The sequence below is a fragment of the Triticum aestivum genome, chromosome 5D (genome assembly GCF_018294505.1).
Source record: "Triticum aestivum cultivar Chinese Spring chromosome 5D, IWGSC CS RefSeq v2.1, whole genome shotgun sequence".
NCBI classification, from domain to species: Eukaryota; Viridiplantae; Streptophyta; class Magnoliopsida; order Poales; family Poaceae; genus Triticum; species Triticum aestivum.
In genome coordinates this window covers 465,685,145-465,829,323 of record NC_057808.1, presented here as the reverse complement: position 1 = coordinate 465,829,323, position 144,179 = coordinate 465,685,145, and the positions used below count along the sequence as shown (strand labels likewise).

The 144,179-nt window shown below is 48.5% G+C and overlaps 3 protein-coding genes and 2 long non-coding RNA genes across 20 annotated transcripts; 1 reads left to right on the top strand and 4 right to left on the bottom strand.

Annotated features, from left to right (window-relative positions):
- Positions 1 to 22,470: 22,470 nt before the first annotated feature.
- Positions 22,471 to 24,095, bottom strand: LOC123125544 (uncharacterized). Its single transcript, XR_006461433.1, has 3 exons — positions 23,955 to 24,095; positions 23,005 to 23,131; positions 22,471 to 22,589 (listed from the first exon to the last, which is right to left on the bottom strand). It is a non-coding gene; the product is annotated as an uncharacterized lncRNA (long non-coding RNA).
- Positions 24,096 to 34,809: 10,714 nt separating this feature from the next.
- Positions 34,810 to 35,563, bottom strand: LOC123125543 (uncharacterized). Its single transcript, XM_044546014.1, has one exon. It carries the CDS (start codon positions 35,463 to 35,465, stop codon positions 35,052 to 35,054), a length of 414 nt encoding a protein of 137 aa, XP_044401949.1. The 5' UTR covers positions 35,466 to 35,563; the 3' UTR covers positions 34,810 to 35,051.
- Positions 35,564 to 44,318: 8,755 nt separating this feature from the next.
- Positions 44,319 to 106,997, bottom strand: LOC123120929 (uncharacterized). Its single transcript, XM_044540892.1, has 6 exons — positions 106,827 to 106,997; positions 106,295 to 106,741; positions 93,464 to 93,810; positions 45,129 to 45,363; positions 44,895 to 45,046; positions 44,319 to 44,796 (listed from the first exon to the last, which is right to left on the bottom strand). Exons 1-6 carry the CDS (start codon positions 106,995 to 106,997, stop codon positions 44,427 to 44,429), a joined length of 1,722 nt encoding a protein of 573 aa, XP_044396827.1. The 3' UTR covers positions 44,319 to 44,426.
- Positions 106,998 to 125,850: 18,853 nt separating this feature from the next.
- On the bottom strand, positions 125,851 to 132,498 carry LOC123122809 (uncharacterized). 9 transcript variants are annotated; one of them, XR_006460389.1, is made up of 8 exons: positions 132,032 to 132,494; positions 131,764 to 131,941; positions 130,408 to 130,989; positions 130,062 to 130,118; positions 127,774 to 129,949; positions 127,467 to 127,614; positions 126,974 to 127,405; positions 125,851 to 126,066 (listed from the first exon to the last, which is right to left on the bottom strand). It is a non-coding gene; the product is annotated as an uncharacterized lncRNA (long non-coding RNA). The 9 variants fall into 9 exon arrangements; XR_006460390.1 differs by having other exon boundaries at positions 126,974 to 127,391; XR_006460382.1 differs by having other exon boundaries at positions 126,974 to 127,232; positions 127,327 to 127,614; positions 132,032 to 132,493.
- Positions 132,499 to 132,789: 291 nt separating this feature from the next.
- On the top strand, positions 132,790 to 136,645 carry LOC123122808 (uncharacterized). Of its 8 annotated transcripts, none has more exons than XR_006460379.1 (6): positions 132,790 to 133,281; positions 134,329 to 134,473; positions 134,556 to 134,882; positions 135,410 to 135,679; positions 136,134 to 136,215; positions 136,292 to 136,645. XR_006460379.1 is itself a non-coding variant. In XM_044543158.1 (4 exons), exons 2-4 carry the CDS (start codon positions 134,336 to 134,338, stop codon positions 135,578 to 135,580), a joined length of 636 nt encoding a protein of 211 aa, XP_044399093.1. In that variant the 5' UTR covers positions 132,791 to 133,281; positions 134,329 to 134,335; the 3' UTR covers positions 135,581 to 136,645. The 8 variants fall into 8 exon arrangements, 1 of the variants encoding a protein (XP_044399093.1); XR_006460378.1 differs by having other exon boundaries at positions 136,027 to 136,215; XR_006460380.1 differs by having other exon boundaries at positions 132,791 to 133,281; positions 136,171 to 136,215.
- The last annotated feature ends 7,534 nt before the right edge of the window (positions 136,646 to 144,179 follow it).

Genomic DNA, 144,179 nt, shown 5'->3' with positions numbered 1-144,179 from the left:
TATTTCAAAATAAAACAGTCAAAGAAAGAGTTCTTGCCTGTGTTGCAAGGTGTGAAGTTGAGTAAGACTCAAAGCCCGACCACGGCAAAACATAGAGAGAGAATGAAAGTCATTCCCTATGCCTCAGCCATAGGTTCTATAAAGTATGCCATGTTGTGTACCAGACCTATTGTATACCCTGCCCTGAGTTTGGCAAGGGAGTACAATTTTGATCTAGGAGTAGATCACTGGACAGCGGTCAAAATTATCCTTAGAGGACTAAGGAAATATTTCTCGGTTATGGAGGTGATAAAGAGTTCGTCGTAAAGAGTTACGTCGATGCAAGCTTTGACACCGATCTAGATGAATCTAAGTCACAATCCAGATACATACTGAAAGTGGGAGCAATTAGCTAAAGTAGCTCAGTGCAGAGCATTGTAGACATAGAAATTTTGCAAAATACATACAGATCTGAATTTGGCAAACCCGTTGACTAAACTTCTCTCACAAGCCAAACATGATCACACCTTAGTACTCTTTGGGTGTTAATCACATGGCGATGTGAACTAGATTACTGACTCTAGTAAACCCTTTGAGTGTTGGTCACATGGCGATGTGAACTATGGGTGTTAATCATATGGTGATGTGAACTATTGGTGTTAGAATCATTACTGTGTAATCTAGATTATTGACTCTAGTGCAAGTGGGAGACTAAAGGAAATATGCCCTAGAGGCAATAATAAAGTTGTTATTTATATTTCCTTATATCATGATAAATGTTTATTATTAATGCTAGAATTCTATTAACCGAAAACTTAGTACATGTGTGAATACATAGACAAACAGAGTGTCACTAGTATGCCTCTACTTGACTAGATTGTTGAATCAAAGATGGTTATGTTTCCTAGCCATAGACATGAGTTGTCATTTGATTAATGGGATCAAATCATTAAAGAATGATGTGATTGACTTGACCCATTCCGTTAGCTTAGCACTTGATCGTTAAGTATGCTTTCTTCATGACTTATACATGTTCCTATGACTATGAGATTATGCAACTCCCGTTTACCGGAGAAACACTTTGTGTGCTACCAAATGTCACAACGTAACTGGGTGATTATAAAGGTGCTCTACAGGTGTCTCCGATGGTACTTGTTGAGTTGGCATAGATCAAGAATAGGATTTGTCACTCCAATTGTCGGAGAGGTATCTCTGGGCCCTCTCGGTAATGCACATCACTATAAGCCTTGCAAGCAATGTGACTAATGAATTAGTTGCGGGATGATGTATTACGGAATGAGTAAAGAGACTTGCCGGTAACAAGATTGAACTAGGTATTGAGATACCGACGATCGAATCTCGAGCAAGTAACATACCGATGACAAAGGGAACAACGTATGTTGTTATGCGGTTTGACCGATAAAGATCTTCGTAGAATATGTGGGAGCCAATATGAGCTTCCAGGATCCGCTATTGGTTATTGACTCGAGATGTGTCTCGGTCATGTCTACATAGTTCTCGAACCCGTAGGGTCCGCACGCTTAACATTTGATGACGATTTGTATTAAAGAGTTCTGTGATTTGATGACCAAAGATAGTTTGGAGTCCCAGATGAGATCATAGACATGACGAGGAGTCTCAAAATGGTCGAGACGTAAAGATCGATATATTGGAAGGCTATATTCGGACATCGGAAAGGTTCCGAGTGATTCGGGTATTTTTCGGAGTACCGGAGAGTTACGGGAATTCGTATTGGGCCTTAATGGGCCATACGGGAAAGCAGAGTGTCGGGGGATGGACCCCGGGCAGGCAACGGGACCCGGATCCTCTTCAAAAAACAACAGGGCTGGCACCGCCCCTCAATACCGGCGCGCACTTGGCCGGGTCGCTCGACCCGGCCAAGCCCCCCAAGCCGGCCAGACTAGCCGACCCGGCAAGACACGTCGACTCGGCCCCAACAACTGACGCAAGACAGCCGAACCCGGCACGACCAAGGCCTCCTCACCAAGCCAGCGCCACCCATGGCGTGCTACGCAATCCAGCCGCGGGTCAACTCCCGTCCCATCCAGGCCGTATGACGGGGACAAGACTTCAATCAACGATGACCGAGGCAACAGTGCCCCGTCCATGCCTCTGGTCAGCAGGAACGTGGCAACAGTGCCCCTCACCTACCCGCTGACCAGAGCTGGCGTGGCAACAGTGCCCCCACCCTCACCGCTGACGACAGCAAGCGGCAACCTGACGGAGAGCACTGTATGCGGCTCGACTCGGCCACGCCCTGACGATCGACAAGACGGCACACAGTCCCCCTAGGCTGGCGGGGCCCGCACCTAGGGAACCCCGCGAACCACAAGCCCTCAGCGGGGCCCAGCCCAGGTCCCCGGACACCGACTACACAGACCCACCGACTTATAACATTACCATTGTACCGCCGAGGGGTTGGACTATAAAACCCTCGGGAGCCCACGATCATTCGGTGGGCGAAGCAGGAGAACTAGCCACGAAACAGCAACACCGGAGAGAAGGAGCAGCCCAAGCCTTGGCCAGCTTCCTTCCTCCTTCATACAACTCCAGGAGCAACATTGTACTATCGATCATCCAACTACACTCGGCAGGACTAGGGGTATTATCTCTCCGGAGAGCCCCGAACCTGGGTATGTCCGGCGTCCCGCGCCCGCTCATGCCAACCTCGCCTCTGGAGCCCACCAGCGCCCTCGAGCCTCCTACTCTCTTTAGCCATCCCTTGGCATCTGCCGTGTGCCCACCACGACAGTTGGCGCCCACCGTGGGGCAGCTCGAGGAGTTGGCCGGGAGCATGCTTCGGACGGGGCCCTTCTCCTACGCCGACGAGTCCGTCGCTCTGGCGGACGACGTCGTCGGCGTGCTTGTCGCCTCCTTCGCCACACTGCGCATCTCCGATGCGTTCGCGGCTGACGAGTACCCCAGTGAGGTGCTCAGGTACTCCGACTCTCCCCTCTCCCTCGGTGGCGGCGTTTCCGCCGGGGCAATGGACGTCCATGTGGAGGTCTTCGTCACCGGCGACGGCGCCTCCTCCTCGTCGAGCAAGACGAGGAAGGTTGCCGAAGCCAGGGCCGCAGCGGATCGGATCGAGCCATCCGATCCGTTGCGCGCCGCGATGCATAGCCTCCGCATCCCCATCGGCACCGACGTCGACGCCACCAACGTCGCTGAGGCCCGAACCCAGCTCGAGGAAAGGCGCCAGCAGATGCTGGACCTATCTGAGACGCTCGCCGCCACTCAGCGTCGCCTGGACGCCGCTCAGCTGGAGCGCGACGCCGCCTACGGATTCACGCCCGCCGCGGTCGAGCCAAGCCGGGTCGCCGATATGCGTGCCCGGGGAGGAGCGATCGGCCGGGCCCTTGGCACCGTCCCAACCGTCTACAAGACCCCAGCGAAGAACATGCGCACTGTCCAGGCAGCCGCAGTCGGCCTGGACCAGCTCGCGGGTGAGGAGCTGAAAGAGCGCATCGGGCGGATGCGCGAACTCCTCCACGCCGCCAACACCCAGCAGGACCGCCTCAACCAGCTCGCCAAGCCGGCGGGGTCCGGCTCCGTCCGCCTTGGCGGGCCCGGCGAGCTTCTGCACACCGCTTCCTCGCCACCCGGCGAGGCGCACTCCGGCCAAGCCCAGACTCAGCGCGTTCCGGCCGCTACAGCCGCCGGCGGATTGGGCAACGAGCCCGCCCTAGAGACCCAGCGCGGACCCGGCCAGCATGGCCGGCGTCCGGCTCCAACCGACCTGACCCCCGTGGCCTGGCCGCAAGTCGACTCGGCCCGCGCGCCATCGACGACACCGACGCTCGCCACCGCCTCGATCAGCTCGCTCGCTCCCTGGAGGTGGAGGAGAGCGGCGCTATCGGGCCGGCGTGCTTCGGCCCGCGCATCCGGGAGGAGCCCTTCCCCAAAGGATTCATGCTCCCCCGCGACACCCCCAAGTACAACGGGACGGTGAAGCCAGAAGACTGGCTCACCGACTACACCACGGCCATTGGCATCACCAGTGCCAATCGTCGTCTCGCCGTGCGCTACGCACCGCTCATGCTCCAAGGGTCGGCCCGCATGTGGTTGAACAGCCTACCGATGGGCAGCATCAACACGTGGGTGGACTTCGAGGAAGCCTTCGTCCGCAACTTCATGGGGACCTACAAGCTACCCGGCGGCCCTAGCCAGCTCTCCATGTCCGTGCAAGGGCCTACGAAGACCGGCCGCGAGTACCTCGCACGCTGGACCGAGCTCCAGAACAGCTGCGAGGGCGTCCATGAAGTCCAGGCGATCCAGTACTTCGTCAGCGGGTGCCGAGACGGCACCCTCCTCAAGCACAAGCTCTTACGCTCCGAGCCGGCCACCATGGCCGTGCTCATGGTGACGGCGGACAAGTACGCCAATGCCGACTCTGCCATGAAGATCCAGGTGGCGCTGGATGAAGCCGGCAAGGCGAAGCCGGTTCCCCTACCGAAGCCGGCCGGCGAAAGCAGCCGGCAGCAGCATCACCAGAACAACAAGCGCAAGGCCGACCAGCCGACGCCGCGTCACGACAACCGGCTCGTCGTGGCCACCGAGTCCGCGGCGGAACCCAGCGGCGAAGCGCCGGCAAACCGGGAAGACGGCATGGCAACCCGCCATGAGCTTCGAGCAGATACTCGACGCCCCCTGTAAGCACCACAGCGGCGCAAGACCCTCCATGCACACGCTTCGGCAGTACGCCATCACCAAGCGCATCATGAGGGGCGACGTCCCGCCTCCTCCGGCTCCGGCTCCAGGCGCGGGACAACCGCCTCCGCCTCCACCGCCGCCTCGGCTGGCGGCGCGATGCGCGACGACACCTACCCGGACCAGAGCGCGGCCTACGTCGTCTTCACCAGCCTCGGCGACGACAAGCGCAGCGAGCGCCTCCTTCGGCAGGAGGTGAACACTGAAGGAAATATGCCCTAGAGGCAATAATAAAGTTATTATTTATTTCCTTATATCATGATAAATGTTTATTATTCATGCTAGAATTGTATTAACCGGAAACATAATACTTGTGTGAATACATAGACAAACAGAGTGTCACTAGTATGCCTCTACTTGACTAGCTCGTTGATCAAAGATGGTTATGTTTCCTAGCCATAGACATGAGTTGCCATTTGATTAACGGGATCACATCATTAGGAGAATGATGTGATTGACTTGACCCATTCCGTTAGCTTAGCACTCGATCGTTTAGTATGTTGCTATTGCTTTCTTCATGACTTATACATGTTCCTATGACTATGAGATTATGCAACTCCCGTTTACCGGAGGAACACTTTGTGTGCTACCAAACGTCACAACGTAACTGGGTGATTATAAAGGTGCTCTACAGGTGTCTCCAAAGGTACTTGTTGGGTTGGCGTATTTCGAGATTAGGATTTGTCACTCCGATTGTCGGAGAGGTATCTCTGGGCCCACTCAGTAATACACATCACTATAAGCCTTGCAAGCATTGTAACTAATGAGTTAGTTGCGGGATGATGTATTACGGAACGAGTAAAGAGACTTGCCGGTAACGAGATTGAACTAGGTATCGAGATACCGACGATCGAATCTCGGGCAAGTAACATACCGATGACAAAGGGAACAACGTATGTTGTTATGCGGTCTGACCGATAAAGATCTTCGTAGAATATGTGGGAGCCAATATGAGCATCCAGGTTCCGCTATTGGTTATTGACCGGAGAGGTGTCTCGGTCATGTCTACATAGTTCTCGAACCCGTAGGGTCCGCACGCTTAACGTTACGATGACAGTTATATTATGAGTTTATATGTTTTGATGTACCGAAGGTTGTTCGGAGTCCCGGATGTGATCACGGACATAACGAGGAGTCTCGAAATGGTCGAGACATAAAGATTGATATATTGGAAGCCTATGTTTGGATATCGGAAGTGTTCCGGGTGAAATCGGGATTTTTCCGGAGTACCGGGAGGTTACCGGAACCCCCCGGTAACTTAATGGGCCTTAGTGGGCCTAGGTGGAAGAGAGGAGAGGAGGCCAGGGCAGGGCCGCACGCCCCTCCCCCCAGTCCGAATAGGACAAGGAGAGGGGGGCGGCGCCCCCCTTTCCTTCCTCCCCTCCACCTCTTCCCCCTCTCTCTCCTAGTCCAACATGGAAAAGGGGGGAGTCCTACTCCCGGTAGGAGTAGGACTCCTCCTGGCGCGCCTCTCCCCTTTGGCCGGCCGAACCCCCCTTGCTCCTTTATATACGTGGGCAGGGGGCACCTCTAGACACACAATTGATCATTGATCTCTTAGCCGTGTGCGGTGCCCCCCTCCACCATATTACACCTCGATAATATCGTAGCGGTGCTTAGGCGAAGCCCTGCGTCGGTAGAACATCATCATTGTCACCACGCCGTCGTGCTGACGAAACTCTCCCTCAACACTCGGCTGGATCGGAGTTCGAGGGACGTCATCGAGCTGAACGTGTGCTGAACTCGGAGGTGCCATGCGTTCGGTACTTGATCGGTCGGATCGTGAAGACGTACGACTACATCAACCGCGTTGTGTTAAACGCTTCCGCTTTCGGTCTACGAGGGTACATGGACAACACTCTCCCCTCTCGTTGCTATGCATCACCATGATCTTGCGTGTGTGTAGGAATTTTTTTGAAATTACTACGTTCCCCAACAGTGGCATCCGAGCCAGGTTTTATGCGTTGATGTTATATGCACGAGTAGAACACAAGTGAGTTGTGGGCGATATAAGTCATACTGCTTACCAGCATGTCATATTTTGGTTCAGCGGTATTGTGAGATGAAGCGGCCCGGACCGACATTACGCGTACGCTTACGCGAGACTGGTTTCACCGTTGCGAGCACTCGTTGCTTAAAGGTGACTGGCGGGTGTCTGTCTCTCTCACTTTAGTTGAACCGAGTGTGGCTACGCCCGGTCCTTGCGAAGGTTAAAACAGCACCAACTTGACAAACTATCGTTGTGGTTTTGATGCGTAGGTAAGAACGGTTCTTGCTAAGCCCGTAGCAGCCACGTAAAACTTGCAACAACAAAGTAGAGGACGTCTAACTTGTTTTTGCAGGGCATGTTGTGATGTGATATGGTCAAGACATGATGCTGAATTTTATTGTATGAGATGATCATGTTTTGTAACCGAGTTATCGGCAACTGGCAGGAGCCATATGGTTGTCGCTTTATTGTATGCAATGCAATCGCCATGTAATTGTTTTACTTTATCACTAAGCGGTAGCGATAGTCGTAGAAGCAATAGTTGGCGAGACGACAACGATGCTACGATGGAGATCAAGGTGTCGCGCCGGTGACGATGGTGATCATGACGGTGCTTCGGAGATGGAGATCACAAGCACAAGATGATGATGGCCATATCATATCACTTATATTGATTGCATGTGATGTTTATCTTTTATGCATCTTATCTTGCTTTGATTGACGGTAGCATTATAAGATGATCTCTCACTAAATTTCAAGATAAAAGTGTTCTCCCTGAGTATGCACCGTTGCCAAAGTTCGTCGTGCCCAGACACCACGTGATGATCGGGTGTGATAAGCTCTACGTCCATCTACAACGGGTGCAAGCCAGTTTTGCACACGCAGAATACTCAGGTTAAACTTGACGAGCCTAGCATATGCAGATATGGCCTCGGAACACTGAGACCGAAAGGTCGAGCGTGAATCATATAGTAGATATGATCAACATAGTGATGTTCACCATTGAAAACTACTCCATTTCACGTGATGATCGGTTATGGTTTAGTTGATTTGGATCACGTAATCACTTAGATGATTAGAGGGATGTCTATCTAAGTGGGAGTTCTTAAGTAATATGATTAATAGAACTTAAATTTATCATGAACTTAGTACCTGATAGTATCTTGCTTGTCTATGTTAATTGTAGATAGATGGCCCGTGCTGTTGTTCCGTTGAATTTTAATGCGTTCCTTGAGAAAGCAAAGTTGAAAGATGATGGTAGCAATTACACGGACTGGGTCCGTAACTTGAGGATTATCCTCATTGCTGCACAGAAGAATTACGTCCTGGAAGCACCGCTGGGTGCCAGGCCTGCTGCAAGAGCAACACCAGAGGTTATGAACGTCTGGCAGAGCAAAGCTGATGACTACTCGATAGTTCAGTGTGCCATGCTTTACGGCTTAGAACCGGGTCTTCAACGACGTTTTGAACGTCATGGAGCATATGAGATGTTCCAGGAGTTGAAGTTAATATTTCAAGCAAATGCCCGGATTGAGAGATATGAAGTCTCCAATAAGTTCTACAGCTGCAAGATGGAAGAGAATAGTTCTGTCAGTGAGCATATACTCAAAATGTCTGGGTATAACAATCACTTGATTCAACTGGGAGTTAATCTTCCGGATGATAGCGTCATTGACAGAATTCTTCAATCACTGCCACCAAGCTACAAGAGCTTCGTGATGAACTATAACATGCAAGGGATGAATAAGACAATTCCCGAGCTCTTCGCAATGCTAAAGGCAGCGGAGGTAGAAATCAAAAAGGAGCATCAAGTGTTGATGGTCAATAAGACCACTAGTTTCAAGAAAAAGGGCAAAGGGAAGAAGAAGGGGAACTTCAAGAAGAACAGCAAGCAAGTTGCTGTTCAGGAGAAGAAACCCAAATCTGGACCTAAGCCTGAGACTGAGTGCTTCTACTGCAAGCAGACTGGTCACTAGAAGCGGAACTGCCCCAAGTATTTGGCGGATAAGAAGGATGGCAAGGTGAACAAAGGTATATGTGATATACATGTTATTGATGTGTACCTTACCAGAGCTCGCAGTAGCACCTGGGTACTTGATACTGGTTCTGTTGCTAATATTTGCAACTCGAAACAGGGACTACGGATTAAGCGAACACTGGCCAAGGACGAGGTGACGATGCGCGTGGGAAACGGTTCCAAAGTCGATGTGATCGCCGTCGGCACGCTACCTCTACATCTACCTTCGGGATTAGTATTAGACCTAAATAATTGTTATTTGGTGCCAGCGTTGAGCATGAACATTATATCTGGATCTTGTTTGATGCGAGACGGTTATTCATTTAAATCAGAGAATAATGGTTGTTCTATTTATATGAGTAATATCTTTTATGGTCATGCACCCTTGAAGAGTGGTCTATTTTTAATGAATCTCGGTAGTAGTGACACACATATTCATAATGTCGAAGCCAAAAGATGCAGAGTTGATAATGATAGTGCAACTTATTTGTGGCACTGCCGTTTAGGTCATATCGGTGTAAAGCGCATGAAGAAACTCCATAATGATGGACTTTTGGAATCACTTGATTATGAATCACTTGGTACTTGCGAACCGTGTCTCATGGGCAAGATGACTAAAACACCGTTCTCCGGAACTATGGAGAGAGCAACTAATTTGTTGGAAATCATACATACAGATGTATGTGGTCCGATGAATATTGAGGCTCGTGGCGGATATCGTTATTTTCTCACCTTCACAGATGATTTGAGCAGATATGGGTATATCTACTTAATGAAACATAAGTCTGAAACATTTGAAAAGTTCAAAGAATTTCAGAGCGAAGTTGAAAATCATCGTAACAAGAAAATAAAGTTTCTACGATCAGATCGTGGAGGAGAATATTTGAGTTACGAGTTTGGCCTACATTTGAAACAATGCGGAATAGTTTCGCAACTCACGCCACCCGGAACACCACAACGTAATGGTGTGTCCGAACGTCGTAATCGTACTTTACTAGATATGGTGCGATCTATGATGTCTCTTACTGATTTACCGCTATCGTTTTGGGGTTATGCTTTAGAGACGGCTGCATTCACTCTAAATAGGGCACCATCGAAATCCGTTGAGACGACGCCTTATGAACTATGGTTTGGCAAGAAACCAAAGTTGTCGTTTCTTAAAGTTTGGGGTTGCGATGCTTATGTGAAGAAACTTCAACCTGATAAGCTCGAACCTAAATCGGAGAAATGTGTCTTCATAGGATACCCAAAGGAGACTGTTGGGTACACCTTCTATCACAGATCCGAAGGCAAGACATTCGTTGCTAAGAATGGATCCTTTCTAGAGAAGGAGTTTCTCTCGAAAGAAGTGAGTGGGAGGAAAGTAGAACTTGATGAGGTAACTGTACCTGCTCCCTTATTGGAAAGTAGATCATCACAGAAACCAGTTTCTGCGACACCTACACCAATTAGTGAGGAAGTTAATGATAATGATCATGAAACTTCAGATCAAGTTATTACTGAACCTCGTAGGTCAACCAGATTAAGATCCGCACCAGAGTGGTACGGTAATCCTGTTCTGGAGGTTATGTTACTAGACCATGACGAACCTACGAACTATGAAGAAGCGATGGTGAGCCCAGATTCCGCAAAATGGCTTGAGGCCATGAAATCCGAGATGGGATCCATGTATGAGAACAAAGTATGGACTTTGGTTGACTTGCCCGATGATCGGCAAGCCATTGAAAATAAATGGATCTTCAAGAAGAAGACTGACGCTGACGGTAATGTTACTGTCTATAAAGCTCGACTTGTTGCGAAAGGTTTTCGACAAGTTCAAGGGATTGACTACGATGAGACCTTCTCACCCGTAGCGATGCTCAAGTCTGTCCGAATCATGTTAGCAATTGCCGCATTTTATGATTATGAAATTTGGCAAATGGATGTCAAAACTGCATTCCTGAATGGATTTCTGGAAGAAGAGTTGTATATGATGCAACCGGAAGGTTTTGTCGATCCAAAGGGAGCTAACAAAGTGTGCAAGCTCCAGCGATCCATTTATGGACTGGTGCAAGCCTCTCGGAGTTGGAATAAACGCTTTGATAGTGTGATCAAAGCATTTGGTTTTATACAGACTTTTGGAGAAGCCTGTATTTACAAGAAAGTGAGTGGGAGCTCAGTAGCATTTCTGATATTATATGTGGATGACATATTGCTAATTGGAAATGATATAGAATTTCTGGATAGCATAAAGGGATACTTGAATAAGAGTTTTTCAATGGAAGACCTCGGTGAAGCTACATATATATTGGGCATCAAGATCTATAGAGATAGATCAAGACGCTTAATTGGACTTTCACAAAGCACATACCTTGACAAAAATTTGAAGAAGTTCAAAATGGATCAAGCAAAGAAAGGGTTCTTGCCTATATTACAAGGTGTGAGATTGAGTAAGACTCAATGCCCGACCACTGCAGAAGATAGAGAGAAGATGAAAGATGTTCCCTATGCTTCAGCCATAGGCTCTATCATGTATGCAATGCTGTGTACCAGACCTGATGTGTGCCTTGCTATAAGTTTAGCAGGGAGGTACCAAAGTAATCCAGGAGTGGATCAGTGGACAGCGGTCAAGAACATCCTGAAATACCTGAAAAGGACTAAGGATATGTTTCTCGTTTATGGAGGTGACAAAGAGCTCATCGTAAATGGTTACGTTGATGCAAGCTTTGACACTGATCCGGACGATTCTAAATCGCAAACCGGATACGTGTTTACATTGAACGGTGGAGCTGTCAGTTGGTGCAGTTCTAAGCAAAGTGTCGTGGCGGGATCTACGTGTGAAGCGGAGTACATAGCTGCTTCGGAAGCAGCAAATGAAGGAGTCTGGATGAAGGAGTTCATATCCGATCTAGGTGTCATACCTAGTGCATCGGGTCCAATGAAAATCTTTTGTGACAATACTGGTGCAATTGCCTTAGCAAAGGAATCCAGATTTCACAAGAGAACCAAGCACATCAAAAGACGCTTCAATTCCATCCGGGATTTAGTCCAGGTGGGAGACATAGAAATTTGCAAGATACATACGGATCTGAATGTTGCAGACCCGTTGACTAAGCCTCTTCCACGAGCAAAACATGATCAGCACCAAGACTCCATGGGTGTAAGAATCATTACTGTGTAATCTAGATTATTGACTCTAGTGCAAGTGGGAGACTGAAGGAAATATGCCCTAGAGGCAATAATAAAGTTATTATTTATTTCCTTATATCATGATAAATGTTTATTATTCATGCTAGAATTGTATTAACCGGAAACATAATACTTGTGTGAATACATAGACAAACAGAGTGTCACTAGTATGCCTCTACTTGACTAGCTCGTTGATCAAAGATGGTTATGTTTCCTAGCCATAGACATGAGTTGTCATTTGATTAACGGGATCACATCATTAGGAGAATGATGTGATTGACTTGACCCATTCCGTTAGCTTAGCACTCGATCGTTTAGTATGTTGCTATTGCTTTCTTCATGACTTATACATGTTCCTATGACTATGAGATTATGCAACTCCCGTTTACCGGAGGAACACTTTGTGTGCTACCAAACGTCACAACGTAACTGGGTGATTATAAAGGTGCTCTACAGGTGTCTCCAAAGGTACTTGTTGGGTTGGCGTATTTCGAGATTAGGATTTGTCACTCCGATTGTCGGAGAGGTATCTCTGGGCCCACTCAGTAATACACATCACTATAAGCCTTGCAAGCATTGTAACTAATGAGTTAGTTGCGGGATGATGTATTACGGAACGAGTAAAGAGACTTGCCGGTAACGAGATTGAACTAGGTATCGAGATACCGACGATCGAATCTCGGGCAAGTAACATACCGATGATAAAGGGAACAACGTATGTTGTTATGCGGTCTGACCGATAAAGATCTTCGTAGAATATGTGGGAGACAATATGAGCATCCAGGTTCCGCTATTGGTTATTGACCGGAGAGGTGTCTCGGTCATGTCTACATAGTTCTCGAACCCGTAGGGTCCGCACGCTTAACGTTACGATGACAGTTATATTATGAGTTTATATGTTTTGATGTACCGAAGGTTGTTCGGAGTCCCCGATGTGATCACGGACATAACGAGGAGTCTCGAAATGGTCGAGACATAAAGATTGATATATTGGAAGCCTATGTTTGGATATCGGAAGTGTTCCGGGTGAAATCGGGATTTTTCCGGAGTACCGGGAGGTTACCGGAACCCCCCGGTAACTTAATGGGCCTAGGTGGAAGAGAGGAGAGGAGGCCAAGGCAGGGCCGCACGCCCCCCCAGTCCGAATAGGACAAGGAGAGGGGGGCGGCGCCCCCCTTTCCTTCCTCCCCTCCACCTCTTCCCCCTCTCTCTCCTAGTCCAACATGGAAAAGGGGGGGAGTCCTACTCCCAGTAGGAATAGGACTCCTCCTTGGCGCGCCTCTCCCCTTTGGCCGGCCGAACCCCCCTTGCTCCTTTATATACGGGGGCAGGGGGGGCACCTCTAGACACACAATTGATCATTGATCTCTTAGCCGTGTGCGGTGCCCCCTCCACCATATTACACCTCGATAATATCGTAGCGGTGCTTAGGCGAAGCCCTGCGTCGGTAGAACATCAACATTGTCACCACGCCGTCATGCTGACGAAACTCTCCCTCAACACTCGGCTGGATCAGAGTTCGAGGGACGTCATCGAGCTGAACGTGTGCTAAACTCGGAGGTGCCGTGCGTTCGGTACTTGATCGGTCGGATCGTGAAGACATACGACTACATCAACCGTGTTGTGTTAAACGCTTCCGCTTTTGGTCTACGAGGGTACGTGGACAACACTCTCCCCTCTCGTTGCTATGCATCACCATGATCTTGCGTGTGCCTAGGAATTTTTTTGAAATTACTACGTTCACCAACAAACACCGTCGCCCGATCACCTGGACCCGGGACGATCACCCGGCAGTCATGCGGAGCCCGGGTGGTTACGCCCTCGTCCTCAACCCCACCATTGTCGCGCGGCGCACATGCAAGTTCTCCCGAGTCCTCATCGACGGCGGTAGCAGCATCAACATCCTCTACCGCGACACGATGACCAAGCTCGGCCTCAAGGCCGAGGACCTGGAGCCAACCCGAATGATCTTCCATGGCATCGTACCCGGCCTCTCCTGCCCCCCCATTGGTCGGGTCCGGCTAGATGTCCTGTTCGGTGACAGCGATCACTTCCTGCGCGAACCGATCTGGTTCGAGGTGGTGGACCTGTCCAGCACGTATCACGCGTTGCTGGGCTGGCCCGCGCTCGCCAAGTTCATGGCGGTTCCCCACTACGAGTATCTGAAGATGAAGATGCCGGGTCCCAAGGGCCTCATCACCGTCGCCGGCGATTACCACAAGTCCCTGGAGTGCGCCCGAGATGGCTCCAAGTTGGCCGAGTCGCTGGTCATTGCCGAGGAGCGACGCCAGCTTGACCGGATCGTCGCCCTGGCAGGCGAGGCCTCCACCGCGTCAATCCCGACCCCGGACCCGGCCGACGAGGCCGCCTTCAGGCCCTCCAAGGAGACCAAGAAAGTGAAGCTCGACCCAGAAGACCCCAGCTGCAGCAAGTACGTTGTCGTAGGCGCCCGCCTCGACAGCAAATAGGAAGGCGAGCTCGTCGACTTCCTTCGTGAGAATCGGGATATCTTCGCATGGAACCCCAAGGACATGCCGGATATCCCGAGGAAGTACGCCGAGCACAAACTTCATGTCCGCAAGGACGCCAAGCCTGTCCGTCAACCCCTACGACGATTTTCTGAAGAGAAGAGAAGAACCATTGGTGAAGAGGTCGCCAAGCTTTTGGCGGCCGGCTTCATAATGGAAGTATTTCACCCCGAGTGGCTGGCCAACCCAGTCCTCGTGCTGAAGAAGAACAAGACCTGGCGCATGTGTATCGACTACACCAGCCTCAATAAAGCTTGTCCCAAGGATCCGTTCGCCCTCCCGCGGATCGACCAAGTCATCGACTCGACCGCCGGGTGTGAGCTCCTGTCCTTCCTGGACGCTTACTCCGGCTACCACCAGATCAAGCTGGACCCGGCCGACGCCCTGAAGACGTCCTTCATCACGCCCTTTGGGGCGTATTGCTACAGCACCATGTCGTTCGGCTTGAAGAACGCCGGCGCCACCTTCAAGCGCTGCATGCAGAAATGTCTGCTGCCGCAACTCGGCCGCAATATCCACGTATACGTGGACGACATCGTGGTGAAGACCAAGCAGCACCTCATGCTCCTCGACGATTTGAAGGAAACCTTCGCCAACCTCCGCGAATACAAGGTCAAGCTTAACCCGGAAAAATGCGTCTTCGGCGTCCCTGCCGGAAAGCTACTCGGCTTCCTCGTCTCGAAACGCGGCATTGAGGCGAACCCGGAGAAGATCAAGGCCATCGAGCGCATGCGCAAGCCGGCTCGGCTGCGCGATATCCAGAAGTTCACCGGATGCTTGGCCTCGGTCAGCCGGTTTCTAAGCCAACTGGGCGAGAGGGCGCTACCCCTGTACCAGCTGATGAAGAAGACGAGCCCGTTCGAATGGAACGGCAAGGTAGACGAGGCTTTCCAAGACCTCAAGCGCATGCTCTCCACCACGCAAGTCCTGGCCGTGCCGACCGACAAGGAGCCACTGTTGCGCTACATAGCCGCGACCTCGCGGGCGGTCAGCACGGTGCTGGTGGTCGAGCGACCAGAGAAGGGCAAGATCCAAGCCGTCCAGCGCCCAGTCTACTACCTGAGCGAGGTGCTCTCCATCTCCAAGCAGGACTACCCGCACTACCAGAAGATGTGTTACGGCGTGTACTTCACCGCCAAGAAGCTGAAGCAGTATTTCCAAGAGCACGTCGTCACCGTGGTCAGCACGGCGCCTATCGGAGAAATCATCGGGTGCCGGGATGCCTCTGGCCGGGTTGCCAAATGGGCGATCCAGCTAGCCGGCCACACCATCCTCTACGAGCCCCGCACTGCGATCAAGTCTCAAGCCCTGGCCGACTTCCTCGTTGACTGGACCGAAACCCAGTACTTGTCGCCGCCTCCCGACTCGACGCATTGGCGCATGCACTTCGACGGGTCCAAGATGCGACTCGGTTTGGGGGCTGGCATCGTACTATCGTCCCCGAAGGGCGACCGGCTCCGCTACGCGCTCCAGATCCACTTCGCCGCCTCCAACAACGTCGCCGAGTATGAAGCCCTTGTGCACGGCCTCCGGCTGGCCAAGGAACTCGGCATCCGGCGCATCCTGTGCTATGGCGACTCGGACCTGGTGGTACAGCAATGCTCCCGCGAATGGGACGCCCGTGACTCCAACATGGCAAGCTACCGCTTCCTCGTCCAGAAGCTGTCCGGATCCTTCGAGGGCTGCGAGTTCCTCCACGTCCCGCGCGCGGAGAATGAAGCAGCCGACACGCTCGCCAAGATCGCCTCGTCATGACAAGCCATCCTGTCCGACGTCTCCCTCGAGCACCTGCGCAAGCCGTCCGTCAAGCCATCGCCGGACTCCGAGTCCATCCACATTCCAGACAACCCGGCCGCACCTCAACCCGGCCCGGGGACTGCTGAATCCGGCCCGGGGGCTGCTCAGCTCGACCCGGCCACCATCGTCCCGGACCCGGCCGTCGCCATCCCCGACTCGGGGGCTGCTCAACGCGGCTCGGGGGCTGCCGACTCGGAACCCACCCTGGTGGTCGTCTTCGCCGCGGTTACGGCTCCATCTTGGGCCCTCTCAATATCAGAATTTTTGGAGAATGGGGTTCTCCCCATGGACGAGACCGAAGCTCGGCAAGTGCAGCGCCGGGCGTCCGCCTACAGCATCATCAACAACGAGCTCGTCAAGCGCAGCTCCACCGGCGTGTTCCAGCGCTGCGTCGAGCAGGAGCGGGGCATCGACATCCTCCTTGACATACATCAGGGCGAGTGTGGGCACCACGCCGCATCACGATCCCTAGTGGCCAAGGCGTTCCGCCACGGCTTCTACTGGCCCACGGCCCTCCAAGACGCCGAGCCGCTCGTCCTCAAGTGTGAGGGATGCCAGCGCTTCAGCAAACGCAGCCACCAGCCGGCGTCAGCACTCCGCACCATACCGATCGCCTGGCCCTTCGCGGTCTGGGGACTTGACATGGTGGGACCCTTCAAAACCGCCCGAGGCGGCATGACGCACTTGCTAGTGCCAGTGGACAAATTCACCAAGTGGATCGAGGCAAGACCAATCAAGAAACTGGATGGGCCAACAGCCGTCCGGTTCATCAAGGACATAGCGGTGCGCTACGGCATGCCGAACAGCATCATCACCGACAACGGCACCAACTTCGCCAAGGGCGCGCTTGAGCAATACTGCTCCGTCTCCGGCATCCGCCTCGACCTGGCCTCCGTTGCGCATCCGCAGTCCAACGGGCAGGTCGAGCGGGCCAATGGACTCATCCTGTCTGGCGTCAAGCCGCGACTCGTCGAGCTGCTCATCCGCTCACCCGGCAGCTGGCTTGACGAGTTGCCAGCCGTTCTCTGGAGTCTACGCACCACGCCGAATCGGTCGACCGGGTTCACCCCGTTATTCCTCGTCTACAGAGACGAAGCCGTCATCCCGACCGACGTCGAGTTTGACTCGCCGCGCGTCGCGATGTACACCAAAGCCGAAGCCAGAGAAGCCCGCGAAGATGGCGTCGACCTGCTCGAAGAAGCACGCCTCCTGGCGCTCCGTCGCTCGGCCATCTACCAGCAAGGCCTGAGGCACTACCACAGCAAGAAGATCAAGCCCCTCGCGTTCCACAAGGGCGACCTCGTCCTCTGACTCGTCCAAGAGCAGGCAGGCCAGCACAAGCTGTCCCCTCCATGGGAGGGCCCATTCATCGTGAGCAGGGCCTTGCGCGACCGCAACGCCTACTACCTCATCGACGCACGCAAGTCGAGGAAGCGCAAGAAGGAGACCGCCGGTGAAGAAACGACCCGGTCGTGGAACGCGGAACTCCTCCGCCCGTTTTACAGTTAGCCGCACGAGCGTATGTATCATTGCCTTTTGTAAACGCATGAAACTATGGGGTCCCCGAACAAGACTTGGGGGCTGCCTTTTGTCGACCAATTTATTGTGTCCCTATTTTCTTGCATCACTATACCACTGAACCCGGCCACCGGTCCGACTCGCTCGACCCCGGGGCTCGGGGGCTGGCCGGCTCGGTCGCTACCCCGCCGCCTTACTTGGTGATTCCTGATGAAGTTAGGATGCCGCGGTCCCCCACTTCGCCCTAAAGCCACATATCCAGCTTTGGCTATCGGCTGGCAAGCACAACAGGCCAAAGCTCCTTTACGCTTCATACACTAAGCCAAAGGTCGCCGGGTCGATCAACCCGGTCCGCCATTCATCAAATGAACAGCCGCATGACCGGCTGCTCGCCAACCGGCTTCGCCGGATTGCCGCCAGCCGGCCCAGTGGGTGTTTCGCTCGCGCTCAACGTTTCGAGGGACCCAAGTCATGCGCGCTCCTCTCAAAGAACCGAACCCCTTGTCATGGACCGGAGCCTCGGCCGTCTGACTCTCGGGGGGGGGGAGGTTTGAGAAAGGAAAAGCGCATGAAATCGGTCCAAAAAACGGAAGGCAAAAAAGCAAAAGCACCCATGACATCTGCAAGTATTTAAGAAAAGGCCCACAGCCCGAGTTCATTACACCCTAAAACCCCCAGTGGGTGGGTGGACCTGCTATTTAACAAATTTTACACAAAGTGTCTCAGGCATCTCCAGCATCCGCGTCGCGGTAGACGCCCGTCTCCTCTGAGCTCCCCTCCGGATCGTGGAGGAGCAAGCCGTAGTCGTCGCCGTCCACGACCCTGCCGTCTTCTGTCCGCTCTGGATGGAACTTGTCGTGGAAGGCGAACTCGACGATGTAGCTGGCCCGGGAGGCGATCCTGCCGGCTTGCTCCTGCAAGGGCTGCTCCGAACCGGCCCGCTGGCCCATCAACGGGTCCAGCTGCAGGTCCGGATGCCAGGACAGCGCGAACCGGAGCGCCATCTCAGCACCGGCACGAGCGGCGGAGACGCGCCACTCGCCAAGCCGGTCCGGCCCCATCTCCAACCAACGCGCCAGGCGCGAGAAGCTGCTCGGTTGGACGGAGTCCGGCCATAGGGCCGCCGTCATCGCGGTGCCGGCCTAGGACAGCTGCCCCAACTGCGTTCCCAGAACCTGCAGGCGGGCCTCAGCAGCGGCGATGATCTCCGGGAAGGTCCAGGCCACCCGCGGATCCGTCCCGAACCCAACGACGCTGGTCGGGTCACGCTGATAGCGGACGGCTTCCTCCGCCAGCCGGTGCGTCTCTGGGAAGGCCCCTGCCGCAAAGGAAGAAGCGAGTTAGAAGAACAACAACAAGGAACAAAGGCCGAATCCCGACCTGGCAAACGACAAGAAAAAAGCACTTACTGGAGAAGGACTCTTCCAGGTGCTGCGCCTCAAGCAACGTACTGCGCCGCTCCCGCTCGATGACGCAGTCGCGCTCCTCGAGCGCCTTCTCCAGATCGGTCGCCTTGGCAAGGGCCGCCTTCAGCTCGGCATCCTTGTCTTCGGCCGCCTCGCGGCGATGGGCCTTGTCCTAACAGGTCCTCTCAGCCATGGTGACCTGCCCCTGCAGGCGATCCACCTCGGAGCCGGCCCTTGTCGTCGGCCAGCTGGCCGCGCTGTTGGTCCGCCTCCACCAGGGCCTGCTGCGCCTCTGCCACCTTGGCGGCTTCCGCCTTAAGGAGCTCCACCTCGGCCTCGAGGCGGCTCTTGTGACCCGCCGGCTGCTCATGCAGTCGGTTGGCCTCGTCGAGAGACCGCCGAGCCGCGGCCGCCTCCGCCCTTGCCTGCGCCGCCTCGACGCCAAGACGGCCGGTGTCGGCAACGAGCCGGTCGTAGTGATGACCGGCCCGGAGCAGACGAGTCCGCCAGGACAGCACCTCGGCTGCGAAAAAAGGACTCAGCAGAAGAAAAAAGCAAGACTTAAGATTTGGCCCAACTATTACACAGTTGGCCCGAATCTCGGGGGCTACACCCAGTGGGTGCGCTAGCGCGCCCCCCCCCACTAGAAAAGAGCACAAGGATACCTGCGGCGACGCGGAGCTCCTCCTCCTTGGCGGCAAGCCGCTCCACGAGCTCCCGGTGCTTGCCCAGCAGACGATTGTAGGCGGCGACCCGGAAGGCGTCGAGATGGTGAAGAAAGCAGAAATCAGAACAAGGCCAACACTCTAAAGATTCGACCCAACTACTACGTAGTTGGCCCGAACCTCGGGGGCTACACCCAGTGGGTGCGCTGGCGCGCCCCCACAAAGAAGAAAATTGCAAGAAGACTTACCAGGACGGCGCGCTCCAGGTCGCTCGGTCCCCGCCACGACCGAGACGCCGCGATCCGGTTTCCGAGAAAACCGGCACACAGTGGGTGTTGCCGGACCTGGCGCTCGCAGAATCCACCTTGCTTAAGGGGGAAACTGCGAAGGCCCACTCATCCGAAGACGGCGGACCTTCACAGCTTCGGGGACTACTGTCGGGGGGATGGACCCCGGGCAGGCAACGGAACCCGGATCCTCTTCAAAAAACAACGGGGCTGGCACCGCCCCTCAATACCGGCGCGCGCTTGGCCGAGTCGCTCGACCCGGCCAAGCCCCCCAAGCCGGCCAGACTAGCCGACCCGGCAAGACACCTCGACTCGGCACCAACAACTGGCGCAAGACAGCCGAACCCGGCATGGCCAAGGCCTCCTCACCAAGCCAGCGCCACCCATGGCGTGCTACGCAATCCAGCCGCGAGTCAACTCCCGTCCCATCCAGGCCGTATGACGGGGACAAGACTTCAATCAACGATGACCGAGGCAACAGTGCCCCGCCCATGCCTCTGGTCAGCAGGAACGTGGCAACAGTGCCCCTCACCTACCCGCTGACCAGGGCCGGCATGGCAACAGTGCCCCCACCCTCACCGCTGACGACAGCAAGCGGCAACCTGACGGAGAGCACTGTACGCGGCTCGACTCGGCCACGCCCTGACGATCGACAAGACGGCGCACAGTCCCCCTAGGCTGGCGGGGCCGGCACCTAGGGGAACCCGGCGAACCACAAGCCCTCAGCGGGGCCCAGCCCGGGTCCCCGGACACCGACTACACGGACCCACCGACTTATAACATTATCATTGTACCCCCGAGGGGTTGGACTATAAAACCCCCGGGAGCCCACGATCATTCGGGGGGCGAAGCAGGAGAACTAGCCACGAAACAGCAACACCGGAGAGAAGGAGCAGCCCAAGCCTTGGCCAGCTTCCTTCCTCCTTCATACAGCTCCAGGAGCAACATTGTACTATCGATCATCCAACTACACTCGGCAGGACTAGGGGTATTATCTCTCCGGAGAGCCCCGAACCTGGGTATGTCCGGCGTCCCGCGCCCGCTCATGCCAACCTCGCCTCTAGAGCCCACCAGCGCCCTCGAGCCTCCTCCTCTCTTTAGCCATCCCTTGGCATCTGCCGTGCGCCCACCACGATAGAGAGAGAGGCTTCAAGGGTGGTCGCGCCCCTTCGCCATGGACATGTTCGAATTGGACTAGGGAAAGGGGGCACCCCCTTCCTTCCTTCTCCTTCTCCCTTCCCCTTTTCCTATTCCATGTGGGAGGTGGAATCCTACTAGGACTAGGGAGTCCTAGTAGGACTCCACACTTTGGGCTCGCCCTATGAGGGTCGGCCTCCTCCTCCCTCCATCCTTTATATACGTGGCCAGGGGCACCCCATAGACACACAAGTTGATTTCTTAGCCGCGTGCGGTGCCCCCCTCCACAGTTACACACCTCGGTCATATCGTCGTAGTGCTTAGGCGAAGCCCTGCGTCGGTAACTTCATCATCACCGTCACCACGCCGTCGTGCTGACGGAACTCTCCCTCGGCCTCAACTGGATCAAGAGTACGAGGGACGTCATCGAGCTGAACGTGTGCTGAACTCGGAGGTGCCGTGCGTTCGGTACTTGGATCGGTCGGATCGTGAAGACGTACGACTACATCAACCGCGTTGTCATAACGCTTCCGCTTACGGTCTACGAGGGTACGTGGACATCTCTCCCGCTCATTGCTATGCATCACCATGATCTTGCGTGTGCGTAGGAAATTTTTGAAATTACTGCGTTCCCCAACAGGTGGTTGTTCATTTAATGGAGGGACTTGTACCAGACTTGAACGATACAAAGTGCGACCTGGCACACCGTAACACCACTTGGAACAAGCGACTACTAGGAAAAACACTACCAGTAGCGTGGGTTTTTTGCATACGAGTAGCGTGGGTTCCCACGCTACTGCTACGACGCTACAGCTAATTTTTAGTAATAGCGCGTTTTTTACCCCACGCTACAGCTGAAAAGTTAGTAGTAGCGCGTGTGCACCCGCGCTACTGCTAACCTAAAACCCACGCTACTACTAACCTAACTACTAGTAGCCCTCACTTTTGACCCACGCTACTACTAAAAATTTGGGAATTAAAAAAAATATAAATTAGATGTAGTACTCATGAATGATAATACGTCCAGTGCAAACCAAACCAACTCACATAACCATGTCAAGATTCCATTTAACATCGACACACACAACTATCATCGTACGATGGGTACCTTCCCTAGTGGCCACCAACCTAAACAGACCACCTCTCTAGATGTATCTACAAGGCTAGGAGTTTAGACGCCGCTAGACACGAATCCTCCCTCTCGCGGACGGTGGCGTCGAGGTCCTCCACATCGGCGACCTCCGGCGTCGAAATCACCTGGACGATCATCTGTGCGACGTGGCCTCCGGACTTCACGGCGAAGTCCGCCTCTGAGTGGTTGAAGAGCACAGCGCCACCGGGCCGCGCTTGTCAGCGTCGATCACCTCTGCGCCCACGTCGGGAAAGTGAAAACTTGTTAGTATGCAAATTGCATCAGTTCAACGAAATAGTACTATTAACAGTGTGCTGCAAGAATAAGAAAGCTCAATGTCAAACATCACTTTGATTGTTAAAAATATCATTCATTCATCATATAATATTATTTTTTGTTGTCAAATCCTGTACACCAAATTCACATTTACAAGAAGTCAACTTCTCATTTCTAAATGGCTGAAAAGTGATCTATTTGGTAACAACAAATGCCAACAGTCAAATTCATATTGGCAGAGATCAGACCATAAGAATCTAAGACAAACATACAAGCACTGAAGTATATGGGGCGTCCTTCAAAAGTTCAGTCAACCCTTCATATGAATCCGACCGAATCTAATAACATAAAAGGTTTTGAGTAGAGAAGGCACCTTTGGGAATGATAACTTTGGTGGAGCTTCGACAACTTCACCAAATTTAACCTTTTCACGTCCAGGGAATTCAAGATGAGTCTCGACCTTACCAGCCTTGCACTTCTTTTTCTTCTCGTCCAGATGTCTGAAACCAATGATACAACATACTTTATTATCATACATTGCCATGAGTGAATGTGGAAGTTCTCTTAGAATATTTTGTCCTAGTTCAAAAATAAAAACTGAAGCAAGATACATGGTTTATTCTTTACACGAGGCAACATTGGATCCAAATGAATTGATGCAAAAGCTACACAATTAGAGTCAAGCAAACCAAGACAGATCAAATGGTTAGACAACTTACTTCTTCATTTTCTGCTTCTTCAAAACGAGACATTCGCCTCGAGTTCCTTGAAAAATATTCTCAATAGGATTTCAAAAACCGCCCTCGAATACACCAAGATACTCTATAACAGAATTACTAATAACAGTTGTAGAATCGTACAATATATTATATGTACAAAATAGACACTCCAAGATACCATGTCAAAAAAATGGCAGGGTCAAAGTTCCACGACATATAACATCCACAAAGTACATTTTCTTTAAAGTCATTCTTTTCTACACCCCATAAAAGCTGTCACTCAAGGAGTGACATGTTTTTTAGTACAAAAATTCACCACATTCTGATTAACATGGAACAGCAAGCTAGAGTTAGCAGACCAAAATTAGGTTCAAAATGTAATGCTACAGATATCCAATATTCACAACTAGTACTTTTCAGGCGGCATGTCAAATCACTCTGTACAGTGGCGGATCTAGGATTACACTATGGGGGAGGGGGGGGGGGGGGGGGGGGTGCCACTAAAAAAATTCTGCGCAAAGCTCACAATTAAGTGTAATGCAAACATTGCAAATTCACATACTGTAACAACTATGAAAATGTCGAAAATATACATGGTAATTACCTTGTTTGTCTACACCAGACTTGCACATGCTTCTTGTTCTGGAGCAGTCCCCTGTTCTTGAGTGTGCCCTTCAGCAGCCTCTTCTACTAGAGCATTAGGAGCAGTATCAAATAACTAGTATCATCATTAGTCAGTACAGAGCACCATTTCAAAGGAATTTAAAAAGGAAGATAAGAACTACTCATACTATATGCCAACCAACATCCACCCAGTTCAGAAGAAAGCCTATATGCTAATATCAGAAGTTCAGAACCATATGACTGAAACTCGGGATTACAGGAGAACTGCTTTCACCTGACAGCGCAACAAGAGCAACCAGTAATATACATACGCATTAACACTAGAGCTAGCTCAATTTACACTAGGACTACTCCGGTTTTCAACATAAAGAGGCGAGAGGCTCAGACCTCGAGTCAGAGGCGAGAGCTCCAAGCCTCCAACAGGATGTGAGGATGACCGCCGACCGCCCGACCGGCCACGGACGCAGATCAGGTGACATGCAAACGGCATGTCAGCGTGTGCCTCGCGGCCTTCCATCCACCGCCCAGCCAGAATCCAACGGACAGCAGCACTCCAAGGCAAAAACAACATCCAGATACAGACCAAATCGAGCACGGGTCAGCAGAAAAATCTGGCGGGGAAGGTAAGGAAAAGGCGGGCTTTGGCGCGGCGATTCGCCGGCGTCTCCTCGCCTCGCGGCCTTCGCCGGCCGCCGCCGCCGTCGCCGCCCGCCGTCAGCCGTCGCCACTGAGGAGAGGCAGGGACGAGCGCCGTCCGCCGCGGGAACCAGGGCCGAACGCCGCCGCGGGTCGGGGACGAGCGCCGTCCGCCGCGGGAGCCGAGGACGAGCGCCGCCGCGAGCTGGGGACCGTTCATCATCGTCAGCGACCTCTTCTCAGGTCCCCTCTCTCTCTCTCTCTTATTCCATTAGTGCCAGAGGCGGAGCCAGCTCCCGGGCTCGTCCGGCAACACTTCACTGCAGATTAGTCTGATTACTTGCTTAGTAGTGATTTTTGTTAGGGCAAAGCTAGCTGACATCGCTATGCACGAGCTTTGCCCAGGCTCCTCGCGCTGTCTCTGATTAGTGCACTCAGATGCAGGCAACAAAATTGAAATTGGTATTTGTATACTGGTAGAGCTAACCATAATGTACCTCCTGCTGTGGTATTTGATATAATTGGTTGTCCAGTCACCGATATAATACTAATAGTGACAAACTATACTCTGAATAAATATGGAGACTTACAGCACTACACTCTGAAAATATTAGTCAGCACTACACTCTGAATAAATATGGAGACTTGCAGCAAGTTAAGTACTTATGTGCATCTCGATAAGACTATAATCTGCTAAGCTTTGTGGTTTCAACATAGGAACTACTTCTATTTTGAGTCAGCACTACATTTCTGAATAAATATGGAGACTTGCAGCGAGTATTGTACTTCTATTTTGAGTATACACTGTGGAATTTGGCAGAATTGTGCGTTGTGCGATGGGATCGATTGGCAACAGGATACCTGAAGTTGGTATGCGGTTCAGAAATTCGGATGAGGCTTGGGAGTTCTGGGTGCAATATGGAGGTCACATAGGCTTTGATGTGAGGAAAAGAAATACCATCAGAAGCAGAATTGATGGAACAATCACTTCATGTAGATTTGTTTGTTGCAATGAAGGCATTCGAAGGAAAAGTCAAATAGATCACGAGCCGAAGCGCATTAGAGCTGAAATTTTTAATACGACGTTTCGATATGCCGCCATTTTGGAATCTTTTGCATCGAACTCTCCATTTATCTGGGATATTGCGAGGTTTGAATCACCGCGCACCTCGACGCATTGTATGCCTATCGAGAGGCCATTCGGAGACCGTGTAGAAGTGCCTCGTATTCGGCTGCGTTATTGGAGTCTGTATACATTATCTGCAGCACGTAGCGGACTGTGTACCCCGTGGGGGATGTCAATATGACACATCCCCCAGTCCGGCTAACATTTTAGAGCCATCGAAGTACATGATCTAGTTGGAATATGAACTGTACTCTTTAGGGAGCTCCGCTTCCGTCCACTTGGCGACGAAGTCGGCCAGCACCTGAGATTTAATAGCTCGGCGCGACTTGTATGTGATTTTGAATGGTAAGAGCTTGATGGCCCATTTAGCTATGCGGCCGGTGGCATCCCTATTATTTATAATGTCATTAAGTGGTACTTTGGATGCCACCGTGATCGAACACTCTTGAAAACGGTTTCGTAGTTTGTGGGATGCCATAAAGACCGCGTAGCTATCTTTTGATAGTGAGGGTATCGGGATTTGCATGGTGTAAGGACCGCCGATACATAGTATACTGGTTTTTTGGTGGGGAATTTATGTCCCTCTTCCTCTCGCTCGACGATGAGTACGGTGCTCACTACCTGGTGAGTTGCCGATATATAGAGCAACATAGGTTCACCGACACTTGGGGCGGCTAGGATTGGGTTGCCTGCTAATAAGGTTTTTATTTCTTCCAATCCGGCTGTAGCCGCGTCCGTCCATTCGAAATGGTCGGTGCATCTGAGCAGTCTATAAAGAGGTAATGCTTTTTCTCCTAATCTGGAGATGAAGCGGCTCAGAGCTGCCACACACCCTCTAGTTTTTGGACCTGCTTTAAGTCCGTTGGTATGAACAATTGTGACAGGGCTCGGATTTTGACTGGGTTCGCTTCGATTCCTCTATTGGAGACAATGAACCCCAGCAGCTTTCCGGCTGGAACACCGAAAACACATTTTTCCGGATTAAGCCTTATGTCATATGTTCGGAGGTTGTCAAATGTGAGGCGGAGATCGTCCACCAATGATTCGGCGTGTTTAGTCTTGATGACCACGTCATCCACATATGCTTCCACTATCTTGCCGATTTGTGTTTCCAAACATGTTTGAATCATGCGTTGGTAAGTGGCGCCGGTGTTTTTAAGCCCAAAAGGCATAGTGTTGAAACAAAAAGGCCCCCACGGGGTAACGAACGTCGTTGCGGCCTGGTCGGACTCCTTCATCTTAATCTGATGGTATCCGGAGTAAGCATCGAGGAAACACAATGAGTCGTGTCCCGCGATTGCGTCAATAATCTGGTCAATGCGGGGCAACGGGAAAGGGTCCTTGGGGCAAGCCTTATTAAGGTCTTTGAAATCGACACAAAGGCGCCAGGATTTATCTTTCTTTGGCACCATGACCAAGTTGGCTAGCCAATCCGGGTGTTTGATTTCTCTGATGAACCCAGCCTCGAGTAACTTAGCTAGCTCCTCCCGCATAGGTTGTCGTTTGGGTTCGGAAAATCGCCGTACCGTTTGCTTGACTGGTTTGAACCCCTTGATTATGTTGAGGCTATGTTCGGCCAGTCTACGTGGGATTCCGGGCATGTCCGAAGGGTGCCAGGCAAATATATCCCAATTTTCACACAGGAACGCTCGTAGGGCGGCATCGACCGTCGGATCCAGCTGTGCTCCGTTCGACACTGTTTTATTAGGATCCGTCGGGTGCACTTGAAATTTAACTATTTCATCTGCTGGTTTGAAAGAGGTAGACTTGGGCCTCTTATCGAGGATCACATCATCTTTACCCACCCTGGATTGCGGGGTGGTTAGTTCTTCGGCCGCGAGGGCTTCGGATAGTGCCTCGAGGGCCAAGGATGCGGTTTTGTTTTCGGCGCGGAGTGCTATATCCAGATCACTTGTGATAGTGATTACTCCGCTGGGCCCCGACATTTTAAGCTTCATGTACCCGTAATGGGGTATGGCTTGGAAGCATGAGAAGGCGTCCCGCCCCAAAAGGGCGTGATATCCGCTGTTGAAGGGGGCCACGTGGAAGAGCAACTCTTCGGACCTGTAATTCTCAGGCGTGCCGAATACTACATCAAGTTTGATTTTCCCCGAACATCGTGCTTCTCGACTGGGGATGATGCCTCGAAAGGTGGTACTGCTTTGCTCAATGCGGGCCTTGTGAATTTACATTTTGTCGAGCGTGTCCTCGTAGATGAGGTTAAGTCCGTTGCCGCCGTCCATGAGCACTTTGGTGAGTCGAAAGCCATCTACAATTGGGTATAAGACCAAGGCGGCTGGTGCTCGGACTGATCGGGCCCTTGGTTCATCGTCCGCGGTGAAAGTTATTGCCACGTCATTCCAGGGGCTCATTGCGGTTACTCGGTTGATTTCGGTGAGGTCGTGAACCGCCCTTTTGCGCTGATGATTTGAAGAGAAAGTCTCAAAGACCGTAAAGACGTTAAGATCGTTATCCTCCGGAGAATGCTTCTCTGGGGTAGCATTGGTGAGGATAGCCTCGCCGCTTTTAGCCACTTGCCGGAGTACCCAACATGCCCGAAGGCTGTGAGTTGGTTCGGTGCTCGGCGTCGCATGTATCTGACAGGGTTTGTCGAGAAGTTCATCAAGAACTATCCTGTATCCCATAAAGGGTTTGTTTTTCTTGCCGACGGGCTTATGATCGGATGCCTCGTAAGGGTGTATCCATTTTGCCCGTGTGGTGGACTGCTTAAGGGCAGCGGTTCCAACCGGGCTTTCTCGGCCTTCCATGTGCTTTCCATCGCGGCAGTATTTTTGTACTACGTGTGATAATTCCATAAAGTCTTGTATGCGACGGCGGCTGAGGGCGTTCAGAATTCCCTCGTCCGTAGAATTACGATAAAAAACCGGAATTGCATCGTCGTCGCAGCAATCTTTAATCTTGTTTTTAACAAGGAGGAATCTGGCCCAGAAGTGATGGACCATTTCCTGAGGTTGCTGCCGTACATACATTAGGTCACATATGTCTGGAGGGCCTGAATTACTTGGAGAGTATTGATTGTGGCGGGTGGGTGGGTTAAAACCCGAATCCTGACCCAAGATTGAATCCGGAGCTTGAAAATTCTCCGAGGTCACCAGTTCGGGTCGAGGAAGATCCAAGTGCTTTCCGGGCCCTATGTCCGACCCTGAGCTCGGAGGACATGAAGTCTCATCCTGAGGGAGGGTGTCCGGCTCGGAGATCCAAACATAGGTGGTCTTTAGCTTAGGGGAAGAAGTGTTTTCGGCTTGTTCCTCGACGACCGCTACCAGATGGGTGATCGACGGGGAATTGATTTCCCTCTGATCGGGTTTGAGCCCGATCTGATCATAATCTGTTGCAAGCCCCAGGGCGGCGATGCGATCTAGCAGCTCGTTCAAGGACGAGACATCCGCCGGATCCATCTTTTCGGAGTATTCGAGGCCGATGCGGAGGTGATGTTTGGCGATCGTGGGGGCCGTCGTCGGCTTGACGGCCGTGCGGGCGCCCATGGTGAAACCGCCAAGCTGGAGGACCTGTCCTGAAGTTAGGTTCCTTCCAAAAGTGATATCATTATTGATGACAAGGCGAGCCATTGATCCTTTTGTCGACAACACAATGGAACTCTCAATGAAAGCACCAATGTCGGTGTCAAAACCGGCAGATCTCGGGTAGGGGGTCCCGTACTGTGCGTCTGAGGATTAGTGGTAACAAGGGACGATGGGGACACAATGTTTACCCAGGTTCTGGCCCTCTTAAAGGAGGTAAAACCCTGCGTCCTGCTTGATTATATTCGATGAGTATAGGGGTTACAAGAGTTGATCTACCTCGAGATCGTAATGGCTAAACCGTAGTTGTCTAGCCTATGAGAATTCTGATAGCCTCTACGGACTAAACCCTCCGGTTTATATACACACCGGAGGGGCCTAGGGTTTTACATAGTCGGTTTGTAAGGGGAGGAAATAACATATCCGGACACCAAACTTGCAATCCACGCATACAGGAGTCCTACCCGGACACGGGGGAAAGTCTTCTGCTTTCATCCTTTACGGCCCATCAGTCCGGCCCATATTGAATAGACTGGACACCCGAGGACCCCCAAATCCAGGACTCCCTCAGCGGCGGCGAAGGCAAGAGAGAAAATGGAAGGAGAGAAAATGGGAGGATGAGGCACGGGGTCTGGGAGGGGTTTTGGGTGGGCCGGGGGTGTCGGAGTCCTATGTGGCTACTGTCTGGACTCCCGCAAACCCCCTCCCCCACTTTGTCTCGGGTTTGCCAAAAAAAAGTACGTTCAGACCACTCGGCGGACCGATACAGGCCCATGTTGGATGGCATAACACGTCCGGATCATGCAGTCCAGAAGGTTGCGGCAGTTTGAGGGTCCGATTTGGAGATGCCCTAAATCTAAAAAAAATATTGTACACACTGGCTAACAAGAGTTTTTTTTTTGTCTTTTGAAGATAGTCTCTTCCACGGTCCTGCGGGGGCTATGAAATTTTATACATTCTCTTGTGTTGGTAGTAACGCCTGAATCAGTGTGAAACAGGTCTGGCACCTGATAGTGAGAAATCTGAACAAGTGGGCAAAACCCTTCAGGGCTTGTTCGGTTAATCCCCACCACTTGGGGGTTGAAGGGGTTTGAGGTGGATTTTCACTTGTTGAGGATTTAATCCTTTCCAATCCCCTTCAAACGCTTTGAAATCTTATGAAACCGAACAAGGCCTCAAGCAGACACGTGTAGGGGTGTCTGTTTAGGGATCTGCTTCTTAGAAAACTAAGGTCACCACTAGTGTGACAGATCAATTTTCTTGGTTTTGGTTTTGTTTTCTTTGAGAATGGAACCGGGGGCGAGGCCCTGTTGATCAAAAAAAGTTGTACTGTACAAAGTTGAGTAGCGGCATTGAAAAAACAGGAAGCCTAGTCTCCCGGCATGTTATGTTGCTCAAATGGTTCGCTCCCACTAACCGCCATTTTCTGCTACCCCTTTTATTACAGAGAGTAAATGATCATCAGTATGGTTTTGTTGTGGCTGAAAAATCCTCCGGGCAACTCTAACCGATCCCCTGAAACTTAAGGGAGTAAACGGCGGAGTAAAGTTAGTGGACTAAAATTTTACTCCATTAGCGGTGGCCGCACCTAGCCGATCACCTAAAAGTTAATGGATTAAAAATAAAATTGTCTCGATTTTGTGTCTTAGCCGCACCAACTTCAAACAATACACAATACATAAAAAACATTCAAATTAAAACATTCATAGCATAACCGTAATAACATAAAGTTTCATCATCCCGTTTTTCAAAGTAAAACATGCGAAGTTCACCCAAAAGACATCACGTCGAACACAATGTTTGATTCGAAATCACCACAGACATAGCATGTATATGTTGTGGATTGAGCCAACGTTTGACATGCACCACCACCACTCAAACGATGTCATTGGCGAAGAAATTAACTTCATCATCCTCTCGGTCACCGCCACCAACATCAACACCGTCATCCTCTCGGCAACCAGCACCAACATCATCGCCTCCACCACCTCCCCGACCACCACAATCAACACCACCTCCTCGGCCACCACCATCAACACCACCCCCTCGGCCACCACCAACATTCCGAAGAGAGGCTTCCAAGATCTCTCCACGAGTGAGCTCCCAATACTTTCTTGCGGTTTCATCCATTGTGTCTGGATTCATGAACATGGTAGCACGTTCTTCAGCCTTCTTGGCATCACGAATCCTCTCCTCCTCAAGTGCACCACGAGGCGTCGGCCAAGGATGAGGCGCCGCTTTGGCCTTCGTCATCTTCTTCTTCGCGAGCACCACGCCGCCGCCGTCGGCTTTCAAGCCTTTTTTGCCTCCGGTAGGTGCGGCTGGAGGGTGGCGTGCCGTTGCCGGAGAGGTGGTGGCCACCACGGACACCATTGGAGCAGTTGGAAGAAGGACTCTGGACGCGTGGGTGGGTCTTCTTCATACCCAAGCTCTTCTTCGGCGGCGGCGACAGCGCGTGGGTGGTTTCCGGCTCTCCCCTTGCGGCCTCCGGGTCCAGCGAAGTGCATGGGGGGCTCAGGTTCCCAGCCGCCCCCAAGGTCGCCCCCAGGCGATGATTTCGGCCCACTTTCGGAGTAACTTGGCCCACTTTTGGCGCAAATTGTAGCAATTTCGGCCCATATTGGGCGTGCTTCGGCACAAATTCAACAGAAGCTAATTTTTATCACATAGTTCATCACAGAAATTTAATACAAATCAAATAGTTCAACAAATCAATACAAATCAAATAGTTCGACAAATAAAAACTCATATTTCATCACACGTCGAGCTAGGCGTTGCCCTTGAGCCTCCATAGGTGCTCCACCAGATCGTACTGCAGTTGTTGATGCATCTGTGGGTCTCGGATCTCCTGACGCATATTGAGGAAGGCAATCCAGGTCGCTGGTAGCTGGTGATCAACTTGGGCAAGAGGATCTTGCCTGTAATATGGTTCAGTGTCAAACACTGGCTCTTCCTGCTTGCTCTCAATGATCATGTTGTGCAAGATGACACAACAAGTCATGACCTCCCACATTGGATCTTTCGACCAGGTCTGAGCGGGGTATCGGACAACAGCAAATCGAGATTGGAGCACACCAAATGCCCGCTCGAGATTGGAGCGTCGGCGAAGAGCAAGCAATAGCCTTCCAGTCGATGCCTCTGCTTTGCCTTCAGCCGGCCTGGCGCCGAGCCACCTCGCCGCGGCTTTGCATTGCTTGCGAACAGGCCGGCCAGAGCGGCGAGGACCATGAGGTGCTCTTCGTCATGGGCGTCGACATCGGCTTCCTCCTCCAGCAGCGCCGCGAACGCCTCCTAGTCGTTCGAGTCCATCGCCGAACACCTGGCGGGCGTGGTAGGCGCGCAACCGCCGGTATCCCCGCCCTGCATGGCCGGAGCGCCTGAAAGCTCGCCCAGGAGCGGGTGGGAGGCTGCCGCGGCGAACCCAGTGCATAGTGATGGCCCAGGCGCGGTTTTTTCTTCCGCCGGAGCCCCTGAGCGCCCTCAGTGCACTGGGTTCGGCCTCGGATCGCCGGGCCAAAATATGGGCCGAGCCGGCGGAATTCGACATCCTGAGGACGCGACTTGGGGGTTTTTTCGGCGCCGACGTGAAAAAACTTGCCCTGGGGGCCCTGTTTGGGGCGCGAATGAAGATGCTCTTAGCAAACGAACGAGGGAGCGCCGGGTGCTCGTTGCAGGAGCAGTATATACCCCCGTCGCTGTCCGAGCTCGATCCACCGAACCGTAGGTTTTTGTTTCCTCTGGCGGGTGACGCCGGCCAAGTAAATGTCGGCACGATTTCTATACGTCCCCATTCTTTGTTTTCTCTCCCAGGCTGTTTGGAAGTGGCCATCGCCCGACTCCTGGTGAGTAATCTTCTTTTTGTTCGGTTGATCATCTTGGGAAGCTTCTGCAATTTTCAACGGCAATTGTAACGGTGATATTACTATACATGAGATTTTGAAGTGTCGCTGTCTCTGAGGCAAGCGGCTGAGCTCCTCCTTTTGACTGGAGTAGTTGTTGATCGAGCAAAGCATGCATGACTCGATGGAGTGGAGATCGATCCATGATTGATTACTTTGCTCTGAAGGAAGAATATATATTGATCGATCTCGAATTCGGCTTTTTGTTTAGTCCACAAAATGTGCAGTGTGTCATGATTTTGCTCGATCGATCTGCGCCGTGTACGTGTGCGTGTACATATCATCATCTAATATAAAGCAACTCGAGCATCTTGGAACTTGGACGTCGTGTTTGGTAGAGCCATCGATCAAAAAGCTTTTGTGTACACGTACGTGTGTGCAGTGTGCACACTTTCTCTGGGACACAAAAAGGAAGCTAAGTACTTAGATTGACATCAATAACAAAAAAAGTAGTTCAATTGGCAGCTCTCAGAAATGTAGTTAGCTTGGTAGCCAACAATTTTTTTTCTTCTGAAAAGGAGGATGACCCCGGTCTTTGCATCTGGGAGATGCATGCAACCACGTTATTAATTGTTCACAAAAACCTTATAAAGTAATACATCAATATGGCTGAAGCCGTCATCTTGTCAACATCTGTCGCTACTCCTATTCATTAATGAAGTGTGCCGAATACCCAGACCTGTCAGCTAAGCCTAACATCTAAAGCCGGATGCCCCAACCAAGCTACATACTAGGTGTAAGGCACAAACCGGTCCGACGCAGTCTCATATGTCGTCGCCACCGTCTTCCATCGACTCATCTTCAGAGCAGATACTGAGGCATCGACCTTGCCAGACCTGCTGTCGACGCCACCACGGCGCCAGACAACACCTCCTTCCTAAGCGCGTCCATTCGTAGCCAACAAGGGTCAAGCTAAGACCTAAGATGCATGCCATAACTTTTGTATTTAGGGCGTACGTCTATCAGACAAACTTGCAGTGTACACAATTCTTGGGTGACTCACATTTTCCACGGGAGAAACTTTCTTCCATTAATAATCTAAACAAAATTCTCCACTATCGAGCACCAGCATCACCCTCTCATGTGAGCATCTCCAACAGGCGCACAAAAGTTTCGTGCTCTAAAATAGTTTTAGCGCGCCACTGTAGCATTTTTAACGCGCCGGACCCAACATTGCTTTACTAGACGCCGAAAACACGCGCCCAAAAAAAAATGCAGTGTAAATTGTGAAGCGCGCGCAATCCGGCGCCTCAAATTTGCAACATGTGATAGCATTTTTTAGCGCGCGCCCAACCTTTTTTTCGCGCGCACTATTTTACAGCTTCTGCTGGAGTTGTCCGGCGGCAAAAATTAAAAATGTTAGCGCCCGGAGCAGTTTTTACTGTACGGTAGAAAACTGATGAGGTGCACAAAGAAATCATCCCGAGAACAGGAGCAAGATCATTCTCACCAATAGGAAAACGCGACGAGGAATAAACAATTGCACAGCAGATCGATTGCACCGATGGATATATGATTGGTTGCCAAGAACAGCTCGGCAGAAGCCGGCCTATAGGTTTCTTCATCAAGATCCTCAGGTGATGATTAATTGAACTGGATTTAACTTCGTATATACACAAATTAAACCTCGTACCATAATTAAGTTTCATCGGATCAACCGACCAAAACTTACACGTAGAAATGAAATCCAACACTTGTGCTTAGCTTCCGTAATCTATTCAACAAGATTATACTATATAGCTTAGCTAGCTTGTGCTCTGAGGCGATGAGGAAGACGTACGTCCGAAGCATGCACTCGATGAAAATAAAGAACCAGGCATCAACTCAGGCGGCCGGTCGCCGCCGCCAGCCTGCACGTCGGACCGACCAGATATTCAGAGACCGATCGACAGCGGCGCCACCGACGCGCGGTGGTGCGGTCCAGACGCTGACGCAGCCGGCGCCAGCGTCATCCGCCTCGACGAGGACGATGAGATGGCGACCCGGCACTTCCCGGACGCGGTGTGCCGCCTAAGCATCTGGCACATGCCCTCGGCGACGCGCTCCGCGGGGCCGCCGCGCCTGAGCATGCGGCAGAAGGCCATGTGCGCCCGCACGGCCTCCTCCACGCCCATCACCGCCGCGCGCTTGCTGCGGCCGGCCTCATACTTGACGGACTCGGAGCACAGCCCGCACAGCCACCGGCCCCCGAAGTAGGCCCTCACGCCGACGATGTACTCGCCGGTGCACTCCTCCTCCATGCCGCAGCACTCGCAGCTCACCACCGCCAACGGCTCCACCGCCTCCATGTCTAGTTTGGAATAGATCGGTAGTTAACCACGGTGGGTTCTTGGACTGGTTAATCTCTGGAAGAAGAAGAAGAAGAAGAATCAGGTTCTCTTGTGCTTTTCGTGCTGTGCTTTGTGTTGTGTGTGCATCGGTAGGTCCATTTATATATCGTTTGGGAGGCCCAGGGCACCTTAGCTCTCTTTGTCATGGCGACCTGGACAATTTGTGTATTGTCACATGGACTCACGTACCCCTGCTCACCGGCCGGCCAGGTGTGGCATGCTGCGTTGCCTGTTTACGCTCTAGCTACTCCTATTTCCATCAGGGTTCTACGTATGCTGGTGCACTACTTGTTCCTCGCCTGGTTTAATTTTCCCTGATGGGAAGGGAACATGAGAAGAACATTTCGTCCAGCCAGCTGCTTCGTCTAATTTAATTTGTCGAGGACTAATGATCAAATATCCGCGCGCTTTAGTCTTTGAATAGGCCGTCTTTGATTGCTATTTCATGACTTCGATGATGTATCATGTATAGATTGATCTTGATCACTTCCAAGTCAGAGGTGCTGCGCGGAGGAATTTATCTCTGCCCTAGATCACAGGCAAAGATCGGCACCAGCTGGCTCCCTACGTGCAAGTGGAACGCCCCTTGCTTCTGCCAATGTGCAAGTGGAACCTAACTAATGTGCTGCGCCGAGGAATTTATCTCTGCCCTAGATAAGCACGTTTTGCTATTACTCCCTCCGTTCCAAATTACTCGTCGTGGTTTTAGTTCATGAACTAAAACCACGACGAATAATTTGGAACAGAGGGAGTACTTATAGTCAACTAAACATTGTTGGGCTTCATCAGCCGATTATTTTGTGTACGCAGCTGTGCGCACTCTCCACGGATTTATATTTTCCGCCCCGATGGTGGTGGAGATGAGGAGGAGCTTAGCCGAGATCAAGATTGTCAGAATTACGATTTTGTCATGTGATTCTACGCATTCATCTATATTTTGTTGGACTGGTTCTACAATTATAGTTGATAGGTTCTGCGGTTTAAGATTTCACGTCTACTTCGGTAGACCCCCCTAAACACAAGAACGACTCAGATTAGCCCATACCTCTTCGTAATAAAGGGCATGATGGTCATATTTTGCTGTGTATGTTTTTCTTTTTAGAATATCAATTCGATGTATATGTATAGGCCGTACACTTGCGCGCTGGGCCGTCCCAACCATCTCTTTAAATCGCAAAAAATATGAGTGTGCCAAGATTCAAGACAGGAACTTCTGGTTCAAAATGCGACGCACTAACCAACTTGCCACCACCACTTCACGTGCTTGCAAGTGTCTTTCTTATTCTTTTCTTCTATCCGCTTTTCTTTTTTCCAATTTTCTTCTTTACTTCTTTCCTTCTTTCTTTTTTCTTGCTCTTTTTTTCTCGTTTTTAACGGTTTTGTCCCAGATTTATTTTCCTTCTCTATTTCATATTTTTCGTTTTCCTTTCTTTTTTGTTCATTTTTTATTTTCCCTTTTCTCTTGCAATGTGCAAACTTTTTCCAATTTCGGTTTTATGAAAGAATGGACTTTTAACAAAATTTGCGAACATTTTTTCAAACTTGGTGAACATTTTCCTAAATCAATAACTTTTTTAAAATTCATAAAAAATATTGATGAACGTTTTTTCAAAATAGATGATTTTTTTTTCCAAAATTGTTGTTCCTTTTTCTGAAAATTGATGAAGTTTTTTTCAAAATGAACGCATATTTTCAAAGTAGATGAATTTTTTTTGCCAAAATTGATGCACTATTTTCAAAATCGATGAACTTTCTCAAATCCTTAAAAAAAATTACAAACATGAATTTTTTCTCAATTCATGTTCCAAAAAATGCAAAACTTGTTGAAACCCCAAACCACTTGACATGGTGCCTTAAATTGATCATACAAGGACATGAAAAAAACTGAGACCATTTAAGAGATGTTGAGAAGTGGGCTACTCCCAAACGGACTCTTCTGGCCTAACCGAACAGTCTCCGTCGAACATGGTATTTTTGGAAATCTCAAGACTGACCCAAACTTCCGTAAGCAGGTAGGCGTGCCAATGGTAGTCATTTACGCCAGGTTTGAATGATTTCCTACACCATATGCAAGTTGCGACACGTCCCGCCATTTATCGACCATTTTTTACCGAGAAAACTCCAGAAAATACAAAATTTGTCGAAAAGCAAAGCAACTTGGCATGGTGCCATAACTTGGTCATACAAGCCACTGGAAAAAAATAGGGTCATTTCAAGGATGTCGAAAAACAACATGCTATGAGATGAAGCTTTGTATTTTATGAATATTTGTATTTCAATGTTTGTAGTTTTTCTTACAATTGTGTCTGTTCAATGTTTATACAATTTTTTAGAATGCGAATGTTATAATTTATGAACAAAATTTGAAAACGCAATTTTTTAATTTTTTTTGAAAAAATGAAAATGGAAAAGAAACAAAAACTATCAGCAAAAAAGAGAAAGAAATAGTGGAAAAAGTCTGCTTTGCTACAGTAAGCTGGTTGGTAATGAAGGAAATATGCCCTAGAGGCAATAATAAAGTTGTTATTTTATATTTCCTTATATCATGATAAATATTTATTATTCATGCTAGAATTGTATTAACCGGAAACTTAGTACATGTGTGAATACATAGACAAAACAGAGTGTCCCTAGTATGCCTCTACTTGACTAGCTCGTTGATCAAAGATGGTTATGTTTCCTGACCATAGACATGTGTTGTCATTTGATGAACGGGATCTCATCATTAGAGAACGATGTGATGGACAAGACCCATCCGTTAGCTTAGCATAATAATCGTTTAGTTTTATTGCTATTGCTTTCTTTATGACTTATACATATTCCTCTGACTATGAGATTATGCAACTCCCGAATATCGGAGGAACACCTTGTGTGCTATCAAACATCACAATGTAACTGGGTGATTATAAAGATGCGCTACATGTGTCTCCAAAGGTGTTTGTTGGGTTGGCATAGATTGAGATTAAGATTTGTCACTCCGAGTAACGAAGAGGTATCTCTGGGCCCTCTCGGTAATGCACATCACTATAAGCCTTGCAAACAATGTGACTAATGAGTTAGTTGCGGGATGATACATTACGGAACGAGTAAAGAGACTTGCTGATAACGAGATTGAACTAGGTATGATGATACCGACGACCGAATCTCGGGCAAGTAACATACCGATGACAAAGGGAATGACGTATGTTATTATGCGGTTTGACCGATAAAGATCTTCGTAGAATATGTAGGAACCAATATGAGCATCCAGGTTCCGCTATTGGTTATTGACCGGAGATGTGTCTCGGTCATGTCTACATAGTTCTCGAACCCGTAGGGTCCGCACGCTTAACGTTCGATGACGATTTGTATTATGAGTTGTGTGTTTTGGTGACCGAAATTTGTTCGGAGTCCCGGATGAGATCACGGACATGACGAGGAGTCTCGAAATGGTCAAGAGGTAAAGATTGATATATTGGAAGGTTATATACGGACGTCGGAATGGTTTCGAGTGATTCGGGTATTTTACCGGAGTACCCAGGGGTTACCGGAACCCCCCGGGGGAAATATTGGGCCTTAGTGGAGAGAGAGGAGGGCCGCAAGGGGTGGTCGCCCCCCCATGGCAGTCCGAATTGGACTAGGGGGACGGGCGGCGCCCCCCTTTCCCTCTCCCTCTCCCTCTCCTTCCTTTTCCCTCCGGTGGAGAAAGGAAAGGGGGGGGGGGGGGGGGGGGCGAATCCTACTAGGACTGGAGTCCTAGTAGGACTCCCCCCCATGGCGCGCCCCTCCTAGCCGCCGGTCTCCTCCTCCCTTTCTTTATATACGGGGGCGGGGGCATCCCAAAGGCACATCAATTGTTCTCTTAGCCGTGTGTGGTGCCCCCTCCACAGTTTACTCCTCCGGTCATAGCGTTGTAGTGCTTAGGCGAAGCTCTGCGCGGATCACATCACCATCACCGTCACCACGCCATCGTGCTGACGAAACTCTCCCTCGACCCTCTGCTGGATCAAGAGTTCGAGGGACGTCATCGAGCTGAACGTGTGCTGAACACGGAGGTGCCGTACGTTCGGTACTTGGATCGGTTGGATCATGAAGACGTTCGACTACATCAACCGCGTTAATCTAACGCTTCCGCTTTCGGTCTACGAGGGTACGTGGACAGTCTCCCCTCTCGTTGCTATGCATCTCCTAGATAGATCTTGCGTGATCATAGGAATTTTTTTAAAATTGCATGCTACGTTCCCCAACAGGTAAAGGATAGTTCTAGTAGTTTGCGTTTTTTTAGTTAAACCTTTGAGCTTATCAGTTTGTGTACCTAGCGGCGAGCGGTCGGCAGCGAGAGTTACAGGGTTTGATCCGCGCATTGCCATTTCCTTTTTAATGTATTTTCCCTGTTTTCGCGTGCGATAATGGACGGGGCCAGTCGAGGCAGCGTACTGTGCGTGGCACCTTCTATCTGACTCTACTTCCCGAAGGCGAACCCTATTTGCCGCCCGAGGGTGTCAAAGCATCATGGCTTTGTTGAAGCGAAGCGACCGACACGATATGCGTCGGCCCACTTTGAACGAGCAACCGGTTTTGGGAACCTTTTAGAAGGTTCCCTGAGCTCACCGTATTGAAGAAAAGTATTTACCGTATATTAGGAAAATGTTCACTGTGTATAAAAAGTGTTCATCGTGTCTACTAATTTTATTCAACGTGCATTTCAAAAATATTCAACATATATTTTAAAGAAAGTTTAGTTTGTATTTGAAAAAAAACACCGTATACTAGGAAAATGTTAAGTGCGTATTTTAAATTCACTTTTTAGAAAACTGTTCATATTTAAGAAAAGAATATTCGATATTTTTATGATTTTGAAACATTGTTGGCATTCAAGAAATTTTGTTCGCACTGTTTTGCAAAAGTATTGAAAAAGAAAAAAAGTCGGATCTGCAGCTCTAAATAATACTTTAAAAGTTAGCGCTGCCTTTAAGCCGTACTGAGTTACTAGGCTGTCTGGTTAGCATCGGTTCCATTCATGGCCAGGTAGTGAGTTCGATATCCCTTGCAAGTGCTTTTATTTTTCGCATTTATTACGGATACGTGTCTCAAAAATATATATTAATAAGTGTACGACAGACTACCGTATAATTTGTGAGATGCTTATATTGCCCTTTATACGCTTTGTGAGGGGTTGTTAGTTATGATCCTTTAAGTCAGCTTTGTGATTCTGACAACTTTGGGCGAGACTATGGTTGGGGCAGCTGAGAAACTGTATTTTCAGGCTTCTGGCGAGGTTGGCTTAGTAAGAGACAGCGTTGCTCATATGGGCAGGACGTGCGTATCTGCAAGCGTCTGGTTCGTACTATCGTGTTAAAAAAACTACTCTCTCCGTCCCAAAATATAAGACGTTTTTGATACTACCATAGTATTAGAAAACGTCTTACACTTCGGGACGGAGGGAGTAATTATGAGCTAATTTTGATGATAATCCTCAGCACATGTTCTCCTCCATGACGACATGGTATGGTCGACGGGCCCCACTACGTACCACCCTTTTTGTTTTCTTTGCAAAACAGCCACGTACTTGTGCACTAGCCCGCAGGTGCTGCGAAGGCTGTCGGTATGTCTACCCACGTATGAAATTACAAGCGTTTGTGCAGGGAAGACGACAGCTAGAGAGATAAGACGGAAACAATTCTATTTAATTTCGAACAATTCCTAAATACTAAATATATCTCTTAACATCCCGTGGTCATAGCGGTGGCGTTACGAACACCAGAAGCGTCGTTGGCGGTCAGACTAGACAGAATAGCAGCCAACGGACTGACACACCCACGCAGTCGCAGCGGGAGCGTCATGGACAGTGTCGCATCGCGGACGAGTTGCTCAAGCGAGGTGATAGCCCTTTGTGCCGTTGTCGAGGGAGCCGAGAGCGTAGAGTGGTATAGCTGTGGTCGAGGTAGCCGAGCGAAGAACGCCGTGGTCGACGTCGAGTCGGGGCGGCCGGTGTCGAGGAAGTCGTCGTGGAGCTGCAGGCGCAAAAGGCGTCGTGCTTGTCCACACATCGTCTCAGGCCGGCCAGCGGCGGCTACTTCAGCTGGGACTTCGCCACCACCCCGCCTTCACTGAGCGGTGTCCCCGACCTCGGGCACGATTGGATTGATCATCTGCCCGCCCGCGATCCGCCTCATCCACGCCGTGCAGCCGATTTGATCAGTCGGTTGCCTCAGGTCGGTTGCACGCGCCTCCGTAGGTCCCGTGAAGGTCGTCCCGAGTACAGCGCGTCCCTTCATCGATCGAGCAACGAGCTGCCGTTGTGTCACCCCGTCAGGCCGCAGCGTCGCCGCCCCGTGGTTCTTCTCATGACTGCACCAACCCGCGCGTTGCCGCTGAGTTCTTCCTTCGGGTCGTAGCGCCGCGACAAGCGGTCCACGCCATCGCCTGAGGCCGTCCCCACGGCTGCACCGACCCTCGCGTCGTCATTGTGTCGCCTCTTTGGGCCGTAGCTCGGCGGCACAAGGTCAACGCCACTTCCGCCCCGCGGCGCCCATGTAAGAAGGGATAGAGAGGGATAATTGACGTAATGTGTTGAATTGTATTATTGAGTCTTGAGGGTAAGTATATATTCAATATAAGATTTGAAGGGCAAGACATTTTATGAAGATAGGACGGAAACAATTCTATCTAATCTCGCACAAGTAACTCCCGTGACATAGTGCTCAGCGGATGTACTCCTCCAGGACGACATGCCATGCTCGACAGGCCCCCACTAGGTACTACGCTTGATATAGTGCTCAGCGGATGTAGTAGTCCTCCAGGACGACATGCCATGCTCGACAGGCCCCCACCAGGTACTACGCTTGTGACTTTCTGTTTTCTTTGCAAAACAGCCACGTACTTGTGCAGTAGCCCGCAGATGCCTGCGAAGACTGTCGGCATGTCTAGCCACGTTGGTTCCTGCCCGGCATTGCACTAGCACATCTTCACCGAATTAACGGTCTTGCTCGCGTGTGATCAGGGTGCACGCACGCGCGTCCATCGTCGCAGATGCCGTACGTTCATCGATCGGTTCAATCCCACCGCCCATCTCGATCGACGATCGGTCACGTGATCGTGTCCCATGTTGCGCGGTTGCGCGCGCGGCCGTACGTGTAGGTGTACTGTTGACGATCGTGGTGCTCTCATCAGACATCAGCCGAGCCATCGCTGAGCGTCGGCAGGGCCGGAGCGCGGGCCGGTGCTGTCGAGACGGGATCTGAGCACTGTCTCCAGTGCATGCATGCATGCATGCTGCTCTATCATTGCATGTATCATGTCCGGCTCCGGCGGATTCGATTGGATATCGGCATACATATCGCCAGTACGTCGACACATAAGATGTCGTGTCGTGTCCGAGCCTTTCGATCATGTGGTCGACATGTGCGGGAGCAGCGTGGAGCGAGATGTTCCTCTCCTCGCTCAGTAGACCCTGATAGGAGTAAAATGCATAAAACCATCACTTTCACGTCTTAACTCTCTAAACAACACCGCTTTACAAAACATGACACTTTTCATCGCATCAAAGATTTGACAGTGACAAAAAATACTGATAAAAAAATGATCTCGTTTTGACGCGGCAAAGTGGCCACGTGGCTAGTGATGGACGACGCGGGAAATAACGGCCGTTAATGGCCCCGACCGACCGAGCCGGTCGGGAGATGCCAAAAAAGGAAATAGTGGCTCGCTCCTCTCCCTCACTCTTGCTCAACCACGGAATGCCTTCTTGAAAAGACGAGGATGAGAGCAGCGATGACGACGAGATGCTAAACTTCGCCGGGTAGGTAATGCTGCCACCGATGTACTCTGTCTGATAGCCTAGGATTAGGGTTATGAATTTCAGAATGAGGAATTTCCTTTTGGTATTATCTGCACCGGATCCGCTGCATTTGACCACCCCAGATTCCTTTTGAAATTTATCCAGCCGCTACTAAGCATAGATGACTCGGACTTTGAAGGCGGTGTGGTGACAAAGGACGGCCCAGTTGAGTGCTACCACGGGAAAATAGCAAATAAATTTGTAGCATTACTAGAAGGAGGTTTTATGGATGTGGTACGGAAGTAAGTTGCAATACCTGTCGTGCTTTGCTTATTTGAAATATGATCTTAACTGTTCTTTTTCTTTGAATGTTTACATTTTCTAGTAATTCAGTTATCTCCATTCACTACTACATGATGCTGCTAACGCGACACTACAATGAGAGACCCTTGAGCGAAACTATGTGCTATGCATTAATCGCAACGGTGTTGTAAGAAAATCGTAAAAAATGTCACGAACTATTTGCGATGGCGGAGACATCAAACACGATTTAGATTAGAGTTGCGTGTGCGATACGTGGCATACAGTTGATCTATACAAACTGTTTGCGATGAACATAACAACAGAAACAATCAGCCAGATGAAGGTGTGTGTGATATACGGCATACAATTCACTCGGACGAACTGTTTGTGATTAGGCAACACAACAAAAAAGGTGAGCCAGATCAAGGTGTGTGCGATAGATGACATACAGTTCACTCGGAAGAATTGTTTGCGATGAGCCAAGACAACAAAACGGTTCAACTTAACAAGATGTGTGTGATACGCGGCAAACAGGTCCACAATTAGAAATGTGTGCGAAGGCCGATAATAACACAAACGATTGCTGCCAATAAGCCGTGTGTTGTGGGCAAACGATTGCGGTATATAATTATCAACGATTGATGAAAGCATCACCGCAGGTTTCCTAGTTTGGTCTATGTGCGATGTGATTTGCTATGTCTACAGAACAACAACATATATACTTATAAGGACATGATTGCATACCGAAATTAGACATCCAATTACATAGGTGGCTAGTACATACATGATATTTGCACACACTAAAGTAAACTATTACGTGCATCATGAACTAGGTTAAATGATCAGCTAATCATCATCTATTTCTTGTGACGCTTGCCGCCACTGCTCTGCTGGTGGCTCAATCCCTCGGTGACTACTGGAAGGAGGCATTCCCTCATGTCAACGATCTGGCTGTGCATCTCGTAGATGTGTACGTGTTCTTGGCCGTGAACTGGAAGGAGGCACTCCCTCATGTAAACGCTCCGTTTCGCCATTTCCGAGCACCTGGACGCCAGCAGCTCCACCGTGGCCGGCAGCAGCCGTGTGCCCTCGAACAGCACGCTCCTCTGGTACTCCAGCACCCACACCTCTGGTTCTAGCAGCACTGCTGCTGCACTCCAGCCCCGGTAGCTCCAGGAGCTCCCATTGCTCGCACTCACCATCGGCAATACGCTCCCATCCGACCACCGCAAACAAATACAAGACATGGATTTCAGTTATCTGCTACTGGTGGTTCGGGTGATGAAGTAATATTGGCATTGATAGTCGACATTCTGTCAATTATCTCGGTGAGCTTGCCGGAGAGGATGGTGATGTGCCGTGTCAAGAGCGTAGACGGGAGCAGGCCTGAGCTCCGGAGAGGGCTCCCCCAGATGCTGACCTCCTCTGCAGCCGACTTGTAGAGTGAGCAGCGCCAATGGAACAAATGCTGATCATTCTGAAAGAAAATATTTCGTCTATGAAGAACTGTCTCTACAGCCAAGAGGAAATAAGTTGATTGACACACAAGAACGGCGAACCTGCTGGAGTCGCCAGACGGAATCCTTCGAGCTGCAGTTGGAGATCCTGTCGGCGCCGATGAGCTGCCCGACCCCTCGCTCCAAGGAGCGCAGTTTGTGGCCTAGACCTGCAGGCGCAAGGCACGCCTCTTGGCCCAACCGCGCGACGGCGTCCGAAGACAGCTTGGGGCCGAACCCCCGGGCCACGACCTCCGGGATGAGCCCCGTGTCCACCCATAGTAGGAGCATGATACGTCTCTTTCGTATCTACTTTTCCTAACGCTTTTCCTTTTGTTTTGGACTCTAATTTGCATGATTTAAATGAAACTAACCCGCACTGACGTTGTTTTCAGCAGAACTATCATGGTGTAGTTTTTGTGCAGAAATAAAATTCTCATAATAGAACCAACCTTTTTGGAGAATTTTTATACAATAAAAGAAAAATACTGGAGCCAAGAACCACTGGAGGAGGCCCTGGGTGAGCACACACTACTAGGGAAAAGCCTAGCAGTAGCGCGGGTCTAAGGGCTATCAATAGCGCGGGGAACATTTAGTAGTAGCGAGTTTATACCCGCGCTACTGCTATAACTACTTAGCAGTAGCGCTGACCATACCAGCGCTACTGCTAAGTGGCTTAGCAGTAGCGTTTTCCTGTTCAGCGCTAAAGAGCGCTACTACTATATTTTCACATATCTTTGTTTTTTGCTACGTATTTGCGATGTTTTTGTACAAATTTTATACAGTATACTAATCATATCATAAACTGGCAATATGCTCATCATATCATACACATAATAGTCTCATCATATCATCCAACACAAATCATGTCGTCACATCATAATCACGATATAGCTATATAAGTTACATGGCATGTCTCATCATACATAATGTAGTACTTCTTGAGGCACCGATTCGTATCCCTCTCTCGCACTAGCGTGAACCTAAACTAACTACTTTCCGCTTCGGCTCTGCTATCGAAGACTCCGGCAACTCGTTGTATACTCCTGGCGTAGCACTTCTTCTCCATCGATGATTTATGTACCTGCATCGTCACATGAGTCGATAATATGCAACATATATAGTTGAGCAACAGAAAGAGACAGACTTGGCAAAAATAGAAGCAACATACCATAAGCATAAATAAGAAAGTTCATCGTACCCAAAATGCCCTAAGTAGAGTGATCTTCGCTAGTTGTGGAGGACGGTTTAATTACATCACAAATAAAGTTTCATCGTGCATAACTCAAAGTTTCGTCATAGAGAAAGTATGGACTAAATGGACACTTTTTCATATATCGTCAATCACTCCAACATGTCATGCCATCCATCCAAGTCAGGGAGATAGTCCCCGAGCGCAGTGAAAGGCTTCAGGTCGAGACGCTGAGTCGATACGCGTGTTCGGACGTCTTCCCGCGACATTTGCCCTTCTTCCTAGAACATCCCTGTTTTTTCGATGACCTCCTTCATGATGATTTGGGCAAGTTCACGTTGGATTTGATAGAACTCAGCTCGAAGTCGATGATCCGGGATATCTCCTAGGTTCTTTGCCCATTGCAGAATATGGGCATCACCGGATCTAGGTGACATGCGAAGGTTCTGCTGATCCTGTCTGTACTCCAGCATGTGGTGGAGGACATAGAATCCATCACCGAGAGTACCACTCGGTTGCTGGTTGCAGCAGAAGTCGGTCTTATGGCCGAAGGCGGGCGCGCGGTTCCTTGTCTTCTTGACCGTGATCTCTCCACCCCGTAGGCCGTAGGTAAAGATAGCACTATCGAGAACAGACTTGACGTGGGTGTAATCCTTTTTGTTCATGTTCTTTGACGAGTCCAAGTAAAGAGCGCGGGAGAATCGGGGGTAAAGGATGATGAGGATGGCATGCACGTCGCTGCGCAAAATAAGTACACCTCAAATTAGCCTCCACGTGCAAATGAATGATTGAAACTGAAGGAAGGATATCCGCGTGGATGACTTTCATGGTATGATAAGGCACGAGAATCGTCTCCTTGTCCTTATTGCCGACCATGAAAACGGCGATGTAGTTACTCACGTATTCACAGTGCTTTTGGCAGACTGCAAAGAAGCCCTCGTGCATGAAGTACGGGTCAACGACACAGATATAAGGTATCTGCTCAATCCTGATGATGTAGTTCATGTACAAGGCAAAAAGGCGGACAAACGTAAAATCCAGCTTTTTCAAGCGAAACATGTCGAAGATGTATTCGAATCGAAGGAAGAACTTCTCCGCTGGGAATGTGTCGACGTACAACCTTTGCTGCGACACGTTAACCACGTAGAGTGGGTATCCTGGCTTTTTTGAGGCGACCAGGCTTTTCTCTCTCCGCAGCACATCGTCATGAAGTCTCCTTAGATCGCCGTATATGGCCTCTACCGCTGCCTTAGGTAGGATCGGATCACCGGGGATATGACATTTTGCTGCATCGGGGATAGGTATATGGTCTTGGACCCTAGGCTGCTGAGGCGACTGGATCATAGAAGCAGCTTTGTTGCCTTTCCTCAGTCTCTTCCTATGCTTCTTTGCTACTGGAAGGTCGCCTATAATACGTTCATCCTCCGGCAATTCAGGCACCGACTCATCACGCTCAAACCCTGAGTACTCATATTGCTGAGCCATCAATCCTCCATCGTCATAGGATCCAGTATTGAGATACTGTAGAGGGTCATCGTCATCCTCATCGATAGCATCATGCATTGCTTCTTCGACGGCGACGACGTCATCAGCCACTAATGGAGCCTCTTCCTTACCCGGCACGGCAGGCGACACTAATTGTGTAGGTGGGGTGTTGGTGTTCATACCTTGCTGAGGCTGCTTGGTCGTGGGTGTGCTCCCGGCCGCCTCTAGACGAAGCAGACTCTTCGGCCACAATAGGACCCAAGGCTTGCAATCGCCAAGCCACCATGGGGTCTCGTCGTCATCTCCCCCTAGTGCTACCGGAGGAGCCAAATTCTTGTGGCCCGGTTCGACACTGCCCACGGAAACCTTGAAGATGTCAGGGGGATCGGCCGGCTGTGGAACAATTGTTCCTTCGGCTTCACTATCGTCGCCTTTCCCACGTCCACCTTCTGGCCGTCGATGGTGTACAGTATGGTGCACGGGGTTACGTCGGCCTGCAAAGACATGTCTGCGGCATGAGACATCTGAAAGACAACGGAAACGGGAGATTATACATATATTGAAGAGGGCCGGCGTGACAGGTATCGTGAGGGTGTCAAGCTTAGCCAAAGACGAAGCCCCGCCAAGCACGCCACAGACAGAGGACAGGCTGCTAGCGGGTGCGGGAGCAGGTGCGCTAAACGAGCTGCTCTCGAATAAGTTGGAAAGGGGAAAGTCCGCTGCCTCTTTATTTGGATTTTGCTTGGTCCAACTGACGATAGCCGGAACCAAGACACTATACGAAGATGCCATCTCCTCTTTTGCGGCAGCTACCGCTGCTCTGACTGTCTCAGCTGATTTCTTCTCAACCGCAATCTCAACCTTCTTGTTGATGTTTTTTTCATTTAACCTCCGTCTTTCCTTTCTCTCCTCCGTGGTCTCACGGTAGTACTTCTTCCATGTGGCGCCGTCTCCGACGCCGTGCACAAGTCCATACGACGGTCGAGTGTCCACCGGGAGTCGTTTCAATACGTTAAAGGCCCGGTTGAATGGGGTGTCCCACTTGGGCCTCGCCAATGCCTCAGACGGCGAGTCACTTTCGGTCGCAATCCAGTGTTGCTCTTTGTGCAAAAGGAATGTGGATCATTTACAAATGTGACTAAACGTGTTGTCAAACTGATCAGAATCTAAAATTAGGGGGTAAATTAATAATTACCAGCAGTCTCATGAACTCCTTCGTGCCCGCGTCCGTATCAAAAACCTTGTTGACTAGGTCCCAACGGTACCGGGCCCTGATGATGTCACGATCTTGCGGGATGGTGAACTCCGCCAAGGGGTCTGGGATCCCCAGACTTTCGCGTTCCGCGTCCTCCGTCGGTGTACAAAAGAAGGGGCGCACCTTTGTACCCCTTTACCTGTGCACGGACAGTCGGAGCCGCGCCCACGGCCACACCAAGCAGAGCAGGGGAAGTGAACCGAGGTAAAACCAAAGCCCGAGGCAGCCAGAGCAACGCCAAGGCCAAGACCACAAAGAAGCAGAGGGACGAAGCGGGTTCCCCCGGCAAGACCCTTGCCGGGGGCAGCTCGCCCCCACCAGCGGAACGCGCCGCCCTTGAGCCCACGGTTTCCAACACCATCAACTGTGTTGGGCCAGGACTCGGGAGACACCTCCGTGGTGGCATGCAGATCTTTCTGAAGACAAGAAATGTTCAAGATCAGATGAGGATTGGAAGACAACGATCCTCGGCAAGATCCTTGCCGAGGAAAGCCACGAGACCCCCGGCAAGATCCTTGCCGGGGATGTCGGAGTAAATAGCCACGGGTAGCCTAACCGACTCCCCCTGGCTTCTCAAGAAATTATCAGGCCATTTGAGCCTTCAAGCATTCGAAGCACAGGGCCGCCTTCCCCCGGCCGACTATCCCAGGGGCCGACTCTCAGAAGACGACCCATTCCCAGAAACCTCCCCCAAGATAGCCACAAGATGGCCGACTCCAGGAAGCCGGCTCCAAAAGGACCGACTCCCAAAAGCCGGCCATGAAGAACGCCGACTCCAAGAAGCCGGCCAAGACCGCACCCACCAAAACTACGCCCACATAATGGAGATAAGACGGGGCGTGGCCACAGTACAACCCACTACCCCCGAATCCCGAAGCAGGCATGGCCACAGGACGCCCTCCCGTCCGGCGCGGCCCTGTAGCCTTGTTGGCCTCGACGTCATCCACGACAGATGCCAGTACGGCCCGCGGGCGGCGGGCCCCTTTAGCCAGAGAGACGCTCGAAAGCAGCCCGACCTCCCCTAGTCGGCCAGGGGCGTAGCCGGCCCCCAGAAGCCGGCTACCCCCTCCCTTGAAATATGTGCCACATTAAGGCTACAGTGAGAGCCCACGAGGCGGCACACTGTAGCCACGCTTACCTCGACAAAGCCCTCGTCATCAGGGGTGAGGCTACAGTAACCAGCTGCCGACAAGGCCCCCAAGCGGTGGGGCCGGCCTGTCGAGCAACAGGCCGGCAGCCGGTAGGACCCACCAGTCGGCGGGCCCCAATGGCCGGCGGAGAAGCCGGCGAACACAGACACTGACGGCTGGGACCCGCGCCCAGCCGGATTACAATTGTACCCCCGGGGGTAGGCCTATATAAACCCCCCGGGGCACCCATGCAAAGGGTTGGTCTCATAGAGTTACACACACACCATATAGAGAGGAAAGGGAGAGCTAGCCTTGCTCTTCTTCTCCCTCGAATCCGACAGCTCAAGGAGCACTTGTAGCTACTCGTTTGATCTAGTGATCATGCGGAGACCCCGCAGAGCAGGACTAGGGGTGTTATCTCCACGGAGAGCCCCGAACCTGGGTAAGATTCGCCGGCGTGCATGTCTTCGCCTCATCCCGTTTCCAGGCACCGGCGACGTCTTACTGGCTCCCACAATGATAAGCCACCCGTTGGCATATGTCGCACCTACCACCCGACATTTGGCGCCCACCGTGGGGCCAGGTGCACCGTCGTCCGGAGACCTGTTCTGGACGGGAACCCTTTTTCTCCCCCGCGAGCGCAGCCAGCCTGCTGCGCCCGATGGCGTTTGCCCCGACGCGCTGCAAGGCGTCGACGACGCCTGCGCAGCGAGCTGCCTCGCCGATCTGCTCGGCGAGACTCGCATCTCCGACGAGCCCGCGTCCGACGCGGGCACGGACTACCCCGAGAGCCGCCTCGTCAGCCTCCTCGACCAACTTCACGTCTCCAGCGAGCCTGCTGTAGACTTGGAGTCGGTCGGCTCCACCGACCCGATGCTTGTCGATTCCGACACGGCATCGCTCGACGCCTACCCCTCCGACGTGGTGGTCTTCGACGACCCTCTCCCTCGAGCTGACAGCGGCAGCAGCGCTGTCACCGAAGTGTTGGTCATCAGCCACGTCGCCAACTCGGGCGAGAACGCCCACGACGCCCTGCAAGCGGCGATGCACGACTTATCCGTCCCCATCCCGGCCGACGCCGACGCCGAGACCTTGGAGGCACGCCGCCTCGCCCTCATCGCGGAAGGCCAGAAGATAGCCTCCATGAGACGCCTCACCGAGGCTCACCAGCGCGAAGTCGACCGCGCCGCCTTTGGCACGCCGCCTCGTGGCGGGCCGAGCCGAGCCGGCTTCGTCCAGAAGCGCGGCGCGGCTATCGCCAGCATGCTGGGGGCAGACCGCCCCGTCTACGCCACCCCGCTCGAGAATCTGCGAGCCGCTCAGGCGGCCGCTGAAGAGCTAAATGGGCTGGGAGCCGATGAGCTCCCCTACATGACAAGGCGGATCCAGCAGCTGATCGACGCGGCCGCAGAACGGCACGAAGCCGGCGCCCGCGCTGAGAGTCCTCCCCCGCGCCGGGAGCACGCCGCGACATCCCGGTCGCCGACTGCGAGCGGCGCCCGCGTGAGGAAAGACAAGGAGCCGGCTGCTAGCCGCAGCCGGACTCGTATCACCATCGAGCGCGACGCGGAAGGCCGCCCTCGAGCGGTGGAGCGCCAAGGAAATCCGCCTCCTCCCCCGCCTCGAGGGGAGAGATACCCCACCCCGCCGCCTGTCACGCATCCGACTCTTGGTGGCCGACTAGGCCACCGCGAAGGAGTCGGCGAGAACGACGCCCGCCACCGGATCGACCGCCTGGCTCGGTCCCTGGTGCTAGAAGAAGAAGATGATGTCGGTCCGCCATGCTTTGGCCCCCGCATCCGCGACGAGCCCTTCCCCAAAGGGTTCTCGCTCCCCAGAGACACGCCTAAGTACAACGGCTCTGTGAAGCCGGAAGATTGGCTCATCGACTACTCTACTGCTGTCAGCATAGCCAACGGCAATCGGCGCGTAGCCGTGAAGTACGTCCCCCTCATGCTACAGGGCACGGCGCGCACCTGGCTCAACAGCCTCAAGCCCTACAGCATCAACAGCTGGCTGGACTTCACGGAAGTCTTTGTCCGTAACTTCACCAGCACGTACAAGCGGCCTCCCAAGCCTCGCCAACTCTCCCTATGCGTCCAAGGGCCAAACGAGTCGACCCGCGACTACCTCACGCGGTGGGCCGAGCTCCGCAACTCCTGCGAGGGGGTGCACGAGGTTCAGGCCATCGAGTACTTCACCGCCGGGTGCCGAGAGGGCACCCTCCTCAAGCACCGACTCCTCTGCGACGAGCCGGCTACCCTCGACGAACTGCTGATCATCGCGGACAAGTACGCCACGGCCGACTCCTCGATGAAGACCGAGCTTCGAGTGGACGCCTCTGGGAAGGTGATCGCTCCGGCTCCCAAGACGCCGGCTGGCGACTCCAATCGGCGCCCCTACCAGAACGATCACAAGCGCAAGGCCCCTATGCCGCCCTCCACCAGTCGGCAAGTGGCCACAGTTGAAGATGAGCAGCCCGAAGAGCGGCCCGCTCCCAAGAAGAAGGGTGGCAGGCCGGCTTGGCAGCCGGCTTTCTCCTACGAGCAGACTCTCGACGCCCCCTGCAAGTTCCACAGCGGCGCGAAGCCGTCCAACCACACGACCCGAAAGTGCCACTGGCTCACGCGAATCTCCAAGGGCGAGGGGCTGGTGCCGCCTCCGCCTCCCGGCCCGCCGCCTCCAGCCCCCCAGCAGCCGGCGGCTCGACCAGCAGTCGGAGCCATTCAAGATGAGTTCCCTGAAGAGCACGCCGCCTACGTCGTCTTCACAAGCCAAGTTGAAGACAAGCGTAGTCGGCGCCGTCAGCACCAAGAGGTCAACGCAGTCGCCTCTAGCACCCCCGAGTTCATGCACTGGTCCGAGAAGCCCATCAACTGGAGCCAGGCCGACCACCCAGAGGTGATGCCATCCCCTGGCTCCTACGCACTAGTCTTGGATGTCACCCTCGCGACGGAGAGGCGAGCTGCCCGATTCTCCCGCGTCCTGATTGATGGCGGAAGCAGTATCAATATACTGTACCGCGATACCATGGAGAAGCTGAACATCAAGGCGAAGCAGCTCATGCCAAGCCGGACCGTGTTCCATGGCATCGTGCCCGGCTTGTCTTGTTCCCCGATCGGCAAGATCAAGATGGATGTTCTCTTCGGAGACAAGGATCATTTTCGCCGAGAAGCGATCTGGTTTGAGGTAGTGGATCTGGAGAGCCCCTACCATGCTTTGCTTGGCCGACCTGCTCTGGCCAAGTTCATGGCTGTGCCCCACTACGCCTACCTGAAGATGAAGATGCCGAGCTCGAAGGGGATCATCACTGTAGCCGGCGACTACAAGAAGTCCATCGAGTGCGCTATGGCCAGCAGTCGGCTGGCCGAGTCCCTCGTAGTGGCAGAAGAGAAGAAGATGCTGGAACGGGTTGTGGCCATGGCCGGCAAGCAGCCGGCCTTGTCCCCCAACCCCAAAGATTATGATGCGCAGGGCTCCTTCCAGCCGGCCAAGGAGACGAAGAAGATACCTCTGGACCCGGAGAACCCGGAAAGGTTTGCTGTCATTGGGGCAAACCTGGACAGTAAATAGGAAGGCGAGCTCGTCGACTTCCTCCGTGAGAATCGAGACGTCTTTGCATGGTCCCCAAAGGACATGCCGGGTGTCCCGAAGGATTTCGCCGAGCACAAATTACACGTCCGAGCCGACGCGAAGCCGGTCAAGCAGCCCCTCCGCCGACTGTCAGAAGAGAAGCGAAGAATCGTAGGAGAAGAGATAGCCCGGCTCCTCGCCGCTGGCTTTATTATGGAAGTATTTTTTCCAGAGTGGCTTGCCAACCCAGTCTTGGTATTGAAGAAGAACAACAAGTGGCGCATGTGTATAGACTACACCAGCCTCAACAAGGCCTGCCCCAAAGATCCGTTTGCTTTGCCACGGATTGACCAAGTGATAGACTCCACGGCCGGATGCGAGCTGTTGAGTTTTTTGGATGCCTACTCAGGGTACCATCAAATCAAGTTGGACCCAGCAGACCGCCTGAAGACTGCCTTCATCACACCATTCGGAGCTTTCTGTTACCTGACTATGACATTCGGCTTAAGGAATGCCGGTGCCACTTTTCAGCGTTGCATGCAGAAATGCCTCCTCAAGCAACTCGGCAGAAATGCCCACGTCTACGTAGACGACATTGTGGTGAAGACAGAGAAGCGCGGCACCCTGCTGGAGGACCTCAAAGAAACATTTGCCAACTTGCGCCGATTCCAGATCAAGCTCAACCCCGAGAAATGCGTGTTCGGAGTACCAGCCGGCCAGCTGCTAGGCTTTCTGGTCTCCGAACGCGGCATCGAGTGCAACCCTGTGAAGATCAAGGCCATCGAGAGGATGGAGATTCCCACCAAATTGCGAGATGTGCAGAAGTTCACTGGGTGCCTGGCCTCCTTAAACCGCTTTATCAGCCGACTAGGAGAGAAGGCTCTCCCCCTGTACCGACTCATGAAGAAGTCCACTCATTTCGAGTGGAATGACCAAGCCGACCAAGCCTTCCATGAGTTGAAGAAGATGCTGACCACTCCACCTGTCCTGGCGGCGCCGACTGAGAAGGAGCCCATGCTCCTCTACATTGCCGCGACTAGCCGAGTGGTCAGTACAGTTGTCGTGGTCCAGCGCCCGGAAGAAGGCCGAGCCCAGCTAGTCCAGAGGCCGGTGTATTATCTAAGCGAAGTACTATCCAGCTCAAAGCAAAACTACCCGCACTACCAGAAGATGTGCTATGGGGTGTACTTCGCCGCCAAGAAGCTGAAGCCCTACTTCCAAGAGCATCCCATCACGGTCGTGTGCACCGCCCCGCTTGCCGAGATCATAGGCAGCCGGGATGCATCCGGCCGGGTGGCTAAATGGGCCATTGCATTGGCACCGTACACAATCTTCTACCAACCCCGCACCGCCATCAAGTCCCAAGCATTGGCCGACTTCCTCGTCGACTGGGCCGAGACCCAGTACCTACCGCCGGCTCCCGACTCTACCCATTGGCGGATGCACTTCGACGGGTCCAAGATGCGCACCGGCTTGGGAGCCGGCATCGTCCTCACCTCTCCCAAAGGCGACAAACTCAGATACACGCTGCAAATCCACTTCGCCGCCTCCAACAACGTGGCCGAGTACGAGGCGCTCATACATGGGCTCCGGCTAGCCAAAGAACTCGGCATACGCCGGATCCTGTGTTATGGCGACTCAGACTTGGTGGTCCAGCAGTCATCTGGCGACTGGGACGCCAAGGATGCAAACATGGCGAGCTATCGATTCCTCGTCCAGCAGATCAGTGGGTACTTCGAAGGGTGCGAGTTCCTTCACGTACCAAGGGCCGACAACGACCAAGCAGATGCCCTGGCACGGATCGGCTCCACCCGACAGGCTATACCAACCGGTGTCTCCCTCCAGCGCCTCCTCAAGCCGTCCATCAAGCCGTCTCCAGAGTCGGACTCTATCTTCGTACCGCCTGTCCCCGATGCAGCCGGATCCGACTGGAGGAACCCCGCAGGCGGCACGGGGACTTCGACAACCGGCCCGGGGACTGCCGTAGTCGCACCCGGCTCGGGGACTTCAGAACCCGGCCCGGGGACTGCAGCAGTCGGCCCGGGGACTGCAGCAACACAAGAAGCGGTGGCCGACTCCAATTCCACGCCACCCGACCCACCCACCCGAGTCATGGTGGCCGTACTAACAGTAGAAGAAGTCACAGCTCCATCATGGGCCCAGCCCATCCTCAAATTCCTAGTCAACAGAGAGCTGCCGGCTGATGAGATCTCAGCAAGACTAGTGCAACGACGAGCCGGAGCATATGCAATAATAAACAGAGAGCTTGTCAAGCGCAGTGTCACTGGAGTCTTCCAGCGCTGCGTCGAGCCAGAGAAAGGAGTGGCAATCCTCAAGGATATCCATCAAGGCGAATGCGGCCACCACGCAGCCTCAAGATCACTTGTGGCCAAAGCTTTCCGCCACGGTTTCTTTTGGCCGACTGCTTTGGAAGATGCCAAAGAGATAGTCAAGAGCTGCAGAGGATGCCAAGTCTTCAGTTCCAAGCAACACCTGCCGGCTTCTGCACTCAAGACCATTCCCCTCACCTGGCCCTTTGCCGTCTGGGGACTGGACATGGTGGGCCCATTCAAGACAGCCCGCGGCGGCTTGACACATCTGCTTGTCGCCGTGGACAAGTTTACCAAGTGGATCGAAGCGAAGCCGATCAAGAAGCTGAACGGGCCGACTGCCGTGACGTTCGTCACCGACATCACTACTCGGTACGGCGTACCGCACAGCATCATCACCGACAACGGCACAAACTTTGCCAAAGGAGCACTGGCACGTTTCTGCGCGACGCAGGGTATCCGACTGGACTTAGCGTCCGTTGCCCACCCGCAGTCAAACGGCCAGGTCGAGCGAGCAAATGGACTCATCCTCTCCGGCATCAAGCCCCGACTGGTCGTACCACTGGAGCGATCGGCCGGCTGCTGGCTCGATGAGCTGCCGGCTGTCCTCTGGAGTCTGCGTACTACCCCTAACAAGTCAACCGGCTTCACTCCGTTCTTCCTTGTATATGGTGCCGAGGCTGTCATCCCAACCGACATCGAGTTCGACTCGCCTCGGGTCACCATGTACACGGAGGCGGAGGCCAAGGAAGCGCGAGAAGACGGTGTCGACCTGCTGGAAGAAGGCCGGCTGTTAGCACTCAGCCGGTCCGCCATCTACCAGCAGGGGTTGCGCCGTTACCACAACCGCAAGGTCAAGCCAAGATCTTTCCAGGAGGGCGACCTTGTGCTTCGGCTGATCCAGCGAACAGCCGGCCAGCACAAGCTCTCGGCCCCTTGGGAAGGCCCTTTCGTCATCAGCAAGGCACTAGGCAACGACTCCTACTACCTGATCGACGCGCAAAAACCAAGAGCACGCAAGAGGGATGATTCTGGCAAGGAGTCGGAGCGACCATGGAACGCGAACCTCCTGAGAAGATTTTACAGTTAAAAGCAGTATGTATCATGCTACCCTTTTGTATTAAGTACGAAAACAACAGGCCCCCCGAGGGGCACTCGGGGACTGCCTTCATTTATCTATGAGTGACGAGTGTCATATCCATGAATGTATTATTACATTTGATTTTCTGTCTGGCACCGGGTTCGACTAGTCGGCCCGGGGACTGGCCGCCTTAAGCTATATTAAAGTTCTACCTGAAGTCAGACAAGTAGTGTGCCGGCTCCCGAGTCCTCTCTTGTTGAAAGTCGCAGCTCGAAGAACCGACTGTCCGACTAGCAAGAGCCAAGGCAGAAAGGATGCCCACACGAAAAACGGCTAAGGACTAATGAACTTGTATAGCGAAAAGACGGCCTCCAACCACGCTTGCCGGCTGTCAGAACAGCCGGCTGGCCGGCTTCCCAAACACTTCGCTATAATCCAACAAAGCTAGAGTACTTGCCCTCCCAACTGGCCAAGCACTTCTCCAGCCACAGATTGCAGAGCAACTGTCTGACTGGGGAGGCGGCAACCAAGGGAGGGCGGCAAAGGAAACAGCAGAAGGATGAAAAGCAAAGAACAAGGAAAAGCCAAACACATGCATAGTCATATCTACATATAAAGCCCCCAACAGGCCGGCAATCAACATAGTTCGAATACACCCCCAGTGGGTGGAATTGTGCAAACTTAACAAAATATTGTTCTAAAAGTGATAAGACAGGAAAATAAAGATAGCAGACTAGACTAAAGGCGCGGTGTGGGAGCCGGGTTGGTCGGTGGAGACGGCGTCACCAGCTGAAGGAGTGGCCGGCTGGCGGGTCTCGGCTTGATCATCGCCGGCGGCAGGCGGTGCACCCGCGCGTGCCGTGTTGCTGGAGGCACGGTCAAGCTGAGGCTGGCCGGCCGCTCCACCATCCGGCCCGGCGTCTTCACCCTCCTCCTCCTCCTCTTCGCCCTCGTCGCTGGAGTCGATCTCCTCCGCCGAGTCTTCGCTGTCTGCCGGGTTCAGCCCGAACCATTCCTCCGGCTGGGCAACACCGTTGTCGTCCACCTCAGGGGCGAAGGCGCTGGTGTCGGTGTAGTCGGCGATCGCTGAAGCCCGCCGGATGATAGCCGGCCGCGCCGGCTCCAGCTCCGTGTCGGCCTGCTGCCGCCAGGTGGCCAGCTGGTCCAGACTCAGCCCGGGATACCAGGCCTTGACGAACTCCAGCGCCCGCCTGGCGCCGGACCGAGCCGCCGAAGCCTTCCAGGCTTCGAAGCGGCCGACCGCCACCTCCAGCCAGTCGGCAGTCCGACTGGGGGTGCGGGGAACCACTTCGCCAGGCCAGAGGGCGGCCAACATCTGCGCCCCGACACGTTGAAGCCGGCGGAGCAGGCGATGAGCCGGCTGGAGGCGGGCCTGGATCGCCAAGAGCTGCTCCTCCAGCGACCGGCGAGCGTTTGGCGCAATCTCGGCGCCAGCCTGCCTCTGTGCCTCGCGGCGGGCCTCGATGATCTGGTTGGCGGCGGTAGAGTAGCCAGGGAAGTACTCTGCGCAAGAAAGAAAGAGAAAGAAGAGAAAACACCAAGTCAGAAAACGAGCCAAAAACGGCAAGCGGCAAGAAAGGACGAAGAAGAAGGCGGCTTACCGTCAACCAAATCTTCGATCTGGCCATAGCCATTGATCAGCGTCTGCTTCGCTTCGGCCCAGCTAGCCGCCTCTGTCTCGTACTCGGCCTGGAGGGCGGCCTCGCTGTCCTGCACCGCCTTCAGGGCCGCCTTGTGGCTCTCCTCCTGGTCGGCCAACCTCTTGGCCAGGCGGTCACGCTCCTGCGCCAAGGCGGCAAACTCGGCCTCCTTAGCACGAAGGGCGGCCTTAGACCCTCCCAGCTGCTCCCTTAGACTGGCGTTGGCCGCTGCAGGGATGGCAGAGAAAAAAGAAGCAATAAGAAGAAGTCGTCAAGGAAGATCCGACCCGACTGCTCAGCAGTCGGCCCGAATCTCGGGGACTACACCCAGTGGGTGCGCTGACGCGCCCCCACGTGAGATAAAGGACGAAGCACTTACCCCGGCTCTCAGATAGGTCTGCGGTCTTCTGGGTCAGCTCCCGAGCCTGGGAGTTGAAGGCAGCCGCGCGCAGGTTGTGGTAGTCCTGCAAGACAGGCAGAAGAGCGAAATAAGAGCAAGAATAGCAAAACTAGATCCGCTAAGAAGTTCCAAGCCGCCTGCTCAGCAGCCGACTCGGAACTCGGGGACTACACCCAGTGGGTGCGCTGACGCGCCCCCACGAAAGAAATCAAGATCAAAAAAGCAAAGACAAGAAGACTAACCCGGATGGCCGCCCGCGTCGCAAGGAACTCGTCGTTGTACTTCCTCAGCGCCGTAGCCTGGGCTTGAAGCCGGGTCCGGACGTCCTGCGCGGCCACATTCATCACGGCCGTCCCTCCGCCCGGCGTCCACCCCGAGCTGGCGCTGGCCGCCTCCATATCCTGGGCCGACGAGCTGGAGCCCGCGGCCGGCTGCGGCTCCGATGCAGCCTTCTGCGGCTCTGATGCGGCCTTCCCCGTGCGCTGGCGCGACGGCGTCCGGACCACCAGATCAGTCCTCGCGGCCGGCTCGCCCCCGGCCGATTGCACAGGCGGCAGGTCAGGCCGGCCGCCTTGAGTCGCCCCAGTCGGCGGGGCCGGTGCCGCCACCCTCTCCAGGATGACGACGTCGTCCTCCCTCTCCAGCCCCGGCTGGTCACCGCCGGCCTCTTCTAGCGAGGGCTCTGGGGCCCCAGGCGCCGCGACGCGCAGTGGGGTGACCAGCAAGGCCCCTCCGCCATCGCCGCAGCCGCAGCCTCCGCTTGGGCCTTGGCCGCGGCATCAGCGCGCGCCTTCGCCGCCTCCTCCTCCTGCGCCGCCTTGGCGGCGGCGGCCCTCAATGCCTCCGCCTCCCGCGCCTCCCGCTCCTCCGGCACCTCCCGCGCGTTCCGCTCCGTCGCCGCCTGAAGATCGGCACGGGGGTCCACGCGACGAGTAGTGCTCCCAGATCCTCCCGGCGACCCAACGACGGAGGCGGTAGCAGGCCGCTCGAGCGACAATGGAGCCCTGGTTTTTCGGAGAAAGGACAAGGAATCAGGAACTACCAGAGAAAAGAAAAAAGAACACACGAAGGAGTATATACTTACGCCGACACCGTCTGCGGCTGCCTCACTGCCTTGCGGAAGTGGGCCGCCTTCGCGGCCGCCTCCTCCCGCCTGGTCGCCGCTGCCCCGCCTCTGGGCTTCTTCGGCCGACTGCCGAACAAGCCCGGCGCGACACGACGCTTTTGCCCGCCGCCCCGAGCAGGCGGCGCGGCGGAGGAACCCGCGCCGTGGCCAGGCGCCGGCTGGCGGCGTGGGACGACTTCCGCCTCGTCATCGTCCGGCCAGTCGTCGAAGCTGACTCCAAGCCCGGAGCCGCCTGCCTCGCCGCCGGCTTGGCCACCGCCCGCCTCGGTGTTGTCGTCCATGGCGGCCGCCCCCAAGTCGGGGTCCTCCAGATCGTGCTCCGCCCGGTCGGGGACGAATCGGCGCTCCGCGTCCGACCCGCCTGCAGGCCGAAGAAGAGGGCTCTGTCGAGACAAGCCGACTAGTCAGAGTCGGCCAAAAGGAACTCGGCGACAAAACTGAGAGAGGAGAAAGAGAAAAAGAGAACATACCGTGGGCGGCGGGTGAGCTCGGCAATATGGCTCCTTGCCAAACTGCCACTCTGCGGAGAGCTTGCAGTTCGCAAGGTAGTTCACCATATGGGCCACTTCGTCGTGCGGCATGTCTTTGGTGCACATCCGACTCGGATCGAGCTGGCCGCTCATCTGACAGATCAGATGAGGGCGGCTCTGGAGCGGAGCACCCGGCGCGTGACGAAGGCGGCCAGCAGGTCGGGCCCCGATAAGCCCTCCGACTGGATCATCACCTGCAGTCGGGCGACAGCTGCGGCTCCAGCCGGCGTCAGCGTCACGGCCCGATAGGACCACTGTGGCCGCCTGCCCGCCGGTGGGCCGGCTTCGTAAGCCGGCAAATTGACGTAGTCGCCCTGTGGGGCGACGTTCTTCACATAGAAGTATGACTTCTGCCATAGCTTCACCGACTGGATCAGCGTGATGACGGGGAAGGGGTTGTCGGCAGTCACCCTCCGCATCGCGATGAAGGCGCCACTCTGAGCCGGCACGCCCTGCATGCGCGTGCCCAGCTTGGACTGGAAGAACTCCCCCCAGAGCTCGAGGGTGGGGAGGACGCCGAGGTAGCCTTCGCAGGTGACGAAGGCGGACAGCAGCACCACCGTGTTCGGGGTGAGGTGGTGCGGCTGGAGTTGGTAGAACTCGAGAAATGAGCGGAAGAAGGCGCTCGCGGGCAAGCCGATACCGCGCAAGAAATGCGAGCGAAAGACTACCCGCTCGCCTTCCTCCGGCTCCGGCGTGATCTCCTTCGCCGGCGCGAGACGGACCCTTACCTTGTCCGCGCCGGGCAGCCGCCGCGTCTTGCGGAGGAACTCGACGTGATCCTCGTGGACGTTGGAGCCGTCCCAATCCCCGCCATACTGCGGCGTAGGGCTGGCGAGAATGGGCGCGGCGGCGGAGAATCGAGTGGTAGAATGGCGCGGCGGAGAGGCGCTGTTGCAAGAAAGAGCAGAAGGAAGAAGGTGGCGGAGAGGAGAGGGGCGTGCGAGCGCCTGCCGCTTCCCCCCTACTTATAGCTTCACACGGTGAAGCCGAGGAGGCGAGGCGTGGGGCGAGACGTGTGATTAACTGCACCCACTGCCCCCACGCCCCGCGATTATTACGCCCTAAAGGCGTGCCGAAACTGCCGCGAGAAGACGTGCGGGCGGCTTTGGGCCGCAGAGAATCCGCGCCTGGACCCGGGCGTAGGAGTGGTGGGCCCCCGACCTGCGGCGACGTCTCGTCGCGCGCGTGGGCTGGCAGGCTTTTTTAGCCAAGAGATGCCATGTGTTTCGAAGGCGGCAAGTGGCCGGCCCGTGGCCCGGCGCGCGCGCCGGCAGACTCCTGCCCTCCGACTTCAAAAATTTTCGCCAAGACGGCGCGCCTAGCCGAAGTCGGCTCCCAGCTGCCGGCTTGTCAAAATAGGAAACTGATCGAGCTTCTCGACTCCCACCCCACCTCGAAGCTCAATCAACTTCGGGGACTACTGTCGGAGTAAATAGCCACGGGTAGCCTAACCGACTCCCCCTGGCTTCTCAAGAAATTATCAGGCCATTTGAGCCTTCAAGCATTCGAAGCACAGGGCCGCCTTCCCCCGGCCGGCTATCCCAGGGGCCGACTCTTAGAAGACGACCCATTCCCAGAAACCTCCCCCAAGATAGCTACGAGATGGCCGACTCCAGGAAGCCGGCTCCAAAAGGACCGACTCCCAAAAGCCGGCCATGAAGAACGCCGACTCCAAGAAGCCGGCCAAGACCGCACCCACCAAAACTACGCCCACATAATGGAGATAAGACGGGGCGTGGCTACAGTACAGCCCACTACCCCCGAATCCAGAAGCAGGCATGGCCACAGGACGCCGTACGGGTCAGCCATCTCCCGTCCGGCGCGGCCCTGTAGCCTTGTTGGCCTCGACGTCATCCACGACAGACGCCAGTACGGCCCGCGGGCGGCGGGCCCCTTTAGCCAGAGAGACGCTCGAAGGCAGCCCAGCCTCCCCTAGTCGGCCAGGGGCGTAGCCGGCCCCCAGAAGCTGGCTACCCCCTCCCTCGAAACATGTGCCACATTAAGGAGACAAGACGAGGTAAGGCTACAGTGAGAGCCCACGAGGCGGCACACTGTAGCCACGCTTACCTCGACAAAGCCCTCATCATCAGGGGTGAGGCTACAGTAACCAGCTGCCGACAAGACCCCCAAGCGCTGGGGCCGGCCTGTCGACCAAGAGACCGGCAGCCGGCGGGACCCACCAGTCGGCGGGCCCAAATGGCCGGCGGAGAAGCCGGCGAACACAGACACTGACGGCTGGGACCCGCGCCTAGCCGGATTACTATTGTACCCCGGGGGGTAGGCCTATATAAACCCCCCGGGGCACCCATGCAAAGGGTTGGTCTCATAGAGTTATACACACCATATAGAGAGGAAAGTGAGAGCTAGCCTTGCTCTTCTTCTCCCTCGAATCCGACAGCTCAAGGAGCACTTGTAGCTACTCGCTCTGATCTAGTGAACATGCGGAGACCCCGCAGAGCAGGACTAGGGGTGTTATCTCCACGGAGAGCCCCGAACCTGGGTAAGATTCGCCGGCGTGCATGTCTTCGCCTCATCCCGTTTCCAGGCACCGGCGACGTCTTACTGGTCCCACAATTATAAGCCACCCGTTGGCATATGTCGCACCTACCACCCGAAAGGGGACGACTGCGCGCCACGGCAAGACCCTTGCCGGGCCACCCGGCGAGGCCCTCACCAAAGGTGTCGGCGGGGCCACTGCCAGGCCCGCACCAACCAAGTCTCCACCACCGTTCGCATGCAGCTGCCAGCCCAACCAGTTGGGCGGGCACCTGCGTGGCAACATGCGGCTTCCAGACCAACTCAGCACACGCCTACGTGGCGGCATGCAAATCTTCGTGAAGGCCCTACCACCGCGCCACCTCAACTGCCTGCCTGCCTACATGGCGCCGCATGCATCGCTGACCAGGGCGCGTGTCGAAGCGAGGGGGAGCGGCGACGGACGGGATGGGCCTCGTTCCCATCCCCAATAAAGCAAGGGGACACCTCAACAACGTATTAAATGCGTCTTGTCCTCTAATACGAGCGATAAGCTCGCAGCACTGTTACCTTTCCACCTCCTGTGTGCCACTGTGGCAGCCCCTTTTCCTATACAAGGAGGCCCAAGGCGACCAGGAGAAGGATTCGGCTTTTCTGGGCTCGTTACACCCCGTAGCTAGCTCAAGAACACAAGAACTCTCTGAAATACACCCACCAAAGCAGGACTAGGGTTTTACGCATCCTCGCGGCCCGAACCTGGGTAAACGATCCGTGTGTTGATTACTAATCCTGCTCTTCTCACAACCCTGCGCCCCGGCAACCGTAGTAGGGATTCTTGTGATCCCATAGGTGTCGTTTCCGCGACATCTTTGGCGCGCCAGGTAGGGGGCGCAATTGTGAGAATCTAGTCTAGTAGTTAGCCTAGCGTTTCTTCATCGCCATGGCTCCCAAGAAGAAGACGGCCACGGCGATCGGCTCGTTGGGAGCCGAACGGCCCGTGCCAGTGCGGGCGAGCAGCGGGCCGGTCGCGGACAGGACCCGGGCCGCGGTCCGCGAGCACCAGCATCGCCCTGGCAGCCAGAGCCCGGCGAGCGGCGTCATTCGCACGCCAGATGACCGGCCACACGTCGCCAGATCCAATGACGGAGCTGGCCCCCCGCAGGCGGCGCGGGGCCCTCCAGGAGTGTCGTTGTGCCACCCCCGGGCGGCGCGGCGACCTCCAAGATGCCCACGCCGGCGACCGCTGCGCGCTCTTCCCATGGTGTGCGCGACCAGCAGCGTCACCACGCGAAGAGCCATGTGCGTCGTCCGCGGGATGAAGGAGTTCAGCATGCCCGCCGAAGTGCTGGCGAAAATGGCGCGCAGCCGCTGGGTCGTGATGGAGCTCCTTCTAACGTGGTTAGAAGTCGAAGCACGCCGCGGTCCACGCAGCTGTCGCCACCACCCACACCAGCAGAAGCTTTGGCACGCGCGCAGCTGCTCCTCGACTTCCCTCCTGCTGCGGAGAAGCCCGACGAGTAGAGGGCCACCATCCGGAGCCTCGTCGCCGTCGCCAACAAAGACGACCCGCGACCGGCGGGACCCTCGGGCCGGCGCTCCACCGAGCCACCACATGCCAGCGCTGGGAGGACCGGGGGCGCTGCGGTCACGGTCCACTCTCCTCCTCCTCGCCAGCCGCCGCGGGCGTCGGCTCGTCGTGACGACGCTTGTGATAACATCTCCATATCGTCGTCCGACCCGCGGACCCTCCGCGATCAGCGCCAAGTTCTTCGGGAACGAGCTCATGAAGACGCTCGGACCACCATCGAGCGTCGGCGCGATACACGCCACCAGTCGGACAAGCGGGCGGGACACGCTATGGACCACCCAGCACCGGGGGGCTCCGGCGGCCTACCTTACGAGGTGGGCTGCCCGGCCTTTACCCGCGAGCTATGGCAGTTCCAGTGGCCGTCCCACCGCATGTTCAAGCCCGACGTCGGCGAGAAGTACACTGGCAAGACCCATCCGACCGAGTTCCTCAGCATCTACACCGTCGCGATGCAGGCTGCCAGAGCTCGTGACGACAAGGTGCTTGCCAATTATTTCTCGCTGGCGCTGAAGCCCAATGTCATGTCTTGGTTGATGCACCTGCCGGCGGATTCCATTTCTTCTTGGTCGGATCTGTGCCATGAGTTCGTTGGCGCCTTCACAGGAGGCCACCAAACTCATGGCCAGGCCAGCGATTTGCATATCACCCCCCAGAAGGAAGGGGAAACCCTGCGCAAGTACATCCAAAGGTTCAGCCGGGTGCAGTACAACATCCCTGACGTTCATCCCGCCGTTGTGATCAGCGCGTTTCATCAGAACGTGCACAATCGCAAGATGTGCGAAGAGCTGGCGATGACCAAGGTTAAGGATGTGGCCGAACTCTACGTTCTGGCCGATAAGTGCGCCCGGGCTGAAGAGGGAAGGAAGTACCCCGGCGAGGACGCCGGCGTGGAAACCGAGTCCTCCGACGAAGACGCCGCCGCCCCGACGAAGGGCCGGCGCCGCAACAGGAAACGCAAGGGCAAGGCCGTGCTTGCCGTTGAAGGATCCGACGACACCGGCGCTGCCAAGAAGGTCAAGGCAGACAGCCCCGGCAAGGAGATTGCCGGGTGCGCTGCCTGCCGGGCCTTGGCAGCTACCGACAAGCCAGGAAGCTCCGGCAAGCAATACTGCAAGATCCAACGCACCAAGGGCCACGACCTCCAGAACTGCCGGCAAGTCGAGCTTGTAGCGACCAGACCTCAAATGGTCTGTGCTGCTGTGCACCAGTGTCATCCCTGGATCAGTAATGCTGACACGCACAGTACAAATGGAGGATTTATAACAGAGTAGCAATCACACACTTATTACATCAAATATCTCCAAAGAGAATAAGTATGATAAATATGGCTTAAGGCCATCTAAAAAACGATAACAGCGGAAGACTTGGAGGATAAGTGAGTCCATCAACTCCAACGGCATCACTGAGTATAAGACCACGACCTAAGGCACCTTACTCGTCGTCTGAAAAGTCTGCAACATGAAACATTGCAGCCCGAAAATGGGTCAGCACATGGAATATGCTGGCAAAATAACACATGCAGAATAATGAACAATAATAATGCTATGCTACCTGCATATATGGCTGGTGGAAAGCTCTATGGTTAAAGTTTTTGCGGAAAGCCAATTTTTCCCTACTGCAAAGGAATAAATTTTATTTAACTATCATGGTGGTTGTTAAACATTGAGATGGTTGACAGCATCTCAATCCCAATTAAAAGTCATCATTAACCCAGCAAAATTAATTAAAGGTAACATGGTGATGAGATTCAAATGATAATCCAGGTACTAGATACTCAAATTGTCCATAACCGGGGACACGGCTAACCATGATTAGTTTGTACACTCTGCAGAGGTTTTTAATGAAATACTTTTCCGGAGAGAAAATAATTAAAACCAAAATCCTCGTTTTATTATTTGATGAAAATCAAATATGAAAATTCGAGAAAATCCCCAACTCTCTCCGAGGGTCCTTGAGTTGCTTAGAATTTATCGAGGATTTGTCAAAATGCAATAAAAATATGATATGCAATGATGATCTATGTATAACATACCAAATTGAAAATTTGGGATGTTACAAACCTACCCCCCTTAAGATGAATCTCGCCCTCGAGATTCGGGTTGGCTAGAAAACAGGTGGGAGTGGTCCTTCCGTAGATCTTCCTCTCGCTCCCAGGTGGCTTCATCTTCCGTGTGGTGACTCCACTGGACTTTGCAAAACTTGATATCCTTACTGCGGGTAACTCGGCTGGCATACTCAAGAATCTTGACTGGTTTCTCCTCATAGGTTAAATCACTTTCCAGCTGAATCGCTTCCAGCGGCACAGTATCTCTCAGTGGTATCTCGGCCATCTCTGCGTGGCACTTCTTCAACTCGGAAACGTGAAATACATCATGAACTCCAGACAATCCTTCGGGCAATTCCAGCTTGTAGGGAACTTCTCCCATACGTTCCAAAACTCTGTATGGTCCGATAAAACGGGGCGCTAACTTTCCCTTAACTCCAAAGCGCTTCACTCCTCGAAGTGGTGATACTCGAAGATAAACTCTGTCTCCGACTTCGTGAACCGTCTCCTTTCGTTTAGAATCAGCATAACTCTTCTGCCTGGACTGGGCTACCTTGAGCCTATCGCGAATCAACCTCACTTTCTGTTCAGACTCCTTAATCAAATCTGATCCAAACAACTTACGGTCTCCAACTTCGTCCCATAACAACGGTGTTCTACACCTCCTTCCGTACAAAGCTTCGAAAGGGGCCATCTTCAAACTGGTTTGATAACTGTTGTTATAAGAAAACTCTGCATATGGCAAATTGTCGTCCCAACAAGATCCATAATCTAGTGCACAAGCTCTCAACATGTCCTCCAAAATCTGGTTGACTCTCTCGGTCTGTCCATCTGTCTGTGGGTGAAAAGCTGTACTAAATTCTAGCCTGGTTCCCAATGTTTCATGTAACTGCTTCCAAAACTTCGAGGTAAATTGGGTTCCTCTGTATGATACAATGGTCCTTGGAACTCCATGCAAACATACGATCCTGGTCATGTATATCTTTGCCAACTTAGCACTGGTGTAAGTGGTCTTCACTGGAATAAAATGAGCCACTTTCGTCAAACGGTCGACTACAACCCATATTGAGTCATAGCCTGAACGAGTCCTGGGTAATCCTGTGATAAAATCCATGCCTATTTTATCCCACTTCCATTCGGGTATTGGCAATGGTTGTAGCAATCCTGCTGGCTTCTGATGCTCTGCCTTCACTCTCTGACACACATCACAAACTGCTACATACTCTGCAATATCCTTCTTCATTCCAGTCCACCAGAAAGTATTCTTCAGATCCAAATACATCTTGGTATTCCTTGGGTGAATCGAGTACGGTGAATCATGGGCTTCTTGCAAAATCAACTTTCTGATCTCCGGATCATTTGGCACATATACGCGGTCCTCAAACCATAAGGTATCGTGCTCATCCTCACGAAATCCCTTGGCTTTTCCTTTGCTCATCTTCTCCTTTATCCCATCAATCTCCTTGTCTGTCTTCTGGGCTTCTCTGATCCTTTCCATCAAGGTAGACTGAATCTCCAGTGTCGCTAAATAGCCTCTTGGGACTATCTCCAAACATAGCTCGCGAAGGTCCTCGGCTAACTCCTGAGGTAAGTCTCCTGTCATGAGGGTGTTGACATGAATCTTGCGGCTCAACGCGTCTGCTACTACGTTAGCCTTTCCTGGGTGATAATGCAATCTCATATCATAATCCTTAATGAGCTCCAACCATCTCCTCTGTCTGAGGTTTAACTCCTTCTGCGTGAAAATATACTTCAAACTCTTGTGATCCGTGTACACCTCACAATGGTTTCCGATGAGAAAATGTCTCCATGTCTTCAACGCATGCACCACGACTGCTAACTCCAAATCATGCGTAGCGTAATTCTTCTCATGGGGTTTAAGTTGTCGTGAAGCATATGACACAACTCTTCCTTCCTGCATAAGCACTGCTCCAAGTCCTCGACGAGAAGCGTCGCAATAAACTTCATAATCCTTGCGTTGATCTGGCAGAATCAACACTGGTGATGTAACCAATCGTTTCTTCAACTCCTGGAAACTAGCTTCACAATCCTCAGTCCAATTGAATTTGGTGTCCTTCTTCAATAGCTCAGTCATGGGCTTAGCAATCTTTGAGAAATTCTCGATGAACCTCCGGTAGTATCCTGCAAGTCCAAGAAAACTCCGGATTTCTCCAACTGTCGTGGGTGATTCCCAACTTGTCACTGTGTCAACCTTGGCAGGGTCTACTGCTATTCCTTCTCCAGAAATAACATGTCCAAGGAATCCAACTTCCTTCAGCCAAAATTCACATTTGCTGAACTTGGCATATAACTGATGTTCTCTGAGCTTCTCAAGTACCAATCGCAAATGCTCCTCATGCTCTTCCTCATTCTTGGAAAAGACTAAAATATCGTCAATGAACACCACGATGAACTTATCCAAAAACTCCATAAACACTTTGTTCATCAGGTTCATAAAATAGGCAGGTGCGTTAGTCAGACCAAATGACATAACGGTATACTCATACAGTCCATATCTGGTGGTAAAAGCCGTCTTAGGTATATCCTGCTCTCGAATCTTTAACTGATGGTATCCTGATCGTAGATCGATCTTGGAAAATACTTTAGCTCCTTGTAAGCGGTCAAACAAATCATTGATCATCGGCAGTGGGTACTTGTTTTTGATGGTCACTTCATTCAATCCACGGTAATCAACAACCATCCTCAACGATCCATCTTTCTTCTCCACTAGAAGTACTGGTGATCCCCAAGGTGACGAACTTGGGCGAATATAGCCTTTATCCAGTAACTCCTTGATTTGCTTCTTAATTTCCTCCAAATCTTTTGCGGGCATCCTGTACGGTCTCTTAGATATTGGCCCTGTGCCTGGCAAAAGTTCAATCAAGAACTCAATGTCTCTATCCAGTGGCATGCCTGGCAACTCTTCTGGAAATACATCCGGATAATCCTTCACCACTGGTACTGCCTCCTGTACAACTCCTGATAAGGAATTTACTTGAGTCCTCTTCGGCATATGCCGGGATACATACTTAATCCTTTTTCCTTCTGGGGTGGTAAGCAAAATCGACTTGCTGGCACAATCGATGTTTCCTCCATACAACGATAGCCAATCCATTCCCAAAATCACATCCAACCCTTGCGACTCCAAAACTATTAGGTCTGAGGGGAAAACATGCCTACCAATGGCCAATGGCATCTGAAAACATCCTTGGCTTTCCATATACTCTGCTCCTGGCGAGGTTACTACCATAGGGGTTCTGAGAACTTTGGTGGGCAGCTTAAACTTATTCACAAATCCCCTTGATATGTATGAATGCGATGCACCAGTATCGAAAAGAACGGTTGCAGTAAATGACTTAACCAAAAACTTACCTATTACTGCATCAGGCTGTGCTTCAACCTCCTCCACGCTCACGTGGTTCACGTGTCCTTTGTTGAACGGGTTCGGCTTCTTCCCAGAGCTTCCATTACCATTTCCATTTTGGGCTTCAGGACAATCAGTTGCATAATGTCCAGTCTTCTGGCACTTGAAACAGGTAACGTGACTTAGATCCCTCTTGGCTGGGGTAGATGGGTTGGTGCGGTTCTGTCCGTTGGTTCCTCCATTCCCATTACCATTCTTGGAGCCATTATGATTGTGCGAACTACCTCCTCCATGGGTATGCTGAAACTGTCCTCCCGGCTTTGGGGCAAATCGTGGTTTCTGTTGAGCTCCAGAGTTATACTTCCCTTGTCCATACTTCCTCTTACGGTTTTCAATCTGCTGTTGCTTCCCTTCAATCATGAGAGCTCTATCTACCAGCTCCTGGTAATTGTTGAAGGTTGCTACTATCAACTGCATACTCAGTTCATCATTCAGTCCTTCCAAAAAAAATTCCTGCTTGGCTGCATCTGTAGCAACGTCATCTGGTGCATAACGTGCTGACTTACTGAATTCCTCCACATACTGGCCTACGGTGCGTCCTCCTTGGCGTAGGTTGCGAAACTCGCGCTTCTTCATAGCCATAGCTCCTACTGAAACATGAGCTGTACGGAAAGCTTGCTGAAACTGGTCCCATGTAACAGTGTCAATAGGGTGTGTGGCGGTATAATTCTCCCACCATGATGCTGTGGGTCCATCAAGCTGATGTGCGGCAAAACGCACTCTTTCCGCATCTGTGCATCCTGCAGTGGTCAACTCTCTTCCAACTTTGCGGAGCCAATCATCGGCAACAATCGGCTCGGTGCTACTGGAAAACACCGGCGGGTTTAGCCTCAAGAAACGGGCTAAGTGATCAATAGGTGGTGGTGGTGGTGGGTTGTTGTTGTTGCCTTGGTTCTGCACTAACACTTGCATCAGGGCATTCTGTTGCTGAATCAACTGGGAGATCTCCGGTGGGAAAACAAATCCGGGGTCGCGTCTCGGAGGCATCTGATAGGTTAGAAAAGATGAGAGTTAGGAATAGATTGAGGTCTAGAGGGAAAACACTACCCATATGCTCATGAGACAAATACAATCAATATCACTCAATCAATTCAAACAGGGCATAACAATCGATCTAACTAGCGTTACAAAGTGCTTGAACTATACTATTAAATGGGAGAAAACTACTACTGATATGGTGGTCTACTTAGAAATTCTGATCAGTTGAAGACTCCATGATGTCTCCTCCAGCTTCATCAACAAAGTCATCTTCACTTGGTTCCGAGTCGGTGTCATCGATGATGATGTAGTTGTCCGGACAAGTGCATTCGTCATCTTTTGCTTTTGGCACTGGATTTCCCATGAATACTCCGATCTTCTTCTCCAGGTCGTCATTCTTCCCTACTAATGCAACGATTTCCTCCATATAATCCTCGCGTGTAGCCTTGAGTTCTTCCTCCAGCTCCTTGATCTTCATCAATGCCTTCTTCAGTTCTTCCTTGTCCGAGCACATCTGGTTCTCCTGGCGACGAATGTGTTGGTTTTGCTCCTGGATGAAAGCTGCAATTGATCCATCCTTCTTGGTTCTGATCATCTCCCATTGCGCGTCTCGGCGTCCACAAATCTGATAAATTGTATCCTTAAGCTCCTGGTGGTAGACTTCTCCAATGCGTCCCATAGCAATGTGGGCTGCCATGCTCTTCCCTAAACTCCAGGTTGGTGCTTCGAAAACCAATCTTATGGGTTCAGTAACTGGCACAAACGTCCTTCCTGGAATGTGAACTTGAATCTTCCAGCTCTCCTCTTCGGGTAATGTGGCGTTGTAGGTTCCGGTGATGCTTGGTATTCCTATGTTCAAGTACTTCGTGACTTCCTTCAAGTGTCGTCCAAAAGGCGTGTCTTCATCTGGTTGCATGAACTTGCTCCTTGCATCCGCCATTCCTAAAAGAGTAGAAAGTGGAGAGGGGTCAGAAATGAGAAGAGAGAAGTGTTCTAGGGCTTAAGCTTAGTGGTCGTGTCCTACAGTCAGCGTTGAAAGATCGTGGATGTCGCCTAGAGGGGGGGTGAATAGGCGCTTTAAAATAATTACGGTTTAGGCTTGAACAAATGCGGAATAAACCTAGCGGTTAATTTGTCAAGCACAAAACCTACAACAACTAGGCTCACCTATGTGCACCAACAACTAATGCTAAGCAAGATAAACAACTAGATGATAGCAAGATATATGACAAGAAACAATATGGCTATCACAAAGTAAAGTGCATAAGTAAAAGGCTCGGGTAAGAGATAACCGAGGCACGCGGAGACGACGATGTATCCCGAAGTTCACACCCTTGCGGATGCTAATCTCCGTTTGGAGCGGTGTGGAGGCACAATGCTCCCCAAGAAGCCACTAGGGCCACCGTAATCTCCTCACGCCCTCGCACAATGCAAGATGCCGTGATTCCACTAAGGGACCCTTGAGGGCGGTCACCGAACCCGTACAAATGGCAACCCTTGGGGGCGGTCACCGAACCCGTACACTTTGGCAACCCTTGGGGGCGGTCACCGGAACCCGTCAAATTGCTCGGGGCGATCTCCACAACCTAATTGGAGACCCCGACGCTTGCCCGGAGCTTTACACCACAATGATTGAGCTCCGAACACCACCAACCGTCTAGGGCGCCCAAGCACCCAAGAGGAACAAGCTCAAGGGCACCAAGCACCCAAGAGTAATAAGCTTCTCAACTTGTAACTTCCACGTATCACCGTGGAGAACTCAAACCGATGCACCAAATGCAATGGCAAGGGCACACGGAGTGCCCAAGTCCTTCTTCTCTCAAATCCCACCGAAGCAACTAATGCTAGGGAGGAAAATGAGAGGAAGAACAAGAAGGAGAACACCAAGAACTCCAAGATCTAGATCCAAGGGGTTCCCCTCACAAAGAGGAGAAAGTGATTGGTGGAAATGTGGATCTAGATCTCCTCTCTCTTTTCCCTCAAAAACTAGCAAGAATCCATGGAGGGATTGAGAGTTAGCAAGCTCTAAGAAGGTCAACAATGGGGGAAGAACACGAGCTCAAAGGATAAGGTTCATTGGGGAAGAAGACCCCCTTTTATAGAAGGGAAAAAATCCAACCGTTATGTGCTCAGCCCGCACACGAGCGGTACTACCGCTCCACGAGCGGTACTACCGCTCTGGCGGAAGAAGCAGGGGAAAGGAGCAACCAAACATGAACCTTGGGGCGGTAGTACCGCTTATAAGCGGTACTACCGCGCACCCCAGCGGTACTACCGCTGGAGGAGCAGAACACGGGACCAAAAATGCAGTAGCGGTACTACCGCCCGACTGGAGCGGTACTACCGCCCGACTGGAGCGGTACTACCGCTTACAGGCGGTACTACTGCCCATCGGAGCGGTACTACCGCTTATAGGCGGAACTGCCGTGCCTTACTGCCGTGCAACTACTGCAAAACTCGACACGAAAAATGCAAGACCCAAAATCGAGGCGGTACCAGTGCGGAACCGTAGCCGTACTACCGCTTATGGCCATAGGCGGTACTACCGCTTTGGACAGCGGTACTACCGCTTGGGGTGATAAGCGGTACTGCCGCTCTGGCCGCGGTACTACCGCAGGGAGAAAACCAGAACTGCCATAACTTCTTCATATGAGCTCCGAATTGAGAAAACTCAAGCTTGTTGGATACAAGACGATGAGTAGCATCAAAACAGCGACAGGGGAGGTATGCCAACAAATAGAGGAGTGAAACCTCCAACCGAGAAGTGAAACCTCCAACCGGGAGTAGGACTCCTCCTTTCCTTGTTGGAGTAGGAAAAGGGAAGGGAGAAGGAGAAAGAAGGAAGGGGGCGCCCCCCCTCCCTAGTCCAATTCGGACTAGTCCATGGGGAGGGGTGCGGCCACCCTTTGGGGCCTTTTTCTCCTTTCCCGTATGGCCCATTAAGGCCCAATACTAATTCCCGTAACTCTCCGGTACTCCGAAAAATACCCGAATCACTCGGAACCTTTCCGATGTCCGAATATAGTCGTCCAATATATCGATCTTTACGTCTCGACCATTTCGAGACTCCTCGTCATGTCCCCGATCTCATCCGGGACTCCGAACTCCTTCGGTACATCAACATACATAAACTCATAATAAAACTGTCATCGTAACGTTAAGCGTGCGGACCCTACGGGTTCGAGAACTATGTAGACATGACCGAGACACCTCTCCGGTCAATAACCAATAGCGGAACCTGGATGCTCATATTGGTTCCCACATATTCTACGAAGATCTTGATCGGTCAGACCGCATAACAACATACGTTGTTTCCTTTGTCATCGGTATGTTACTTGCCCGAGATTCGATCGTCGGTATCTCGATACCTAGTTCAATCTCGTTACCGGCAAGTCTCTTTACTCGTTCCGTAATACATCATCCCGCAACTAACTCATTAGTTACAATGCTTGCAAGGCTTATAGTGATGTGTATTACTGAGTGGGCCCAGAGATACCTCTCCGACAATCGGAGTGACAAATCCTAATCTCGAAATACGCCAACCTAACAAGTACCTTTGGAGACACCTGTAGAGCACCTTTATAATCACCCAGTTACGTTGTGACGTTTGGTAGCACACAAAGTGTTCCTCCGGTAAACGGGAGTTGCATAATCTCATAGTCATAGGAACATGTATAAGTCATGAAGAAAGCAATAACAACATACTAAACAATCGAGTGCTAAGCTAACGGAATGGGTCAAGTCAATCACATCATTCTCCTAATGAGGTGATCCCGTTAATCAAATGACAACTCATGTCTATGGCTAGGAAACATAACCATCTTTGATTAACGAGCTAGTCAAGTAGAGGCATACTAGTGACACTCTGTTTGTCTATGTATTCACACATGTATCATGTTTCCGGTTAATACAATTCTAGCATGAATAATAAACATTTTATCATGATATAAGGAAATAAATAATAACTTTATTATTGCCTCTAGGGCATATTTCCTTCAGCCTGAACTTGATCTCGCCTGTCGTGATCAAAAGACTGCAAATTCCTGATGGAGACCTTGAGAAAACGGGCATGTTTCAAGGGGTCAATCCGGGGAGGAGCCAGCCAAAGGGAAAGGTCACACTGCCCGTGGCGTTTGGAGGGGAGTTGAACTACAGGACGGAGAGGATCATCTTCAACGTGGCCGAGATCCCCTTGCCATACAACGGGATCCTCGGCGGCCCGACACTGGCCAAGTTCATGGAAGCATCACACTATGCCTATAACATGCTCAAGATGCTCGGGCCATTGACCATCATCTCCGTCCCCTCCGACAAGAAGGACGCGCTGATTTGCGCCGACCAACTCTACCGGGAAGCAGTTGCAGCAGCTGCCGTCAAGGCACTTGCTCCAGCCGCTTAGGGCCCGGGAGGAAAGAAGAAGCCCGGCAAGACCTCTCGCACCCACTCCGGCAAGCGCACCTCCTCGGAGTGTTGCGCTACCGTCGAGGACGTGCCAGAGAGCTCTACCGATAGGAGCAAGATATCCAGAGCCGAGCCACCGGTCAGACACCCTTTGCCCTAGTATATGGGGCGGAGGCAGTTCTCCCCACGGAACTCATATACGGGTCACCTCGAGTGCTCGCTTATGATGAGCTTGAGCAAGCGCAGTTGCGGCAAGATGACGCAATGCTCCTTGAGGCGGATCGTCTTCGGGCGGCTGCGAGAGCAGCACGCTACCAGCAAGCCTTGCGCCGCTACCATAGCCGCAAGGTTCATGCCCGAAGCTTTGAGGAAGGCGACCTTGTTCTTCGGCGCGTTCAGTCGGCCAAGAATTCCAACAAGTTGACGCCGAAGTGGGAAGGCCCTTATCGGGTAATACGAGTCACCAGGCCTGGCGCAGTCCGCCTGGAGACCGAAGATGCTGTCCCAGTGAGCAACTCCTGGAACATCGAGCATCTTCGCAAGTTTTACCCATAAGGCGCGGCTTGCTGGGCCCCCCGGCAAGCCACCCTTTTGTACAAGCTTTGCCGGCAAGGCCTGTAACCCTTTGTACAAAGCCAGGCGCAGACCCTGAGCATAAATAAATGAAGCGATGGCGCCCTAAGTTATAGCATGCATGCTAGGTCGAGTCTCTTCCTTGGTTAGGGTTGATAGTGCTTGGCGGCGACTAACCCCTAGCTTAGAGGTCGAGTGCGCGTCTCTCTGTCCTTTTCTGTCATCTTTTGGTTTGCAGGGCACGTGAGCATTTCTGCTAAGCCACTTGGAAGAAAGGGCACGGACCGGCGTCCTAACCCCGGCAAACCAAAGTTGCCGGGGGCTGCAAGTACAAGGATCCAACCACGGCAAGATGAGGTTGCCGGGGGCTGCAGATCCAGATAAGTCTTTTATCCTCTGTCATGCATTTCGTTATGAAACTAGGATATGTGAAACCTCATTTTATTTCTAGGCCATCGTGCTCCCCTTTTCTATGCCCAAGGATTATCTCCTGGGCCCGGATTTGGTCGTAGTCGCGACGGCAAGGAAATAGAATGAGGGGCCAAAGCCCGCTTCATCCCTGCCTCCGCCAAGAGCGCGAGAATGGTCGAGCGAAGTGGGGGGACGGCAAGGCATGTTGCCGGGCGGAAAAGGTTTATCTTAATAGTAACAAGGATTCATTCCTTGTCGTGGGTTCCATCCACGAACGAAAACCACCGGCAAACACCCCTTTTTCATTAAAAACATCCCGTACAGGTACAGTTCATACGAAATGAAAAACATGAACAAGGGGGATTACAAGCTTTAAATTTAACAAGGCCCGAAGGCTTACAGATTAAAAAAGAAAGGAGATGCCCGTAATTCCTTTCTTGTCCCTCTCCTCAGGAGGCAGGTCAAGGAGTCGAAAGGGCGAAAGGGGCGCCTAGGCGAGCTACGAGCAGCAGAAAGCACCAAGAGAACACCTCGGTGGCCGCCCACGGATGGCCGGTGATGACGGTGCCGAGAAAGGAGCGGGAAGACGAGGCGGCATGACCGGCAATACACGATGAAGGCGTCGGTGCCCGCGTACTCCGAGTTGACGGCCTTGCCGCCCACCCTCTTCCTCTTTCGCAGCCCCTCGACGCCAGCCGCCCAAGGAGACGGCCCCGAGAAGTTCAAGGAGTTGGCCCCTCCCCCAGCAAAGCTCTGCCGGAGGAGTGGCCAGGTGCAGATGCTGCTGCTGCCGCACCCGCCCAGGCGCGGGGCGTCCGACGCCTAGTCGGACTCGTCCCCGTCATCTGCCTCGCTGTCCTCCTCATCACTCTCGCTCGAGGAAGAGCTTCCATCGTCAGAATCTCCGTCGGAGGAGCTCTCCACGCAGCACTTCAGGCGAGTCCCGAAGTCTCCGAAGACCTTGACGGAGAGCAGGCCATCCTCCATTAATTTGAAGTAGAGGACGAGCCCCGCCGTCAGGCTGTGGATGCGAGCGAACGTCTTCCATCCACGACGGAGGTACATGACCCGAGGAACTGGGAAGTCGACGTCGACCCGCGTGCCCCCATTCCCACAGCCCCTCATGTGCAATATAAGGGATTGGGGCGGGTCACGCTCCATCTCCTAGGCAAACGGGGCGTGAAGACGAAGACGGCGACGCGGAGGCCGGCGTAGCCTGATGAAGAACTCGCGGGGCTGGTCTCCGACATGGCCTTCCATTGGAAAAGGCATCATTGGCGGGGGCGAAGCCGGCGCGCCGCCCCGTCCTCCTCTTCCTCGAGCACCACGAGCTCTGCCCTGGCCTCGCCCACGGTGTAGCGACCAGACCTCAAATGGCCTGTGCTGCTGTGCACCAATGTCATCCCTGGATCAGTAATGCTGACACGCACAGTACAAATGGAGGATTTATAACAGAGTAGCAATCACACACTTATTACATCGAATATCTCCGAAGATATTAAGTATGATAAACATGGCTTAAGGCCATCTAATAACGATAACAGCGGAAGACTTGGAAGATAAGTGAGTCCATCAATTCCAGCGGCATCACTGAGTATAAGACCACGACCTAAGGCACCTTACTCGTCGTCTGAAAAGTCTGCAACATGAAACGTTGCAGCCCGAAAACGGGTCAGCACATAGAATATGCTGGCAAAGTAACACATAGAGAGCAATGAACAATAATAATGCTATACTATATGCATATATGGCTGGTGGAAAGCTCTATGGTTACAGTTTTGCGAAAAGCCAATTTTATCCTACTTCAAAGGAATAAATTTTATTTAACTATCATGGTGGTTGTGAAACATTGAGAAGGTACCTCCAACTCAATCCCAATTAAGTGTCATCATTAACCCAACAAAATTAATTATAAGTAACATGGTGATGAGATTCAAATGATAATCCAGGTACTAGATACTCAAGTTGTCCATAACCGGGGACACGGCTAACCATGATTAGTTTGTACACTCTGCAGAGGTTTGCGCACTTTTCCCCACAAGACTCGATCGCCTCCGCTTGATTCTCGCACTACATGATGTTTGAGAAACGGATGACCGAGACACAGTCTTTCAGGAACAATCACTCTTTACTCTGGATGGACCGGTACACCTACTTTCCCCTACATCTGCTAGTCCACCTCTTCAAGAGATCTTGTAACCTACTCAACTATGCTAGAGCCCATAATAGCTTGTGGCTGCACACGGAAGTTTCTAGCATGAATAATCTTATGATCCCTTTGAGCCTGGGTGGCGGTCCTTATACAAACAGACAACACTGGGTGCTCCAGGTGCCTCAATCCACCCAGATGTGAGTTTTAGTTGCCACCTTAAGTTGAAGCATTAATAAACATCTCACATCTGTCATAAATATCTCTCAAACCCAATCCACGTCTACGAGCATAGCATGGCAACAATAAAAGCAACGTAGAAGTAACTCCCAAGGGTTTGATAAGAAAAACAGGTAATAGGTACTACCTCAACTACCTCCCAATACCCACAATTTAATTAGATCCTAATCATGCAAGTGTTTGAGGAAAACAGATCTAATGCAGTAAAACTGGGTATGAACGGGATATGATCAAAGTGTTACTTGCCTTGCTGATGATCCGCAAAACCTAGCGAGTCGAAGTAACAAGCGGCACACTCCGGGTACTCTATCGCAAACAAACAAGCATACAATCAGTACTCATCTAATGCACAGGTAAAACTCGAAAGAAAAATCCAACCAGAAAGTTCAACTTAAGAACTCCGGTTTGCAAAAAGAATCAACTCGAAAGAAGCAACGAAAGTCAAACGACGAAAGAAAGAAACTTCGTTTGCTAATCTGGATCTAGGTCAAATTTTACTGTAGCAAAAACTTATTTGAGTAGGTTAAACGGAAAGAGAATTTCGAGACGAAACTCTAGGCGCTTGAATCGCCTGATTCCGATAAACGAGCGAGAAGTTAAACAGAATCGAAGATTCGATCAGAAATCGAATCTGAGAAAATAACGAGAAAAATCCGACGAAAAAGAAAAACAGACGAACGGTTAAATAACGGACGTTCGTTAACAGAGAAAAAACGACGAATGCGTTCGTTAAAACGAACGGTTCGGTGAACGCTCGCAAAATAATAAAACCGAAAAAAAACCGATCTAGGGTTTTTTTTAAAACGAACTGTTTTTTTTAAAGAAAACCGGCAACGGCGAGGTGCGGCTACCTCGGGGACGGGCTCCGGCGAGGCTCCGGCGACGGGGCTGCGGCGCTCGGGGCTCGGGCGGCTCGGGGGCGAGGGGCGGGGCTCCGGCGGCGGCTCCGGCGAGCGGCGGCGGCGCGGATCCGTGCGGGCGGCGGCGGGCGAGGCGAGTGCGGCGGCGGCTGCTTGCGGTGAGGGAGAGGGGGGGCGGCGGCGGTATAAATAGGGGGGTGAGGTGACTTGGGGGAGGGGGTGGCCGGCGGGTGCCGTGCGGGAGCCGGACTCGGCCATGGCGGCGGCGGCGTCTCGTGCGCGAGGAGGAGAGGCGCGAGGTGGGCCGGCGGCCTGGCTGGGCTGCGGCCCGGTCGGGCGCGCGCAGTTTTTTTTAAAATAAGTTTCGTGGTAAATAATTCTTAGAAAAATAAATAAAAATCAGAAAAATATGAAATAAATTTTCCCCGTCTAGTTAGAAAATCTAGAATAGGGTGAACATTTTTTTAAATCAAAATAAATATTTTGAAACATGCAATATTTTTAATGCAATAAAAATTGCAAATAAATTCCAAATAAATTCCAAATAATGATTTTAACATTTTTCCTCCAGTATTTCAATTGTTTTGGAGAAGTCATATTTTCTCCTCTCGTTTATTTTAAAATGAAATATTTTCCGGAGGGAAAATAATTAAAACCAAAATCCTCGTCTTATTATTTGACAAAAATCAAATATGAAAATTTAAGAAAAATCCCCAACTCTCTCCGAGGGTCCTTGAGTTGCTTAGGATTTATCGAGGATTTGTCAAAATGCAATAAAAACATGATATGCAATGATGATCTATGTATAACATACCAAATTGAAAATTGGGGATGTTACACACGGCCTCGCCCCCTCCCCCTTCCCCTCGCGGCCGGCTCCGCCACCGCGGGCTCAGGAGGAGGAGGGACACGCTGTCGAGCGGCGACCCTCGCCGCCACCGTCGAGGGACCGGGATTCCCTTTCTCCATGGCGGGTGAAAGAAAGAAGCAGAAGCAGGAGGAGATAGATGACAGAAGAGTGCGGAATGCCATCCCCCCTTCCCCCTCCTTATAAAGGGGCGGGGTCGGGGCTCGGCCGCCCTGCTCGGCCAATCCAGCCACCAGAGGCGCAGGGAATCGAGGCCGACCCGCTGCCCCAACCAGCGACGGCCCGGTTTCCCGCCTCCACCGCTTGCCACCCCGAGCGCATGAAGGACGCGTGGAGAACGTGCAGAATCGAGGGGACGGGTGAAGCGACCTCTCCCCACCCCGTGATCGTGGGGTGTGGACGCCTTGAAGACCGCGACCCGGCCCCACGCAGTAAATGAGCCGCGCCTCCACGCCTCCCACTTTTTACTGGGAAGGCGTGAGCCGCCTCTTTACCGCGATGTGATGCATGCATGCGGAAACCGCCCCACGCACGCCGCCCACGTCGCGCATTCAACATAGGTCGTGGGAAGCACGGCGCGTGAAAAGTTTTACCGCGGTAAAAACCGCCCCGCCTGCCCGCGCACCATTTTGGGCCTCGCCCAACAACGCGTCGCGCTTATGTGTGGCCCAGGCCCGGGGGCTCCTGTCGTTGTACAAAAGAAGGGGCACACCTTTGTACCCCTTTACCTGTGCACGGACAGTCGGAGCCGCGCCCACGGCCACACCAAGCAGAGCAGGGGAAGTGAACCGAGGTAAAACCAAAGCCCGAGGCAGCCAGAGCAATGCCAAGGCCAAGACCACAAAGAAGCAGAGGGACGAAGCGGGTTCCCCCGGCAAGACCCTTGCCGGGGGCAGCTCGCCCCCACCAGCGGAACGCGCTGCCCTTGAGCCCACGGTTTGCAACACCATCAACTGTGTTGGGCCAGGACTCGGGAGACACCTCCGTGGTGGCATGCAGATCTTTGTGAAGACAAGAAATGTTCAAGATCAGATGAGGATTGGAAGACAACGATCCTCGGCAAGATCCTTGCCGAGGAAAGCCACAAGACCCCCGGCAAGATCCTTGCCGGGGACGACTGCGCGCCACGGCAAGACCCTTGCTGGGCCACCTGGCGAGGCCCTCACCAAAGGTGTCGGCGGGGCCACTGCCAGGCCCGCACCAACCAAGTCTCCACCACCGTTCGCATGCAGCTGCTAGCCCAACCAGTTGGGCGGGCACCTGCGTGGCAACATGCGGCTTCCAGGCCAACTCAGCACACGCCTGTGTGGCGGCATGCAAATCTTCATGAAGGCCCTACCATCGCGCCACCTCAACTGCCTGCCTGCCTACATGGCGCCGCATGCGTCGCTGGCCAGGGCGTGTGTCGAAGCGAGGGGGAGCGGCGACGGATGGGACGGGCCTCGTTCCCGTCCCCAATAAAGCAAGGGGACACCTTAGCAGCGCATTAAATGTGTCTTGTCCTGTAATACAAGCGATAAGCTCGCAGCACTGTTACCTTTCCACCTCCTGTGTGCCACTGTGGCAGCCCCTTTTCCTATAGAAGGAGGCCCAAGGCGACCATGAGAAGGATTCGGCTTTTCTGGGCTCGTTACACCCCGTAGCTAGCTCAAGAACTCTCTGAAATACACCCACCAAAGCAGGACTAGGCATTTACGCATCCTCGCGGCCCGAACCTGGGTAAGCGATCCTTGTGCTGATTACTAATCCTGCTCTTCTCACAACCCTGCGCCCCAGCAACCGTAGTAGGGATTCTTGTGATCCCATAGGTGTCGTTTCCCCGACATCCTCCTTGGCCCATATGGACCTCTTCCCCGCGTAACCACGGCTTCCGAGGTGGTGGCACCCCATGTTCCTCTCTTGGAGCCCCTTCATGTACTCTGACTTTTCTTTGACATCTTCGTCAACCCAAGTGTTCTTGAATATTTCGAACTGCTCTTCCGTAATTGTCGGATAATCCTTTACAATCTCGGAGTAGGGTTCCGTTTTGGCGATGATCCGATGTTTCACCCTTACTTTCCAGGCGGACAACGCGCTGCTAAACTTGCCCATGGCGCGTTTGTTTATCTTCTTCATTGCCGGGTCTTTATCTGGATCAGTATATTTGATTTCATCCCGGCCCGGGAACAAGAATACCTGGGGCAGCTTAGTTAGGAGGGAGTGCTTCATATCTGGTAACTTCTTTAGTTTCTCATCGTTGATGGTGGCGGTTGCCCGTAGGATGCAGCCTATTTGATTGTCGTAGCATGCACGCGCTTCTGCAGACTCTTTTGGCTCAAAGTTGCCGAAGTCCACCTCCGTGACTGATTGCTCCCTGACTATAGCGCCAGAAAGCTCCTGTCTGCTAGGACTACGTCGGTATTTCCCCAAAGAGGAAGGGATGATGTATGACAACGAAGGTAGGTATTTCCCTCAGTGATGAAACCAAGGTTATCGAACCAGTAGAAGAACCAAGCACCACAACGTAAATAGCACCTGCACACAAATAACAACACCTTGCAACCCGACGTGTTAAAGGGGTTGTCAATCCCTTTCGGGTAACGATGCCAGAAATTTATAATAGATTGAAATAATAGATCGCAAATAAAATAAAGTGCATCAAAGTATTTTTGTATTTTTGGTTTAATAGATCTGAATAAAAATGCAAAGGAAAAGTAGATCGCAAGCAAATATATGAGAAAGAAGACCCGGGGGCCGTAGGTTTCACTAGTGGCTTCTCTCGAGAAAGATAGCAAACGGTGGGTAAACAAATTACTGTTGGGCAATTGATAGAACTTCAAATAATTATGACGATATCCAGGCAATGATCATTACATAGGCATCACGTCCAAGATTAGTAGACCGACTCCTGCCTGCATCTACTACTATTACTCCACACATCGACCGCTATCCAGCATGCATCTAGTGTATTAAGTTCATGGAAAAACGGAGTAATGCAATAAGAATGATGACATGATGTAGACAAGATCCGTTTATCTATTGCGTAGATATAGATCCCATCTTTTTATCCTTAGTAGCAACGATACATACGTGTTGTTTCCCTTTCTGTCACTGGGATCAAGCACCGTAAGATCGAACCCACTACCGGGCACCTCTTCCCATTGCAAGATAAATAGATCAAGTTGGCCAAACAAAACCCAAATATCGGAGAAGAAATATGAGGCTATAAGAGATCATGCATATAAGAGATCAAAGAAACTCAAATAACTTTCATGGATATAAAAAGATATGACTGATCATAAACTCAAAGTTCATCAGATCCCAACAAACACACCGCAAAAGAGTTACATCATATGGATCTCCAAGAGACCATTGTATTGAGAATTCAGCGAGAGAGAGAAAGCCATCTAGCTACTGACTACAGACCCGAAGGTCTACAAAGAACTACTCACGCATCATCGGAGAGGCACCAATGGAGGTGGTGAACCCCATCCGAGATGGTGTCTAGATTGGATCTGGTGGTTCTGGACTCTGTGGCGGCTGGATGAATATTTCGTCGACGCTCTAGGGTTTCTGGAATATTGGGGTATTTATAGAGCAAAGAGGCGGTCCGGGGGCACCCGAGGTGGGCACAACCCACCAGGGCGCGCCTGGGCCTCCTGGCGCGCCCTGGTGGGTTGTCCCCTCCTCGGGACTCCCCCAGGTGCAACCAGGGCCCGATATCTTCCTTCTGGTCCATAAAAATCATCGTAAAGTTTCGTGGCATTTGTACTCTGTCTGATATTGATTTCCTGCGATGTAAAAACATGGAAAAACAGCAACTGGCACTATGTCAATAGGTTAGTACCAAAAAATGATATAAAATGACTATAAAATGATTATAAAACATCCAAGATTGATAATAAAACAGCATGGAACAATAAAAAATTATAGATACGTTGGAGACGTATCAGCATCCCCAAGCTTAACTCCTGCTCGTCCTCGAGTAGGTAAGTGATAAAAACAGAATTTTTGATGTGGAGTGCTGTTTATCATGTCATATCATATTCTTTTCTTTATAGCATGGACATTTGGACTTTTATGTGATTCAAAGCAATAGTCTAGTTTTGACATAATAATTTAGATACTCAAGCATATCAACAAGCAACCATGTCTTTCAAAATATCAACGCTAAAACAAGTTATCCCTAGCCCATCATGCTCAAACATTGATCCATTCATGAAACACACTCGAATATTAGCTACACCCAATACTTAAGCATGATCATATTGCCTCTTAGTTGGTGCTTTTATAAGAGAAGATGGAGACTCAAATTCAAAATAAAAATTGCATAAAGTAAAAGAAAGGCCCTTCGCAGAGGGAAGTAGGGATTTGTAGAGGTGCCAGAGCTCAAAGCGAAAAAATTAGAGATAAAAACATTTTGGGAGGTGTATCCATCCCACCAACGAAAACGACTTAGAGTTCCGAACACTTTCCATGCTAGATATTCCATAGGCGGTTCCCAAACAGAAAATAAAGTTTATTCCTTTTTCCACCATTCTTTCACTTTCCATGGCTAGCCGTATCCACGGTTGCCCTCCATACCAACACTTTCCAAGGAATTTATTATTTGACAACATAAAGTAAATTCATTTTTGCATTTCGGGACTGGGAATCCCTAAAACCTTTGCCTTACTCTCGTGCAATGACAAGTGAATAAACACTCATCGTGAGAATAACACATCCAGCATGGAAAATATTAGCCACCCATTACCGCTCCGCGAGCGAAACAAACACACAAAAGAGAAGTTTATTTTGAAAATTAGAGATGGCACATGCAAATTTGCTTAGAACGGCAAAAGAATACTGCATATAGGTAGATATAGTGGACTCATGTGGCAAAACTGGTTTAAAGGATTTTGGATTCACAAGTAGAGATCACACTTAGTGCAAAATGAAGGCTAGCAAAAAGATTGAGAAGTGACCAACCAAGAAACGAATAATCTCATAAGCAAGCATTAAGCATAATTAACACCGAATAATGCACCACAAGTAGGATATAATTTTCATTGCATGATTATTGACTTTCGTGCATGCATAGGGAATCACAAACCTTAACACCAATATTCTTACTAGAGCACAATTACTCATCAACATAACTCACATATCACATCATCATATCTCAAAACTATTACTAAGAATCAAGTTTATTTTGTCCAATGATCTCCATGAAATTTTTTCTTTACTTTATCCTTCTTGGATATCTATCACTTTGGGACTAATTTTCATGTGTTGCTTTTCATAAGCTCAAACAAATATAAGTGAAGATCATGAGCATAACAATTTTTCTTTCTCTCAAAATAATTTAAGTGAAGCAAGAGAGAATTTCTTCAAAATTTTACTAACTCTCAAATAAATCTAAGTGAAGCAAGAGAGCATTTCTTCAAAAATACTAAGCACACCGTGCTCAAAAAGATATAAGTGAAGCACTAGAGCAAGTCCTAGCTCATAAAAGATTTAAGTGAAGCACAGAGAGCAATTCTAACAAGTCATGATATAATTTTGGTTCTCTCAAATAGGTGTGTCCAGCAAGGATTGATGACTTAAAACACAAAATAAAACAAGCAAAGACACATATCATACAAGACGCTCCAAGCAAAACACATATCATGTGACGAATAAAAATATAGTCTCGAGTAAAATACCGATGGTCGTTAGAAGAAAGAGGGGATGCCACTAGGGGGCATCCCCAAGCTTAGTTGGTTGCTCATTCTTGGATAATAGCTAGGGATGCCGGGGCATCCCAAAGCTTAGGCTCTTCTATCCTTCTTTCATCCATCGGAAGATAACCCAAAACTTCAATCACACAAAACTCAACAAAACCTTTGTGAGATCCGTTAGTAAAAGAAAGCAAACCACTACTATAAGTGTTGTATCAAACCAATTCATATTTTGTTTTTGTATTATATCTACTGTATTCCAACTTCTATATGGCAAAAACTCATCAAAGTAAACCATAGAGCCATCAAAATAAGCACACATCACAAAGAAAACAGAATCTGTCAAAACAGAACAGTCTGTAGTAATCTGGAACTTTCAAATACTTATGGAACTCCAAAAATTCTACAAAATTAGGACGACCAGGGTAATTTGTATATTAATCTTCTGCAACAAGAATAAGGGCAAAATCTCTTTTCTTTTATTTATGAAAATTATTTTCGTGAGCACAAAGTTTCTGTCTTTTTCAGCAAGATCAAACAACTATCACCCAAGAAGATCCTAAAGGTTTTACTTCGTACAAACACTAATTAAAACACAAAAAACACAATCATACCAGAGGCATAATTGTGTGAACACACAAGAACAGAAAGCAAAAAGCAAAAATAAATTTTATTCATTGGGTTGCCTCCCAACAAGCGCTCGCCCTTAGCTAGACGTAAGGCAAGGATCTGAGTTTTGTCTTCTTTGTCCAACTCTTCAATCAAACACTTAGAATCCTTCAAAGATTTAGCATAAAGACCTTCAATAGCAGTAGTCCTAGGGGTAAATTTAAATAATTCATTCTTACAAAAAGGATCTCTTATCACTTCAACAAAATCCGGATGGATGCTAATCATCTTAAGGTCTCCCTTATCATTATTACTAGAAGTTGCACCCTTGTTCCTAGATCTCCTACTCTTTACGGGAGTTTCCTCAATAATTTTAGTGGTAGTAAAAGCCGTGCTTAGATTACTAAAGATTTCTTCCAATTTATCGATCTGAGACAGACTTTCTTCTATTCTTTCATGGATTAAGGTACCCCTCTCTTTTAACAACTTAAAAATATCGCCCGCTTTTGACCCAAGATTAGTAGCAAAATTATGCATCTTTTTATGTATAATTTCCATATGATCTTCGGTGAGCATTTTCTTTTCAATAGCATCTAGTCTTTCCATAACATGCTCAAGAGTCAAAATTGTTTCATTAACCATAAGAGGTGGTGAGCCCACTAAATTTCCCATAGCATTAAGAGCATCAAAAGGAGGACTCATTAAGAAATTTCCACCGGTAATCGTATCAAGGATGAATCTATACCAAGTGGTGATGCCAACATAAAAACAACGCAGAAGCACAACGGTAGATTGCTTACGGATAGATCTATTATGAGCATTGCAAATTCTATACCAAGCATCTTTTAAATTTTCTCCTCCCCTTTGTTTAAAGTTGAGGATCTCGTCCTCGGGAGTGCAAGAAAAAGAGGAAGAACTATCCATAACGGCAAACAAGATTGCATGCAAAAACAGATCCGGCAAGAAGACGGCGAAGGGAAAAGAGGGGCGAATAAAACGGCAAATTTTTGTGAAGTGGGGGAAAGGAAAAAGAGAGGCAAATGGCAAACAATGTAAATTGCAAGGAGATGAGATTTGTGCTTAGGAACCTGGTTATGTGGAAGATCCTCCCCGGCAACAGCGCCAGAAATTCGTTTTGATTGCTCCCTGACTATAGCGCCAGAAAGCTCCTGTCTGCTAGGATTACGTCGGTATTTCCCCAAAGAGGAAGAGATGATGTAGCACAGCGAAGGTAGGTATTTCCCTCAGTGATGAAACCAAGGTTATCGAACCAGTAGGAGAACCAAGCAACACAACATAAACAACACCTGCACACAAATAACAACACCTCGCAACCCGACGTGTTAAAGGGGTTGTCAATCCCTTTCGGGTAACGATGCCATAAATTTATAATAGATTGAAATAATAGATCGGAAATAAAATAAAGTGCAGCAAAGTATTTTTGTATTTTTGGTTTAATAGATCTGAATAAAGATGCAAAGGAAAAGTAGATCGCAAGCAAATATATGAGAAAGAAGACCCGGGGGCCGTAGGTTTCACTAGTGGCTTCTCTCGAGAAAAATAGCAAACGGTGGGTAAACAAATTACTGTTGGGCAATTGATAGAACTTCAAATAATTATGACAATATCCAAGCAATGATCATTACATAGGCATCACGTCCAAAATTGGTAGACCGACTCCTGCCTGCATCTACTACTATTACTCCACACATCGACCGCTATCCAGCATGCATCTAGTGTATTAAGTTCATGGAAAAACGGAGTAATGCAATAAGAACGATGACATGATGTAGACAAGATCCGTTTATCTATTGCTTAGATATAGATCCCATCTTTTTATCCTTAGTAGCAACGATACATACGTGTTGTTTCCCTTTCTGTCACTGGGATCAAGCACCGTAAGATCGAACCCACTACCGGGCACCTCTTCCCATTGCAAGAAAAATAGAGCAAGTTGGCCAAACAAAACCTAAATATCGGAGAAGAAATACGAGGCTATAAGAGATCATGCATATAAGAGATCAAAGAAACTCAAATAAATTTCATGGATATAAAAAGATATAACTGATCATAAACTCGAAGTTCATCAGATCCCAACAAACACACCGCAAAAGAGTTACATCATATGGATCTCCAAGAGACCATTATATTGACAATTCAGCGAGAGGAAGCCATCTAGCTACTGACTACGAACCCGAAGGTCTACAAAGAACTACTCACGCATCATCAGAGAGGCACCAATGGAGGTGGTGAACCCCATCCGAGATGGTGTCTACATTGCATCTGGTGGTTCTGAACTCTGCGGCTGCTGGATGAATATTTCGTCGATGCTTTTAGGGTTTCTGGAATATTGGGGTATTTATAGATCAAAGAGCCGGTTCGGGGGGCGTCGAGGTGGGCACAACCCACCACGGCGCGTCTTGGCCTCCTGGCGCGCCCTGGTGGGTTGTCCCCTCCTCGGGACTCCCCCCAGGTGCAACCAGGGCCCAATATCTTCCTTCTGGTCCATAAAAATCATCGTAAAGTTTTGTGGCATTTGGACTCCGTCTGATATTGATTTCCTGTGATGTAAAAAACATGGAAAAACAGCAACTGGCACTTGGCACTATGTCAATATGTTAGTACCAAAAAATGATATAAAATGACTATAAAATGATTATAAAACATCCAAGATTCATAAAAAACAGCATGGAACAATCAAAAATTATAGATACGTTGGAGACGTATCAGTGACCACCAGTCTAGTAGTGATGAGCTGGTTTGGGCGTCGTTGCCTCTTTGGTTTCGGTTCTATACCGGCTTCGCTAGTCTTGGTGCCAGTATCGGCGTCGGTCTCGGCGCCAGTGTCAATCTTAGCGCCGGTCTCGATGTCGGTCTCAGTCTCGGATGTGACAGGTGGGCCCTACAACAACCGTTGCTCATCGAGAAGGTTCAAATAGGCGTCTGCCGCCGCGTAGACGCTGCAATCACCAGAACCCTGTCCTTCATCGTTGCTAACCCTGTCCAAATCTAGTCAATTAATTCTAGACCAAATAAAATGAATAATGACATAAAAAAGGCCAATGTTTTGCAGGAATGTTGATTCATTCCCATTGCGGCAAATCCTGGGCACTCGATATGTCCTAGTTTGTAGCACAAGTCATGCCAAAATTCACGAAAAATTTCGGCATGACCTTTGCTACAAACTGGACAAATAAAGCGCCTGAAATTTGCCGGAACGGAAATGAATCAACATTCCGGCAAAACATAGGCCACTCGGAGTGATTCCCTGCAAACAACAAAAGCCCACTTGGGCACAATCGATACACTTCAATGTTGCATATATATTGAGCAAACACTATTGACGAATTTGCATATAACATGGCCACTTCAGTGAAAAGATATAATCAACAATAATGGAATATGCAAATGAACATCAATGACATATATCATATAACATCAATCTTGTTTTTTCGTTTACATAACAACAATTACTTTAACCAAGTTTTTGAAAAGAAAAACAATTCTGTTTTTTGTTTATAGCTAAATGCCATAGCTACTGTTTTTTATTTATAGCTAAATAATTTTGTGTTTGTCTAAAGCTAAAACTCTAGGAAGGGGATCATTTAAAATAAAACTTCCTAAATTCTTTTCCTTGAGAAATAGTGGTATTTTCGAAAACCAAAAACCTTTGCAAAATGACCTCACTAAACACTTCTCTGCCTAGGACAAAACCCAAATTCTGTTCTAGCTATTCCTCTCTCTCTCTCTCTCACACACACACACACATTATTTTCTTTTCATCCAAATTGTTTTAGAGCAAATATGCGAACAATACTTCACCTTATTAGAAATTGCAAAGGAACTCCATTTTCTCTAACCCTTCTGACCTCACCAAAATTTCCACAGCAAGACCTTAGTACCTACACCCAATTTCTCCAAAAATATTTAGGTCCATAGTCCAAATATTTCAAATTTCATTTGAATGAAATTTGGACCAGATTCATGTCCATAGTCCAAATAAATTCTTATAGCTAAATGCTATTGTTTTTTGTTTACAGCCTCTATTAATTTAAAGCTAAATGCTACTATTATTTATATTCCCTCTGTTAATTTAAAGCTAAATGGAATTATTGTTTAGGCTTTTTCATAAAAAGTTGCCCTAGCTAATTTCCTAAAAAAATTGCTAATCTTTTTTCCTAAATGCTAAAAAAATGCCTACTGCCCTAAACAAATCTAGGGTTCATATGAACATCATCACAGCAGAGAGAGAGAGAGAGGAGGGCATGGAAGAGTAGAGGGAGAGCCTTACGGTCGGCGGCGAGGGTGGGCTCGGGCTCGGGCGGCGGCGGTCCTGGGCGGGCTCGGGCGGCGGCGGTGAGGTCGAGGGCGGCGGCGGTAAGGTCGAGGGCGGCGATGGTGAGGTCGAGGGCGGCCTCGGGCGGCGGCGGTGATGTCGAGGGCATGCTCAATCGGGTAGGGCGATCAACGGCGGCGACAAAGGAGTTTGGGGATAGGGGGGAGAGGGGTGAAAGGACTTAACAAAATTTTGAGCCCGCGCGAGGTTAAGTCAAAATAGCAGTAGCGCTGGTAGGAAAAAAGCGCTATAGCTAAGTTAACTATAGCGCTTTCTACCAAAACGCGCTCCTACTATAGGAAGTAGTTATTTATTTTCCCTTTTATTTTCCTTTTATCTAAGCAACGTAGCTATAGCGCGGGCTTATAAAACGCGCTACTGCTAGAGTAACTATAGCTCTTTGTGGAAACAAGCGCTACTGCTATGCCTTTCTCCTTTCATTTTCTTTTTCTTTTGTTTATCTTTACATATTCTTTTTTTCATTTCTCCTTTTTCTACTTCTTTCATTTTCATTTACTTTTCTATTTCTTTTCCATTTTATTTTCTTTTTTTAGCAATAGTGTTCTATACAGAAAACACACTACTACAAGGCACTTAGCGGTAGCGTACTTTTTGCGGCACCGCTACTACTATTCCTAGCCTACCGGCAATAGGGTGGGAATTATAGTAGTAGAGCTTTTTCCAGCAGACGCGCTACTGATATAACCATAGCTGTAGCGTGCTTTATTGACACGCCTTACTACTAAGTAGCAGTAGCGCTCTGTTCTAACCAACGCTACTGCTATACCTCTGTGTATAAGGTTTTCCCTAGTAGTGACAACCCACCAGGGCAAGCGCCCCTCCTGGTGCGCCCAGGTGCCTTGTGCCCACCTGGTGGCCCCGCAGACCCTGATTCCAACTCTATGAAATCCTATTTTTGGAGAAAAAATCAGAGAGAAAGAATTATCGCGTTTCACGAGACGGAGCCGCCGCCACCTCCTGTTCTTCATCGGGAGGCCAGATCTGGAGCCCGTTTGGGGCTCCGGAGAGGGGGATCTTCGATCTTCGTCATCACCAACCCTTCTCCATCGCCAATTCCATGATGCTCCCCATCGGGAGTGAGTAATTCCTTCGTAGGCTCGCTGGTCGGTGAGGAGTTGGATGAGATTCATCATGTAATCGAGTTAGTTTTTTTAGGGCTTGATCCCTAGTATCCATTATGTTCTGAGATTGATGTTGCTATGACTTTGCCATGCTTAATGCTTGTCACTTTGGGGCCGGGTGCCATGATTTCAGATCTGAACCGTTTATGTTATCACCATTATATCTATGTTCTAGATCCGATCTTGAAAGTTATAGTCACCTATTACGTGTTATGATCCATAAACCCTGGAGTGACAGTATTCAGGATACTTTCCGGTGATGACCGTAGTTTGAGGAGTTCATGTATTCACTGTGTGCTAATGCTTTGTTCCGGTTCTCTATTAAAAGGTGGCCTTAATATCCCTTAGTTTCCATATGGACCCCGCTGCCACGGGGAGGGGGGGGGTAGGACAAAAGATGTCATGCAAGTTCCTTCCATAAGCACGTTGACTATTTATGGAATACATGCCTACATTATGAGTATGAACTGGAGCTAGTTTTATATCGCCCTAGGTTATGAATGTTATATGATGAATATCATCCAACGAGTTCACCGATCCAATGCCTATGAATTTTCCACATATTGTTTCTGCTAAGTTACTATTGTTATAGCTGCTGTCACAACTGCTACAAAACCATTGCTATTACTGTTACCTTTACTATTACTGTTACCACTGCTAACAAAATTTTCATATTACTGTGCTACTAATCATATTGCTACAGATAATTAATCTCCAGGTGTGGTTGAATTGACAACTCAGCTGCTAATACTTGCAAATATTCTTTGGCTCCCCTTGTGTCGAATCAATAAATTTGGGTTGAATACTCTACCCTCGAAAACTGTTGCGATCCCCTATACTTGTGAGTTATCAGAGCAAGAACCCAAGAACCGTCAGCACGTAGAGCGCCCAGTCCAGCGACGAGGACCTCCGGGCCCTGGCGGCCGCGGACTCCCGCCAGGGCCTCCTTGTCTTGGTGGTGGAGCGCAGCGGCGGTGTCCACGACTCGGTGACAGCGGACCCGGGCGTAGCGCTGCCATTGCGGGCGAGGAAGAGCGAGCGCATCCCGGACCTCCAGTCCCTGGCGGCAGCGGCGAAGTAGCAGTGCACGCAGGCGGCCTCGGGCGGGAGGAGGCCCCGCGTGGCGTTGATGCTCGCGGGGCAGATCTCATAGGCGCAGTTGGCGTCCTTGTGGCTGCCGGGGTAGTATCCCCTGCCGCCGCCCTCAGCCCCGTGGCCGCCGGGGCGCACCCATGGGACGAGGTAGGCGGACGGGGGCGTCCACGCCGCCGCCGCGAGGTCGGAGTTGGAGGAGCAGGAGGAGGCGGTGGTGTTGGGGAACGTAGTAATTTCAAAAAAATTCCTACGCACACGCAAGATCATGGTGATGCATAGCAACGAGAGGGGAGAGTGTTGTCCACGTACCCTCGTAGACCGAAAGCGGAAGCGTTAACACAACGCGGTTGATGTAGTCGTACGTCTTCACGATCCGACCGATCAAGTACCGAACGCACGGCACCTCCGAGTTCAGCACACGTTCAGCTCGATGACGTCCCTCGAACTCCGATCCAGGCGAGTGTTGAGGGAGAGTTTCGTCAGCACGACGGCGTGGTGACGATGATGATGTTCTACCGACGCAGGGCTTCGCCTAAGCACCGCTACGATATTATCGAGGTGTAATATGGTGGAGGGGGGCACCGCACACGGCTAAAAGATCGTTGATCAATTGTGTGTCTAGAGGTGCCCCCTGCCCCCGTATATAAAGGAGCAAGGGGGAGGCCGCCGGCCTAGGAGGAGAGGCGCGCCAGGAGGAGTCCTACTCCTACCGGGAGTAGGACTCCCCCCTTTTCCATGTTGGACTAGGAGAGAAGGGGGAAGAGGTGGAGGGGAGGAAGGAAGGGGGGGCGCCGCCCCCCTCTCCTTGTCCTATTCGGACTGGGGGGGAGGGGCGCGCGGCCCTGCCCTGGCCTCCTCTCCTCTCTTCCACCTAGGCCCACTAAGGCCCATTAAGTTACCGGGGGGTTCCGGTAACCTCCCGGTACTCCGGAAAAATCCCGATTTCACCCGGAACACTTCCGATGTCCAAACATAGGCTTCCAATATATCAATCTTTATGTCTCGACCATTTCGAGACTCCTCGTCATGTCCGTGATCACATCCGGGACTCCGAACAACCTTCGGTACATCAAAACATATAAACTCATAATATAACTGTCATCGTAACGTTAAGCGTGCGGACCCTACGGGTTCGAGAACTATGTAGACATGACCGAGACACCTCTCCGGTCAATAACCAATAGCGGAACCTGGATGCTCATATTGGTTCCCACATATTCTACGAAGATCTTTATCGGTCAGACCGCATAACAACATACGTTGTTCCCTTTGTCATCGGTATGTTACTTGCCCGAGATTCGATCGTCGGTATCTCGATACCTAGTTCAATCTCGTTACCGGCAAGTCTCTTTACTCGTTCCGTAATACATCATCCCGCAACTAACTCATTAGTCACAATGCTTGCAAGGCTTATAGTGATGTGTATTACTGAGTGGGCCCAGAGATACCTCTCCGACAATCGGAGTGACAAATCCTAATCTCGAAATACGCCAACCCAACAAGTACCTTTGGAGACACCTGTAGAGCACCTTTATAATCACCCAGTTACGTTGTGACGTTTGGTAGCACACAAAGTGTTCCTCCGGTAAACGGGAGTTGCATAATCTCATAGTCATAGGAACATGTATAAGTCATGAAGAAAGCAATAGCAACATACTAAACGATCGAGTGCTAAGCTAACGGAATGGGTCAAGTCAATCACATCATTCTCCTAATGATGTGATCCCGTTAATCAAATGACAACTCATGTCTATGGCTAGGAAACATAACCATCTTTGATCAACGAGCTAGTCAAGTAGAGGCATACTAGTGACACTCTGTTTGTCTATGTATTCACACATGTATTATGTTTCCGGTTAATACAATTCTAGCATGAATAATAAACATTTATCATGATATAAGGAAATAAATAATAACTTTATTATTGCCTCTAGGGCATATTTCCTTCAGTCTCCCACTTGCACTAGAGTCAATAATCTAGATTACACAGTAATGATTCTTACACCCATGGAGTCTTGGTGCTGATCATGTTTTGCTCGTGGAAGAGGCTTAGTCAACGGGTCTGCAACATTCAGATCCGTATGTATCTTGCAAATTTCTATGTCTCCCACCTGGACTAAATCCCGGATGGAATTGAAGCGTCTTTTGATGTGCTTGGTTCTCTTGTGAAATCTGGATTCCTTTGCTAAGGCAATTGCACCAGTATTGTCACAAAAGATTTTCATTGGTCCCGATGCACTAGGTATGACACCTAGATCGGATATGAACTCCTTCATCCAGACTCCTTCATTTGCTGCTTCCGAAGCAGCTATGTACTCCGCTTCACACGTAGATCCCGCCACGACACTTTGCTTAGAACTGCACCAACTGACAGCTCCACCGTTCAATGTAAACACGTATCCGGTTTGCGATTTAGAATCGTCCGGATCAGTGTCAAAGCTTGCATCAACGTAACCATTTACGATGAGCTCTTTGTCACCTCCATAAACGAGAAACATATCCTTAGTCCTTTTCAGGTATTTCAGGATGTTCTTGACCGCTGTCCAGTGATCCACTCCTGGATTACTTTGGTACCTCCCTGCTAAACTTATAGCAAGGCACACATCAGGTCTGGTACACAGCATTGCATACATGATAGAGCCTATGGCTGAAGCATAGGGAACATCTTTCATCTTCTCTCTATCTTCTGCAGTGGTCGGGCATTGAGTCTTACTCAATCTCACACCTTGTAGTACAGGCAAGAACCCTTTCTTTGCTTGATCCATTTTGAACTTCTTCAAAACTTTGTCAAGGTATGTGCTTTGTGAAAGTCCAATTAAGCGTCTTGATCTATCTCTATAGATCTTGATGCCCAATATATATGCAGCTTCACCGAGGTCTTTCATTGAAAAACTCTTATTCAAGTATCCCTTTATGCTATCCAGAAATTCTATATCATTTCCAATTAGCAATATGTCATCCACATATAATATCAGAAATGCTACTGAGCTCCCACTCACTTTCTTGTAAATACAGGCTTCTCCAAAAGTCTGTATAAAACCAAATGCTTTGATCACACTATCAAAGCGTTTATTCCAACTCCGAGAGGCTTGCACCAGTCCATAAATGGATCGCTGGAGCTTGCACACTTTGTTAGCTCCCTTTGGATCGACAAAACCTTCCGGTTGCATCATATACAACTCTTCTTCCAGAAATCCATTCAGGAATGCAGTTTTGACATCCATTTGCCAAATTTCATAATCATAAAATGCGGCAATTGCTAACATGATTCGGACAGACTTAAGCATCGCTACGGGTGAGAAGGTCTCATCGTAGTCAATCCCTTGAACTTGTCGAAAACCTTTCGCAACAAGTCGAGCTTTATAGACAGTAACATTACCGTCAGCGTCAGTCTTCTTCTTGAAGATCCATTTATTTTCAATGGCTTGCCGATCATCGGGCAAGTCAACCAAAGTCCATACTTTGTTCTCATACATGGATCCCATCTCGGATTTCATGGCCTCAAGCCATTTTGCGGAATCTGGGCTCACCATCGCTTCTTCATAGTTCGTAGGTTCGTCATGGTCTAGTAACATAACCTCCAGAACAGGATTACCGTACCACTCTGGTGCGGATCTTAATCTGGTTGACCTACGAGGTTCAGTAATAACTTGATCTGAAGTTTCATGATCATTATCATTAACTTCCTCACTAATTGGTGTAGGTGTCGCAGAAACTGATTTCTGTGATGATCTACTTTCCAATAAGGGAGCAGGTACAGTTACCTCATCAAGTTCTACTTTCCTCCCACTCACTTCTTTCGAGAGAAACTCCTTCTCTAGAAAGGATCCATTCTTAGCAACGAATGTCTTGCCTTCGGATCTGTGATAGAAGGTGTACCCAACAGTCTCCTTTGGGTATCCTATGAAGACACATTTCTCCGATTTAGGTTCGAGCTTATCAGGTTGAAGTTTCTTCACATAAGCATCGCAACCCCAAACTTTAAGATACGACAACTTTGGTTTCTTGCCAAACCATAGTTCATAAGGTGTCGTTTCAACGGATTTTGATGGTGCCCTATTTAGAGTGAATGCAGCCGTCTCTAAAGCATAACCCCAAAACGATAGCGGTAAATCAGTAAGAGACATCATAGATCGCACCATATCTAGTAAAGTACGATTACGACGTTCGGACACACCATTACGCTGTGGTGTTCCGGGTGGCGTGAGTTGCGAAACTATTCCGCATTGTTTCAAATGTAGACCAAACTCGTAACTCAAATATTCTCCTCCACGATCAGATCGTAGAAATTTTATTTTCTTGTTACGATGATTTTCAACTTCACTCTGAAATTCTTTGAACTTTTCAAATGTTTCAGACTTATGTTTCATTAAGTAGATATACCCATATCTGCTCAAATCATCTGTGAAGGTGAGAAAATAACGATATCCGCCACGAGCCTCAATATTCATCGGACCACATACATCTGTATGTATGATTTCCAATAAATCTGTTGCTCTCTCCATAGTTCCGGAGAACGGTGTTTTAGTCATCTTGCCCATGAGGCACGGTTCGCAAGTACCAAGTGATTCATAATCAAGTGATTCCAAAAGTCCATCATTATGGAGTTTCTTCATGCGCTTTACACCGATATGACCTAAACGGCAGTGCCACAAATAAGTTGCACTATCATTATCAACTCTGCATCTTTTGGCTTCGACATTATGAATATGTGTGTCACTACTATCGAGATTCATTAAAAATAGACCACTCTTCAAGGGTGCATGACCATAAAAGATATTACTCATATAAATAGAACAACCATTATTCTCTGATTTAAATGAATAACCGTCTCGCATCAAACAAGATCCAGATATAATGTTCATGCTCAACGCTGGCACCAAATAACAATTATTTAGGTCTAATACTAATCCCGAAGGTAGATGTAGAGGTAGCGTGCCGACCGCGATCACATCGACTTTGGAACCATTTCCCACGCGCATCGTCACCTCGTCCTTAACCAATCTTCGCTTAATCCGTAGCCCCTGTTTCGAGTTGCAAATATTAGCAACAGAACCAGTATCAAATACCCAGGTGCTACTGCGAGCATTAGTAAGGTACACATCAATAACATGTATATCACATATACCTTTGTTAACCTTGCCATCCTTCTTATCCGCCAAATACTTGGGGCAGTTCCGCTTCCAGTGACCAGTCTGCTTGCAGTAGAAGCACTCAGTTTCAGGCTTAGGTCCAGACTTGGGTTTCTTCTCCTGAACAGCAACTTGCTTGCTGTTCTTCTTGAAGTTCCCCTTCTTCTTCCCTTTGCCCTTTTTCTTGAAACTAGTGGTCTTATTGACCATCAACACTTGATGCTCCTTTTTGATTTCTACCTCCGCTGCCTTTAGCATTGCGAAGAGCTCGGGAATTGTCTTATTCATCCCTTGCATGTTATAGTTCATCACGAAGCTCTTGTAGCTTGGTGGCAGTGATTGAAGAATTCTGTCAATGACGCTATCATCCGGAAGATTAACTCCCAGTTGAATCAAGTGATTATTATACCCAGACATTTTGAGTATATGCTCACTGACAGAACTATTCTCTTCCATCTTGCAGCTGTAGAACTTATTGGAGACTTCATATCTCTCAATCCGGGCATTTGCTTGAAATATTAACTTCAACTCCTGGAACATCTCATATGCTCCATGACGTTCAAAACGTCGTTGAAGACCCGGTTCTAAGCCGTAAAGCATGGCACACTGAACTATCGAGTAGTCATCAGCTTTGCTCTGCCAGACGTTCATAACTTCTGGTGTTGCTCTTGCAGCAGGCCTGGCACCCAGCGGTGCTTCCAGGACGTAATTCTTCTGTGCAGCAATGAGGATAATCCTCAAGTTACGGACCCAGTCCGTGTAATTGCTACCATCATCTTTCAACTTTGCTTTCTCAAGGAACGCATTAAAATTCAACGGAACAACAGCACGGGCCATCTATCTACAATTAACATAGACAAGCAAGATACTATCAGGTACTAAGTTCATGATAAATTCAAGTTCAATTAATCATATTACTTAAGAACTCCCACTTAGATAGACATCCCTCTAATCCTCTAAGTGATCACGTGATCCATATCAACTAAACCATGTCCGATCATCACGTGAGATGGAGTAGTTTCAATGGTGAACATCACTATGTTGATCATATCTACTATATGATTCACGCTCGACCTTTCGGTCTCCGTGTTCCGAGGCCATATCTGCATATGCTAGGCTCGTCAAGTTTAACCTGAGTATTCCGCGTGTGCAACTGTTTTGCACCCGTTGTATTTGAACGTAGAGCCTATCACACCCGATCATCACGTGGTGTCTCAGCACGAAGAACTTTCGCAACGGTGCATACTCAGGGAGAACACTTTTATCTTGAAATTTTAGTGAGAGATCATCTTATAATGCTACCGTCAATCAAAGCAAGATAAGATGCATAAAAGATAAACATCACATGCAATCAATATAAGTGATATGATATGGCCATCATCATCTTGTGCTTGTGATCTCCATCTCCGAAGCACCGTCATGATCACCATCGTCACCGGCGCGACACCTTGATCTCCATCGTAGCATCGTTGTCGTCTCGCCAACTATTGCTTTTACGACTATCGCTACCGCTTAGTGATAAAGTAAAACAATTACATGGCGATTGCATTTCATACAATAAAGCGACAACCATATGGCTCCTGCCAGTTGCCGATAACTCGGTTACAAAACATGATCATCTCATACAATAAAATATAGCATCATGTCTTGACCATATCACATCACAACATGCCCTGCAAAAACAAGTTAGACGTCCTCTACTTTGTTGTTGCAAGTTTTACGTGGCTGCTACGGGCTTAGCAAGAACCGTTCTTACCTACGCATCAAAACCACAATGATAGTTTGTCAAGTTGGTGCTGTTTTAACCTTCGCAAGGACCGGGCGTAGCCACACTCGGTTCAACTAAAGTGAGAGAGACAGACACCCGCCAGTCACCTTTAAGCAACGAGTGCTCGCAACGGTGAAACCAGTCTCGCGTAAGCGTACGCGTAATGTCGGTCCGGGCCGCTTCATCTCACAATACCGCTGAACCAAAGTATGACATGCTGGTAAGCAGTATGACTTATATCGCCCACAACTCACTTGTGTTCTACTCGTGCATAACATCAACGCATAAAACAGGATCGGATGCCACTGTTGGGGAACGTAGTAATTTCAAAAAAATTCCTACGCACACGCAAGATCATGGTGATGCATAGCAACGAGAGGGGAGAGTGTTGTCCACGTACCCTCGTAGACCGAAAGCGGAAGCGTTAACACAACGCGGTTGATGTAGTCGTACGTCTTCACGATCCGACCGATCAAGTACCGAACGCACGGCACCTCCGAGTTCAGCACACGTTCAGCTCGATGACGTCCCTCGAACTCCGATCCAGCCGAGTGTTGAGGGAGAGTTTCGTCAGCACGACGGCGTGGTGACAATGATGATGTTCTACCGACGCAGGGCTTCGCCTAAGCACCGCTACGATATTATCGAGGTGTAATATGGTGGAGGGGGGCACCGCACACGGCTAAAAGATCGTTGATCAATTGTGTGTCTAGAGGTGCCCCCTGCCCCCGTATATAAAGGAGCAAGGGGGGTTCGGCCGGCCTAGAGGAGAGGCGCGCCAGGAGGAGTCCTACTCCTACCGGGAGTAGGACTCCCCCCCTTTTCCATGTTGGACTAGGAGAGAAAGGGGGAAGAGGTGGAGGGGAGGAAGGAAGGGGGGGCGCCGCCCCCCTCTCCTTGTCCTATTCGGACTGGGGGGAGGGGCGCGCGGCCCTGCCCTGGCCTCCTCTCCTCTCTTCCACCTAGGCCCACTAAGGCCCATTAAGTTACCGGGGGGTTCCGGTAACCTCCCGGTACTCCGGAAAAATCCCGATTTCACCCGGAACACTTCCGATGTCCAAACATAGGCTTCCAATATATCAATCTTTATGTCTCGACCATTTCGAGACTCCTCGTCATGTCCGTGATCACATCCGGGACTCCGAACAACCTTCGGTACATCAAAACATATAAACTCATAATATAACTGTCATCGTAACGTTAAGCGTGCGGACCCTACGGGTTCGAGAACTATGTAGACATGACCGAGACACCTCTCCGGTCAATAACCAATAGCGGAACCTGGATGCTCATATTGGTTCCCACATATTCTACGAAGATCTTTATCGGTCAGACCGCATAACAACATACGTTGTTCCCTTTGTCATCGGTATGTTACTTGCCCGAGATTCGATCGTCGGTATCTCGATACCTAGTTCAATCTCGTTACCGGCAAGTCTCTTTACTCGTTCCGTAATACATCATCCCGCAACTAACTCATTAGTCACAATGCTTGCAAGGCTTATAGTGATGTGTATTACTGAGTGGGCCCAGAGATACCTCTCCGACAATCGGAGTGACAAATCCTAATCTCGAAATACGCCAACCCAACAAGTACCTTTGGAGACACCTGTAGAGCACCTTTATAATCACCCAGTTACGTTGTGACGTTTGGTAGCACACAAAGTGTTCCTCCGGTAAACGGGAGTTGCATAATCTCATAGTCATAGGAACATGTATAAGTCATGAAGAAAGCAATAGCAACATACTAAACGATCGAGTGCTAAGCTAACGGAATGGGTCAAGTCAATCACATCATTCTCCTAATGATGTGATCCCGTTAATCAAATGACAACTCATGTCTATGGCTAGGAAACATAACCATCTTTGATCAACGAGCTAGTCAAGTAGAGGCATACTAGTGACACTCTGTTTGTCTATGTATTCACACATGTATTATGTTTCCGGTTAATACAATTCTAGCATGAATAATAAACATTTATCATGATATAAGGAAATAAATAACAACTTTATTATTGCCTCTAGGGCATATTTCCTTCAGGTGGAGCCAGGCGTGTCGATGGTCGGGGTGGCGCTGGGGGAGGCGGATCTCCTCGGCATCGGGGTCACCGCCTTCCCGGTCTCGTCCATTGATTGGGGCTAGGGCACTAGTGTAGAATCAGGGTTTAGTCCTGGTTTGTAAGGACCTTTAGTCCCGGTTCAGCAACCGGCACTAAAGGGGGGATTAAAGCCCCCCCTTAGTGCCGGTTCGTCACGACCCAGGACCAAAGGCCCACCACATGGCACGATTCCGCGCCGGGGGGTTGACTAAAAGGTTTAGGGGTTTATTGGTTTATGGTTTATTTTTTCCTTTTAATTTTGTGTTTTCCATTTAATTCTTTTTCATTTCAAACATATTTTACGCTACTCCATACTGTACACGTTATGCATATATGTAAATAGACTTTCTCGTAGAACCGATCATATATATATCATCGAATTTCTCGTACGACCATTCACACACACACACACACACACACACACACATATATATATATATATATATATAATTTATCCTACAATTTGCAGATCATTACATGGAGGCATTAGGTGTAATGGTATTCTCCTTTGGGATCTATGACCTGGTCGAGCAAAAATCCCGCTATTTCCTCTTGAATTGCTCGTACGTGATCCGTTGGTAGGAGCTTATCCCACATCTCCGATAAAGAAGGAATCAATATGAATGTATTAGTTGTGTGTATATATATTAGATAATGATATAAAAATTGTGAATAGTGTTTAGGCAAACGTACCCAAATTTGTTTATCATCTTTGGTCCTTTCGGATGTCATAATGCGAATGTTCTCGCAAACATAGTATGCACATAAATTATTCCCTTGCACCTGCCTCATGGTCTTTACGAGAATAGAGTTCAATCAGGTAATAATTAATCAAGCATGATGGTATTGAAACTAGAAGTAAAGAGATGCACGGACGTAGCTAGCTAGTACTACTTAATTAATTACCTTGGGCCGCACCCATTTCAGCTATTGTTTCCATGCGCCTTCAACCTGTTTGATGAACTTTTGCCAAGCCCTGCCCGCCGGCAAAGAAAATGAATAAAGGAGTTATTAATTAGTTGATATCAGGGAATGAACTAAAGAGGCTGACATAGTGCGATAATGATTGAAATTACCTGTCGACTATCCCCCTCACGATTGCGTAGTCATTAACGTCTTTAAGTAGTGAGTCCAGTACTTGAACTTTTTCCTCGTCAACTTCAATGATTAGCAGGATCCAGTGGAAAGTCCATACGCACACGTTTGTATAATTAAGCGGGCATGTGCATAACTCATCAACTAAACTTATTAACATCTAGTAAGCAAAAAACAGAATTTGTAGTACAAGACAGTGTCACTCACCCAAAGTTGTAAGGAAGTAGTATTTCTGGTTGGCTATTTAGTCGCTTCAAAAACTGTAGCAAGATTCTCTCTGTGTCTTTTCTCGACCATTCAATTGACCATGTCTCTTGATTAATGGTATTTTTGGGTCAATGAACCCAATGCCATAGCGTCCATCTCTTTTCATTTCATACATCTTCATTCTACATAATACCACAGAAATGAATATAGTGAGGATAATTATAAGCAATGAACGAGCACAACTAGCTAGAGAATTAAATTACAGAAAGAAATCACTTATATACAATAGCAACCGACGATAGATTTGTCGAGTGCGTCTTGATTGAATAACTGAAACATTTCTTGAAACTCAACTCACAAATCTTTTGCATGGAAGTAATGCTCTTCCTTGACTTTCACCATGAGGGACTCTCGCCCATTGTTTACTTCTCTCAGGTACCACTCATGCAATGTGCGCATTCTCGTTGATAGAAGCGGGATCTCCTCAGGCTTGACCAGAGGTTGGCCGGGGACATATTTCCATCATATTTCCTCCTGTTTAAACCCGGGGAGTTCCTCGATGCCTAGGAGTTGTTGAACAGTGACACCGGCCTCTTTAGCCTGCCTTATATGATAGTCGGTTATCAGCTGATCGGCGGTACTCACATGTGGTTGTACAATGAGCGGGGGGGGGGTCGATTGCACTGCCTGTTCTCCCAGCTGGGGAACAGTTTTCCCGCTTTTTTAGCAACTACTTGGCTCGAGCTCGAATTCTTCTCTTTTTGTGCATGATATAACTTCTTGATAGAGCGCTCATAGTCTGACAGTCTGAGTCCTTTTGCTTCACAGCCGGTCGAGCATTATCAATAAAGTGTTGTACCACTTTGTCAGGTACTTTCTCCTTTGGCGCGCGCGGGGGGGTGGTGCAAAATGGGCCTTCACTTGGGAATCCACTATGGCTGTGTTTTCCTCCTCAGTATAGTCGTAAGGCAACTTCGGAAGAGGCTTGAGGCTTGGACCATATCTGAATTTCTTGCCTCCTGTTGTACTGCTAGCCACCGTAGCTGCGGCGCCTCTCTTCCGCTATTGCTGAGGCGGCGGAGACGGCTGGCGCGGTGCCAGACTTGAAGGAGGAGTCGGCTGACATGGTGCCGCACTTGGAGGAGGAGGAGTCGGCTGACGCGATGGCGGACTTGGGGGAGCAGGAGTCGACTGACGCAGCGCCGGACTTGGAGGAGCAGGAGTTGACTGATGCGGCAGACTTGTTGGAGCAGGAGTCGGTGGCCTTGGAAAGACGATGCAATCCTTTCTCCATAGAATGATACGATGTATGGTCTCTCCCAGTGTGCGCTCCTCGTCACCTCCAGGAATGTTAAGCTCTAGTTCGTAATATCCTGTCATCACTTCATCAACCCCGACACGAGCATAGCCAGCTCGAATTGGATTGCAATGGAAGGTTGCTTCAGGGGATTTGTTAAAGCATAGTCGTCCGCCACCTTCATGGATATGTTCTTCACTTTCATGTGTAGCTCACAATTAGTGCTATCTTTGATATCATCCACAGGGTATCTAGCCAACAGTGCATCATCGGCCTGGGTGGAACCCACGCTACTTCTCAGCATAGTTGGGACGGTGCTATCCAATGCTTGATACGCTTACTGCTGCAGCTGAGACGCCCTTTCCTGGCTAAGTGAGTTGATCTACTCCTGCTGCCGCCTGAAGCGCGTTCCAACTCCACATGATTTGATTCTACAAGTTGAAGGCGGTCTGCTTCCTCCTTCCTCTTCTCCTCCTCCAGCTTCCTCTTCGCCTCCTCCTGCTGCCTCTTTCTCGCACGGCTTATGTAAGTGTCGTTCCAATCCGCAAACCCCTCAAACCACGGAACAACGCCTTTGCCTCGTGTTCTTCCCGGGTATTCAGGATTCTTCAGGGCGCGCGTAAGCTTGTCATTCTCTCTGTTGGGCGTGAACACCCCCATTCGAGCCTCTTCTATTGCAACAAGTAAACCGTCGGAGGCTTCTTGAAGACTTGCCCGCTCCAAAACCAGCCCTGTCTTTGGGTCCAACTTCCCCCCATGCGCATAAAACCAAGTCTTGCACCTTTCGGGCCAGCTCAATGTAACTGGAGTGACCCGTACAGCAATCATCTCTTGCTCAGCGATATCCCACTTAGGCCCGGCCACCTGGTAGCCACCTGGCCCTAGATTATGTTGCCACTTCTTTTTTCGTAGCATTAATCTTGTTTATACTCGACCGTTCCTGAGCTATTTCCGATTCCTTGAAATTCACGAAAGCATCCCAGTGATCTCTTGCCTTCTCCAGTGTTCCTTTGAATTCTGGAGTCTGCTTTCCTGCTTTGACGTATGCGGCCCATATATTTTTCTTGTAGTTGTTGAATGTTATCGCCATCTTCTTAAGAGCACTCTTCTTGACTTTCTCCAGATCTGCATCTGTCAAACGATCTGGTAGGGTGAAAGGTGACATGAGAGATTCCCAAAGCAGATCTTTTGCTCTTATAGAGACAAAAGTAACATCTGGATCTCCCTTTGCTGCCTTTTTACATTCTTGAACAGAGATCGGGATTTGGTCCCTGACAATAACTCCGCATTGACGAATGAACTTGTTCGCATTCTTCTTAGGTTCGAGCGGTTCGCCATTACGTTTGATGGCATCGACGTTGTACTTTACGCCAGCCTGTAACTTTTTGGCCGGGCCACGAACTGCCCTGCTGCTTGTAGAAGATTTTCTCGATCTGGAGGGCTAAAAGAAGAAAGATCGATTCGTTAATATATATACAAATCAATTAAAACATGTGATGATCACCAGATGCCTTATATAAATATACCTCGCCAGTCTTTGTTAATTGAAGAATATATCCTTCGTCATCATTGTTGTGGACTTCATCTATTCGTTCGTCTTCATCAAATATCATACCCTCACCGGTATTGTGCAGATATTGCGAGCCGTCATCTTCTTCATTCTCATCTAGGCTCGGGGAGCGTATGATGTCGAACATAGTCTCTTCTCCTTCTCTGCCGGTATTGTCCATAGCTTTTATTTGACTAATTCAGAAGAAAGATAAAACAATTTAGTATTCAAATTAGAATGCATGCAATCAATAAGGAAAAATTGAATCATAGTAGTTAATATCCATCTCGAATAATATCACTAATATATATCTTGAATAATCCAAATAATATGCATCATCGAATATAATCTCGAATACATCATCTCGAATATTATCGAATAATATAGTCTCGAATACATCGTCTCGAATATTATCGAATATAATCTCGAATACATCTTGAGTATTATCACTAATACATCTCGAATATTCCCGTCAAAAAATACATCCCGAATATTATCATATATATAACATCACTCACGGTGGACACCCAAAGAGAAGGAACGATCACGGGATCATAGCTCGGGTGAGATCCCTGAAGAACCTGCCAGGTATTGGAGAACCTGACGTCCAATGCAACCATGTAGCAACGGACGTGCTCGTCCTCCTCCCTGACACGGTGACATACCACCTCCGCGGGGGACGCCAGCCTTCGCACCGAATGTGGCCTACGCACCCACCACCAAAGAAGCTCCGGGTCGACGACGGGAGGCGGGTTCCTCACCAAGATGCGCGCCCCTGAAGGTAGCACCTCCCAGTGCCAGCCCGGCGGAGACCAATCCCGGACATGGCGCCTCTGAAGCAGGTCGTGAACAGTCGACGACGAGGATGCGGGCCGGGCATCGTTGATGTCGAGAACAAATTCTATGCAAATTTAACAATTCTGAATGCTTGATTGTGATTTTTGTAAAAAAAATCACTTGATTTTGCAAATACATAACAAACTTTTGCAAATACAACATTAAGATATATATTAACATTAAAATATTATTAATACATGGTCAACTTTTTTCTATGCAACTTTTTCCTATGCAACTTTTTTTTGTAAGTATAAAAAACTAAAAAACGGAAAATCTATGCAAATTCCACCGTTCATCTACAATACATATATATACATACATTGTATAAAAAACTAGTGAAAAAAATAAAACATACATACATATAGTGAAAAAATAATCATCTAAAACATCTAACATATATGTGTGTGTGGGCTCGGGGAGGGGCGGCCATGGCGCGGCAGGGAGAGGAGAGGGGGAGGGGCTCACGGCGGGGCGACAGCGAGGCGAGGCGAGTCGACGACGACTGTGACGGCGACGGCGCGCGATGTCGAGGAGGAGATCGAGGGGGGCAGCGAGGTCGACGCGCGACGGCGATGGCACGGCGAGGTGATGGCGATGGCGAGGCGATTCAACGGCGACGGCGAGGCGAGTCGACAGCTACGGCGGCGGGGTGCAGATCCGGCAGCCTGGCGACGTCCTGTTCGGCGTCGTCGAGGGGGAAAAGCGATGAGTTCTGAAATTTGGCAAACTGCCGCTTATATACGACCCCCTTTAGTCGCGGTTGGTGGCTCCAACCGCAACTAAAGTTGAAATTCACCCAGCCGAAGCGGCGGGAAGCGCAGACCTTTAGTCGTGGTTGGTGGCTCCAACCGCGACTAAAGCGGGGGTCTTTAGTCGCGGTTGGAGCCACCAACCGCGACTAAAGGCCTGTGCTTCCCATGTAGAATGTTTAGTCCCACATCGCTAGTTGAGAGGAGCTCGCACCGGTTTATAAGCCCCGCCGCGGCTACGGTGTCGAGCTCCTCTCTAAGTAGGCCTTTGTGGGCCTATTGAACCTGTGCTGCCCTGTGGGGCCTACTGGGCCGTACGGGCCTGCATCCTGGCCCAACTGGAGGTTGGGTTTCTAGTCGTACGCAGGCCGTGGCGGCCCAGTAGGCGGGCTTTTTTAATTTATTTATTTTTCAGTTTTTCTGCTTTATTTATTTTCTTTTCTTTCTGAGTTGTTTTTTTGCTTTATTTAGAGTTTCTTTGTGAATCTTTTTGCTTTAGGTCACAAAAATTATAACTTTCTGTTAGTGCCAGTAGTTTTCAAATTTGGATAGTTTAAATTTGAATTATTTGAAATTTGTGTGAATCACTAATTTGTGAATAACTTTACTTTAAAAATAGATTTTTTCAGTGATTCTCTTTTCTGTTGTTTAATATTAGTTTGTTTTATCATTATATTAAATTTGGTAATTCTTAGCTTATTTTAAAAAATGAAATATCTTTGTAACAGATGAGTTTTCGTCCAAAACCCTGATACTTCAAAAGAGATTGTCCATTTTGTACATGAAGTGCATCCAGTTTTTGCCGTAACCCTCTCAACTTTTTAGCACATGCCGTGTGGGTGAAATGATGATACCATGCCAACTTTAAACCTTTTCAGAGTTCATTTGTAGTGCTTTTCATTTTCAGGGTCATTTAGCTCAAAAAATCAGTAAATGCATGAAAAATAGCAAATGAAGTGAGAAAGTGTTGAAAATTGATGACGTGGCTTTGAATGGTGCATGCTGAACGCACAAAAAGTCTGGAGTTTAAATAAGTTAAAAAATGAAATGCCTTTGTAACAGATGAGTTTTTGTCCGAAAACCTGATACTTCGAAAGAGATTGTCAATTTTATACACGAAGTGCATCCAGTTTTTGCCGTAACCCTCTCAACTTTTTAGCACATGTTATGTGGGTGAAATGATGATACCGTGCCAACTTTCAACCTTTTTATAGTTCATTTTTAGTGCTTTTCAATTTCAGGGTCGTTTAGCTCAAAAAATCAGTAAATGCATGAAAAATAGCAAATGAAGTTAGAATGGGTTGAAAATTGATGACGTGCCTTTGCATGGTGCATACTGACGCACAAAAATTCTGGAGTTGAAATAAGTTTAAAAAAATGAAATGCCTTTGTAACAGTGAGCTTTCGTCCGAAACCCTGATACTTGGAAAGAGATTGTCCATTTTGTACACGAAGTGCATCCAGTTTTTGCCGTAACCCTCTCAACTTTTTAGCACACGCTATGTGGGTGAAATGATGATACCATGCCAACTTTCAACCTTTTCAGAGTTCATTTGTAGTGCTTTTCAATTTCAGGGTCATTTAGCTCAAAAAAATCATTAAATGCATGAAAAATAGCAAATGAAGTGAGAAAGGGTTGAAAATTGATGACATGGCTTTGAATGGTGCATGCTGAATGCACAAAAATTCTAGAGTTGAAATAAGTTTAAAAAAATTAAATGCCTTTGTAACAGATGAGTTTTTGTCTGAAACTGTGATACTTCCAAAGAGATTGTCTATTTTGTACACGAAGTGCATCCAATTTTTTCCGTAACCCTCTCAACTTTTTAGCACATGTTATGTGGGTGTAATGATGATACTGTCCCAACTTTCAACCTTTTTAGCATTTGTAGTGCTTTTCAATTTCAGGGTCGTTTCGCTAAAAAAATCAGTAAATGCATGAAAAATAGCAAATGAAGTCGGAAAGGGTTGAAAATTGATGACGTGGCTTTGAATGGTGCATACTGAACGCACAAAAATTCTGGAGTTGAAATAAGTTTAAAAAAATGAAATGCCTTTGTAACAGATGAGTTTTCGTCCAAAACCCTGATACTTGGAAAGAGATTGTCCATTTTGTACACGAAGTGGATCCAATTTTTGCCGTAACCCTCTCAACTTTTTAGCACACGCTATGTGGGTGAAATGATGATACCATGCCAACTTTCAACCTTTTCAGAGTTCATTTGTAGTGCTTTTCAATTTCAGGGCCGTTTAGCTCAAAAAAATCAGTAAATGCATGAAAAATAGCAAATGAAGTTAGAAAGGGTTGAAAATTGATGACGTCGCTTTTGTGGCACCCTGGCTCAGAGGCACTGGAACACCCCGTATTCCAACCTAGAGATCAACTCTTCTGGAATACGGCAATGCTTAGCATAGAATAAATCAGCTCTTTATTACAAAGGGTAAGGTACAAGGGTCTGATGTTACAAAAGATCACATCAGCCTGGCAACACTATGCCTGCTAAGGAAGCTCTATGCTAGCAGCGGAATAACTCGTAGCAGCGGAACAACGACGAAGGTGGTGAACTCCACTCCGCAGGGACTCTGGTTGGGACACGATCTAGCTCGCACGCGCGGTAACCTCGACAAGCAATTAATCACGGCAGCACCTGGAATCTGGCATGACACGCTAGGTCAGTACATTGAATGTACTTGCAAGCTCACAACAACCAAAAGCATCAAGGCAAGACAATAACATAGCATTAACAGGTTAAGTTATTAACAACTACTAAGATGAGGAAACAATAACTAAGCATGATATGATACTACTAGAATTAACCAACATCTCGAATCACATGAACCATGTCACACTTGGCTATCGGGCCAAGTAATATATCACCTCGATCACCTCGTGATCAAAACCTCCATGTGATCACCTCGTGACCACACCACAAACTGAATGATCATCCTCAAGATCATCCCAATATCCTCATCATCATCCTGCCAAACTTTACTACTCAAATATCAACATATAAATCATCTATAAGTCATTCTGTCATGTGAGTGTTGATCGAACGGTGTGACCTAGTACGAACTTGTGCCCATGACCGAGGACGCGGCTATCGATAGATTAAACACACACTCTGCACAGGCTAGCACACTGTACCCACATCACAGAACCCATGGCCTCTTTCTCCCATTCGGGTCGACCAATGGCGTTCCGACAAAACCAGTCTACTGCCATGACAATCTCTCGGCCATTCCGACCAACTCCCCTTTGGGATCAGTCCTGGGTGGCCCCGATGTCACCTCGTGACACCCAACGGCCACCGTCATGGCAAAAACAAAAATGGTCCCAAGCAGGAATGATGGATCCATACAACTCGGGCACACAAGGATATCGCTGCCTACCAGGCCAGGGTAGCGCGCACACATAACCTTCCCTAGTTGGAGGAACCAGCGAGAGGCATGACAATAGACCGCATTAGGGCCTTCCCATAAAGGCAAATGTGGTTGCACTAGAAAAGCCCGGTTCGGTGGCACCTGACCGACGAAATGACGGAATTTATGAAGGAAATATGCCCTAGAGGCAATAATAAAGTTATTATTTATTTCCTTATTTCATGATAAATGTTTATTATTCATGCTAGAATTGTATTAACCGGAAACTTGATACATGTGTGAATACATAGACAAAACAGAGTGTCACTAGTATGCCTCTACTTGACTAGCTCGTTGAATCAAAGATGGTTAAGTTTCCTAGCCATAGACATGAGTTGTCATTTGATTAACGGGATCACATCATTAGAGAATGATGTGATTGACTTGACCCATTCCGTTAGCTTAGCACTTCATCGTTTAGTATGTTGCTATTGCTTTTTTCATGACTTATACATATTCCTATGACTATGAGATTATGCAACTCCCGTTTACCGGAGGAACACTTTGTGTGCTACCAAATGTCACAACGTAACTGGGTGATTATAAAGGTGCTCTACAGGTGTCTCTGAAGGTACTTGTTGAGTTGGCGTATTTCGAGATTAGGATTTGTCACTCCGATTGTCGGAGAGGTATCTCTGGGCCCTCTCGGTAATGCACATCACTATAAGCCTTGCAAGCAATGTGACTAATGAGTTAATTGCAGGATGATGCATTACATAACGAGTAAAGAGACTTGCCGGTAACGAGATTGAACTAGGTATTGAGATACCGACGATCAAATCTTGGGCAAGTAACATACCGATGACAAAGGGAACAACGTATGTTGTTATGCGGTTTGACCGATAAAGATCTTCATAGAATATGTGGGAGCCAATATGAGCATCCAGTTTCCGCTATTGGTTATTGACCGGAGACGTGTCTCGGTCATGTCTACATAGTTCTCGAACCCGTAGGGTCCGCACGCTTAAAGTTTGGTGACGATCGGTATTATGAGTTTTTGTTTTTTGATGTACCGAAGATAGTTCGGAGTCCCGGATATGATCACGGACATGACGAGGAGTCTCGAAATGGTCGAGACGTAAATATCGATATATTGGATGACTATGTTCGGACACCGGAAGTGTTTCAGGAGGTTTCAGACATTTACCGGAGTACCGGGTGGTTACCGGAACCCCCCGGGGGGTTATTGGGCCTTATGGGCCCAAGTGGAGGAAGAGGAGAGGCGGCCAGTTAGGGGCGCGTGGCCCCCTAGCCCAAACCAAATTGGACTAGGGGGCCGGCCCTCCCTTTCCTTCTTCTTCTCCTCCCCTTCCTTCCCCTCTCCTACTAGGACTAGGAAAGAGGGGGGAATCCTGCTTGGAGTAGGATTGCCCCCCTTGGTCGTGCCTCCTCTTCCTTGGCCGCCCCTCCTCCCCTTGCCCCTTTATATACGGAGGAGGGGGCACCCCATAGACACAACAATTGATCTCTTGATCTCTTAGCCGTGTGCGGTGCCCCCCTCCACCATATTCGACCTCGGTCATATCGTAGCAGTGCTTAGGCGAAGCCCTGCATCGGTAGCAGCATCATCACCGTCATCACGCTGTCGTGCTGACGGAACTCTCCCGTGAAGCTCTACTGGATCGGAGTTCGCGGGACGTCATCGAGCTGAACGTGTGCTAAATCGGAGGTGCCGTACGTTCGGTACTTGGATCGGTCGGATCGTGAAGACGTACGACTACATCAACCGCGTTGTGCTAACTCTTACGCTTTTGGTCTACGAGCGTACGTGGACACACTCTAAACTCTCGTTGCTATGCTTCACCATGATCCTGTGTGTGCGTAGGAATTTTTTTGAAATTACTGCGTTCGCCAACAGTGGCATCACAGCCAGGTTTATGCGTAGATGTTATATGCATGAGTAGAACACAAGTGAGTTGTGGGCGATACAAGTCATACTGCTTACCAGCATGTCACACTTTGGTTTAGCGGTATTGTTGGATGAAGCGGCCCGGACCGACATTACGCGTACGCTTACGCGAGACTGGTTTTACCGCCGTGCTTTGCACACAGGTGACTAGCGGGTGTCAGTTTCTCCAACTTTAGTTGAACCGAGTGTGGCTACACCCGGTCCTTGAGAAGGTTAAAACAACACTAACTTGACAAACTATCGTTGTGGTTTTGATGCGTAGGTAAGAACGGTTCTTGCTCAGCCCATAGCAGCCACGTAAAACTTGCAACAACAAAGTAGAGGACGTCTAACTTGTTTTTGCAGGGCATGTTGTGATGTGATATGGTCAAGACATGATGCTATCTTTTATTGTATGAGATCATCATGTTTTGTAACTAAGTTATCGGCAACTGGCAGGAGCCATATGGTTGTCGTTTTATTGTATGCAATGCAATCACCCTGTAATTGCTTTACTTTATCACTAAGCGGTAGCGATAGTCGTAGAAGCAATAGTTGGCGAGACGACAACGATGCTACGATCGAGATCAAGGTGTCGCGCCGGTGATGATGGTGATCATGATGGTGCTTCAGAGATGGAGATCACAAGCACAAGATGATGATGGCCATATCATATCACTTATATTGATTGCATGTGATGTTTATCTTTTATGCATCTTATTTTGCTTAGGTCGACGGTAGCATTATAAGATGATCTCTCACTAAATTTCAAGGTATAAGTGTTCTCCCTGAGTATGCACCGTTGCGAAAGTTCTTCGTGCTGAGACACCACGTGATGATCGGGTGTGATAGGCTCTACGTTCAAATACAACGGGTGCAAAACAGTTGCACACACGGAATACTCAGGTTAAACTTGACGAGCCTAGCATATGCAGATATGGCCTCGGAACACGGAGACCGAAAGGTCGAGCGTGAATCATATAGTAGATATGATCAACATAGTGATGTTCACCATTGAAACTACTCCATCTCACGTGATGATCGGACATGGTTTAGTTGATATGGATCACGTGATCACTTAGAGGATTAGAGGGATGTCTATCTAAGTGGGAGTTCTTAAGTAATATGATTAATTGAACTTGAATTTATCATGAACTTAGTACCTGATAGTATCTTGCTTGTCTATGTTAATTGTAGATAGATGGCCCATGCTGTTGTTCTATTGAATTTTAATGCGTTCCTTGAGAAAGCAAAGTTGAAAGATGATGGTAGCAATTACACGGACTGGGTCTGTAACTTGAGGATTATCCTCATTGCTGCACAGAAGAATTACGTCCTGGAAGCACCGCTGGGTGCCAGGCCTGCTGCAAGAGCAACACTAGAAGTTATGAACGTCTGATAGAGCAAAGCTGATGACTACTCGATAGTTCAGTGTGCCATGCTTTACGGCTTAGAACCGGGTCTTCAACGACGTTTTGAACGTCATGGAGCATATGAGATGTTCCAGGAGTTGAAGTTAATATTTCAAGCAAATGCCCGGATTGAGGGATATGAAGTCTCTAATAAGTTCTACAGCTGCAAGATGGAAGATCGGGTGTGATAAGCTCTATGTTCAAATACAACGGGTGCAAGACAGTTTTGCACACGCGGAATACTCAGGTTAAACTTGACGAGCCTAGCATATGCAGATATGGCCTCGGAACACTGGAGACCGAAAGGTCGAGCATGAATCATATAGTAGATATGATCAACATAGTGATGTTCACCATTGAAAACTACTCCATCTCACGTGATGATCGGACATGGTTTAGTTGATATGGATCATGTGGTCACTTAGATGATTAGAGGGATGTCTATCTAAGTGGGAGTTCTTAAGTAATATGATTAATTGAACTTTAATTTATCATGAACTTAGTCCTGATAGTATTTGCATATCTATGTTGTAGATCAATAGCTCGCGATGTAGTTCCCCATTTAATTTTGATATGTTCCTAGAGAAAAATAAATTGAAAGATGTTAGTAGCAAAGATGCGGACTAGATCCGTGATCTGAGGATTATCCTCATTCCTGCACAGAAGTATTATGTCCTTGATGCACCGCTAGGTGATAGAACTATTGTAGGACCAGATGCAGAAGTTATGAATGTTTTGGCAAAAGCTTGATATGATGACTACTTGATAGTTTAGTGCACCATGCTTTACGGCTTAGAACCGGGACTTCAAAAATGTTTTGAACGCCACGGAGCATATAAGATGTTCCAAGAGTTGAAAATTGGTATTTCATACTCATGCCCGTGTCGAGAGGTATGAGATCTCTGATAGTACTTTGCCTACAAGATGGAGGAGAATAGCTCAACCAGTGAGCATGTGCTCAGATTGTCTGGGTACTACAATTGCTTGAATCAAGTGGGAGTTAATCTTCCAGATAAGATAGTAATTGACAAAATTCTCTAGTCACTATCTCCAAGTTACTAGAACTTCGTGATGAACTATAATATGCAAGGGATGACGAAAGTAATTCCCGAGCTCTTCGCAATGCTGAAATCGACGAAGGTAGAAATCAAGAAAGAGCATCAAGTGTTGATGGTTAACAAGACCACTAGTTTCAAGTAAAGGGGCAAAGGGAAGAAAGGGGAACTTCAAGAAGAACGGCAAGCAAGTTGCTGCTCAAGTGAAGAAGCCCAAGTCTGGACCTAAGCCTGGGACTAAGTGCTTCTACTGCAAAGGTACTGGTCACTGGAAGCGGAACTACCCCAAGTATTTGGTGGATAATAAGGATGGCAAAGTGAACAAAGCTATATTTGATATACATGTTATTGATGTGTACTTTACTAGTGTTCATAGCAACCCCTCAGTATTTGATACTGGTTCAATTGCTAAGAGTAGTAACTCGAAATGGAAGTTACAGAATAAACAGAGACTAGTTGAGGGTGAAGTGACGATGTGTGTTGGAAGTGGTTCCAAGATTGATATGATCATCATCGCACACTCCCTATACTTTCGGGATTAGTGTTAAACCTAAATAAATGTTATTTGGCGTTTGCGTTGAGCATGAATATGATTTGATCATGTTTATTGCAATACGGTTATTCATTTAAAGTCAGAGAATAGTTGTTGTTCTGTTTACATGAATAAAACCTTCGATGGTCATACACCCAATGAAAATAGTTTGTTGGATCTCGATCGTAGTGATACACATATTCATAATATTGAAGCCAAAAGATGCAAAGTTAATAATGATAGTGCAACTTATTTGTGGCACTGCCATTTCGGTCATATTGGTGTAAAGCGCATGAAGAAACTCCATGCTGATGGGCTTTTGGAATCACGTGATTATGAATCACTTGATGCTTGCGAACCATGCCCCATGGGCAAGATGACTAAAACTCCGTTCTCCGGAACAATGGAGCGAGCAACTGACTTATTGGAAATAATACATACTGATGTATGCGGTCCGATGAGTGTTGAGGCTCGCGGCGGGTATCGTTATTTTCTGACCTTCACAAATGATTTGAACAGATATGGGTATATCTACTTGATGAAACACAAGTCTGAAACATTTGAAAAGTTCAAAGAATTTTGGGGTGAAGTGGAGAATCATCGTAACAAGAAAATAAAAGTTTCTACGATATGATCGCAAAAATAAAATATTTGAGTTAACGAGTTGGCCTTCAGTTAAAACAATGTGAAATAGTTTCACTACTCACGCCACCTGGAACACCACAGTGTAATGGTGTGTCCGAACGTCGTAACCGTACTTTATTAGATATGGTGCGATCTATGATGTCTCTTACCGATCTACCACTATCGTTTTGGGGTTATTCCTTAGAGACAGCTACATTCACGTTAAATAGGGCACCATCTAAATCCGTGGAGATGACACCGTATGAACTGTGGTTTGGCGAGAAACCTAAGCTGTCGTTTCTTAAAGTTTGGGACTGCGATGCTTATGTGAAAAAGTTTCAACATGATAAGCTCGAACCCAAATCGGAGAAGTAAATCTTCATAGGATACCCAAAAGAAACTGTTGGGTACACCTTCTATCACAGATCCGAAGGCAAGATATTCGTTGCTGAGAATGGATCCTTTCTAGAGAAGGAGTTTCTCTCGAAAGAAGTGAGTGGGAGGAAAGTAGAACTTGATGAGGTAATTGTAACTTCTCTCGAATTGGAAAGTAGCTCATCGCTGAAATCAGTTCCAGTGATGCCTACACGAATTAGTGAGGAAGTTAATGATGATGATCATGAAACTTCAGATCAAGTTACTACCAAACCTCGTAGGTCAACCAGAGTAAGATCCACACCAGAGTGGTACGGTAATCCTGTTCTGGAAGTCATGTTACTAGACCATGACAAACCTGCGAACTATGAGGAAGCGATGATGAGCCCAGATTCCGCAAAATGGCTGGAGGTCATGAAATCTGAGATGGGGTCCATGTATGAGAACAAAGTATGGACTTTAGTTGACTTGCCCGATGATTGTCAAGCCATTGAGAATAAATGGATCTTCAAGAGGAAGACGAACGCTGATAGTAGTGTTACTATCTACAAAGCTCGAATTGTCGCAAAAAGGTTTTCAACAAGTTCAAGGTGTTGACTACGATGAGATTTTCTCACTCGTAGCGATGCTTAAGTCTGTCTGAATCATGTTAGCAAATTGCCACATTTTATGAAATTTGGCAAATGGATGTCAAAACTACATTCCTTAATGAATTTCTTAAAGAAGAGTTGTATATAATGCAACCAGAAGGTTTTGTCGATCCTAAAGGTGCTAACAAAATGTGCAAGCTCCAGCGATCCATCTATGGACTGGTGCAAGCATCTCGGAGTTGGAATATACGCTTTGATGAGTTGATCAAAGCATAGTTTTATACAGACTTGTGGTGAAGCATGTATTTACAAGAAAGTGAGTGGGAGCACTACAACATTTCTGATAAGTATATGTGAATAACATATTGTTGATCGGAAATAATGTACAATTTTTTGAAAAGCATAAAGGAGTATTTGAAAGGATTTTTTCAAAGAAAGACCTTGGTGAAGCTGCTTACATATTGAGCATCAAGATCTATAGAGATAATCAAGACGCTTGGTAAGTTTTTTCAATGAGTACATACCTTGACAAGATTTTGAAATAGTTCAAAATGGAACAGTCAAAGAAGGAGTTCTTGCCTGTGTTGCTAGGTGTGAAGTTGAGTAAGACTCAAAACCCGACCACAGCAGAAAATAGAAAGAGAATGAAAAGTCATTCCCTATGCCTCAGTCATAGGTTCTATAAAGTATGCTATGCTATGTACCAGAACTATTGTATGCCCTGCCCTGAGTTTGGCAAGGGAGTACAATAGTGATCTAGGAGTAGATCACTGGACATTGGTCAAAATTATCCTTAGAGGACTAAGGAAATATTTCTCGGTTATGGAGGTGATCAAGAGTTCGTTGTAAAAGTTACGTCGATGCAAACTTTGACACCGATCTAGATGACTCTGAGTCTCAATCTGGATACATATTGAAAGTGGGAGCATTTAGCTAGAGTAGCTCTACACAGAGCATTGTAGACATAGAATATTTGCAAAATACATATGGCTCTGAATGTGGCAGACCTGTTGACTAAACTTCTCTCACAATCAAAACATGATCACACCTTAGTACTCTATGGGTGTTAATCACATAGCGATGTGAACTAGATTATTGACTCTAGTAAACCCTTTGGGTATTGGTCACATGACGATGTGAACTATGGGTGTTAGTCACATGGTGATGTGAACTATTGGCGTTAAATCACATGGCGATGTGAACTAGATTATTGACTCTAGTGCAAGTGGGAGACTGAAGGAAATATTCCCTAGAGGCAATAATAAAGTTATTATTTATTTCCTTATTTCATGATCAATGTTTATTATTCATGCTAGAATTGTATTAACCGGAAACTTGATACATGTGTGAATACATAGACAAAACAGAGTGTCACTAGTATGCCTCTACTTGACTAGCTCGTTGAATCAAAGATGGTTAAGTTTCCTAGCCATAGACATGAGTTGTCATTTGATTAACGGGATCACATCATTAGAGAATGATGTGATTGACTTGACCCATTCCGTTAGCTTAGCACTTGATCGTTTAGTATGTTGCTATTGCTTTCTTCATGACTTATACATATTCCTATGACTATGAGATTATGCAACTCCCGATTACCGGAGGAACACTTTGTGTGCTACCAAACGTCACAACGTAACTGGGTGATTATAAAGGTGCTCTACAGGTGTCTCCGATGGTACTTGTTGAGTTGGCATAGATTCGAGATTAGGATTTGTCACTCCGATTGTCGGAGAGGTATCTCTGGGCCCTCTCGGTAATGCACATCACTATAAGCCTTGCAAGCAATGTGACTAATGAGTTAGTTGCGGGATGATGCATTACATAACGAGTAAAGAGACTTGCCGGTAACGAGATTGAACTAGGTATTGAGATACCGGCGATCGAATCTCGGGCAAGTAACATACCGATGACAAAGGGAATAACGTATGTTGTTATGCGGTTTGACCAATAAAGATCTTCGTAGAATATGTGGGAGCCAATATGAGCATCCAGGTTCCGCTATTGGTTATTGATCGGAGAAGTGTCTCGGTCATGTCTACATAGTTCTCGAACCCGTAGGGTCCGCACGCTTAAAGTTTGGTGACGATCGGTATTACGAGTTTTTGTGTTTTGATGTACCAAAGATAGTTCGGAGTCCCGGATATGATCACGGACATGACGAGGAGTCTCGAAATGGTCGAGACGTAAAGATCGATATATTGGATGACTATGTTCGGACACGGAAGTGTTTCGGGAGGTTTTAGACATTTACCGGAGTACGGGTGGTTACCGGAACCCCCCGGGGGGTTATTGGGCCTTATGGGCCCAAGTGGAGGAAGAGGAGAGGCGGCCAGCTAGGGGCGGATGGCCCCCCTAGCCCAAACCGAATTGGACTAGGGGGTCGGCCCCCCTTTCCTTCTTCTTCTCCTCCCCTTCCTTCCCCTCTCCTACTAGGACTAGAAAAGAGGGGGGAATCCTACTTGGAGTAGGGTTGCCCCCCTTGGTCGCGCCTCCTCTTCCTTGGCCGCCCCTCCTCCCCTTGATCCTTTATATACGGAGGAGGGGGGCACCCCATAGACACAACAATTGATCTCTTGATCTCTTAGCCGTGTGCGGTGCCCCCCTCCACCATATTCCACCTCGGTCATATCGTAGTAGTGCTTAGGCGAAGCCCTGCGTCGGTAGCAGCATCATCACCGTCATCACGCCGTCGTGCTGACGGAATCGCCCATGAAGCTCTGCTAGTCGGAGTTCGCGGGACGTCATCGAGCTGAACGTGTGCTGAACTCGGAGGTGCCGTACGTTCGGTACTTGGATCGATCGGATCGTGAAGACGTACGACTACATCAACCGCGTTGTGCTAACGCTTCCACTTTCGGTGTACGAGGGTACGTGGACACACTCTCCCCTCTCATTGTTATGCATCACCATGATCCTGTGTGTGCGTAGGATTTTTTTTGAAATTACTGCGTTCCCCAACAATTTATCCCCAAGGTAGAACTATGATAACTGACACTCCGATATCATCTATCCACCTGTAATCCAAGTCATAGAAATATCCAACAAATAATCCTGAGCATACTATCATCATATCAAAATACTTCGAGGGCAACATATCACTACTATCATGATGAATCCAAGTATAATGATACTACTAAACCAACATCAAGAGCAAGATAGCTAACCATAGATCAACATGATAACACCATATCCAAAGTAATACTCCGAAACATAATATCAGATACCATCATGAAAATAATCATAATATCCACTAATAATCCAGTGGCAACATGTCATCCTCATAAGCTACAAAATATTAGTCCTAGGAATCCAAACAACATCATGGCAGTAGCAAGATCAACATATCACTCCAAGAAATGCCATGAACAAATCATATTTAGCTAGAGCAAGTTTTAAGCAAGTTAAACAAATCAACCATGGCATTGCATTGCAATCATGCAAATGGAGGGTGTGGCTTGCCCGGGGGAGATGGATTCACCGGGAAGTGCGAGAAGCTCGCGGAAAGAATGGCCAGAAACAGTTCTCTCCCGGAGGGGACTGATTAAGTGCAAGGGCAAAATAGTCATTTTCATAATGTGGTCACATGGTGAAAATGATCCCATTGGACCGGGCTCGACGAGTCGAAGAAGTGGGATTTGGAATCACCTGAATTGGAGTTGTGAGCAAAAAGATACGATCAGAGAAGTGCCAGGGACCAATCTATAAAAATACATCCACAAACAGGCCCCCGAGTGGTTAACTGAAAACGCACTTATGAAAATACGCTTTTCCGAAAGAAAAGCGCCTTCTGGCCCGAAGAAGAACCAGAGTACGCCTTCGGAAGATGAAAGCGTACACGGGCAAAACCCGCGTCCACTTATCCACATCAGCGCTCGGGGTCAACTCCCCGTGCGGCTGACGTGTGGGTCCCGTGGTAGGTAGGGCCCGCCTGGTCGGGGTCTTCGTCTTCACATCTTGCACGCGCGCAGCCGAGGCAGAGGCAGCGCTCAACGGCGACTGCCGGCGACTCCGGGCACCTCTGGCGATGCTCCGGTTATGGATGAGTTCAGCGTCGAGCGGCGCATCTAGTGGTCCCATCTATGGCCGGCGGGGTGGACCGAGGCGACGGCGGCTTCGACGCCGATGGACGGTAACATCGGGAAAGAATGGGCATGATGCTCCTGGTGCACCAGAGGAGGGATGAAGAGTGGAGGAGGGTCAGGGGGTTTCCTTGAGCTTGGTGGTGAAGTTATCTTGGGCAAAGGTGGACTAGAGAGGTGGGCGATGGAGAGGGCCGAGCGGCGGACGCCTCACCGGAGACGGGGAAGGAATACCTCCCTGCTCGATGTAGAGATGCAGGGGGTCGATTGAGAGTGAGGGAGGCCGAGTGGCGAGGAGAATCGAGGCCGAGGCAGCTTAAATAGCCGAGGGGAGGGGTGATGCGCTGGCTGCCGCCGTGAACGCGTGGCCAGAGCCGCAGACGTGTGGGCACACAAGCAAGCTCGGCAGTAGGCGACGGGAGAGGAACAGGGGGTGCTCACGGGGCAGAGGAGGCCAAGGGGCACGGGGAGGAAGAAGCCGAGGCGCGAACAGAGCCGAACGGCCACTGCTCTCCCGTGGGCGTGCGGCGGCGAGCGCCGAGGAACAAGCTACAGGAGGGCGAGAGGGGTGCAGGGTGAAGGCGACGACGAGGGGAACCTCCTAGACATGCACGGGCACGAAAGAACGACGAGAGGGGGAGGGGCCGGAGCTAGGCGACGTCCTGGACGCGGCCAAACGCTGCAGAGCACGTGCACCGCCGCGCCAACAGCGCGGTCACCGCGTGAACCGGGGCATCCAATCTCTCTGGCACCCAAAACGTTGTCTAGCTGATATTCCTTCCAAGATAGATCATTTATGAGGTTATGGCTTGATCAGGGGTACTGTGGTTAGATGGGAGTGATCACCTGTGTAGCAAACTTGGCTGCAATGATGTGCTCAATAGAGAGGGGCTATAGGCCAAATATGATATCGGGGAGGTTTAGATTAAGAAGGACTATGATCCTATGGCTTTTGGAGTAAAATGGACCATAAACTAATATAGTTGTTGTGCAACTGCCATTATGGTCCAGAAACTTGATTTGGATGATGCACTCACATAGAGTATCCACTTGAGCTGAAATTTGGCAAGGCCTAAGGATATGGACATATGAATGCCGTAAAAATTTCATACCAAATGGACTTGCCAAAATGATACTTGTTTCATAAACATCCTCTCTATCCAGAAACTTGGAATAATTTTGGAAAGAAAATGGCTTGTTGAAATGATCCCAAATTTGATGGATAGAAGTGATATTGGTAGGAGCATGATCTGGTAATTTCTCAGAATTAATGGAGCAATACAATATACTTGCTTCACAATCTGGAAATATTAACAGAATCAAAGATTTGATGTTGTGCTTACATAGATGATTGGATGGAGCTGAAAATTGTAGGAGTGTGATAATATGAGCACATGAAGGAGTGTGCAAAATTTCAACTCATTTGGATACTCCTAGCTAGTACTTCCTTCACAATGGCTTCTATCAGACAGAAACTTTGAAGATGAAGGGGTGCCGAATGTCCGAGGCTAATACCAAATAGATATCGCACCAACACCTAACATCTAATGCCGGATGCCCTGTCCAAGCTACAATACCTGGACCGGGTTACACACTGGTCTGACACACTTTCAGTGGGCACCACATGCACACGCTGCAAGGGCTGTCGCCACCGTCTTCCACCGATCCATCTTCAGAGCAAGTACTGATGCATCGACCTTGCTAGGCCTGCCGTCAACGCCGCCACGGCGCCAAACAGGCACACAACCCTGTGCTCGTCCACCCAGCGCATCCGTCGTCGGGACCCAACTGCACCATGCCGCCAATACTCGTCGTCATCAATGCGGCAGACACAACGCTGCTCCTCCTGCCAACCTTCACACCGTCGCTGCTGCTGGAACTACGCGAAGCCCACCACCCATAGCATCTCTCGCTCGAACATCTGAGCCTCCCAAGACAGCGCCTCCATGGAGGGTACGACGCACAGGACGCCGCCGCCCAATCAAGACTGAATTTTGGACTTTCATCCGGGAGGGGTTCTGAGGTGGATAGGAGGGACCTTGGCTTCGCCTCCAGGGAGGGTAACGGCATCGAGGGACGCCGTCGATGTCGGGTCAGACTAGCCGACCAAAGTTTCCTCCGGTCCCTAACCTATACCACCAAACCTCCGTCTGTTCCGGATCCGGCAGCGAGCCATGAACCGAAACCAGCAGAGACAAAAGTGCCATGGGGATCAACCCACCAGGAAGGAGGATCGAGAAGAAAAGACGCCGTAGATCTCCAGGTACCGGATCCAATGATCCGACGTGGCCAGCGGCGAAGACCACCACCCTGCGCCGGCCGACAGCGTCCAAGCATCGGATCCAGAGGGATCCGGCCTGAACACGGCGGCGCCCACGACCACCCGTTCTGCACACCACGTAGCCACCACCTCGCCATGAACTCGCATACAAGCCACCGCCGCCGCATCGCGCCGCTGCCGCCAAGATGCACACCCGCCGCGCTGCCGGACCTCGCGCTAGCCCGACACCTCCTCGTGATCTGGCCGTCCCACACCGGTCGAGACGCTCGAAGGAGGGAGAAGTCCCGCCGCCGCCTTGCCAGCCAGGCTTTGCCCGGTGTCGCTGCGGACGGTAGCGAGGAGGGAAGGTAGGCGGACGGGGTCAAGAAACGGCGGCTAGGGTTTCCCCCCGGGTCGCCCATGGGGGCGACACGAGGGGGTCGAGCCCCACCAAGCGGACCACTTGGTCTCACAACCATCTTTTTAGATGGCCTCAGGACTTACAACCATATTTTCAGATGGCCTCACAACGTTTGTCTTGTTTCTAGCACACAAATGACATAACCCGCGAGATAGAACATCAGACAAACATGACGCTTCAGGCCAGCAGGCAGCAACGAGCGCCATGTTTTTAAAATAAGGCTAAAGATTTTTCATTTTCATTGATTAAGAGAGGAGTTTTAACAAAGATCCGCCAAGTGGGTAGAAGAGAGTCTACTCTCGCGGCATCACATCTACTAGATCGGCAACGCGCCTTGGCGCAGGGTGCCTGTCCCAACACGTGGTCAAGCGATTATTAAAGATCAAGCATTAGTGAGAAGGCAAGTTTAGCACATTTATTCAACATAAGAACTGATTTACTGGTTCAAGATTAAAAAAAATCATCATTCACTCTGCACCACAAGCAAGACAACATCAAGTACAACACGGTCATGAGATTATAAAATATAATCTATCACAAAAGCAAGCAACATTGGGTTCAGTACAGTCAAGAGATTACATGGCATGATGCTTTAGTAAAAAGGTAAGTTTACCACATGTATTCGACATGACAATTGTTTTCTGGTACATGGGAGAAAGAAGAAACATTCAACACGATCATGATGAGATTATAAAAGCTAATAAGAGAACAACAGGCAATGGAGATGCTAAAACTATACAATACTACGACAATAAGTAGACCCTAAATTCAACTCTTAATGGTTCAACATTCCTCAATGATTCATTATTGGCCAGCATCGACAGCGGTAAGAAAACTCGGTCAATTCGCCACAACAAATACAATCTAAGGATAAGCCATAAAAAATAGACGTGTTCCCAGTTTTCCCGATTCACTCTTCTTGCTCCACTTCTTGACATGGCTTGAGCATCGACAATTTCCTCTCCAACCCACCTTTGCAAGTACAGTTTCTGTAGGTTAATTCCATTGGTGTATTTAACAATAATAAATAGGAATATACTCAAATTGATAGTTTAACTGAAAAATCTACAAAGGATACATTTCATGGATGTGGTACCCACTTCAGCTTTGTATACAATGGTGCGGGGGGCAATTTAATTATAGGAAAACAGGTTGAATTTTGAACCTGTTGGAACATGAGGTCTATGGTTGTATGCCATTTTTATATGCAGGGAGATAGACCGACATTATTATCATATATGGGTAATAAACAAAATGGTTGTAAGCCATGTTTACAGCTCAAAACTCATGGATTTTGCTATCTATGATTTAGCAAGAAACATCCAACATCTTAAATTGCCAGAACATGGATCAAGTATCTAAAACTATTTATTTTTTCAAGGGAAGTATCTAAAACCTTCACTCAAGCGAAGAAATAATCCATGCAAACTGAAGGGAAATAAAAAAGGGGCAACGGAATGAAAGGGGTACAATTGTATGCCTAATCATGATCTCAACATATGTGACTTTGGTACATGTATTTCTTTGATCATTTTTCATTTGAATAATCGCGATCTTAAAATTATGATGGTTCAGTTTGATTATAATCAAATAAATTAACCAGCTATGCAAGCATGGTGGTTATCAACAGAGAGCCACATTACACCAGTTCTAAATTTCATGATACGTGCTTACTATATTTTTCTAAGATTGGCATGCATCTTGTTAGAACGATGAAATACATGTATACGCCAGCAGCTAGTGCTCACAGGGGAACTGAATTATGTCGATGCATCGCCAATATATATTTTACTGAATATATATGGTGGATTTACTTTGTTTTTTCAGCTGGCATGGACAAAAGTTCTAAAACTGACTTATATGCTACAAAAATATTTACCAGAATTGCCAGGTTTTCCACCGTGAGGATTCTTCCATGCAGGACAAGCTAGGCGAAGAGCTTGCATTTGGGGGTGGCCTGTGCTTTCCAAACCTTAGCAGAGCGGAAAGGCACCAAGATCCAGTTGCTTTCTCATTCGTGAGTAATCCGCATGCCGGTGATGTTTGAGAGGCTCCCCCGCCTCCGGACTCTTGTAGGGAAAAGCCTTGTGTAAAGTATTTGTAACACTCTCTCTTCTTCTACTTGAAAGGCAGCGCTCCTGCCAGTTTATCGAAAATAAATAAAAGCAAGGCACAAAGATAGCCCAGAATAACCAATCTATTTGATTCTAATATTGTATAGTAACAGATTACACATATAGATAGCTTTGGTTAAACGCCTTATCATGTGACTCGCTCAAGCATAGCGCCATAATGACCTGTTCAACACCGACTGCTGAAATTTTCAGTATAATCATGGAGTGTTAGAACTATATCTAAATCGACAGGAAAACCTTGCACCAGGCGTGGAAGTGCAGTGAAGTTAGCTTCTCGGAGTTGACTTGACCCATGCTGATATTAAGGCTCTGGCTTTGACCAATGTAGCAGCCACGATTGACAGCCATGCCAAGAACAATTTTCTGCTTGATATCCCAAACAGTCCTGGTTCAATTATAAACGTTTTGAAACTAAAGCATTGGGTGTTCATATTTCACGTACGACAAAAGGACAGACAAAAGTTACACAACGGAAGAAATGGAAAGTGAAGCAACACAAATAGATGCTTTTAATTTAAAACATACAGTGTGCGGTTAATATTACCTGAAAGTGAGAATTATTCAGACAACCTGCAATCTGGCGGAAAAGAGGAACCATGCATTTCTGAAACTCCGCAGGCTGTGTAGCTTCTAGTATCTCTTCCAACTCTCCCAAACACATCACCTCCTTGGTGTTGTTTCTGATGGGCCAATATTTCAGTAGGCCCGTGATAACTGTGTATGGAAGCTTGCAATCTTTTTCGACAAACTGGGTAATACAGTAAGACAACTGTTGATGGTGCATTGCAATGCACTTGGCTTGTGAAGTGGAATCAAGGCCCAGGTAAGGAACAATTCATGCTCTTCCTTAAGTGGCAATACGAATCCGTTGATGACGCTCCCTAAGATCTGCAGTAGCTTAAGGACAATGCTTGAACGGGCATGAATTGTTCCTTACCCGGGTCACGAATACTAAGTGTGTTGTTACAAGTACAAATATTTTTTTAATCAATCATTTGTACATCTCTAACCTCTACTCTCTAGCCATGATTACATTGTAACTATGAAGTTCTTAACTTTCTCTTCTTATAATTAGAACACAGCACACTACCTTGATATATCCCCTTATTGATAGAGATCCTAAAAAACATCAAGCACATAAGCCTAAAACAAAACAGTGGTGATTACCTTGGAAAAAGATCACTTTGACCCCTGTCTTTCTACATTAATGAATGAACCAAATTCTACTCTAGATGGCCACATCTTGCCCATTCATATTTTTTATAAGGTGTGTTGACCGGGTAACCAACTTTTAGTTCTATTAGGTACTATAAGCATTGGTCGATGCAACATCAATGAGAAAAAATGGTTCCTTAAATAGAGAAGCTTTTTGGAAAATTCACATGGAGAAAGCAAGGAATCTCATCATGCTGCCGAGGTAAAGCATCTGACAACCCAAAAGGGACAACATAATAATCATGAAGGAGAAATGCCAAATGAGACCATAGAAAAAGGAATGCAAAAAGAGAAACCAATCAACTTAAGAGGAGAGCCAGGTCTCGCCTTGGCATACGTTGCCCGGTCCATCCCGTTAAGCGGTGAGGCGGAGGACCACAGTACATAATTTATTAGACTACAGAGAACTACAATATCACAATAATTTAAAGAAGCAATTGTATGCCTAATCATTATCTCAATAGATGTGACTTCGGTACATGTATTTCTTTGATCATTTTTCATCCGAATAATCAGTACTTAATATTATGATGGTTTAGTCTGATTATAATCAAATAAATCAACCATCTATGCAAGCATCATAGTTATCAACGGAGAGACACATCACGCCAGTTTTAAATTTCATGATAGGTGCTTACTATATTTTCTAAGATTAGCTGCATCTTATTAGAATCAAGAAATACATGTAAAAGCCAGCAGCTAGTGCTCCCAGGGGAACTGAACCATGCTTATGCAGTGCCATGAATATCTAAATATATATTATACTGACTATATATCATGGATTTACTTTAGTTTTTCAGCAGTCGTCGTCAAAAGTTCAAAACCTGACGTATATTCTACAAAAGTATTTACCTGACGTGATCTAGTGTGTTGTTGCAAATACAAATATATATTTCCAATCAATCATTTGTACATCTCTAACTTCTACGATCTAGTCATGATTACTATGTATACTTACCGAAGCCATAAATATGAACAATTTCAAAATTGAGCGAGTGAGCTTATATGTGTCTGCAGTAAATTTAGAACTATCTACCTGAATCAGTGCCCTAGAAAAGATGTTTCAGAAGGCACAACTACGATTTTACTATAGCGCGAGATGTGATTATAATCACATACCGAACCAAGGTGGATCCTGGTTAAAATGTTTTCGGAAAGATCTAATTTATGCAGGACACAATTGAGCTACTCCCTTTGGACTAAACGGAAGCACTAAACATGGCCATAACAGAGAGAGAAAGAGAGTGCAGCATCCATAGATAAAAATATGGGCAGAGGGGGGGTAGTAAGTCACAAATGGATCTTTTAGAATGATTTATAGAAAAGGCATTTGGGCATGACTTAGTAAAATGTAAGTGGAACTTGAAGAATAATATACTAAGAAAAGAACTCTTGAGAGACTAATTATCAAAATGGTTGAGCGATTTACATTAGTACCTTGGGTCTAGCTGCTTGCTCAGGTGTATCTCTTTGGTAATCCCTCTTTAATTCTGCCCACCAATCATCTGAAAGAAGAGACAAGTAACACATTTGAGTAAAACATATATACTATTAAAAATATTCTAGCAATTGTGTCCAACATGTCATGAGAAATATGGTCCAGAGAGCAATCCATACCGATTTTCACATATTTATAGCTCAGTTTCGCCAGACCGGTGTTGATCAATGCATCAGCTGAAGGAAATGAAAATAACAACGCAATTATTTAGCAATACAATTTGACGGCATATCAAACTCAAGATCGGACAGCCGGAAATCAATCCATAACATGCATCTGAAAACATTTCAACGAAAAAAAAGATCTGCACATGCATCTAATTATCATGGCATTAGCATTTCGCAAGACATGGCATTTCAGTCAATTAACTTCCGGGACATTTCCAATATGCAAAATAAGAGGGAATCTAGCTTGTCATTTGAGAGAGAGAGAGAGAGAGAGAGAGAGAGAAAGAGAGAGATGGACCTGCAAGTCATCGGCAGTCACTATGACGCCGACCTTGACGGCAACATCTGGTACGTGGTGGTGGCGATTCATGCTCCTTAGTCAGTACCTCACCACGCAGCAGCCTGCAAACCAAGACGTCGGAGAGAGAGAGAGCTAGCTCGAGTAGCAGGAAATATAGAACTACAGTTCATATAGACATATTCAACGCCTCAATGCTTAAATCCCAAATTGGGGAGTCCAGGAAATACAGTAGTGCTAAGCTGCAGATTGTTTGATTGTACTTCGTAGCCCTATGCAAAATGAAATGGCTGTACAAAACTATGTATAATTCTATTAACACAAGGTGGTGATTCAGACAGCCTCTCAAAGCCTTTCCAAAATAAGCCCCCCAAAATAATCAACCAAACTGGATGCGCTGAACATGAGAACCTGTCTAGAGATATGTCAAGATGCCTAGGGATATGTCAAGAAGTAGATCACACTAGAAGGCACACACACAAAGAACGGCACTGGACAAGAGAGTGGTATGCCTAGCCCGTTGTTCGTTCAGATCCTGAGGCACATCCAACACCGTGGACACATCCGACACCTCCAGCTCATCTGCGCAACCAAAATCCTGTCATCAGTCAATCCGCCGCTCTGAGTCCCCTAACCTGAACCATGAGTAAACAGTACCTTGCAAGGTATACGCTTACACAAGTCTTCTACATAGGGCATGCACCATAAAAGCAATAGGTGGAGATATTAAGCTACTAAAGCCACAGACAACAGCAAAGGAGCGATTTGGTCCTAGGCACAAGAACCAACAATCAACTAAATCATATCGAGTCTACAAGTAGTCCTATGCAGCAAGAAAAGCTTAACAGATTAATACATGTTATCCATGGTAATGTAATATGGCAGAATTGAACCGGCAAACACTCGACACATTTTTTGTTATCAGGGGCAAGTCCAGGACAAGCAAGGTATACGTGCAACAGGAATCTGAAAAAAAAACAGAGATTTGTAGCAACATAACGATGATGCGGACCTGCTTTTAAACATGGCAGGGCACATTCTTTAAAGGCAAGCCATACAAACATCAATCGTGTGATGGGTTGACTACAATTAGCAGAGGCAAGCAGTCAAACTAAACAGTCTGATACATGGTCGACCACAGAGCAAACATGTACAGGTAAAAAATGGCTACTCATGGGATCTGAACAATATGATACACGGTGGATTACACAGCAAGCATCGAAAGGGCTAAATGGACTACTCAACCACAAATCACTCGTTCTGTGCATCATAGATCAACAGCAGGCCCAATCACATAAAATCCTGGACAGATCTATAATAGGAATGTATTAGAGTTGACCAAGCAAAGGGGCTCACCTAGCTAGTCGGTGACGCCGTGGAGCGGAGATGCCGGACGTTGTTCATTAAAGGTGGAGAATTGTGTGATGTGCTCTCCTATCCTCTACAGCAGCTGTAGGAATACATCAATTGCTCTACTCCAAATCGAATTGAAGCACATCAGGAGCTGCAAGCTCATCCCCTCTCCTCTCCTCTGCTGCTACAAAAGAAGAGAGAGATTAGAAAGAGATAGAGAGGAAGAAGAGGAGGAGGAGGAGGAGGAAGGAGGGGCAGGGAATGAACCCACCAGAGGCAGAGAGGAGGCGCAGCCCCATGGCTGCCGGTGTCGGGCCAGGAGGGGATGAACTCTCCTCTTCTGCTGCTTATCTTGGCGGCATCGACGTCGCCCAAGCCCAAGGCCTGTTGCTGTGTCGCCTTGGCCTGCTGCTGCTGCTCCCCGCCGCCGCTGCCGCCGTCGCGCTCCTCGTCCTCCCTCCGCTGCTGCTCGTCGTCGTTGGGAGGGGGGCTCTGTTGCGGCGGATCTGGCCGCCGACGGCGCGGTTCGAGGCGGTGGGTGGCGGCGGCGGCGATGTGGGTGGGAGGAGAGGAGGCGCGTGGGAGGGGAGGGGAGAGGACGCACGCGGGAAGAGAGAGGAGGCGGCGGCTAGGGTTCAACACAGAGCGGCTGCCCTTTATAAACCTGCACGTGAAATGACCAAAATGCCCTCGGCGGGGCAAGGAAATTACAGGCGGTGGCAGGAACGAGAGGGTAACTATTCATTGTAGCAGTAACTTTTTTTATCCAACGACCAAGGTCTTCCAGGAGCGAGATCCGACGGCCCTAAACGCATCAAGTAAACGATCCGACGGCCGACAGTCGCTGAGCTCTGAGAAGCCTCAGGTTCTCCCTAGATACTTATATCAGGATTTCTTTCCCTAATTAAGAATGAAGCACGGACTGAGTCTGGCGGGTTCACCGTTGCGGCGTTTTTGCACAAAAGCCCCTATTATTTTGGGTATTCAATGCGCAATCCTCACAATAAGTTAACCCGAACCGGTACGCGTGAGGAAAGGAAAGGAAAGGAAATCAGCCCGCCCCCGCACGACAAATCCCATCTCCACCTCCTGCCACGCCCTTCACCGCGCGCCGCCACCGCCCACCCCGTCGGCGCACCTGCCCCGACCCGACCGGCTACACGGGGATGAAGCTCGAGCACACCTTCTGGATCGGCTCAACGCGGCGGGTCGAGCGGTTGGGGGTGGCACGGCTGCTCGATGTAGAACGGCGGCGGCGGCGGCGGCTGGAGCTTGCAGGGGGCGGATCCGTGCGTGGCAGGGGCTGGGGAGCCTGATCCGAATGCGGGGGTCGCCGTTGACGACGAGGAAGGCCAGAGCGCGGGATCCGGTGACCTAGCCAGGAGCTCGCCGGAGCCGGGCGACGGAGGGCGGGCGCGCGAGACGGATGGATCCGGCGCGGCGGCGCGAATTCCTTGCAGGTAGAAGCAGCAGCAAAAGGAGGAGGATGGGAAGGCTGTAGCCACCGCAGAGAAGAACGAGGTAAATGTAGGCCTGCACTTAGATGTGATTATGCAGTAAAATGTAATTTAGAGCCGAGGATTCTGTAGACGCACTTTGAATTGGAACTTATGTGGTTCAACTGTCTCAGGTATGAGCTCACCTAAGGTTGTTTCAATATTTGGATCTAGAACATCATGTCCATTGCTTATTCTTTGCTAATGCTGATGTACTGCTGTCATCATTTGGTAATTACGCTTTAGCAGGAGGCAAGGATTGACCTAGCCAAATTACCTCTCTGTAAACAGTATAAAAGGCAGTGTGATGTTCCCTATACAGAAGCCTTCCTATATAGTATGCACACACTTTTCGTTGTGTGCAAATAAAATCCAAACAATGTTTTTTTAGGGGAACAACGCTTTTGTTTTCATCCATTAAGGATAAGTAAAATATATGCATACAACATTATGGATAGGCAGTAGCAAGCAAGGCTCTGCACCGGTGAGTAGACGAACACTTCTTCCAAATTAAATTGAACTATCGTGTTTAGATGTTAGGATGATAGCTCTATTTATGTTGTGTCATTTACCAAGAATATTGTTTACAGAGATGTACTCTATAATTGTTGCTTAATGTGAAAAAAGATATTGTTTGTAATTTATAGTTGTGTTCCAGTCGGCAAGAGTCGATAGACGCAGTTATGGTTTTATTTTAATTTATGTGACACATCCTATACATGAAGCAAGTTTATTTTTTTGGGTTTTCATTTATTTGTTATCACTCTTTAATATTTAGTTATGCCCGATCTTCATCTTTTTATACATCACAACAATACCCATCCCCAACTAAAAGACATTATGCATTCCGTTGCAACGCACGGGCATATGTGCTACCCTGGTGATAATATGTTTCCTGATTCTTATAATTATTTAGTCGAGATACATTTGTTAGTTTCCTGATCATCAGTTACGTTTCTCTGGAACTACCTTTAGTACATTACGATGCATCTATTTGGTTTCCTGAACCTCATCCTAGATTGATCACATTTCTGTTCTGTAGTTAATGTTTATTTTATATGTCTTCTCCCAGATTGGAAATGCTCTTCAGCAGCCTGTTCTATGACTCGGCATCATCGGAGAACTTTTCTGGTCATCCCGGTGTTGAGAGATGCCCATTCCTGAGGAACATCAATGGAGCCACAACCTTTTCATTTTCTTCTGCTTTGCCTGTAGCTGTAAGATCTGCTTCTTATGTCGTTTGGTGACTCGGTGACCAAGGTAGTGCATTTTTCCTTGACAATTTGCGTTATTTTGCAGGCTCGGGGAAGCAAGGGCCTGATCTTTGAGGATGGACCAGGCTTTGAGTCGGCATTCAAGCTTTTCCATGGACAGGATGGGATAGTTCCCCTTTCAGGAAGATCATATGTGCCTGATGAGAACCGTAGTGAGATCACTGATGTCAATCCTGAACCTGCTCTGCCCTTTAATCCATTTGCTGCAAGAGTCGCTACCATAAGTCTATCAGCATTTGGACCATTCGGGTTTAACTTCTATAATGGCAAGGGCAAAAAGCAGAACAAGAAGCCCAACAATCTAGACCAGTCACACAAGAAGCCCAACAAGCCAGATCAGAATTCCATGAAAGTAATGCCTCTGTTTTTTCTTCATTCTCCCTCTTAATTTGCAATTGTCGAGTGATTTCTTATGGTCTAACTTTCCTGCAAATAAGAAACCTTGAGCCACATGACACACAGCTATACTGTAATAAAAATGTAAAATGTTATTAGTTGATTTGGAAATAATAAGAAACTGTTAGTACAACATAAAAGCCAAGTTCTGATTGGTTAAGTCTTCACTTCATTAACCACATTCAGATAGTCAACAAGGATGAATTTGACCATGTTTACAAGCTCTTAGATTACATCTTGAAGAAAAGGTAGTCTTAGTTTCTAGAGCATAAAATTGATGGAGGCTACTACCAAATTGCCACTGTTCCAATTTGGAAAGCATACAAGAATCTAATTACTCCATGTTTCAGTCTGTTAATTTGTTATTCAGACAATGCAATCTGTCACTGTTACTTTCATGGCCCCTTTTCTGCAAGGAACAAGGGAGATTTAGAATTCTATATCTATTTCTGAAGTGCCTTGGGATGGTTGGTGCTTCATTAGGCAAGAGGCAGAAGCTGGAGCGACAGCCGTGGTGCCGTGGAAGTGGCGAGTCATGGAGGCAGAGTTGGTCAGTGCAAAGTTGTGCGAAGCGAAGCCAGGCTACGCAGACAAGCAGGCCGAGGGCGAAGGCGGTCGGGTGCCACAGATGGAGGCGCTGGGACAGGGTGGTGAGGTGAAGAGGACGGGGTCGAGAGCAGCTACAGTGCGTGCATCTTGTCCCCTCCTTTGTTTTTTCACCAAGCCTACCTAAAATCTATCAAATTATTCAGGGTAAGATAGCCGAATACATCTACCTCTGGTTAATTTTATTTTTTTAACATGCAAGTACTTTATTCAGCTGATCGGGTCTTCTTTTACTTCCGTTCCTCAATTGTATTCATTGGCTGATCGCCATGCATCTAGAAGGTGATGTCCTGAAGCATCTATCAACATGGATTATAGACCGAATTATCAACAAGTATGGTGTTAGCCAGTGTTACCGTGCTCTAAAACTATGCAATAGTGATCTCAAAGAACCATAAATATCCAACATAGTGGTGGACTTTGGCATTTTGTGTTTCTGTTATGACTTTCCTTTGAATATTTTGTTAATTTTCTAATTAATCTTTTCTTACCAGCACTGTCAGAGTGTGATTCATTATAGAAAATTTGATTGAAGATCTCAATGATGGCAATTCTTTACATATGTATAGTTGTTCAGCTCCTGCTTTCTGAAACTATATAGGAAATTTGATTGAAGATATGATTGATGGCGATTCTAGGTCACAGTTGTTCAGCTCCTGCTTTCTGACCCATCAAATATTTTGGTATGCATTTATTTTCCCCTCATTAGTCAGATGCTTCCTGCCATTGGATTTACAGTGACATCATTCTTTATTTCAGAAAAGTGTTTGCTCCATCAGATTCACATAAAAAGAAATTGCACAACTGCATCATGGCTGTCCAGTATATGAAGGAAGCTCCGGTTCTGATATCTGATGCAGATGTAGTCAGAGTTTCAGCAGAATATATTCTTAATGGCGACAAGGAACTAATTCTTGCATTTCTATGGAATATGTTCATTCATATGCAGGTTAATCTACACATGTCGTTCAGTATCTCATTACTCATGTTGAAGTTTTATACTGTTTTATTTCACCTTTCGTTTGTACTGAAGAGGTGGACTAATGGACTGACTTTTGTATTTTTCACTCACTGCATAGGCAGCATTACAGTAGAGATATGTTGTACTTCTCAGCATTATGTTCTTCCCTCAGTCTGTTACTAATTATTACTCCCTCCGTCCGGAATTACTTGTCATCAAAATGGATGAAAATGGATGTATCTACAACTAAAATACATCTAGATACATCCATTTCAATGACAAGTATTTCCGGACGGAGGGAGTATGTTCTTTCCTCAGTCTAATTAGTTAGTGTTAGTTGCCAAAATCAGAAGGGCCGCGGTAGCGAATTTTTACTAAGCATGTGTATTCTTTGGGCTTTTGGTCATTCTGTAGGTGTCTTTACTTCTTAAAATTGCTAATGCATTTTTTTGCCCACTCAATTTTGACGGTTTCTCAAACCCGTTGCAACGCACGGGCTCTTTTGCTAGTATATATAAAAAGTAATATACGGTGAACCAAGATTAAGAGAATTAGAATAGAAATTCCACATTAATCAGAAAATACTAGCCTTTGATCTGGTGGGTCTCTTAAAATTAAGATTATATGGCCGTTCAATTTGTGTAACATACATAACGTGGTGGGCCTAAGAAAACAAACGTGCCATATGCACACATAAACAAGTGTATATTTTGAAGGAAGAAAATTTATTTGGTAAGTAAATCAACATACAGTATTAGGAAAGAAGAAAAAAGTGGATTGTCACGTCCAAATTTACAGCCCCTGACGTTAAAAAAAAACATACGTAGTTTAAGGAAGAAAAGTAAAAGAGGCCTAAGAAAACAAACGTGCCATATGCACACATAAACATGTGTATATTTTGAAGGAAGAAAATTTATTTGGTAAGTAAATCAACATACAATATTAGGAAAGAAGAAAAAAGTGGATAGTCACGTCCAAATTTACAGCCCCTGACGTGAAAAAAAACCGTAGTTTTAGAAAGAAAAGTAAAAGAACATGCCACGTTAGGAAGTTAGAAGAAAAATTGAACTGCCACGTCCAGAGTACATGAAAAAACAAAAAAGTTGGCTCTCCCAAAAAATCTAGACTCTTGGACGAAAAGAAAATAACGTGTTAAAACTGGGGTGTCACCTCCAACGTACGTCCCTCGACCTAAAAAACTACCCACTTTTTTTTTGACAGTATAAAAAACTACCCACTTAACGTGCCTCTGAGGAAAGATAGGCCAGCCACGTTACCTTTTTTTTTAGATGGAGCCAACCACGTTAGTTGAAAACAAAGGGCATGCATGTCCCATCTTCAAAAAAAAAGAGAGAAAAAAAGTGCATATGCCCATACACCTCAAAAAACATACATGATATAATGGGATTGTATTACTGCACAGTGCGGCCCCGCGCGAAAAGATGCACCAATACCGTCCTCATGGCATCATCCTGGCTTGAATCATGTCCCATATGTTTGTGTGTGGCACTGAATGATCACACGGTTCAGAGCCGGATGCGCTATGAGTGCATGCAAACGTTTTCGCGCAACCGATTAAAAACACAAATACATGATCATGTAAGACATGTTTTATTTATTCAAATGAAACTTAGCAGTTCAACGTAAAAAATTAGCCAGTTAGGTACATAAAATTATAACATTTTTGGATTGTACATAAAACATTGGAACATTTCCTGTGTCTTCAAAGTACTAACCTTGTATTTGTGGCTAGCCTTTTAAATTTAACATTTTATTTACTGGTAAGATGGCGACTAATACTATCTAATTTACAGATTGTAAAAAAATATTGGAACATTTCCGGTATCTTGCTAACCTGGTATTACTGGCTGGTGGATTAAATTTAAAGTTGAATGTACCGTTCATATATCAACATAGTTTAAAATTTAATTTGGCACAACATTGTTCTCATGGCACAAACTTAAATTTCTACTCATGATTATATGTCGGACAAATCGTGCAGGTCGCATTCTGGGATTTAATTCCACACAGACGATTAAATATCATAGTATGATATTTCCATCTAATAGATCAACAGCCAAACTACTACCTCCATGCGGGATTGAAGGTTCCGAGAGCCATGTACAGCGCGTTCTAATTTACAAGGCCACAACAATTAGTTTCCTTCGATTGCGCTGCAGTTCGCTCGGCTGACTACATGCAGCCAGTAAAAGCATTCCTTTCGTTACGTCTATGAGCATGCATGCAGCCAATAGAATTGCTGCCACTAATTAAGCCTAAACGCTTGCATGCAGTTTAATAGGGCTGCGCCTTGGTCCTACAGTATTGGCTTTCGGGACCTTTAAACCAGGTCCCATATGTGTACTAATCTAATATTCGAAAAAAATAAGCTACCATATAAGTTACAGAATATAAACTATGCTAGATGTACAAATGAATGACTACACGAAACTAACCAAAAGACAAAAATATTACTTATTGTAATACAGTGTAAAAATATATACGAATATTAAGAAACTATTATTTAAAGAAATGTTCCAATCAAAACTACATATGTTATTCTTACGAGAGAAAAGTCTCCATAGTGACCGACCTACGAAAAAAAAACTTTTTTACAAAATTTCACTACTGATCCAAGAGAAAACCATGGATGTCAGACGTTCTTTGTTTACATTAAAGTTCTATTCATTATGGTCACATACTAGCACACTGATTATACTTGGGGATAGTCTCGGGAATTATAACGTAAATGTAACATAGTATAAAAATAATGCCAAAAGGTGAACTAGATTGTATTGTTCAATTGGATTTCAGGGTGATCCGCTTTTGACAAAGACCAATTTCCGTAATCAACGTGCATGAAAACAGATCAAACGGTGCATGGAAGAGGAGGATCTCTTGGTGGTAATTACACATGTACACGTAGAATGGAGGAAAATAATACTGCTATAGAAATATCAATACAATGAAAAACATGTTTGTTGTTGAGAATTAGGCGTTAAGGTTTGAACTTCTTTACCCACAATTAAATCTGCAATATGTTTTATTTAAAGAATTTTAGGAAACAATGAATAATAACTATCATGAATTTTTACTACATAAATTATTTGATATGCGAAATTGAAAATCGTGCGATGTTTCCTATACATCACTGAATTTCAAAGTAACATAAATGTCATGTAAACTTTTCAAAAAAGAATTATGGCTCATGGGTTCGTATGTATTTTCTATGGTGCATTCAAACACCCTTTGTGTATAGGAGGATGTGTCACTGCAATACCACAAAATTCAATGACATGGATTTTGATTCTGGAACTGTGCCATCCTAGCATGCATAGTCGTGCTATATGACACGACAAATACATATGAGCAAGATTGTGAAATATACAAAACAAGGAACAACAAGGAGAGATTTTAAAAAATGTACATATAAATAGAAAACTCATAGTAGAATTTCTCTAATTCCAATTGTGAAATATAATTGTATTGTTAGAACCATTGAAAAGAAAATAATATGTTGAACATATTTATTTATTTAATTTTAGAAGCATATTCATACACAAAGAAGTTCTCATAATTTACGCCTTAAAGATAGTATCCAAGTCTAACTCCCCAAATATTTCACAACAGAATTTAACCGAGAGACAAAAAATCTTTAAAAGTTAATAAAAATGTATATTCGCTCCATTCAAGTGTTTACTTTGTTATTCCATTGAAAGATAACATAAAAATTATATCACCTCTGATAAATCTAACTAATGTTTGCAAACGTATAAATTTATATATGTGCATCTAACACCAATGGTCAATAATTTGAATGTTTATTTGCTTTTCGATCTTACATAGCATAATACAATAGGTTACTCCCAAACAATACACACGTCCATAAATATAACACATTACATTTCAAAATGGCATAATAGTAATTTACCCAGGAAATAAAAGACTATTATAGACACTGCCTAAATGTCATATTTATAGGGAAAGTTATTTATTGTGGTTATGGAATGGACTTACATATGGAATAATGTGAATATCCATGGAAGGATAAGTTTAATTTAGAGAGACTATCGATTGCCTAAAGAAGATGTCGTCTTAATATTTATAGGGAAATTTATTTGTTGTGGTTATGGAATGGACTTCCATAAGGAATGATTAGAATGTCCATGAAAGCATGAGTTCAATAAAGAGATACTATAGGTTGCCTAAAGAAGATGCCCTCGCATTTGCGAGGGCCACTCTGCTAGTTACACAAACTAGATCGGCAACGCGCCTTGGCGCGAGGGTGCCGGTCCAACCGATATGTCCAAACGGTGAAAGATCAAACCGCATGATGCATTAGTAGGAAAGGCAAGTTTAGCACATGTAACAGGACAACAACCAGCAGAGGTGCGGCAGAACGCATGATGCATTAGTGAGGGGGCTGTCAGTGAGAGACGTGGATAGAAAAAATACTGATTGCCTTATGACTGTGCAGTGAACTAATCATGCAAACTGTATTATTGAACGTATCAAACAGTCAATTGACTTTGTGCACGAAACACATATCAAACAATATAAACAATGCAGATATGCTATCAGAAATTAGTGCATATTTAATAGACCGGGTCATTTATTACTGGAACTGTAGAGTATTTAGATGACTGCTAATAATAGTATGTCGCTGCAGAAGGACATCAGGGTCAATCACAGTGGCAGGGCCATCAACACCAACAGGCACTGCAGGCCAAACCAACGTCACAGCTAAAAAGCTAAAATAACTGCAGAGCGAGCAAGCTACCTGTAAATCGACATACACTCATAATTATAGTACAACATCACAAGCCCATACAAACTCTGTAAAAAGCAAATAGCTTGAAAAGCGGCCTTCTCGTAAAGTGAGCAAGAATCTACACCGTCTTGAGCCCAAAAAACCTCCTCATACTCAGGGAATCGCTTTCAGGCACATCAATTTCGAGTTCGACTCCTCCGAGCATAAGAACCACAGCAAACACCCTGCCACCCACAAAATATAACCCAGAATAAGCCCACTCACTGAACTGAGCAAATGCTTTGAGAGAACGACAACATTGCATGATCTTTTTAACTGAACTAAGCACCTAACAGTTCTTCAGGATAAAACTTTAGAATTTGAAAGATGTCGTTATGGCTGCAGATATATAGGATATTTGCAATGTGATTATGTTATGGGCAATATTTAATTAGATCGTATGTCTCTTAACCTATTTCAGGTTACCTTCTTGCAATTAGAAATTGCCACTGCAGCCCCAACTATTGTGGCAGGACAGGGAAGATGAGGAGAAAGAGAAAGAGAGAGGTCAGCAAGGTTGCTCACATCTGTTTTGTTTTATGGGCATATTCAGGTACATGTGGTGCATACACAAAGAAACAAAGGTAAAACCTTCAACTAGACACACTTACATACACAAACAAACTACGGAATCCATCAATCTTATCCCTCTAATTAATAATCAAAGAAGCAGCAGGCTAATTGGGGGTACCGACCATGGGGCTCGAAGGGGTTCTCTTCAAGATGCACACAAGAGGCGACATCGTGGTCCTCGTACAACAGGGGTAGGCGATCTCTGGTCTGGCCGCTTTGGCGCCATCCATGTCCAGCTCCTTCTTCCCCATCCATCCATGTCCAGCTCCTCCTCCTACACCGCAATAAAAGAAAATCTAAAGTAAGAATATAATAAATAATTTCCGGCAGTATGTGGTTTCTCCATGAAAAAAACAAATATACAAAACCACATCTATACAAATATACAGAACCACATGAGGAAAATGAAATATACAGTACCACATCTATACACATGCTGCCGTACTAATGAACAAACACTTCCATATATACATCAGGGGTTTGCATATGTTACAATCAGCCATCTAAAACAGTCTGAACATGAACCTAACTTCTATTGGATAATTCAATGTTGTGTTGCATATACAATAGCTAGCAGCTACTATACTTCAACTAATAACCAAACCTACAGTTGTCTGCTCTCTGATATCATTTAGGGGAGTATGCATGAATCTTGCTTTGATTATCGTTAGAGAGAGAGAGAGAGAGATTAGTACCAAAAGGCCTTGCTCAGGCAACCAGCAAGGCATCATGTTGTGTTTCCCCTAGATACCATGAAGCACAAGCAACTAATCGTAGAAGTAGACACAAACTCGGTTCCTAGGCTCGAAATGCAGGGCTAGCAACTGCTCACCTGAGCTCGAAGTATTCCGTCGTTGGGTCATGGACGGTAACGCGGTTTGTTGTGAGTCTTCTACTTACCCATGGTTGAAGCAAACTGCAAGATAAAAGTGAACATGTGTGCGATATAATTTCTAGTCCAGAGGTAAGTTGGAAAATATCATATGTCATGATTCTTTTTAACTCAACTGAATCTCCAAGATTATGCCAATGATATAAGAAAGAAGTCATTGGATACATAGTAAAATAGAGAGACTTTGAGCTTAAATTAGTTGAGCAAACACATTTTGCACTAAAGGCTTGTTTCCTATTTCAGTTCATATAACCTCTTTTCCTATCCAATATTGATCATCCAATTAACAGTATCAATGTTGCAATTGATAGTTACGAATGTGGCAAGAATACATGCACTAAGTAAACTGAAAGGAACTCAAGCTTTATATTTTGACCAACTGGTCTGCACTAACGTAATCTCTTGTTAATTCATATATCCAAATGGAACCATCTTGAAAGTAAAATCTCAACGACAAACCTACATAATCACTAAATTCATACACATCAGAAAAAATTACCACAGATGGTAGTGCATTATTTAAGTTCATAGATGATTGTCAAATAACATGGACATTACTTAATATTCTCATGAGTTTATTTTAGTAAGAATATACATAATAATAGAGATTCTACCTCGGCAATTAAACAATAAGTTTCTCAGCAGTAGAGAAGTTTCAACCAATGTGAAGAAGAGAATAGAGCAAAGCACTCACTACATGAAAAACACATACAACTTTTTACCTTCAGAAGTTGTCTCGTTGGTTGTATCCTTAAAGCAGTGGAAAATAATAAATCTTTGGTGCAATCAAATTGCCGCATTGGTTGTATCCTTAAAGTAGTGGAAAATAATAAATCTTTGGTGCAATCAAATGACCAAATAGAAAAGGCCTACACAAAATAACATTGTATTAGAAATAAATATGATCCATGTGGTACCAGCAATCTGTAAGCATTAAGAATAAATATCCTATCTTGCCTAAAAATACAATAATTGCAGGTTACCTATTAATGCTGCCCTTCAATTATTCACATACATCATTTAAGCCCTTCTTCTCGGAATATGGAACTCTGTATCCAGCCAAAGGAGATACAAATGCATCAATGATTTGATGTTCATCACACAAAGGCCAAGTTGAACAGAGCATCTTCATAGTATGGCTAAGCAAACCCAAAGGGCGAGAATCCGCTGACTTTTTGAGGGACTTTGAAGGACTGGCAAGAGAAATGGTTTTGAAAATAGAAGCCAGAGTGAGTGCATCATCAAAGGAGAAGCAACGTGCACATGTACACATAATATACCACATAAAAATCAGGAGCGCAAAAACATGTCTGAGCTCGCTGTGGGGAACATGCACGTACAGAAGATTTATATACATATAATATCACAACAAATGTCACAACAAAAATTAGTTACTTCGCCTTATCGATCT

Bases quoted from the DNA above. Each gene is read 5' to 3' on its own strand.
- LOC123120929 (XM_044540892.1), bottom strand. From the start codon at position 106,997: ATGTTCGACATCATACGCTCCCCGAGCCTAGATGAGAATGAAGAAGAT. The intron at 45,047-45,128 runs GTTCGCCGTTCT...ATTTTCTTTCAG, and splicing joins CCGTCTGGCGACTCCAGCAG to AATGATCAGCATTTGTTCCA. The intron at 44,797-44,894 runs GATAATTGACAG...TATTTGTTTGCG, and splicing joins CTCTCCGGCAAGCTCACCGA to GTGGTCGGATGGGAGCGTAT.
- LOC123125543 (XM_044546014.1), bottom strand. From the start codon at position 35,465: ATGGAGGCGGTGGAGCCGTTGGCGGTGGTGAGCTGCGAGTGCTGCGGC.
- LOC123122808 (XM_044543158.1), top strand. From the start codon at position 134,336: ATGCTCTTCAGCAGCCTGTTCTATGACTCGGCATCATCGGAGAACTTT. The intron at 134,474-134,555 runs GTAAGATCTGCT...GTTATTTTGCAG, and splicing joins CTTCTGCTTTGCCTGTAGCT to GCTCGGGGAAGCAAGGGCCT. The intron at 134,883-135,409 runs GTAATGCCTCTG...GTGCTTCATTAG, and splicing joins CAGATCAGAATTCCATGAAA to GCAAGAGGCAGAAGCTGGAG.